The sequence below is a fragment of the Aspergillus mulundensis genome (assembly GCF_003369625.1).
Source record: "Aspergillus mulundensis strain DSM 5745 chromosome Unknown scaffold_0, whole genome shotgun sequence".
In the NCBI taxonomy this organism is placed as follows: Eukaryota; Fungi; Ascomycota; class Eurotiomycetes; order Eurotiales; family Aspergillaceae; genus Aspergillus; species Aspergillus mulundensis.
Genome location: NW_020797888.1, coordinates 860119 through 974315, shown reverse-complemented (window position 1 = coordinate 974315; position 114197 = coordinate 860119). Strand labels below are relative to the sequence as shown.

The window sequence follows — 114197 nt, the reverse complement described above, 5'->3', positions numbered from 1 at the left end:
CTTTAATTAGTAACTAGGCTCCTGGGCGCCCCTATATTATATATTATCTTTTTAATAAACTTATTAGCTAGCTTTTTAGTATTAACTTTTTAGGTAGTAAAAATATATTTTATTTTTTTACTAAAATAATTTATTATTATTAATATTATATTATACACGCGGCCTTTATACTTTAATAAAGGTAGGTTAATAATAAAGTTTATAAAAAAATTTCTTTATAATATATTTAAAATTAATAAAAAAGTAAGCTGGCCTTGGGCTAGCTATTATAAAGCTTTAAACCTTTAATATAAAGAATACCCTTTAATATACTCTTATACTTTTTTATTAAAATTTTTTTATTAAAACTTATGCTTAAATAACTTAATAATACACTTATAACTAAAATAGCCTGTATAAAAATTATTATAGTATATTTTTATAATTTTATATTATAATATAAACACGGGAGGGACATAAATAGCCTTTTAGTAAAAAAAAAAAATTATTTTTTATATACTAATACTTTAAATAAAAGCCCTGCCCTGTTTTAATTAAAATTATTTTTTTTTAGCTATTATTAAATATAGCTAGTATAAGTATTCTTATATTAGGCTTTAAGTAACTTTTATTAAAGGGGTTTTATAACTAGTCTAGTGGGTTTTTTTTTATAAGCTATTTTTATAACCTATAACCTAAAATATATTAGCCCTAAAAGCTAATATTTTTTTTAACCTTTTTTTAAAAGGGTAGCTAGGCCCTTTAGTGCCTGTTTAGTATTAATTTAATTAAAAAATAACTTTAACTTTTTTTATAAAATTAAAAGTAAACTAACTTAGTGCTTTTAATTTTTTATTTAATAATTTAAGTGTTTTAATAATATATTTACTAGATTAAACCTTCCTGGCTTATACTTAATTTTAAAGTTATAGGTTATTAATAATTTTGCTTAATAAGCTTACCTTTAATTTAAGACCTTTATTTTAAAAAAATACTATAAATTATTATAATTATATTAAACATGTATAAAATACATAAAGCCCTTTAGGTAATATTACTACTTTTTAAAAAACTTAATAATTATAAATAATTTTTAATTATAAACCTTGTATTTTAGCTCTGGTTTATAAAGTTATTAAAAGTAAAAGGTAATAAGTTACTACTAGTTTTATTTTTTTTTACTAGGTGTTTTTTCTTAATTTAATTATGTAATAATGCTAGCTATAATAAAATTTAACATGTTTATAATAATAAAATTTTTTTTTTAGGTTAAAATATTATAATACTAAAGGCTAGGTAAAAGTAAATTTAACCTTTTTAAAAGCTTTTTATATATTATCTGGCTAAAAAAAGGGGCTATTTTTATACCCCTTAACCATGCCTTTTAAAAGCTATATTATAAGGCAAGTTACTTTAGTATATTTTTTAATAAATTATTTAAAGTAATTCACAAACCTTAAAAAAACTTATAACTTATAATATAATATTAGCACTAGTTAATTAATAACTATTTAACTTTATACTAGGTTAATAAATATTCCGCCCTAGCTAATAATAAAGCTAAAAAACTTTACCTTTTTTTAGTAAAAACTATACTTTAATAACTTTGTATATAAATTATGCTTTTACAGGTGTTTTAAAACTTTTTAAACATGCTAAATATACTTTTTTTTAATTTTTAAAAAAAATTAAGATATTATTTAGGTAAACTATATAAAAATTATTAAAAACCCCGCTTATTATTATATTAATATAGGACTAAAATATTACGGGTATATTAATAAAACTAAATAATATAACTATATACTTATAATAGCTGTACCGGGTTTAAAATATTATTTTTTACTTATTTTTTTACTTTATGTAAATATAGTAATACGTGTTATAAAAATTAAGTTTAGTAAAGTATTATATATTTACTAATTAATTTATAAGTTTGTTAATACAAGGCAATAAATAATAATTTTTTTAAATTATTATATTTACATCTTAATAATTAATATATAAATGCAAAAATTTATTTACTTTTTAAATAAAAAAAATAGGTGCTTTTACTAAACTTTAAAATAGCTATATTTATCCCTTTGTTAATATTTTATTAAAATACTTTTTTAAAGTTAATAATTTATAATAGGAGAGGCTATAAATAGGCCCTTAAAAGGGTATTTTACCTTTTTTTAAAAAAATCTTATAATATACTTTCTTGCTTAAAAGTTAAAACACTTTTTTTTTAAAAAAAACCTAATTTTATTTAGTATATTAAAAAGGCAGGACTATAACTAGTACACCTTTAATTTTTTTTAGTTTATATAAAACTAAAAGTATAAAACCCTTTTTTATTATTTTAATAAATTTTTTTACTAATTTAATTTAAAAGCATGGGGTATAATACCGCCAACACTATTAACTAATAATTAAGAAAATATTTAAATTTACTTTAGCTATTTAAGGCCGTCCAAGCACGGCCTGGTACTTATTATAAATAAAATTAATAATATAAAATATTATATTAAATATTTTTATCTTGCTAATAAAATCGCGAATTTATATTTTAGCCTTAAATTAGCTATAATATAAAGTAGTTTTTTTATTAATATACTAGACTAGTTATAGCATTTAGTTTATAGCTATTTTAATTTTTTACTTTTTTAAAAACTAAACTAAAAAAAAATTTACACTAGCCTTAATATCTAGTAAAGCTTTAAATTATTTATTTAAATTATTTTTTTAAACTTATAAATCTACTAAAATAAAGAATGTGGTAGGTTTATTTATACTAGTTAAAGTTAATAGCTTAAGGCCTAGTAATTACTATTTAATTTTTAATTTTTTATTTACCTTTATTTTAATTAAGTAATTTTTTATAAAATACCCTTCCGCGCCGCATATATAATAATAATTTTTTATTTATTTATTTCTTTTTTTAAGCAAGAGTTAATACTTAGCTTGCGCTAGCTTTTACCTACTAGTTTTATTTTTAAAGCTATAATAATTTTTTTAACCTTGCTTTTTTAAGGGCTGTTTTAATAAATTTTAGCTTTTTTTATTTACTAAAATAGTTTTATTTTAGCTTTAGTTAATACCTTTTACTAAATTTTTATTTTTTACAGCAGGAGGGTTTTTATTATTTTTTTTAATTATTATTTTTAGGCGCTCTTTGTTTTTCGCGTGCTAAAATTAACTTGTATTAAGTTATTTTTATATTAACACCTTTAAAAATAATTAAAGGATTTTACAGGCGCGCTATATATTACTAATATAACTTATTTAATATATAAATATAAATAATAGCCTTTTTGGTAGTGCCCCGGAGGGGGTTAAAAACTATTTTTTAAAATTTTATTAATTATATCTTTAATAGTTAGCTATTTTATTAGTTATTTATAAAATACTTTATTTTTTAACTAGCTTAATTTTTTTTAGGTTAACTTATTAGCATATAAACTTTTTAAATATTACCTATATAAGTAACTTAATAAGCTTTTTTTACTTTACATGCCACTTGTATTATATATTTTTTTTAACTTTGCTTACTAAATAAATAACTTTACTTATTTTAGTATTATACTACATAGGGGCTTTATTAAATATATTTTTAAAATTATTAAAAAATATTTTTAGTTTTATTAAGTTTTTACTATTAAAAATCTTAATATTTAAAGGCTTTAATTTTTTTAACTTAGGCTTGCTTTATAATAATTATTATATTAATACCTTAATAACCTTATTTTTAGTAAATATTTAAGGTTATTTATATACTTAATTTTAATTAGGTGGTGTTCCACCTGCAGTGCTATTATTATTATTTAAGCTTAATAGGTTAAATAACTTTTTAGGATTTTTAGTAGGTAAAAATAGCTTATTTAGCTATTAATACCCTTTAGTCCGCTAAGCTATTTACTTACTTTTATTAAGCTTTAGTTTTAATAATATATTTTATTATAGTATTATAGTAAATAGCCTAGCTATAAGTATTTTTAAGATAATATTTTTAATTAAAACAGCGCCTATTATAATATATTTAAAGTTAATATATTATATAGGATTTTTAAAAAAGTAAGGTAGTAAAAAATCTTTTTAGGCCTTACTTACTAAAAAAAATAAGTTATTTAGTTTATAATTTAAGTTATTAACCTTAATAACAAGGGTATTATTATATATTAATAATATAAGTTTAGGTAAAAATAATAATTTTAAGCTTTTTTATACCTAAGTTTATATTTTAAAAACCTTAACTAAAATAGCTCTAGTTTACCTTTATTTATTTAAAAATTTAGTTTAGGATACTATATTAATAATATTTAAAAATTAATAAAAAAAGTAATTTTAATTATAAGGGCGCCCTAGCACCTAGATATTTTTTATTAATAATAATAAAATTTAGTAAAGTATTTTTAACTAATAAAAATAAAGTATTTAAAACCTTAATAAATTTAACTAAAAAAATTACTTAAAAAACTAAATATATTATAGCCTTTAACCTTTTTATATAAGCCTTGCCTAAAGGCCTAAGGCCTTTAAGTAATTTTTTAAGCTATTTTTATTTAAAAAGTAGGTAATATTTAAATATTTTTATATCCGCGCCCCTTATAATTACTTTTTAATTATTAAGGTAATTTAGTATAAGGCGCGCCTTTATTTTACTACTTAAATAATATTTAAAACCTAAGGTCCCTAAGCTAAGGTCCCTGGTTAAAGCTAATATTATATTAAATTTAATATTATATTAAATTTAACACTATATTAAGTCTTGTATAATAATTTATAATAATAAGGTTTACTAAGTTAAATAAGTGCCTAAGGCATCCCGCACGGGTGATGTTAACGCTTTGCGGTGGCGTGACCTGGGTGCCTTAGGCATTACTCAATGGCGTGACCCGGATCAATGTCGGCCCTGACACTAGCTAAATATAGCTTTAAAAATATAGTAAATAAAAATAGGTTTATATATTACTAATTAATACACTTATTTATAAAACATTTTTAAGTAATAATAAAAACAAGGTTTATATAGTAACTAGCACGTAATATTAAAATATATTTTAAAAAAAAGCTTTAGCTTAGTATAATAATAAATTAATTAATATTATATATTACGGGCTAATTTATTTATATAATATATTAAACTAGTGCTTAGCTATAAAAGTAAAATTTTAAATATTATTTAGCTAAGCCCGCAAAAGGCTTAATATAATATACTATACCTTAAATAATACGCGTAATTACGTGTTAATAACATAGTATATTAATATAATATTATTACTTTTAAAGTAATATAAAAAAGGTATTATAAACTTTTTAATAATTTTACGCGCTTAAAAAGGTTTAAATACTTTATTATAAATAATAATAAATAAGTTATAAAAAAGGTTTATAGTAAAGCGGTTTATAAAAATCCTAAAATAAAAGTAAATAAATTAATTTAACTAATTTTTCAAATATTTAACTACTAGTGCTTTTTTTAAAGTAATAATATTAGCATAGTATAAAATAACCTTATTATCTTAAAATTTTAATTTAATTTATAGCCCTTTTAAATAGTTTAAATAATATTTTATAAAGTATTAATATAGCTAACTACCCTAAGGGTATTTATTATATTACCCGCGGTATAACTAACCCTAGGCGCCTTAAATAGCCTAATCCTTTTTTTTAAACACCCAAGTATAGTAGTTTAATACCTAATAATAAGCCCTGTAAAATATATAAAAATATAATAGCTTATAAAAAGTTTTATAATAATAATAATTAAGGCAGGAAAAATAAAAATAGCATGTTTATACTAAGCCATGGCCCCCTATAAATATAAATATATAATTATAAAAAAAATAAGGTTACATAGTTAACTAAAACTAGGGCAGCTATTAACCACCGCCGTCAAAATATAACTAATAATATTAAAGGGTATATTATAATAAAAAAAATATAATACTAGATAAGTTTTTAAAAAAAATACTATAATTATATATAAAATTAGGCGTATATTAATACTAAATTTTTATTATATAAAGTGTATTACAACAACGCGCCATAAAATAGTAAAGTAGTTTTTAAAAAAGCACCTTTTAATTAGGCGTATTATAGCTATATAGTAAAAAATAATTAGGTATATTATAATAATATAAAGTAAGACTATAAAATTATTTACAGGGATTAAGCATATTATAGTAATAAAAAGTAAAACTATAAAATTATTTATAAAAATTAAATATATTATAGTAATATAAAGCAAAGCAGTAAAGTTATTTATAATATAAAGTTATACTATAATTATTTAGGTAATATATATTATAATAATCCTATATTAGCTTTAGTATAATTAATAAATATTATAAATTATTAATATTATTTTACAGGTATGCCCTTAAATAACACACTTTATAAGTATTTACCTAAATATAAAAACGCTTTACTAAAAAAAAAATAAGTAAAAAAAATAATATTACTTATAATTTACTTTACTATACTACTAGCTATTAAGATTAACCTAAAAATATATTTTTATTTATAAAAATATATAATAGTAAGAGCTTATATTAAATAGTATATAATAATAATATGCCTTAATTTAAAATATACTTTAACTATTATAAATCATAAGTTTTTAAAAAAGCATGCCTTAGGAGTAAAAATTTAATATTACACGCTAATATTAATTAAAAAAATTAAAAATAGCTTTGCTAGTACTAAGTTTATAATACTTTTAATATACTTTCCTGTAAAGTATAACAAGAAAAAAGTATATATAAAAATAAGTATAAAAGCATATTTAATAAATAATTTAATAATAAACATGCTATTAGGCATAAACACACTAGGTAAATATAGCTTTTTATTAAACTTTACTAAATATAAAGCTAAAATTAAGGGCTGTTTAAACGCGGTATTATAGCTTATAATTATACTAAAATTAAATAAAATAAAAGCGCCAAAAACATTATTTATAAATAAAAAAATAGTAATTTTAGTAAACTCACGCGTGGTTATTAAGGTTTATTAAAAAGTAAATTTTTTAAAAAATAAAAATATAATATTTAAGCTAGTTTAATAAAAAAAACTATATTTATTTACTTAGGTATTTTAAAATACATATAACAAGGTTTAGGCCGTGAATTAAAATATATAACTAGTAATAATATTTTAGCATACTTATTTAAGCAACCTTTATAAAATTAAAAATTTAAAAGCATACTACGCTTATATAGCAAATACTAATATTAAAAATATAAAAAAATAAATAAAAATAGCTAACCTTGCCGTGGTGCGCCCCTTAAATTAAAAACCTTTAAAATTTAAGTTAAAAAAAGGGAACACTACTATACTATAAAATAGTATTATTATTTATAGTAATAAAAAAATAGCGTGTTTTTTAAAAAAAGTGGCAATATATTTCCCAAAAGTATAAATAAATACTAAAATAATAAATATTCTTAAAAAATACTAAATAAAGATTTACATAAAGCTAGGATGGCATAAAAATATAAAATATTTTTTTAAAAAATACCTATTATTTAAATTAAATAAAAAAAAGTAAATAAAATATTTAACAAGCTTTATACACAGGGCCATCTTGCCTGGGCTAACATGCATATTTTATTAGGTTATTTAGTTTTTATAGCTAAAAAGGTAGTTAATAACATAAATATAAACTAGGACTAGAATTAAAAAGCAAAGTTAGTTATAAATATACTAGGTTTACATGCACCTTTAAAAAATAATATTAAATAATAAATTATAATTAACTTTAAGAAAATAAATAAAAAAGTAATTTTAAATATTTATTTAATTTTAATATAAGCTAATATTATTACCGCTGTAGCAGGCTGTGGTTATATTAATATAGCTAATAAAAAAAGTATATTTTACTAGTGGCCTATATATTTAAATAATTATAGGTATATTAGTATAGTAAGCCACTGGAAATAAAAAATTTTTAAGGTATATATAATAAGATTTTTAAATTTAATAACGCATGTATAATAAAATATTTATAATTTATTTTATGCTTTACACGCTTTTTTAAAAGCGTATATAAATAACTTTATAATATTTTTAAAAACCCTTAAGCTATACCTTATATATTTATATAAGTTTTTTATATATTACACGGAACTTAGGATTATATTAAATTTAAAAAAAAATATTTTTAGGATTTTTAATAATATAGCTATTAAGTTAAAAAGTTTTATTACTTAGCCTAATTATAACAAAAAATAAGTTAAAAGCTATATTAAAACTAAAGTTTTTTAAAATATTAATAAACCTTAACATGTATATTAGGCTTACTAGTTAATTTTTTTAATATATTTTAAATTATGCGGCGAAAGTGCAGCTATTATAAAATTAAAAAATACTTTTAATTAAAAAAAAACCTTAGCAAAAAGGTACTAAATTAAACTTTATATATTAAATAATAATTAAAAAGCTAAATACTTGCAAGCTTAAGGTGTTTAAAACTATTTAATTTTATTTTAAAAATTATATTATACTTGCTTATTATAACTAAAACTATATTATATTTTTTAATATAAATATATTTAAGTAAAGGGGTTTTAGTATTATACTATTTTATACTATATATAATAATTTAACTATTATAAAAAAAATTATTTAGTACCTTATAATACCGCTTAACCACTATCTTTAAAAACTATATAACTAATACTTTTTTTAATAGGTTATTATTAAAGGCTAAAAAGTAATACTATCTTATAAAACTTAAAGTTACAGGCGTAATTTAGGCGCTATATAAAGTATGTTATATTATAAAATTTAGCTAAAGGGGTGTAATTTATATAAACTATTTTTTAATTATAAATATATTATATAGTATGTTGCTAAGTACTACAAGTAATAATTAACTAAATTTAAAACTAGTAAAGGTGTTTTAATACTATAAGTAAATTACTAGTTTTAAAATTTATTATAAACCTAGTAAGTTACATGTAGTCCCTAATAGATTATTTTATTTATTATTATATATAAAAAATAAGGTAAAGAATTTCCTGGGAGAAATTTTTGCCTGGCATGTTATATAAGTTAAACTATTTAATAATTTTAAAAAAAGAGCCAGGGAAGGCTATATAATAAATTTTTAATAATTAAAAGTTATAAAAGTCCTGTATATAAATTAAAACTTAAAATATCTTATAATATTCCTGTTTTAGCTAATAAATAGTATTCTTTATACTAGGCTAAAAAAAAGCTAGTAATCCTAAATTACCTGTATAAAAAGGTTTTACAGGTTATATATAATATAAATAGCTATTTTAGTATAAATAAAATATAAAAGCTATTAAAAGGCATTATAATAAGCTAGATAAAATATTAAGTTAAATAATATATAAAGTATTGCCTGGATTACTTATTAAAAAAAACTAGAAGGTATAAGCTATATAACACTTTATAATTAATTATATTAATACTATGTTTATTTAATATAATTTTTATTAATTTAATTTTTATATTACTAGATAACGGGCGGTATAACGCTATTATATTTATAATAAACTATTTTTTATGCTAAATAACTATAATCCCGGGCTATAATAACTAGTCCGCGGAGTAATAGGTTAATATATTATTAAAATACCTATAGCTTAGTAATTAGGGCCTACTATTATAAATTATTTTAAATAAAAATATTAAGTTTTTTTTAAAAGTATAACTAAAAATATTTATAAATCTTAAAATAAAAGGCTTATTTATAATAGCTTGGTACTTACAGGGTAATAGCATAGTAAAAATTAATAATTAAATAATTAAGGCTTATTTATATTATATAATTATAGCCCTGTAGTCTAGCCTAAAATAACTAAATATATTATTTTATTTTTAGGTTATTTATAATAGTATTAAGCATGTAACTACTAATAAATTTTTTTAGTATTTTATATATAAAATAAACCTGCGCTTTTTAATAAATATTAGTTTATAATTAAAAAAAATTAAGTAATTATTTACTACTCGCAAGATAGTAATAAATATAATTAAGTTAATATAAATACTAATAAAAGCATAGTATAATAAATATTATATTTTTATATTTTTTATAATTAATAATTTTATATACCTTTAGCTTTACAAGGGGTATTTTATTAAAAATATACTAAGTAAAAAAATATTAAATTAGTATAGCGGCCCTTTTAAAATTTTAAAGTATATTAAATTATTAGTATACTAACTAAATTTCCCGCCCAAGTGGTAAATACACCCTATTATTTTTATTATATACTTAAAAAGAGCCCCTGTTAGTAACAACCTATTTTAGTATAAAAAAGTGTTAAATAAATTAATAAATAGTGGTATCGCGTAGTTTATTAAAAATTAAACTAAAAAAATAAGTAAAAAATAGCGTGGTTAACCCTATAAATTATATAATAATAATAAGTAGCGCGAGTATAAATTAAAAATAGTTATTATAAAAAAAAGGTAAAGCGCGGTGGGGTAAAATATTTAGTAAAGTATATTAAATAATTTAATAAGTATAACAGGTAGTATTATAAATTATAGCTACAAAACGCAAAAAAGTTAGTAAAGGAATTTAAGGACCACTATATAAAAAACATGGCAGGGAGGTAAAGCCTAAGCTTAAAAAAAAAGTAATATTTACTTATATATATTAACTTATTTTTTATTTTTATTTTTTATTTTTTTTTATATTTTTACCTTACTACTAAAAGTTTTAGCGGCCTTAATATATTATTATATCTTTATTTTTTTATTTTTAACTTTTTTTAATCTTAACACCTTACTACTATTACCACTTAACTATATTTTATTACTTTCCTTATAACTAACCGCACTGGTATTACTCAGTTATTTTATATATAAAAAATACCTTTAGTTATTTAAAATATATTTTTTATTCTTACCTTATTTTAGTAGCATGTTGCCTTACTTACCCTTATTTTTTTTATAATTTAAAACTTAAGTAAAATTAGCAATTAGGCTTTGCTAGTATATAAATAGTATAATTTTTTATTATTTATTAAGTATTTATATATAAGCAAGATAAATTTTAAGTAGGAAAAATATAATAACCTAAAAAACCTTATATAAAATACCTTAAGCAAGACAAGCCTAAGGTTATAAAATATAGTAAAATAGTAAAATTTTTACTTATTATTATACTACCCATGGTGTTTTATATAATACTTAAAAAAATAAATATAATATAGCTTAATTTTATAAAATAAAACCTAATATTATTACCTTAGTATACCCCGTGCTTTTTAATTATATAAAAAATAAGGTATTTACTAGGATTTTAAGAAATAATAATATCTTTTAAAAAGAATAAAAATAAATAAATAATAAACTATATTATAAATACTTTTACTATAGTAATAATAATGCTTAAATCCCAAGAAAATAAAGGCTTTTAGCTACTTAATAAGTCCGGACTTAAAATTATAAAAAAGAACTGCTATTTTAAATATCTAAAAAAAAAATAAAAAAAATTATATTATAATTAATAAAGGTAAATCTTAAAGCTATAAAGCTAGCTAAAAAAAAATAATTAAAAAAATTACGTGCTAGCGCAAGGTGCGTTATATAAAAAAAGTATACTTTATAATTACTTTTTAAAAAGTAATGGCAAAAAACCTAGCTTTAATATATATTTTTTTTTATACTTTTACTAAGTTTTATATAAATATAATTTACGCAGTTAGGCTAAATAGTAATTAAAATAAGTATATAATAATAATAAAGCTAACTAGTTATTTAGTATTTAATAAATAGTTTACTAGTATTTTATACTTAAAAAATAATTAAATAATATACAAGCATAATACCTTAAAGTATAGGTTAGGTTAAGTAAAAAATAATATTAAAAGTAAAATTTTAAATTATTAAAAAATTATAATAAAGCTAGAGTTTGTAATTTAAAAACTAGATAAGTAAACTAGGTAAAAGGTTAAAAAATATTATAATTAAGTTATGCTATTATTAAATATAATTAAGGATTTTTTATATATTATATAAGTATTATAATAAGCACAGGCTATATAATAAACTAGTCTTTTAGGTTTAGGCCTAACTTGCCCTAAAACTTTAAATATTACTTTATTTTTAAATACATGTTTTAACTAATTTAAAAATAGTGCTAGCCAGCAGTACTTAGGGAACTAAACTATAATTTATAATACTTATTTAGTTTTTTTATTTTTACTAGATATTAAAGTTTTAGTATACCAGCGAAATTTAAAGTACCTAAGCTATTATAAATAAAAAATATTTATAATATAATTAAACTATTATTTTTACATGAGCTAATTAAGCCTAAAGCTTTATTATAAAATTAAAAAAATATAGCTTTATAATATTTATACTATTAGTACTATTTTACCTTTATAAAAATAAATATTAAAAGTAAATATTATTAGGACTAGCTATTTAAGGCAGTGGTTAAAAAGGTTTAATATTTACTATTATATAATTTTAAGGTAATATTTACAAGCAACGCCGCTAAGCTATTAAAAGCTTTTAAATACTTTTATAATATAAAGCTTAATAAAATACATGGTTATAACTTTAATTTAAAATTATATAATATTAATATATAAAACATTTTTAGGATTTTCGCGAACTAGCTAGGCTATATAAAAAAAAATAATTTAATATTTAATAATATATCCTAATTAGCTTTTTTATTTTTTACTTACGTTTTACCACACTATAATTATCACAGTAGTATAGTGCTTTTTTTTATATACTTTATTCCCTGGGTTTTTTTTTTTTAGTTTATTAAGTAACATGGAGTTTATTGGCTAACCTTATTTTATAAAAATATTAATAAATAGCTATACTACGTACTATATAATTATATAGCACTCTTTTTTTTAGTATTTTTTTATGCTTTTCCACTTTATCTTTTTTTTTTATAATTTATTAAGCTCTGCTTTAATATATGGCTACTTTATAATATCTTTCTTATTATATAATTAAGTCCTAATTTTTAGTATTATCTTATTTGTTAAGCTTAGCTTTATATTATATTTAAGCTTTTTTTAAAAGGGGGATATATAATAATATTTAGGGCCATATCCTAATACATAGGGTTTTATTATAAGTCACTGCTTTTATAGCTACTTTGCCCGCTTTGCAGGACTTAGTAAAATCCAAGACTCTTTAAATACGCATAATGCTTATATCAGCTGCCACATTTTATATACTAAATCTTAAAAAATACCTAAGATCTTGCTTGGTTAGTAGATTTTCCCCTTTAAAAATAGCTACTAGCTAAAGGAAAACCTAACTTTTACTAAATTCAACTAGAATATTAACCTTAATATTAATAAATTAAATAATTAAGGTTATTAGTAATATATAAAATAATTTTATACAAAAGCTATAAAGTTATACCTATAAAAAAAAAACTTTATAAAATATATTATTTTTATTTTATTTATATTCGCGCTGTATATATTATTAAATAAAATTAAATACTTATAACTTTTAAAGCTACTTAACTAATAAAAAATACTTTTAAAAAATATAAAATTATTACCTAATAAAGTTATGGTTTATTATTATAATTTTAAAAAACTTTTATATTATTAAGCGCTTGTAAAAGGATTTAATATATAAGTAAATTTTAAAGGCATAAATATAAATATAGTAAACCTACTAAAAAGCTATTAAATACCTATTTTTATATATAAAGGCTAGTAATATTACTTACTTAAAACTTATATATATTAAGTTTTACCTACTAACTAAAAAGTTATTAATACCACCTTTAATTTACTAGTATAATTAAGGAAACTAAAGCAATATATTAAATATACTTTAATAAAATTTTCTATTTTTATAATATAGCGGATAGTAGTTAACTAAAATAGTATAAAAAATAAAAAAAACATGTTATTATTAACCTTTAAGTAGTAAATTAAAAAGCTAAGCCTAATATTTATTTAATTTTTTTATAATTAAAAATAGTTAGCCTTGTTTAAAAATATATATATATTTTTATTATAAATATAGCTAAATTTTTTTATTAATAACTAGTTAAGCACGAGTATAAAAATTATTTAGTAATAATTTTTTATTAAGGTTAAAAAATATTTTATATAATTATTATAAAATTTATTAACTTAGTTCCCTACCTCCAGTAATAAATAAATTTATTATTAGCTAAATACTAAAAATGTTGCCATATATATATTAATAATATTATAGTTATATTTTAATTTTTTAAAAAATATTTTTAGTATTTTTTACTTGTTTTTTAAAAACTTAAAAATATAAATATAAAATTAAAGTTTTTAAAAGGATTTTAAAATTTTTATTAATATAACTTTTTAAATAGCAAGTTAACGCGCTTAACCTTATAATACTAGTAAAAAAAATTAAAGCTATTCTAGCCCTAAAGTTTTTTTATACTTTTTACTAGCTAAAATATTATATAGGCCTAACTAGTTAATTTAGGCATGTAATTTTAAAATATACTAAGTAAATTAATCCCCTATAATTGAAAAAAAAAAGATTTTTAAGCCTGCACTAAAAAAAGGCTAACTTTATAAAAATTATACCTTTTATATACTACTAAATATTCCTACCTTTAAGAAACTTTATGCTTTTAAAAATATTTAGAATAAGTTTTAAAAACTGCAGTTTTTTTACTATTTTAATTTAAAAATTATACTTTATATAAACCTAAATATTTTTAAGCTAGGCCACGGCTTTATAATTTATTATATTAACCCTGTTTTTTATTATAATAATTTAAAAATTTTTTTTTTATAAACTCGCGTGAAGCTAGTACTTTTTTTTTATATTTTAATTAAAGCTAAGCTTTCTTACTAGTTAATAAAACTAAAAGTTTTTTACCTAGTTTAAATAATTAAGAAAGTCCGCCACCTTATAAAAATAGTAAAACATGTAATAGTTTATATTAATTATACCTTTATAATTAATATATTTAAGTAAACTTTACTAAATACTATAATTATTAAAAATTTAAATTTATACCTGGTTTAAGCTAGCATATTTATTTAATAATTTAAACTAATTTTTTTTTATAAGCTAGGGAAGGCTAATATTATTTTAAACATGCTTTTTTAATTACCTTGTAAAACTCCTGCGCTAGAAACTTTTATAAATTTAAATAATTTACTTATTATTTTTATTTTACTAGCCGCAAGTACTAATAATAACTATATATTATTCTTTTTATTTATTTTAAAAAGCTTCTGGCAATACCTAAAAAATAAGTATAAAAATAATTCTTATACTTTAGTAATTTTTAAGGCCCTAAAAAATAACTAAACTAATACCCTATTATATTTACTAAATAAAAATAGTATACTTTATATAAAATATTAACAAATAGTAAATATTAATAACATGCCTACCTTACTTATAAAATTATAGCTATATATTTCTTAGTTACTTTTTGCGAAGGTATTTTATATAATTTATAATAAGTATAAATATTAAGGCCTAGATTTTTATTAACAAGCTTTTTATAAAATTATATTATATAAAGGTTAAATATTTTTTTAAAACTATATTACTTACTATTTATCCTATTTTAAGAATATTATTAAATACCATAAATTTTTTTAATTTTTTATAACCTATAAGTACTATAGCCACGCCTTTTAATATAATTATTATAAATTTTATTATAGGATTACCCTATTATTAATTTATACTTAATAAACATGCTAAAGCTGTTCCTGCACTTAAAAAAATGCTATTTATTTTAATATTTTACTTATTATTATAAATAAGTTTATTAAGCGCCTCGGGCTGCTTTTAGGATATTTTATATAAATAGCTTAAAAATAAGGTTTTACCTTTATAAAATACTACTAAGCCTATAACTAGGGTATTTTAAGGTACTTTATTTTTAACTAAAATTTAAAGTTCTTATTTTTTTTTAGTAAGAAATATTTATTAAGCTTATTTTTAATATAATATAATACTATGCCACTATAGCTTACCTATAAATAAATAGTTTTTTTAAAAAAATAATATAAAAAATAAAAATAATAATTTATTATATAGTAACCCAAGGCTTTTTATAACTAGTAATCTTACTAGTTATAATTTTTATAATAAATTTTACTTACTTATAAATTATAAACTTTATATTATATAAGCTTTTATTTAGTATGAACCTATATTTACCCTAAAATATTTTTTAAAAAGTTTTCTAGTAAAATTAGGATTTCTTTACATGCTTTAATATTAAAAAAGTATTAAACTTTACTATTATTTATATAAAAGTTACCTATAACTAAAAATATAAGCTTATTAAGTTTATTATTAACTAGCTTATTTATTTATACTTATATTATAAATATACTTTACTAGTATTTACTTATTTTTTACCTAAATTTATTAAATAATTTACTAGCCTTTTTAAAATTAAAAAATATATTAAATACATGGCCTACCACTTAAAAGGTTTACTACCTAATTAAAAAATATATTTTATAGTATTTATGGTATAGCTTAAACCTATTTTATTTAAAAAAAATTTATAAAATTATTATTATCCCGCTTTGCTTGTAGTTATTAAAAATACTAGTTTTAATAACTTTTATAAAATTAAGAAATTACTTAATTATTATATTTATAAATATAGCTATTTATAAACTTTTTATATTAAGTACCTTATACGCTATTTTAAATATTTTGCTAATTATAATAAATAGGTATAAACTAATAATATAAATTATAAAAACCTTATTATTAAATATAACTTTAAGCACGCTAAGTAAATTTATATATAAAATAAAACTTTATAATAAAATTTTATATTCTTTTTACCTTTATATTTTACTTTTCCTAATTCTTTTTTTCCTGTGCATAGTTTTCTTATTTTTACTTTATGCTTTTTTTATCTGCCTTATTTTTATGCATATCCTAGTTTATAAGGATATAGACTTCTTTATTCCCCGGCACTATTAATAATAATGGTTTTTTATTGTATTATGTAAGCTAGGCGGTAAACAACCTTTATACTTAGTAACCTTAATTGTTAAGATTCTAGGAATATTATTATCTTTCACTTCATAAAAACCTCTGCCCTTCACATTGTAGGCTTTGTACGCAATAAAGTTCGCCAGCAGTTTAGCGGCAATCCCCGAGAGCAATACCAGCAGACCCAGCAAATAAAGCCTCCAGGTTCTGCCCCGTGAAAGCGAGTGCAATTTGAGGAAGTCGAAGCTTCCACCTGCTGTTATGCTTGCTTCCACCAGAGACGACAGCGGCACGCCTGAGCGCCCTGGAGAATGCTCATTGAGAACAGACACCCGGGCGTTATTGAACCAAATATAATCTAATATTAGCATTACGAGAGGAGCGAACACAACGGCGCAAACAAAGTCGATGGCTTTTGCCTGGATGGCGCTGAAGCGGCCGCCAATAATAACCGGAGACGCAATTCCTTGATGCTCCTGGCGGCTATAGTGTGTAACCGTCAACGCCAAGCCAGCAACAGCAATGGCCAGAATGCTGAGGATCAGAGCCATGTTGGTTCTGTAGACCGTGGGTCTGCGGCGTACTAAAAGGAATGACTAGTTATAGTAGGTAGAAGTCTCTTGTATTACTTGGTGTACTAAGCTAAATATTTTAGGGATAAATAAAAAGTTTTATAGGTAGTTATTTAAGCTAAAAAAACCTTTTTTTTACTAAAGCCTTAAGGCTGCTAGTAGCCTTAAGTACTTACTTTTAATACTTTTTTTTATTTATATTAAAAACTTTTTTAAATTAATAAGCTATAGGCTGCTAGTATAAAAAAAGTTTTTTTTAAATTAATAAGTTATAAATTATTAATACTAAAAAAAGGCTCCCCCGGAGGCGTAATTTATAAATAAATATTAAAAAGTTAATAATTAAAAAATAAAAATAGTAAGTATTAATAAAAGCTTTAGGTATTAAAAAGCTAAAGTAATTTTTAAAAGTATAAGTAAATAATAATAAAATATATAAAATAATAAACTTTTAATAAAAGCTTTAGGTACTAGGTGGCCTAGGGTAAATTAAATAATAAATAATAAATTAAGTAATTTATAAATTTAAAAGCTAGCTAGCATGTTTACTAGCTTTTTTATAAATTATATAACCCTTTTATAATTAAAAAAGTAATAATAAATATTAAAGCATATAAAAATTATTTTAAGGGTAAAAATAAGGCCTAGTTTATATAAAAAATATTATTAGCTAGTAGTAATAAACTAGTATATAATAATTTATTTAAAAATCTTAATTTCTAGTATAGGGTAAATTACCTAGTATAATAATATATTAAATTTACTAAAGTATATATTTTAGGTATTAATTTTTTTTAAAGAATTTAGTGCTAGTATAATATTATATATTTTAAAAGGTATAGTATTAGCCTAGTAGCTATAGTAGGCGTAATTAAGCCCTAAATATAAAGTTTTTAGGGTATAGGCTAGCAGGATTATAATAAAAATTATAATCTTAAATAATAATATTTTTTTTATTAAAAAATAAGATTATTATAATAGCTTACATGTGCTAAAAGCTAATAATATTATTTAATTATTTAATTTAAAAAAGTTTTAGGGTTTTAAAGGCTACTAGCCATGTAGTATAATTATATTTTAAGGCCTAAAAAAATATTAAATAAAAGTCTTAATTAAAGTAGTTAATAAGCTAGCCACGCTAGTAAGCCTGTATTTTAGTATTTAAAAATAAAATTTTTTATAAATAAATATAAAAAGTACCAGGAATTTTATTAAACTAAGCTAGGAATATATTAATTTTTAGTATTATAATTAAAATATTATATAAAACTAAAATAAGATTTTAAAGTAAAATAATACTATATTACCTTTATTATAGGGTTAATTTTTAAAGGCAGGAATAAAGTAATAATAAGCTAAAAATAAAAATAATTAAATATAGTTTTATAATACACAAGTTATTATAAGTTTAGTATAAAAAAGGCTAATTTTAGAATAAAAACTACTAAAAAACCTACTTATATAAGCTTAAAAAATTTTTTTAATAAAACTTTAAAGTATTTAAATACCTTAGGCCCTAGTGGCTTGGTAAGGCTATTTATTATTTATTTTTTAATAAAAATAAACTAAATATTAACCATGCCTTTAGTTTTTTTTTAAATAAAATAATATTAAATATTAATATACTTACTTTAAGTATAAAACTAGGGGTTACTAGCTAGTGCTATAATATTTTTATTATTTTTATAAATTATAGTAGCTATAAAATCTACTTTTTAAGTATTTATAAGCTTTTTTAATAAGTAGTAAAGCTAAATAGCCTTTTTAATAATTTATATTTTTTTTATATACTTAGCTTTATAAAAAAATAAAGCCATGGTAAGTTAATATTTAAAAAACTAGCTAATAATTATAAAGCCTATATAAAATATATATTTAAAGGTAAAATAGCGCGTTTTTAAATTTTTATTTTAATTAATATTAATATAGCTAGTTAGTAATTAAAAATCCCTAAAAAATACTAGTTTATAATTTATAAAGCCTTAAAAATAATAAAATACATGCTTAATAACTACCACGTGCTTTTTTATAGATTTAGTAAAAAAATAACTTAAAATAAATATAGGGTAGGTAATATTAGCCTAAGTACCTAGTATAAGGTATATTAAAAACTTAATAATATTTTAATATTACTTTAAAATATTTACTAGTACTATATACTTTTTAAAAACAGGCTTTAGCTTTAAGTAGGGATTTATTAGCATGCTATAAACCTTAAAATTATTTATATTAAATTAATAAAAAATTTTATTTATATAGCTAAGCTAAAAGAGCTAAAGTATTTAATTAACCTAATTTTAATAAACTTTTATACTAAGATAATAATAGCAAGGGCTAAAATTAAATATTTTAAAATACTTATTTAAAATATTTTTAATTTTTTAAATTTAGGCTTTGTCCCTGCTAACTAGCAAAAAATTATTTATATATATAATAATAAAAATCTTGCTATTAATAAAAACTTTTAAATTTAAATAAATAAAATAAAAGCCTAGTATAACTAAAAAAATTATAAGTAATTAGTACTAAATTCGCGGTGCTTGCTTTAAGCTATAAAAAGCCTTTTAAAATTAATAAACGCGCTTAAAGCTATTAGTAAAAAAGTAAGGCTATTTTATAAAAATTATAATATTAATATTCCTGTATAAAAGTACTATTTTTATATTTATTTATTTAATTTTAAGGTTTAGTATAATAATAATAATAAAAAAAAGCTTATAACTTATTAGCTTTACTACCCTAGTAAAGGTTTTATAATAATTAAGCCTATAAACTTATTTAAAGCTATAAATTACCTAGTAAGCTTTATAATAAAAAATTTAGCTTTTTAGTTTTTTTTTTAATTTTTAAAACTTATTTACTAGGGAGTAAGTATTTTTTAAAAAGTAAGTTAATAAAATTTTAGGTTTTATTTTTTATTAAGAAATTATATTTTTTTTATATATTTTTAAATTATTTATTTTATTTACCTTTAGCCTTGGCTTGCTAAACTATTAGTTTATTTTTTTTTAAAATTTACTTATAAAGTATTATAGCTAGTATTAAAATATTATTTAGGCTAGACTTATTAATTAATACTTAAAGGTTATTTAAATAAGATTTACTAGCTAGGGTAATCTTATTTTATATAGCTTTAGTAGTATTTTAAAAATAAAATAAATAAGCTAGCTTATTTAAAATTTAAAAAGCTTTTTTAAAATTAATAATAACTTAGGCGTGTGTATGGTGCGCCGGGCTAGTATTATAAAAGCTAAAATTTAGGTTTTTTAAAAATATATTAACTTTAATAGCTAAATTAATAGCTTTTATTACTAAATTTTTAAGGTTTATATACCTAAAGAAGTCCCTAAAAGCTAAGCTTTTTAAAAATTTATTTTTAAGGTTTTTTTTAGTATTTAAGTTAGTATTAGCTAGTAAGCTTTTAAAAATAAAGATTTTTAAAAATACTAAAGCTTTAGGTGCCTTAAAAATAAAGATTTTTAAAGGTTTTAGAGCTCTAGGCAGTGCCTTAGAAATAAAGATTTTTAAAAAAAGTAAAGCCTTAAAAATAGAGGTCCCTAAAGGCGCTAAAGCCTTAAAAATAAAGGTTTTTAAAGGCACTAAAGTAGTTACTTTTAAAAAATTTAACCTAATATAGTAATTTTTAATAATATTAATATTATATATTAAAACCACATGGCTATTATCCAGGAAAACCTAGTATAACTTATTTATTTTTTTATTAAAATTAACTAGCCTTTTAATTCTTGTTCTGCCATTTTTATAAAGCTTTTTTTACTTTTTTAGTAGGTTTAAAACATAGACCTTAAACCAGAAAATATAAATATAAAAAATATTTAATTAATAATTATACCAGGCTTTAAATAATATAATATTATTTAGTATAAAATATAAAGTTTAATTATATAAATAACTAGTATTTTTATAAAACTTAAACCACATGTTAGCTAGGGCTTTAATATTATATAATATAAATTATATAAGGTTAAGTAACTTATTAATAAGTACTTTAATATAATTATTTTATTTATATTAATTTATATTAAAGGTTTTTATAATAACTTTAAAGCTATAAATAAGGTATTATAAGTTATAAATATTTTCCCCCCTTAATTATAGTATACATGGCGCAGTAGGAGCTTAAGCATATTATATTAATAAATAATAAAAAAAGCCTAGGTAGTAAATTTATTTTTGCTAGCTAGGGTTATAACCTAGTAATAATAAAATTTATTATTTATAATAAAGTTAATATATACCTTTTCATTAAATAAAAGTAAATATAGGCTGGAAATATTTATATAAAATAGTTTAAATAATTAATTAATAAGTATTATAATACCTTTATAAGGCTTGGCCTACTAGTATATAATAATATAAAATTTATAAATATAATTTTTAGGCATATGTATATTATAAATTACCTTTTTTATTTTATTAAGTTAATTTTTAAAAATATAGCTTATTTATTAGTACTAAAGCTTAAAAAATTTATTCTAGAAAATAAAGGTAGTATTAAAATAGCTAGTATTGTATAAAAAATATATTAAAATAATATAAAATATTATTTAAAGCTAGGATTTTAAGCTAGTTATTAATATAGCAGGAAATTTTAATAATATTAATACCTTAGGTACTAAAAACTTTAAGGCTAATATTCTTAATATTAAGGCTAGTATAGGGCTTAAGGTCCTAAAATAAAAAATAATTATAAGTAATATATTATATATAGCTATTATTTAAAATAATTTATTAAATAAAATTATTTTAAATAATTTTTTACTTAAAATTAAAGCTAATTTAAGTTATAAGCACTAGCTTAAGTGTAGGCTTTATATTTTTTTTTAAATTTAAAATTTTTAAGAGTACTTAGCGCCCTTGTTACCCTGGGAGTTTTTTTAAGTAATTTTAAGCTTAAAATAAAGTTAATAATAGGTTTTTTAGCTATAAAAAAGCTTGTTATAATAAAAATAATAATATATAATAATATTTATAGTACCCTTATTTTTATATATTTAAATAATATTAAGGTAGTTTTTATAATATTTAATATTAAGTTTAAATACTTTATTAAAAAAAAGTGTTAAGGTGCCAGTGCCCTGGTTTTAGTTTAATTTAATAAACTTAGTAATAATTATAAAGTTATTTAAAAATATAACTAGCGTGGTAATATTCCTTAAAAAGTATTTAATAACATGGTTATTAAAATATATAGCCTTAAAATAGTTAAATTAGTTACCTAGGGCTTAATAAAAAATAGTAATAATAATTTTAATTAAAAAAGTAATATTAATATAGGTAAATTTTTACTAGATTTTCTTAAGTTTCTTACTAAGGTTAAAAATACTTTTATTATAAAATAGGGATGTTAAGTTAGCCCAGGCCTTAAAAATTATAGTATTAGTATTAAGTTTAAAATGGCTTTTAATTTTATTAAATAGCTTATAAACTATTTATTTATTAATAAAAAAATTTTATAAATTAAAGCCTAAATAATTAAAAATTAAAGCCATAGCGTGGTCCTAGTTTTATTATTAAATCTTAGCCTTATTATGGTTTACCAGGGGCGTAGGCTTAATAATAATAGCCTTAATAATAAAAATAGGCTACACGGGAGGTATAATAATAACTAAAACTTTATTATTATTACTTATATTTTTAGCTTAGCTTATAATAAATTATTAGCCTAGGGTTTTAATATTTTTGCTTGCTAAAGCTAGTATAATAAAAGCTAAAGTAATAAAAATAGTTTTTATAAAGTATTTTTAATTTAGCTACTTTAAAAGGTGGCTATAGCAAGTCTTTTAAAGCTTTAAAAATACTTACTAGTTTTATTTAACTTACTAGTTTTTTAATATTAAAACCGGGATGTTCTTTGCTTTAATTAAGGTTATTTTTTTTATTTTAGCTTAGTATAAAAAAACTAAATAATAAAAGGATTAAAGCGGTCTAGGTGCCGGGGATTAAATTACTTAAAAAATAAAATTAGGAACTAAAAAAAGGTAAGCCCTAAAAAGTTACTATAATAAAATTAAAATTAAATAGGCTAAAGCCTATACTAGGATAATTATAAAAAAAAAGCTAGTAACTAGGAATAGCTAGTTAAATATTTAAAGGTTAATTTAAATTTTTAAAAAGTAATTAAAGTTAAAATTTAAATTAGGAAACCTAGAGGTATTATAGTGCTTTTAAAAGTTTTAAAACTTTTTAATTATTAAAAAAACTTATTTTTATTAAAAAATTAAATATATGTGGCCCTAGGAAGCGGGTGTTTATAAAATTAAAAATTAATTAAAAAGGTAAAAAAAAAAATAAAAAATTTAAGGTAAAAAAAAATAAAGTTATAATATTTATACTTTTATAATAAAGGCCTTGCCTTAAGTATAAGGCTTTTTAATTATTATAATAACTAGTAAAGTTATAAAAAAATATAAAGCTAAATAGGTAAAATAAAAAAATATTATATATTTAATTAGTATAAATTAACTTAAAAAAAAAAACTTTTAATTAAGTGTATAAGTTAAGCAAACCTGGGCTTATAACTTACTAAAAAAAATAATTAATTATAATAAGTAAAAGTCTCTTATATTACTTAGTGTACTAAGCTAAATATTTTAAAAATAAATAAAAAGTTTTACAGGTGGCTATTTAGGCCGGAAGAACCTTCCTTTACCGGAGCCCTAAGGCCACCGGAGCCCTAAGGCCGCCGGTGGCCTCAGGCACCCACTTCCAGCACGGCGTGAGAGTCTGACGTGTTGCGGGCCGTTGGGTTCGTTGTGCACGGTCGGCGGCGTTGTTGGGAGCATTTCCACTGTTTCCTCTCCTGCTCTGGAGGACTCCATGCTGGCAATCATTCCCGCGGTTATCCTAGACAAGATGAGAAAAAGTTCATCGAAGAGCGAAGTGCGGTTTACGGTGGTTCAGCCAGTGCGAGGGTTGCCTCATTTCTTATTCAACCCTCAACCCAGCCTTGTGGTGGAACAGGGGCTCTAGCCTGCCTAGCAGTAACTGCAAATAGAGCCCCATGTCAGTTCTGATTCGTAGTTGCGCAGAATGCATGTCAGATTCGTTCTATCTTTGGATTCCAGCGAGGCAGACCCAGCCTTGCCTGTCTCCGTGTAACTTCTCGGCCTTTTAGGCCTTTTAGAAGGACGTCTGAGCCGCCCATTATGTGGTACAAACGCAATGTCATCCACTTGTTTACGATTGTTCTGCACCAAGGTCAGGGATTGCCTGGCAGTGATACTTGGACTTGTTGGAGCCAACTCAGGAGCTACCGCGTCGTAAGAAATTGTCTGATGTAGGAAGATATTGCCTCCCACTGTTTCACATAGCTGGCCGATATCTCACCTAGGCGAAGAGTTGCTCTATGAGCTTGAGCTTCAGTAAGGCCTAGACCATTGGCCACCAGCCGAATTTGATCTATTGCTAGGGGAACGGGAGAGGCTGACCGCGGCCTGTGAGGTTGAACAGGCTAAGACAGTCATGCGGTTTGCTCTCCTTAAACGCCGGATCGCTATACCTCTGAATACTGTATCTTTTGATCCTTGTTCCATCCAATGGTTCCACGATATGACTCTTTACCCAGTATCACAAGGAAACAACGGGGCCGGGGCCAAAACAAGGGCTTTTGGGAGAGGCTCTGCACGGTCAGCGTTGGGGACAACAGAAGATTTTTTCGGCTAAGCAGATTTACTTACACATGCTCCAGGGATGGAAGCAAGGCCGAACAAGCATTCCCCAGGATCTTATTGTTGGCGGATAGAGCCGCGTAACGTGGGGGTTCCCTTTGTTACCCCGGTCCCTGGGCATTTGTACTGTTGTACAGCAAAAGCTATCTGGGAAACATTGGAACTCACCGTGTTGGGAATTTGAGCATGTCCTGAGCTCTTTCTTGGCTGATTTAACTTAAGAAGGGCCCGTTATAGTAGTCTGGATGTCCACAATAGGATATTATTTGAGTTAACCTTCGAAGGTTCAATGACTTGTTTTTTTAAGCTTGCGTTATAGATGGACTTGCATCAGCCTCAACAATGATTCGATTCCCGCAGTGGTAGTACCAGTGTACGCTATTCATCGTTTCCTTGGGCCTCAAGGCCATTTTATGCCCAAGCGGACAAGCGCCCGGGCGGAGAGTCGGGCATCAGGAATCCATGACTCAGGAGGCGACATTCCAGGTCCCCTGTGGAGCCGATTAAGCTCGGAGCTAGCTGTCCTGGCCCCGGTGCATTTGCCGTTTGCAGTTTGGTCCATGCCCTGGATTCGATGCGTGACATCTCATCGATTGTCGATCGCCGATCGCCTGCAGTCCCCAAGAATCATCCATGCAGGGACTGAGGCATGGGCTCGAAGGATTTGTATAGAACCTGATACAAAGCAAGCTAGCAGCCATCACAAAGCCATAGCCCAGCAACCGCTTCGTGAGTACTGCTCTAGAGAATGACAGCTGCCATGGATCGGCCCATCCATCGGCAGGCACTAATCCGCCCCTAGCGAGTCCAGACCCTCAAGCCCCAGTTTTCAACCTTTCAGCCCTTCTGGAAGCTGGAACAGACTTAAACCTGGCCTCAGCCGCACGAGGCCCAAACTTTGACTTTGTTAAAAGCCCCCTGCCGCCGCCCCGGCTTTTCCTTGAACTTTGAAGCTTGACCCCTGCAGCTGCCACCTGCATACAAAGAACCCAGCCCTATGGGTCACGGCAGGGAAGGACGACTTATCCGAAAATGGCCGCCCTGATTCGGACCCTGTATTTCCTATCCGCATCCTTTCATCACGAATACAATGACGACAATGGCGTTGTCCCAGGAACACCAGCAGCGCTGCACCCCCGCCACAACGCACCACCACCACCACGCTACGAGCTCATAACCGGCAGCACAAAAGCCGGCTTCATCGCGCTCGGCACCTGCGGGCTAATCTCGCTACTCGCAACAGCATCCCTCTTCCTCTTCCTAACGCACCGCTTCATCTTCAGCGCTCGCTACTACACCTACCCGCTCTGGCGGAACCAGTACGTCGTGCTGATCTACAACCTCCTGCTCGTCGACATGCAGCAGGCAACCGCGTTCCTCCTCTGTCTGCACTGGGTCGTGAAAGGCGAGATCCGGTACCCGAGCGCCGCGTGCGTGCTGCAGGGGTGGTGGATCCAGACGGCGGATCCGGGGAGCGGGCTGTTCGTTATCGCGATCGCGCTGCACACGGGCGCGGTTGTGCTGCGCGGGCGGCAGATCCCGTATCCGGTTTTCGTGGCCTGTATTGTTGGCCTGTGGACGTTTATTCTGGTTCTCGGCTTTATCCCTGTTGGGCTTTATGGACGGGAGACGTTTGTTATTAGCGAGGCTGGATGGGTATGCTTTCCCCCTTTCCTCCTATACCCTACATTGGGTATGGTATCCAGACACATTGGAAGCTAACGTATCCGCAGTGCTGGCTCAGCCCAACGCGCGAAAAAGAGCGTCTATGGGGCCACTACATCTGGATCTTCTTGTCTGAATTCGGCACCATCGCGCTCTACAGCAGCATAACAATCTACCTCCGCCGCCGCATGGCCGCCGCAACGCTGAAGGCCCAAACACACGCGTACAACCGGTCCCCACGTGAAGCGCACGCATTAAAGCGCCTCAATCGCGTCGTCCTCTACATGCTCGTCTACCCGGCGTCATATGTAATCTTATCTCTCCCCCTAGCGGCGGGGCGGATGTCCAGCGCGCGGCATGTCATTCCGAGCCGGGCGTATTTCGCGGTTGCGGGGTGTCTGATGGCGCTTTCGGGGGCTGTTGATACGGCGGTTTATGCGCTGACGCGGAGGCAGTTGCTGGTTCATACGGAGGGGGGAAGCAGTGGGGGGCTTTTGGCGGGGACGGGGCCCGTGGGCAGGATCTATGCGCATGGGGAGGGGCATTTGTTTCAGACGCATATTAGTGCGGGGGGGAGTGGGAATTGGGATCGGGATGACAAGACGCTGGAGAAGGAGGAGGGGTGGATGGGGTGGGCTGGGAGGAGGTTGCGGAGGGGGACGCAGAGTCTTGGTGGGTTGGCTGGGGTGAGGACGGGGGATCGGGGGGGTGGTTCGATGGAGGAGATTGTGAAGGAGAGGAGTCTGAATCGGGATAAGGATGGGGATTTGGAGATGAGGGATATGGATAGTGAGGTTGGCGGGAGTGTTGCTGGGGTGTATCAGGAGACGACGTTTGAGATCCGGCATGAGCATGTTGATGATAGGTTTGACGGATCGTATCAGAAACAGAAGCAATCGGACTAAACAGTTGAATTGTAGATACATCCTCTGACCCGCAATATAAATACATAGACAGGGCACGGGATGTCCATACGAGCCCTAATCCAACCTCGGGACCATTATCCCCGGCATTCAACCTCCGAACTCGATTTCATTCAGAATAGACCGCTCTTCCGGTTAGAGCAAACCAAGGCTGGGCTCTCTGGGATACACAGTTTCGAAAATGCTTTCACAGTAAGCTAGAGGGCATATTATATCGGAAAGTCCACCAACCGATCAAACCACAGCGCGCGCCGGCCCCAGTTGTCCGCCCAACGGACCACTCCGTCCGCCCTCACGGACAGAGTCGGATATACTCCGGGGAGAAAGCCGAGCAGTGACAGTCTTGCTTTCCCCATGGGGGAGAAGGCACTAGCCGATCTGCTACTCCATACGACGTCACGCATGGCTCCACCTAAGTCAAGCCGAGTCAGGCCAGGCCTTGTCCCCGGCTTGTTTGCCAGGTTCCTGATTCTTGCCGGTCGTATGAGTGACAGGTGGCTATGCTGTCATGGCACGAGGAGGACAATGAGGGGTTTCGGCTTTGAGTATAGCAGGTATCGATCTAGTTTTATGAGTGGCTGTCATTCGTTCTGGTCTTGTTTTGACTTTCCATGATTTGGATCCTTTCCTTTCTTTGGCCGGCCGCGCACCAAAAATCTCCTCTTACTCCAATCCATGTATATAGAGCCAGGCCTCTACGTGTGCCGTTGACATCCGAGACCGGCCCTTCTTCACATCCAGCCCCATATAAAACGGTAGAAGCTGGTTGCCGATATGAAGGATCAAGATATCGTCGGCGAGGCTCTAGCCTCAGTACTTCCCCAGAATGATAAAGCCTGGCTGCGGATTCCTCATCTTCTGCAACTAAATCTCATTCTCCTCATCCCACTTCTTTCGTCCGCTGTAGCCGGCTACGATGGTACGCAAACACCAACCCACCGCTAAGGTAAAGACGTGCTAATAGAACTTCGAAGGCTCCCTAATGAACGGCCTGCAATCCATCACCCAATGGAAAACCTACTTCGACAACCCCACCGGCTCGATCCTCGGCGTCGTGAACGCAGCCCAAAGCATCGGCAGCGTGATCTCCCTCCCCGTCGTCGGAATCCTGTCTGACAAGATCGGCCGACGCTGGACACTCCTTTCCGGCGCGATCGTGATCATCATCGCATCCGCGATCCAGGCCGCAAGCGTGCAGTACGGTATGTTCGTCTTCTCGCGCGTCCTTGTGGGTATAGGGAGTATGCTTGTCGTGCAGCCATCCCCCATGCTAATCGCTGAATTGGCGTATCCGACGCATCGGGGGAAGTATACGTGTGCGTTTTGGACCATGTACTATCTCGGTGCTATTCTGGCGAGCTGGACGTGCTACGGGACGCAGAAGCATCTGTCGAATGACTGGACCTGGCGCGTTCCCAGTATTATCCAGGCTGGGTTCCCGATCGTGCAGGTGCTGCTTTGGTGGGCTGTGCCTGAGTCGCCGAGGTGAGTCTTCTATTTCTTTCTCTCTGTCCGTTCTTGTTTGAGCCTTAGTGCTGATGGGTGCTATGTAGATGGCTCGTTGCGAAGGGCCGAACCGAAGAAGCGCGGGAGCTGCTCGCAAGATTCCACACAGCCGGGGAAAAGAATCATCCCCTGGTCAACTTCGAAATGGCCGAGATCGTGCGCACAATTGAGCTGGAGAACCGAGCTGCGGAGACGGGTTGGACTGCGCTTGTTCAGACACCGGGAAACCGGAAAAGGACTTTTATTGCGGTCTGCGTTGGTGCCTTTGCGCAGTGGAACGTGCGTCCTTGCCCATCACATCTTCTCCATAAAGCTCCAAGCTGATATATAAACGTAGGGTGTGGCCGTGGTCTCTTACTACCTAACGCTGGTCCTCGACACCGTCGGCATAAAAGATACAGACACCCAAACCTTGATCAACGGACTTCTCCAGATCTTCAACTTCATCGCCGCTCTCTCCGCAGCACTCTTCGTCGACCGACTGGGCCGTCGAACCCTCTTCCTCTGGTCCGCAGTCGGCATGCTGATCTCCTTTGTCATCTGGACAGCGTGCTCGGCCGTCTTCGACAGCACGCAAGCCTCGGCACTGGGTAGGACAGTGATTGCCTTTGTGTTCATCTTCTACTTCCACTACGACATCGCGTACACGCCATTGCTTATGGGGTATCCGACCGAGATCTTCCCGTACTCAACGCGGTCGAAGGGGTTAACCGTGGAATTGCTGAGTGTGTACGGGAGTCTGATTATACTGGCATTTGTCAACCCGATTGCGCTGGGGAATATTGGGTGGCGGTATTATATCTTCTTCTGCGCGTTTGATGTGCTGGTGCTGGTGGTTACGTATTTTGTTTTCCCGGAGACGAAGGGGTACTCGCTTGAGGAGATCGCGGGGGTGTTTGATGGGCCGAGTGTGGTTAGGGCTCAATCTTTAGAGGGGAAGGATGCGATTGAGAAGGGGAGTGTGGAGCATAGTGAGACGGTATAAATTAGAAAGGAAGGCGCATGTCCATTGCTTATATAGCTACATAATATCTCTTCCTTTCAGATCTCAGCCGGAGTTGTAGCTTATTCAGAGAAATATATATTTTTCGTCTCGATGTAAAGGGCGATTACCCCGTAAGGATGGAAAGCGAACATGGACAGCCCCCTAATTATGAGCCACACAGTACAGGCTTGATAGAGGAGTTTTCAAGCAAAAAAAGGCACATTCATGTAAAACCCCTGCTTTCCTGCTGTTCCTGCTCTTTCCCCTGTAGAGTGCACGTGACATGGAGGATGCCTGAGGAAGCAGCGATGGGCACGGACCACCGGAATTGTTTTGGCCCTTCACGTCTTTTCCTCTTCAACCATCTATTCTCCTCTCATGCATCAAGAAATCCCATCACTTCATCCAAGTTTCTCACTCACATCTCAAGAAATCGACCATTCAACTGTATCAATGCGTCATAATGCATCGGAACGTGTCCGAGACCCACCATGGCCTCACGCGCGGGGAGTTGGAGACGCCTGCTGATCCCTCGCGACCCCGGACATCCTGGCCACCTCGATTCCTGGCAGACTCAGGGATATTCACTTTTGCTAAGCCGAGGCTGCATCATCGTCATCATCATCGTCGTCCGATCCGGAATGAGCACGAATCCGCAGCCCGCTGTCCGGTTTTCCACCCCCGACGTGGACTCCCTTGGCCACCGCACAGCAACGGCAACCGCAGAGCAGGCGTGCAGGGAATGCCGACGACGGAAGTCCAAGTGCGACCGGTCCATCCCGGCCTGCCGCCTATGCAGTAAATTCAGCCGGGGGTGTACGTACGAGAAGTCGATCCGCACTCCCTTGACGCGCACCCATTTGTCTCAGGTCGAGAACGAGCTTGCTCGGACGAAAGCGTTGCTGAGGAGGTTTATGCCCGATGTCGACCGACTGAACGGTGATGTGGGGGATTCAAACCTGGGCAATGAGGCACCCAGCTATGAAGCAGTCCCGGCTCAGTCCGAGCCTACGCTGCACAATGGTACCGCCGCTGCCATTCTCCCCGAATCAGGCCACATGGGCCGTCACCTACAGAACACTATTCCTCTTCCCACGCCGCTAGACACCCAGTACACTAGAATGAGTATTGCCACTAACCCTGGCACGGACTCAACTGGGCCCGGGCCGAACATGCGGCCTGCGTCTGAGTCTCGCTCTATTGGAACAACAGCGCTCCCACTCGAAACGCCGCCGTCAAGCACTAACTTTGAGTGGGATGAGAGGGCGGGTAGAGACAAGTTTGTTGATGGCATGGCTAGCCTTACGAGTCGGTCGAGTGAGGGGGGGTATCTCGGTAAGCCTCTAGCCTTTATCTGATACTGTAGGCCGCAGCTGACAGTCCTAGGCTCTGCATCCGGAGCAGCCTTACTCCGTTTAGCTGATGCTGGAAGTGGCGAGGGAGCAGACGAAAGCAATAGCAGCGGCAACGAGCCCGTCGACATGCCCAGCATCCCTTTCGTGCTCAACAGTATGTCCCAGCTTGAGCCCTTCGTAGAGGCTTACTTCCGGCTCTACCATTGCTCCTACCCCATTGTACACGAAGCCACGTTCCGCGCCCAGTTCATGGAGATAATACCTCGTCCGTCGGGAAATTCCTGGCAGGTCTTGCTCTTCGTCATATCGGCATTGGGCGTCTTCACCTCGTCGACCGCGACTACGCAGACAAATATCGACCTTGCTCTTTTCGACGCAGCAAAGGAGCGCCTCTCAATTGACGTCTTGGAAACCGGAAACCTCGTCCTCGTGCAGGCATTAACCCTGATCTCCAACTATCTTCAGAAGCGCAACAAGCCGAATTCTGGGTATAACTACATGGGACTCGCCAGACGCGTGGCAATGGGTATCGGATTGCATAAAGAGTTTCCTACGTGGGATGCCAGCCTGCTGACCCTAGAGATGAGACGGAGGGTCTGGTATTGTCTCTACATCTTCGACATCGGGGCCATGATAACCTTCTCGAGGCCGTTGGATTTCCCAGTGGAGGGGGTTGATGTTCGATTGCCGACCAACGCGCATGATAGTGTACGTCTCTCCACGTCTATCGATTCTCAACTCAATACTAATGTGATGCGACCAGGATATTACAGTAGCAACCCGACAACCCCCACAGCCATCCTCCGAGACCACAATTTACAGTCATCTCCGCGCCCAGGCCCAATTCCATCTCGCCACAAGCACCATCTACAGCAAAATCATCTCACACCCCCTTCCCTCGGCAGCGGAACTACTGCAACTGGACGACACACTCATCGGCGGCTGGTTAGCGGACCTCCCGCCATACTTCGCCGAGTCCGCCATCCAGCCTCCAAAATTCGCTCTCGCCCATGCCATTCTTCGCTGGCGGTACCGGAACTTTCGAATACTCATGTATCGACCGTTCCTAGTAGGCCAAATCATGGCTCGGCCGAGGGCACAATCTGTGCGCGGCCATGGCCAGGTCCAACCGGATATTGGCCTCGCCATTGACCGCTGCCTGGCGACTGCCGCTGAGGTTGTCGATTTGATCTGCACATTCTGGCTGACGGAGATCAACCAACAACACATGATGGCTTGTTGGTACGGGCTCTACTTCTTATTTCAGGCAATCTTGATCCCGGTGATCTGCTTGCGAAACGATCCCCAGTCGCCGCTTGCCCAGAGTTGGCGGACTCAAATCATCCAAGCGGTTGAGGTGCTCGAGTCCATGGCCCTGATGAACCCAAGTGCGCGACGATGCTTGGGCGTAATTAGAGAACTTTGCGGCGCGTATCTCCAAACTGGGCCTGCGCCTGAACTAGGGGAGGTGAATCTGGATGGCGCCTGGAGGCCAACGGAAGAGTCACCGCAGACGCAGCTGACAAACCTATATCCACTAATGTGGCCAACACTGGAGATGGGAATGGGAATTGGTATTGGAGGTGATTCAATCATGTATGCTTTTCTCCTGCCATGGTATGGTATTTGGCGTGGACGGCCTGCTAATTACCTGCAGCCAAGAGAACACGATAATGGACTTTATGAACCGGTTGCCAGCGCTGGATTGACAGACAACCTCATATTTTCCAACTCTACCAGTTACGCTGGTCTAGGGTAAGACGTATCCGCCATCTATGATTATGTCCGCCCCGGTCATATAACTCGACGCATCCGACGCCGCAAATACATACGCCTGTTCGTGGAGTTAGCAAGTGACGCACTTGACGGCCGAGAATGGCCTTATACTGGGTGAAATACCCCCTTCAGCTCATACGCCTGCGCCATTCTCTTCGCCGGAATCATGTCGTACCACTTCTCCCTCCATTCCTTGGGATGATGGTCCAGGATCTCGGTCGCGATGAAACCGGGCGAGATGCAGTTGACGCGGCAAATGTCGACCCACTCGACAGAGAGACATTTCGCTAGTTGGACCACGGCCGCTTTGGAGGCGTTGTACTGCACGCATTGTCAGCGATCGCCCAGCTCAATTCTGAAGCAGGTTAGACAGAGACTTACAGCAGCCTGCTTCTGCGGCACATTTACGAGGCTCGCACTAACGCTCGCCGTGAACACAATGCTCCCTTTCCCGGTGCCTTGCTCCTTGAACACATTCGCTGCCGCTTGAGCTGTCCAAAACGCACCGTCGAGGTTAACATCCATAATCTTGCGCCATTCTTCTATAGTATATTCCTCGGCTGGCACGGACGAAGCAATTCCCGAGTTCGCGATGACGATGTCGAGTCGCCCAAAGTCTGATTTGATCTTGTTTATCGTACTCGTGACCTCGTCCTTGGAAGTCACGTTTGCCTGATATGCGCGGCAGGTTATCTTGTTCTCCGAGGCAATCTGAGAAGCCGTTTCGGCGGCTGTTGAGGAGGTATTGTAAATTATTGCGACCTATACGCCCGAAGCGATCAGTATACACGACATAAAGGGGACGAGGGGATGCACACATTTGCCCCAGCTTCGGCCAGACCCCTCGAGACTTCGAGGCCGATGCCGCGGGATCCTCCTGCACTCTGTTAGCACACGCTTTATCTCGCTTGTTCTCATGGCGAAGTGCTTGCCAGTAACAATCGCGACCTTGCCAGTCAGGTCAAAGGCCTTGGTGACGTGCTGGTTTTCTGGTTGGACGAGGACCATCTTGGGTACGTTGATGGAAATGTGTTCTTGACAACTTCGGTGTCAACAATGGGAAAGTTATCAAAGGAATCTTTCCCTTGAACAAACAGCGAGCTCCCTGGAGCTGCCTTACCTGTAGGACAGCTACCCCGCGGTGACGAACAGCCTCGGAGTGGCGAGCGAGAGTCTAGGCCCCACGGCCCGCTGCGGACACGGTCGTCCGTCACCATTCGGATATGGAGTCCGCTGCATCTTGCCTTTGATGCGACGTGGCAGATGCTTTCGGGCAGGAATGCATGTTTGCCTTGTTGGAATTGGGACGAGCCAGATGGTCTTGGATTCATGGCTGAGACCACCCGCAGCTACCTAAGAGGTGGTGGACGTCTTAGTACCAAGGAATCCCCATTCATCAAGACAGTCGACTCCCTCAAGCCCTCGAAAGATCACCATGGAAGACACATACACCTCACTCGCATCCACAATAATGGGCCTCACATCATCGCACCCGAAATCCAGGGATCTCGTCGCAGTCACTCGCAACCGCGGTAGCAGCACAAACCAACCGAGCACGACAAATATGTCAAGAACACACTCAGCTCACAATGAACAGTGCCATGCAAACCAGCATAAGGCCCTCGTCCTCTCGATGGACGGCTTCCACCCCCCGCGCTCAACGCTCGACGTACGACTACCATATCCGTGGTAGTTAGGGTTACAGTGCCGGGCGCCCGGGCGACTCCACTGTTATAGGTGACCTCGAGACATAGCGTTACCTGTTCCTTTTTATTTCTTGCGAATTGACCGAGATGCTCAGAGTCCATTCTTACACAGGGTAAGGACAGCGCATGTCTCTACCATGGACGGTCCTCAGACCACCAACCCAGGACCCAGGCACCCACGCACCGGGGTGGGGCGTCCGTCTGCACATTAGACTAGCTGCAGCACACGTCCTCTACCCATTGATGCTCTGACGTTGTACGTGGAGGGGCAGAGCTGAGCTGGTGCGGGGCTGCTGCGACTCTTTGTGGTAGCTAGATATGTGTTATTTTTTGTTGCCAGGAGTCGCACGGTACGGGATCCGAGGTGCGAAGCGAATTGCTGTCTGGTTTCTATCTCTTATACCCAGATCAACCCTTTCGCTTCCTTGTCTTAACCTCTCTAATTTCTTTTATCGATACCCGGATATACCCCAACTCCACATCACGATGCCTGTAAGGCCCCTACTCTTAATGTCGAACACCCAAAAAGCCAATATACTAATAGAAATCAAGGAAACAAACCCCTCATTCGTCCTCCGCGCCGTCAAAGAGGTCACGTTCGAAGACCGAGAAATCCCACCCCTAAAAGACCCATGGGATGTCCGCGTGCAAATCGCCCAGACTGGGATTTGCGGAAGCGATGTGCATTATTGGCAGAGGGGACGGATCGGAGGTATGTCCGCCACTACTTGAAAGCGAACTAGGCGCGTGAAGAAGTTATGGCTAACAAGACTTGCGAACGCAGACTTCATCCTCGAGTCCCCAATTGTCCTTGGCCACGAGAGCTCCGGTATAGTGACGGAAGTCGGACCCGCGGTTAAGAATTTGAAGGTTGGGCAGAAGGTTGCAGTTGAACCCGGGGTTCCTTGCAGACAGTACGTCTTTACCTCGCTATTATCCTAAGCATCTAAGATTATATATAACTAATTAGCCCGTAAAGCTGCGACTACTGCCGCTCGGGCTCGTACAACCTCTGCCCGGACACCGTCTTCGCCGCGACACCGCCGCACGACGGGACGTTATCAAAGTACTACACCACACAGGCGGACTACTGCTACCCATTGCCATACCACATGGACCTAGAAGAGGGGGCCATGGTCGAACCAGTCGCAGTGGCTGTGCAAATCACAAAAGTCGGCAATGTCCGGCCTAATCAAACAGTCGTTGTCTTTGGCTGCGGACCCATCGGGCTGCTTTGCCAGGCCGTGAGCAAAGCATACGCGTGCAAGAAGGTAATCGGCGTGGACATTAGCCAGTCCCGGCTGGACTTCGCGCAGTCTTTCGGGGCTGACGGGGTGTTCCTCCCTCCACCTAAGCCAGAGGGCGTCGAAGAGACAGAGTGGAGCGAGAAGGTTGCTAGCATGATTAAAGAGAAATTCGGGCTCGGCGAGGGGCCCGACGTTGTCCTTGAAGCGACGGGTGCACAGGCCTGTATCCAGACCGGTATTCACCTTGTGAAAAAGGGTGGGATGTATGTTCAAGCCGGGATGGGGAAGGAGAATGTTGTCTTCCCGATTACGACGGCCTGTATTCGGGATTTGACGATTCGGGGCAGTATACGGTATAGCACGGGGTGTTATCCTGTTGCAGTGGATTTGATTTCGAGCGGGAAGATCGATGTGAAGAAGCTGATCACGAATCGGTTTGCCTTTGAGCAGGCGGAGGAGGCGTTTGAGCTTGTACGGCAGGGGAGGGAGAGTGTGATTAAGGTTGTTATTGCCGGGTATCAGCATAAGCAGTAGGTCCTTCAAAGAATACGATTTATATTTCCAGTTGGCTATTGTTTCGCGGGGCATATCTCCCCAATGCACTCCCCAAATCCCACACCAGACCCCTCGCTCCCCAGAACAGCGCTCATCCGGACGATATCCCCATCAAGGAGATACACCCTCTCGGTCCCGTCCGCAAGCTTCACAGCCTGCTTCCCACCCTTCGTACTCTCAAGCAGACACCCGTACGAACCCTCCTCCGCCCCGCTGACTGTCCCCGTCCCCAGCAGATCCCCAGTGCGCAGGTCTGACCCGCAGCTCGTAAGATGCGCGACCATCTGCCGATGACTCCAGAAAAGGTCTTTTGCGGAGCTGATGGCCACCGGCGAGATAGTCTTGCCTTCATACTCACCACTTCCAGCATGTCCGTTCGTGGACGTACTTGCAGGTGGGTGGATGATCTCCACGCTCATCACGATATCAAAGTTCCCTTCTTTCTCCTCCTTCAGATGCTCTGTGAGCTCAACCCGTGGCTCGGAACCTGGCCCCGCGACTCGGAACGGTGCCAGTGCGTCTGTGGTGATTATCCACGGCGATATCGTCGTCCCGAAGGCTTTGCCGTTTAGAGGGCCGAGAGGGACCATTTCGAGGCCTTGGATGTCGCGGGCTATATGACCTGATTAGCCATATCTTCTTCAAGGCATCTATGGGAAGGGGCAGAGGAGGAAAATAAGGGAGAGACGCACCACTCCAGTCATTAAGCAGCACAAACCCAAAGACATACTCCTCGGCATCGTTCGCACTGATCCCCTTCCCACTCCCCCACTGAAACGGCTTGCCCACAACAACGCCCAGCTCCATCTCATAATCGAGCGCACGACATGGTCCATAGACCACCGTCTTCGGAGTCGGGTTCGCACGGTCATAGAAGTGCCCAGAGGGTCTGGTAATCGGCGTGCCCGAAACAACGACCGTCGACGCGCGTCCCGTGTACCCGATAGGGAAGTAAAAGAAGCCAGGAGGAGGCGCGGGGTCGTTGAGAATCGCGCGGCCGGCGTTTTGGACGTGGTTGAGGGAGTTGGAGAAGTCTGTCCAAAGTGTTATTATGGTTGTTTACCATGGTATAGGTAATGTATACGCACCTGTAAACCCCGAGATCGAAACGGGCAGATGCATCTTCGCGCTCGAGATATCCGCCTTGGAGTTCTCGGGTAGGGCGTCCAAGTCGACGAGGACAGATTGGAGTTTCGCGCGGACGGCCGCGTGGAGTGGTTTCGGGAGCGCGGCATATTCGTTCAACGTCGCATTTGACAATATCCCCTTCGGGAGGTCGGGAATATCGTTGAAGACGCCGGAGTCTTGCAGCACCCCTAGGAAAATCACGGTGTTGTGGAGGCGCGTTGCGCATTGGGGGTCGTGGGATCGCGATGCGACGCCGAAGGGCAGGTTGTTGATGGAGAAGTGGTGGGCGTAGGATGGGGAGGTCATTTTGAATTTCACCACGTTGCAGTGAGCTTTCTATGTAGGTAGAAATCTATTTTGAGGGTAGGCGCTCTATATATGTACCCAACCTCGTCGGCTCCGCTGTCCACATCCCGACGCTCTCAGCCAACGACCCTCATAGCGATCATGGTCCATGCACACGCTCGATCTCCGCCCAGCACATATCGACATAAGCGTCAAAGTCGTAGTTGACAGAGTCGAGGAACTCCTCGGTCATAACATCATTGATGTCGGGTTCCCAATCGGAGTCCCACATTTCCGGGGACCGTTCATCTTCCTCCTCGGGAACATCATAAATGGATCCCATCTTATGATACGAGAGGTACCGCCCAGGGATCTTCAACGCGATAATCTCGAACTCGAGGTCAACGGAGCGGAAGTGGGATTTCAAGCCCTCCATCACCCTAGCATGCCTCGGGTCGCATTTCACCCTCCCGTCGTCGGTTTGGAACGCCACGGTCACCTTCCTCAGATTCGGGAACTGGCTCACGTTCTCATATCGCGCATCTGAGACACCGATAAGTCCCTGCGAGACAGCGCGGAGCTGCGCGGACGCGGTGATGGATATGGAAAGACACTCAAGGCTCCGTGGGAGGCACTCGCTAAGGGCCGTGCGAAGAGCGCTATCGGTGGCTGCCGTACGGTCAACCCTGATGTCCAGGAGATTGGGAGCCCGGATGGAAAGTTCTTTAAGGCATTCAAAGCCCGCGAATGAGCCCATCCAGCGGTCGTAATCTGGATCGACGTGATGAGCCAGAAAGCGCTCCTCTTGGCCATCCTGCAGGTCGTAGAGATCATCGTAGGCGGTCCCACGGTAATTGAGGTCCAGGACCTCAAGGTTATGCTTCTGGCTCAGTAGGGGCTCGTAGAATTCCGTTCGAAAGTCACAGTCGTCAGGCGCGCGTTCTTCTTGGTTGTACTGGTTGGTGAACGAAAAGCGTTTCAGGTTTTCGCATGAGCGAATGTATGCAGGGAGGCCAAACGGCTCGCTCCATTGCAAATCGAGCCTAATCTCCTCGATCTTCGTTCGAGGCGGTGGTTTGGCTTCGATTTCGAGCGCGGGGTCTATGCGTCCGCGTACGTGGATGCTGCGTATCGACGGGAGAGAAAAAAACATGAAAAGATCCTGGTCCGGGCACAGATCCACATGCTCCAGCAGCAGGAAAGCGATCTTCTCAAGCTTATGTAGCGCTTTCTTCTTGTCAAACGGAGGTTGGCGCGTGCCCGCAAGGTAGAGGACACGGCGAACGATTTCTGGACGTAACGGTTCAATGTGTAGCACGACGAGCTTCCGCAGCAAGGATATCAGCAATGCAGCCCACTCGTTGTTCCCTTTTCTGAGGAGATCCTCGCGCCATTCTTCGATGGTGCTTTGATCCATCGAGTCTGCGAAGCGCGCCATCTGCCGGTCAATCCAAGTAGGGTCTTCTGGCGTCCTCCATTTCATTGCTGTTGGCACCGATGCCCGATTGGGCAGTGTCAATTCTTTGACGCGCGAGAAAGCTTTTGGTCTGTCCTCAATGCTGTGCACGAAAAACGGGATCTGGCACCCTTGCAGTTCAACCGCGGAGTACACCAATTTCGACAGTGTCGATCGCCAGCGGCGACAGACAAGGAGAAGTTTCGGTCGCTCATTGGGTTCGAGTGCTTCGCCGATTAGGCGGATGATTTCTCTGGGGAGATGCATTACGATTTGAGATGAAGGACGCGGATAGGCAGATGTGAAGGTCGCGTGGTGTTGTGAAAATTGATTCGTGGCCTTGAGCACAATTTATGCGGATGAGTCATGGAAGCTATACAGGTTATGCTAGACTTATGCGCACAAACAAGAAGACCACCGTTGGATTAGTCCACAGCCCAGTACACTCGTCATGATCATCCCAATCACCAGGGTCATCGGCGCTTGCAAAAGAAGCAGGCGATACCCCAGCGCCCGGTGCATTCGCCCTTGAACCACCCCCAGCCCGTCTCCGTGCCTCAGCCTCAGCCGCAGCCATCTCGGCAGCCCACTCCTGTCCGGCAAGCGTATACAAGAAATGCGGGTTGTTGAAGTGGTCGTCGGGGTCATCGCCATCGTGATCAGCATAGCCAAAGCCATAAACCTCACCTTAGCTCGAATGAGGGCCCCAATCGTCGAAATCCATCCCGCCGAAAACGCGGTGGCGCCTGCGGTTATGGAAGGAGAGGCTGCGGCTGGGAATCTCGAGCGCTGTCATGGTGAATGTTAACCCTGCATCCTCGTATTCACTTTCCAGCTGTATCGTCCGTTCGGAATGCCGGGCGTACATCATGATCCTGCCATCGACGGACTGGTACGCTACCGTCACGCTTTTCAGGGATGGGAACTGATCCCGTGCTGCGAGGAGCTGGCTCAGACCCGTGAAGACGGGATCAAGCTGAATTGAGACCGTAAACGAAATGGACAGATTCTCAATGCTCCTAGGAAGAACATCAACAAGCGGCGTGAGCAGCTTGGCGTCATCCATTGTCGTAAATCGGATATCGCACAGGTTGGGCGCGCGAACAGCCAGGTCTTTCAGGTTCTTGAAATCCCTAAACGAGCCCATGAACCGATCATACGGCTCCGAATCGTGCATCTCGCCGCGGTCCTCCGCCGGATCGAAGATATCGTCGTACGCTATGCCGCGGTAATTCAGATCAAGAAGCTCGAGGTTCTCCTTTTGGCTCTCGGCCAGCGGCTTGAAGAAATGCTCGCGCAGCATGCAATCACGCGGCCCATCCTCCTCGTTCGCGAGCGTATTCGTGAACGAGAAGCTCTTCAGTTTCGTGCAGACCTTGATATGGTGCGGCATTGCGAAGGGCGCTCCCGTCCATTTCGCTTCCAGCGTGATGCTCTCGACGCCGTTCGGTTTGGGCGGGGTGATGGGCTCAACGGACCGGGGCGTAATGGCGCCGCGAACATGCACGCTCTTTAGATTCGGCAATCTCAAGAACCCGAAGAGGTCCTGTTCCAAGACGAGCAGCTCGTTCGTGGGACCCTGCAGAAACTCCAACTTCTTCAGGTTCCTCGGACCAGGACGATCAGCCGAAGCGAATGGCGGACGATGCATAAACGCAAGCATGATAACGTTCCGCGTCCACGAGCCCCGAACAGGCTCGATGCGCAGGGTCTCCAAACCGTGCAGGAAGAAGAGCAAAACAGCGGCCCAGAAGTCGCCGTTTAGTTCGGCCAGCCCGTTGCGCCACATCCGGGCGAGCTCGGGCTCCCGCCGGTCAGCCATGAGAGTTTTGATGAAGGGCACTTGCCAGGTGGATTTCTCGATGGCGCGGCCTTTGAGCTCTGCGCTCGAGCCTAGGGCGCTCATGGTGAGATGTTTGATGCGCGGCGCTAGACTGGGCTTGTCTTTGATGGACTGGACCAGCGGCGCGATTTGCGAGCCTGTCAGGTCCAGCGATGAGTAGACTAGGGGGGTGAAGAGGGTGGTCCAGGCGCGGCAGACGCGGAGAAGACGCGGGCGCTGGCGGGGCGGGACCGATTTCCCGACTTCGAGGAGGATTTCAAGTGGGAGGGAGTCCATTGGAATTTGTGCTTTTAGTGGGTTGGTGGTTGTGGAAGTGAGTGAAAATTGGATGTGACATTGCACTTGTGCGCATTACTCAGCAGAGCGGTTATGAATGTTATGCATTGATGGACCATGGTCCCGAAGCCCTAACTCAACACGCCTAAACACGCCCTTCCCTCTCAGCGACCGTCAACATCTCCTCCACCGACATGAACTTGACGTTGGAAAAGTACTTCTCCCGCTGTCGCAGTGTCTTCTCCTTCGGACAGGCCGTCGCCCCAGCAACCTGGTGCTGCTCGACCTCGACCACCCCGACATCCTCGATCTCAGGCTGCGACTCGTACTTGCGGAGATCCGAGTTGATCTCTTCAAGGGAGCGGGTTTTCCGGGTGAATGGACGGCCTGTACTTGCTTAGCTTAGTAGTCATATATAATCAGGAACCCACGCACCGTAGAACCTCTCCAGCACCTCAGCAGTGTGGTTGAACGTGCCCCATTCGCCACAGACGTACGTCACCTCTTCCTATACGCTGTTAAAACCCATCAAAGATATGCTGGAGGTTAGGTAGGTTACTCACCCACTCCTGCTCACTCCCCAAAAGCTCACACACAGCCCTCGCAACATCCCTCCCGGCCGTCCAACTCTGCGGCTCCTCGCCCGTCCCCCGAACAGTATACGTCCAGCTGCCAACATCAATCGGGAACTCACCCTGAATGTACTTCATATACGACTGGCTCGGGGGCAGAAAGTAATCCATGAACCAGCCGTGGTTGAACAGCGTCCACTGCAGCCTCGGCCGACCGGGTTTCTGCTCCAGCTCGCGCAGGTACTTCCGTATCGGTGCGCGGGTGCTCCCGTAGGATATCGGGATGTCAGGGAACTTCTCGATATCGCCCGCCCATTCGGAGGGGATGAAGCGCTTGCAGGTGTCTGAGCTTAGACACGCGGTGATGAAGGTTTTGTGCAGCGGGATGTAGTCGCTGTTTGGACAGCGGATGAGCGAGATTAGGGCGGTTGCGCCGGTCGTGTTTAGGATGGAGACTAGCGAGGTCTCGGTGTAGTCGGTTGGGTGGATCGTTGTGTGGGGGAGGCAGGTTGGGTTGGCGGCCGAGGCCTGGATGTAGAAGTTTAGTTGGCGTCAGCCATGTTTGACTATATTAGGAGGGTATGAGACAAGAGGGCTAGGGGTACCTTGCGCGTCAAGAGAGCCACAGCAAACCGGCCGTCTTTGACAAGTTCCTCGTGGATGTAGCGGCCCAGGTCGCCTGTTCCACCGGCGAGGGCGATGACCTGGCGTTCGATCTGGGGGTATTGCATGGTTGATGTTGGATCGGAAGGCGATGTCAAGAATAGGTGTATGCCAATCAAGTATTCGGTGCGGAAAGCGTTGGATATCGATCTGAGGATGAGTAGTTCGCTGAACAGCCAGGAGTACAGGAATAGAGAGAACCTAGGCAGCCCACTCGATTCCACTCAACTTAAAGGCAATATACAAGACTAACAGTCCTTAATGTAATGGAACTACGAAGACGGCACCACCTAAGCTGAAGACGTGATGCGCAGAGAACAACCGAGGTTCAGGCCCGAGCGTCAGGTAAACAAAATAGCAATCAATGGCATGCATTTCAGCTCGCTGGTCTACCCATTGGCTAACAATTTCCTGTACAACTTTGCCTTTTCCTCTGACGCTAATGCTATACGGAGTCCGGAGTATACAAACAACCGGCAATCACACGCGTCAGCAAGCCAACATGCAGCCCCAATCACAGGAGATCTCCGTGTCCGACAAACTGGACAGCCCGGAACACAGCTGATTCGCTAATTTATGCAGCAATTACAAATAAACGCCACGGTAACATCTCTCCCATCACGTAAACCAACCACTGCCATCTCGGCCGGCGTTCTACGGAGTACGGTACAATCTACCCACTCCCCAGGATAACCCCCGTCATAACCCCTGTGACCAGACACATCACAGCTGAAGGCGCGAGGATCCACGATCAGCCACTATTTTTTTCCAAAATATCGCTTGTGGGATAAGGGGGAGACTCACCAAAAACAAAATTCATCACATAGTACCCCAAGCTCTTCGTCAACGCCCCAGAGACAAGCGGGCCCAGGAACATGCCCAGCTTCCAGGTGATGTTTGATAGCACAAAGGCCCGCGAGTACAGCGAGATGCCCCCGCCCTGCACGAGCCCCGGCATTTCGGCCGCGACTTCGTTGGCGCCTCCTGCAGGTCGAGTCAAGGGTTAGCCAGGTGGACCGGAGTTTGCGCCATGACATCCGGCTCCAATTTCCTCCTCAGAGACCAACCCCTCGGAAACCCCAGTGGAAGCAGAAAAGCAGAGTATACTCACGCAGAACCTCCACGCCCCCAAACCCGAGCACCAGCGTCCTCGCAGCCCCAATAGCAACCAACATCGCAACATAAAGCACCTCGCCATTCTTCCCATCCGCCCACCCGAACCCCGTAAGGTTCGCCCCCGGCACCCCAAGTAACCACAGCGACGGCGCCATGACCAAGAACCCCAGCGTGACCGGCCCGCGCATCCCAATCCGATCCTTCAACCAGCCGATCGGGAAGACGAGAATCGACGTCGGCGCCTGCAGGATCAGAAAGAGCATTCCGGCGCGCAGACTATCCCAGTTAAATGCGTCGCGGATGTGCAGCGGGATCGTGGCTTCGAAGCTGGCGATCAGGGCTGCGAGGAACGTTTCGGCGACGAGGGCCGTGACGACGCGCTTTTTGCAAAGCATGCGGCGGTAGATTGTGGACGAGGAGGGGGGTGGTGGGATTTCCTTCTGCGGGTTGAAGGTGTGGTACTCTGATCCCGCACTCCGGTGTCTGTTGAAGGAGGGCGGCGCTGGGAGGAGTCTGTCTGATTCTTGCCCGCCCATTTCGTCGTAGTAGCTCCGCGCGTAGGACTCGATGTCTCTGTCGCTGTCGCTCTCTTCCACGACCACCGGGCTTCCGTTTGCGCCATTTTCTCTGCCCTTGTCGCATTCCTTGGGAAGCAGGTACGGCTCGATCACGAGCGCCTGCAGCACCGAGCCCACGAGCAGCACCGCAAACGCCGACAGCCACGTCACCGCGTACGTCGAGAACTTGTAGACCGCTGCCGAGAGCGCCGGGGCGGACAGGAACCCGCCTGATATCAGGAGCACGCAGATCCCCATCGCCTTGGAGAGGTGCTCGGAGCCTACGGTGGCGCCGAGCATGGCCATGCCGGCGATGTAGAGCAGCGAGCCGCCGATTGTTTGGATGAGGCGGCCGATGATGAGCCCGGTTACTGGGTTGTATGTCGGTTAGTGTTTACGGTGTGATGTCACGGACAGAAGGAAGGAAGACGTAGGCGTACATGTGCTGGATCCAGCGATGACCACTGTCCCGACCGTGTTGACGGCGTACGACCATAGCATCAGCGTGTTCTTGCGCGACACCTTGTCCGACAGGTGTCCCGTATACGGGGCAATGATGATCGTAAGCAGCGCATTCATGGACAGGATGACTGACGTCAAGAGCTGGACTTTCGACGACGGCATATGCAGCCGGCCTTCGAGGATGTCCGGCATGATTGGGACGATGAAGCTGAACAGGAAGCTATCTACATGGGCCCGAGGTATCAGACAGATCAAACATAATGCATGAAGCGAGTCAAGCGTTTGCTGGGTGCAGCGTACCTGTAAACATGGCGATCGCTATGCTCGTCACAATGAAAGGCTTCGAGCTGCGCCAGGATAGCCCCCAGGGGCGGGGGGCTGCTGGGGACTGTGTAACGCCGGTCATCGTGGGCAGGACAAATGGAATGGATATCCCGGGGATGGACAGACCGTGAATGAGAGAAGAACCAATTCCAACAAGGTCTCTCCAGGGAACGCAATATATAGCAATGTCCGTCTACTGCTCTAGTGCTCACCATCAAAGGCAAATCCGTGCCCACCAACTCAAAAGCGATCTATCAATAGCGCCGCTCGCCTTGTGTCCCATGATACAGCGCAAGGCCATTCTAGCTGGACGACTGACCCACAGCACGGTCGTCTTGCAGTTGATCATCCTATTCCTGCGTGGTTTCAGATTATCAGATAACCGGTTTGCAAATCAATGGCGCCAGATTATTGATGACGTGCAGACTTGCAGCACAGCAGACGGCGAGAATTCCGTCGATTGGGAAATAGGCCTATCGCCTCGGTGGCTCAAAGGTATGGTAGGGTACGCTGGCGGCTATAGTACGTAAGATCAAAGCCAAAAGCAATATTCAGCTGAGATGGAGCCACCGCAGTGCCATTGTAGGACATCAGACAGCTAGGAAGGTCGTTCTTGTCACTTTCACTCCAGTGATATGCAGAGCTAGACGCGCATACTGCACCTCCGAGCCTTCGAGCACCCGCCGAGGCACAGTGGAATTTGTCAAGCCTGCAGACCAACTCAATATTTGGAACCGGGGTGATGCTGAACGAGCGGAGAAGACATCACTCACAAAAAGCAAGTAAGAGCCCGGGGCTGAGAGGTTGCACAGCATGGGATGGAGTTGGACAGGCTGGCTCGCTTCAGGGCTCTTCATTCGCCTCAACCCCGCCCATAATCAAGCTGCCATGTCGTACAGCCAAAGCCAATTGACGATCCATCACCTCGGGCTGGCCGTCGGAGTATTTCCCCTCACCGGGTGAACTTCCCCCCTGCACACAATGCCATTCGGTGCGTCTTTGGCTGGGCGCTTTCAGGGTGACCCTTGAATGTCTGTCTGGCTTTGGTCTCCGCACGACTCATATATCGCCCTTATTGACATACCAACATACACACCCAAGCTCCTTCAAGTCAAGAAATCTCCGGAGTAACCTAAGGTTCAATTTCACTGAACCATCACAATGGCCCCCTCAAAATCCTTCCCCCCAGGCCTGCAATACCTCCCCCCGACCAGCGCCCTCGAGGACATCCTAACCCTGCTCAAACGCGACGGCGCCGTCGTCGTCCGCTCCCTCGTGTCCGAATCTGATCTTGACGACGCCTACACAGAAATAAAGCCCGCCCTCGAAGCCGACGCAGAATGGGACGGCGAGTTCTTCCCGAGTACGCCCTCCCCTCCCTCTCCTCCCAACTAATCCCCCGCTAACCCCCCGTGCGCAGAGGAAACCAAACGCGCCAACGGCCTCATCGGGATCAGCCCAACCTACGTGCGCTCGCAGCTCATGCACCCGCTGTTCCAGGCCATCGCCAACCACTTCCTGACGACGCGGAGCACGTACTGGTGGGGGGATAAGAGGAAGGAGTCCGTGAGTCTGCCGTATGTGACGTCCACGGTCGCGATCCAGGTTGGGCCGGGTGCGACGGCGCAGCCGCTGCACTGCGACAGTTACATCGGGCACCGGGTTGTGGATGCGATTGATGCGTGGGATGACGAGCGGGATTTGAGGAGCCGCGAGACGAGCGTGGGGATGTTTGTTGCGGGGTGTGATGTGTGTAAGGAGAATGGGGGGACGCAGGTTATATTGGGGAGTCATCTTTGGTATGTCCATGTCCATGTCCAGCCCATCGAGACCTTCCACGGTGAGCTGGGATGCGGCTAACCAGGCTCGACAGGTCGTCCTGCCCCGACACGCCTCCCCCGCAGGAATCCATCATCGTGCCGACCCTGCGCAAGGGCGACGCGTTCTTCATGCTCACGTCGCTGATGCACGGCGGCGGGAACAATACGACCACCGACCAGCAGCGGCTTGTGTGGTGCTCGTTCGCGACGCGCGGGTTCCTGCGGCAGGAGGAGAACATGTTCCTTGCGGTGCCGCAGGAGGCCGTCAAGCAGTATGATCGCGCGGCGCAGCGGTTTACGGGGTACTATGTTAGTGAGCCGGCTTGTGGGGTTGTTGAGCAGCGGGATCCGATCTATGTGCTTTATCCGGAGGAGGTGGGGAGTCATGGGGGTTTCTAGGGGTGGTTGGAGTTGGGAGGATGCGTAGGGATAGGAGAGTGAAGTGTAGGTAGTGGAATTACAATGCTTTACGTGGTGCTTTGTGTTGTCCTGTATCCTTCATAACCTAGATGGCCAGGAGCTTGCCTACAATAGGGTACGCCGGGGACATGGCAAGCAATATCGTTAATCAACCAGGCAATGCCCGCTTTACAGGCTAAAATCCCAAGTTTCAAGCAGCGTATCCATAGCTCAAGAACGAGATCTGCAATTATTGTGCTTTTCTTGCCGCCCTCAGCTTACCCTCCACTTTGTGACAAGATGTCGCTTACATGTTGAGATTGACTGTGATATTGGGGGAGGTCTCCGCATTCTCCTCCTCAAGCCGTCTCATCATCAGCCAATGGAATGGCAACCCAGAACCAACACCATTTTCCGGCATAGAAACAACGCATCTAGGCATCAGTATATGTGCCAGCCAATCGCCAGACGACCGAGCAGGTCCCGTTCCCCGGGCTCGCTGCAATTCCGGCTCCTTGGCGTCGGTATGAAAGGTGATATGATGTGCTGCGTCGTGTCCCCGCATCATCAGAGCCATCCATGCAGTGTGACTGTGAGGGGAATCATGGCGGGCTGAACAGCCAGAATCTCTTCGGCCGGAACCTAGACTAGCACGATCTATTGATGTAGGTCAGAGTTCAGCGAGGCGTCTTGAACCAATGGGGATCTTAGGAGATCCGAGAGAGCAATGCCGCAAGGACCCGGGGTGTATGCAAGCTGTGCAACGAGGCAAGTCATCAGAACCCAATGTGAGTGGACTGTGCCGCACAGTGAGATGATCAGACTCCAATGGCAGGGATTGGCCTTGGATTGTGGCGTCAAGCTCTTCCTACGGAGTAATGGTAATGCCGAACTATTTGTTTTGACGTGGGAAGGGGCATAGACGTATGCCGGGCATTGTGTGACAGTGACAGCTTGGCCATATGCATGGGAAAGCCAGCCCACCTATCAGGACTCGTCCTAACCAGCCTGCTCGATCTAAGATCGTATATCCGGCTGATGGTGTTTAGGGATGCACCTTGGGTTGAACCGTGCACTATGTCACGCAAGCTTTGAATGCCAAATAGCCAATAGGTAAGCCCGAATGTGCCGTGCTGGAAAAAGGAAACCTAGCTGATGCCCTAAATACGCAGCCATATATTGATGAAGTGGGTCGCGGGGGAATTCTTCGGCATCTTTGATATATGACCAGCCAGGCAGATCGGCGGACTGGAGAGGCTGACGCTGACCCGCTTCCACGGCTGAACAAAACAACAAGGTACAGTCCAAGAAATCGCTTGTGCCATTCTGTTTCCGTTGCAGGCGGTTCCCAAGTTGACTATTGTTATCGGAAGCCGCGGCATGCGCGTCTTGATCTACCTGGGCCAGTCGCCCCGGCTGTAGGCCATCCAGGACGATGGTAAGAGCATCCACCGGAGCTCAGCTTGCTCTACAGCTGAATCAGGGCCAATGGCTGCACAGAAGCGGCCCTGACAAGCAGCTGTCCTCTCACTTGCATGAACATTGTCATCTTGTCGAACCTCAACAAGTGGATCGATGTCTGGCAGACAGACTGGCCCCGCTCCATCAAGCTAGATGTGATACATGCCGTCGATCGCCAAGTAGCGAGACCCCGCTGAGACATCGGGAACCGCTGTGATTTGGCTGGGCTGATTGAGAACTCGACGCAGGAAGTCAAGCTCGCAGGAAGAACCCGGGTCCACGGGTTAACCCTGGGTACTGTGCAGGCCTCAGCAGTCCCGACGTCAATGTGATGTATCACTTGGTCTCATCGAAATGGCGCAATTGCATTCATCACGCCAAAAGCAACGGGGATGACAGGCTCATTGAGTTACCTGGGTGACGGTGATGGGTAGAAACCCGTCCGCGACGCCATTCAGGCCTTTCGCTTCTCCCATCATTCTCGTCATACTTGCAAGCACCGGTCCAGTATCCAACGTACCTTTTCCATCATGGGGTCCAACTCGCAATTCTCAACGGATGTCGGGCTCGCGCGGCTGCTTGAGCAAAAGCTCGGCCAATTCAGCGAACAGGTGGCAGTCGAACAGGGGACCCAGAGGATGACCTTCCGTGACCTGCATGTTCAAGCATTGGCACTCGCGCATGAAATCCGTGTGCGGACGAATTCCCAACCAATTCCAATCCCGATTGTTGCCTCGCGAGGCATAGAGCATATTGTATGCCAGGCCGCGGTGGTGCTTGCCGGTGCAATCTGTGTTCCGCTCGACGTCGAGCTCCCCGACGATCGCCTTGGAGAGCTCATTTCCTATCTTGAAGGTGCTTGCTTGCTGCTCACGGATCCAAAGAATCAGGAACGCTGTCTGCCCACGAATATTCCACACGTGGTGGTCGACAGCCGCATCCCGCAGTCGCAGCAAGTCGGGAACGGTGCTTGTAACAAACACGAACAACTTGACCAACAAAATGGGCACGCTCATGATGAAGTCGCTACCAATGGCCACGATTGCAACTCTGTATCCCACATCTTTTTCACCTCAGGCTCAACCGGGAAGCCCAAGGCAGTGCAAGTTCGGGCGTCGGGTCTCCTCAATTTGATCTTCAACGATTTTGCACCACTAGGACAAGGCCAACGCCTTGGTCATGTCTGCAACACGGGGTTCGACGTGTCCATGTGGGAAATATGGTCGGGCCTTCTTCACGGCGCGACAATTGTTGTCTTCGAGCGAGGCGAGATCCTAGACGCGCACATCATGGAGCAGAAGCTCCGCGAAGCCAGGATCGATGTGATATGGCAGACAACGTCTCTGCTTGGAATCATCGCGCACGTCTGCCCGGCAGCCTATGCCACGGTGGATACGCTCTTGACGGGGGGTGAAGCAATCAATATGCAGACGATCAGGAGAATCTTCGACCACGGCCCGCCGCGCAGACTGTACAACGCGTACGGCCCGACTGAGCTATCTGTCCTGGCAACGTACCACCTTGTTTCCGAGGCGGATCTCGACCGGGACCTCATACCAATTGGACGCCCGCTTAGTGGTTACGATGCCTTCGTGGTCGGTGAGGATATGCGAGAAGTTTGTGATGGCGAAGTTGGCGAGCTTGTCGTTGGAGGCATGGGGGTTGCTGCTGGCTATCTGGGCAACCCGGAGAAGACGAGCAAGGTCTTTGTCCATGCGCCTCACTTGGTCGACGTGGGTGGGATTGTTTATAGGACGGGCGATCTGGTGCGAAAGAACGGCTCTGGTCAGCTGGAGTACCTCGGACGAAGGGACAACGAGGTCAAGATTGGCGGACAGAGAGTTGAGCTCGAGGCCGTGGAGCGGTGTCTTCTAGACACAGGATTAGTGTCGCTGGCTGTTGCATTGCGAGTCTCGGAGCGCTGGGCCGGGGAAGGATCATGCTCGTCGCTGCTGGCCGCGTATGTTGTTCCCATGTCGGACGACATCGATGACAGGTCGATATTGCTGGCCTACCAAGAACGCAGTCGGCATATGATGGTTCCTCGACTGAGAGTTGTGTCCAGAATACCGCTGACAGGGAGTGGGAAGATGAACCGGAAAGCGCTTGCTCGCGAGTTTGAGACCGAGATGGAGGGCATAAAGGGGGGTCCAGTGCAGCAACAACTCGTGGACGCAGGAGATGAACTGAATCAGATCTGGGCGCGCGTTCTAGGACGCTCGCTCTCCAGTCTGTCGGCGGAGGACGACTTCTTCGCTCTTGGAGGGACTTCACTCCATGCGGTGCGTCTGGTCCATGACATCAATCGATCGATGGGCATCTCCCTGGAGGTCGCCATGCTATTCGAGAATCCCACGCTGGAACGAATGTCAGAAGCAGTTCGGAAGCTGCGCAGTCATACGAATGGAAAGACGGCGGATGGGAGAGTGAAGAAGCCGCAGTGGGTTGAGGACATGGATCTCGGCCAGGACTTGCAGGTTACAGGCGCGCCCGTGGACTGGCAGAAGGAGTCCGAAGGCCGCGCCTTCCTCACCGGCGCAACAGGCTTCGTGGGCGCCATGCTCTTGGCCCAGCTTCTGGCCCATCCCAAAGTGACAGCAGTCGCCTGCCTGGTGCGCGCCAAGGACAATCATCATGCTCGTGCTCGGCTGCGAGAAGCTCTCAGCAAGTACAACCAAGCCCTAACTTCATCTGAAGCGGCCAAGATTGTCCCTGTTGCTGGCGATCTGGCTCAGGACGACCTTGGCTTGGGTGCAGAGAACTATCGCCAGTATGCAAACTGGTCCAGCGTGGTCTTCCACCTTGCTGCCCACGTCAACTACATCGAACCGTACTCGACCCATCGTCCCGCCAATGTCCTGGGCACGCTGAATGTCATCCGCTTCTCCCAAGCCTCTCGGTCAAAGTCACTTCATTACACCTCCAGCGTCAGCGCGTACGGTCCAACCGGACTCATCAGCGGAACGAAGTACCTGGCAGAGGACGAGCGGCCCCGAGAACACATGCAGTCCCTCGAGTATGACACCGGCTACGCGCAGAGCAAGTTCACGGCGGAGACGATCGTATGGAATGCGATAGATGCCGGGATGCCGATTACCATCTACCGTCTCGGAAGCGCTCTGCCTCCTCATGGCAACAGCAAAGCCCTGAAGGCCTCGGACGACTTCTTCACCCGTCTACTGAGGACATGCATCCAGCTCGGCGTCTATCCGTCTATACCTGGCCACAGGGAAGACCTCATCTCCATCGACTGGGTTACATCATCTATCCTGCACATCTCCTCCAAGTCAGCCAGCGCCCGCCAGGCCTACAACATCGTGCACCCCCATCAACAGGTGCCAGACCTACCAACCATCTTCCAGTCCGTCAATGGCTACCTTGGACGCCGCCCCCTACGTGAGCTCCCGTATCGGGAGTGGCTGGACACCATATCCCAGCCACCGGATAACCCGCTGACTTCTCTCGTGCCAATGCTGGAGGAACCCGTCCGGGACGGGCTTTCGCGGTGGCAGATGCAACAAGCCGTGCCCAAGTTCTTGACAGATAACCTGCGGCGAGTGCTGGTCGACGCGCCGGAGCTCTTAGACTGCCTGCCTCCTGCGGAGCTGATTGAGATGTATATTCCGCACTGGGTCCGCGAGGCATCGGCCAGTCAAGACGCTACTGCCACCCTATTAGCACCCACCAATTAAGCATGGCAGTCGCAAAGGTTCTGTGCTTCCTATGCTTTTCCGCATGCTGGTACACTCATGCAGAGTGGTTGAGGGAGTCATAGCAGTCAAAACACCGTTGAGCTATGGTGGGGTTGTCAGCTTATGCTATTTTATGTATCCTTTCAACTATGGCCATACATATGTTTCCGTCATGCTCATGTCTCGTTTTCTGGATTAACCATATCATCTTGAAAGAAAGTAGAAGTCCCTACAAAGTAAACCGGAATATGTAGACTGGTAAAGCAATCTTAGCATACACGCCCCCCCTTGCCTGGCCCAACTGACCAGAATACTCTATTCTCAGATACCTCATCCTACTAGGTTAGGTTGTATTTCCTGACGGACGTAACAGAAAACAAATACTTGAACTTATACCTTGTCTCCCAAATGTCAATATATAAGATATATTTGAATGCAACCTTGCCCTGTTGAGCCACGGGGAGCTGGCAGCATCGAGATGTTAAACATCCCATTTTACTCCATCCATACCTAGGTAGTGTTGACTGGTATCTCCCAGGTACAAGCAGAGTCCAGCAAGCCGACTGTTCCCACTTCACTCCCCACCCGTCACCCCCTCCAAGCTCCTAAAAAGGCCCCTCCACTGCTCCCCCTCATCCTCTGCCCTATCAAACAAATCCCCATTCACACTACTCGCATCAACCAATACGTCCCCCCGAACCAGCATCTCCCCACACGCAATCTCCGGCCCAAACTCCTCCAGCGAGGCCGGCAACAAATTCGGCCCGCTCTCCTCAGCCCTCTTCAAATCCCGCCAGATCTTGACATGGAACTTCTGCCCCGCCCGGAAAAAGAAGTCGCTAGGCCGCTCGCTGCACTCCGTCGGGAACGGCTGCATCGGTGCCTCGGGCGTGTTTGTGAGGGCGAGGATCGCCCCGCGGGCCAGCTCGTCTCCGGCGAGCGGGTAGTCGAGGCTTAGCTGGACGTTTGCGGCGCCGAGCTCGATGTTGGGCGATTTCAGCAGGATGTGGCTGATGTGGTGCTGGGTGCTGGAGCCGTAGAGGTAGAAGGGCATGTAGGTTGCTGGGTAGGCGGGTTCGCGGTTTCGGGAGGAGAGGGAGCGGTTCTTTATCACTTTGGTGATTGTGGTTTTTACTCGCGAGATGGTGTTTCTGGACGGGGTTAGTGAAAGCTGCCTTAGCATCACTACCATATCCATGTGGGACGGCCGCTCACCCATCTCCGTCCACCAGGTCTCCTTGGAATGTAGCCTGTCCGTGATTGGCGACTTTGTTCAGCAGGGTCTCGAGAATCGTTTTGTTGCACGTGTTGAGGGATACGACGCCCTTGGCTTTGGCCTTGATGTACGCGTCAAACCCGGCCGGGCTGAATTTGCCTTTGAGGATCAGCTGGCGGCGGAAGCGGGCTTCTTGGAAACGCGGCCGGTAGACGAAGAAGATGTCGCCTGTGCCTTGGATGTAGAAGCGGTGGATGTCTGGTTTGATGGCGTTGCGATCGCGGCAGACCTGTCGAGCCATTTAGTATGGGTAGGTATGGATGGTGGAGGTGCATACCTGTACAGCATCCTCGACGACAGCCCGGAACCTCTTGATAAGATCGTCAATCAACTCATGCTCCGTTGGGAACGCACTCATGACCACATTGCGCAGGACCATGAGGTTCTGCTTCGACCGCGTAATGCCGAGACGATCCATGAAGAGCTCCGCGCAGGTTCCGTACTCGTCGTGCTTGAACTCTGTCGATGTCAGGAAGAAATCTTTCTCTTTGGGCTCGTCGTTGGGCGAGCTGATGGACAGCTCCTTGACGACGCGTAGCATGAGGTAGTTGGCCTCTTCGATGTCGTCGTTCAGCCGCCCGTCTTCGTACCGCCAGTTGAGGGCAAAGGCGTTGATGTTCAGGTCGGAGCCAAGGGCGCGCAGGAGGTTCATTGTGTGCAGCTTTGCATCGTTGGCGACAATCTCCTGGTTTGTCTTTGGCAGGATCTGCTCCCGGATAAAGCGCTTTTCGCCCTCGACGTCGCCTCCGTTCACTTCGCTGGGGAGCCGATTGAGGGCCACGCAGATGAACGAGTCTTCTCGGGTTGTCATTGCAGCCCAGTGTGCGGCGAGCTAGGCAGATGTCAGTTTCACAGGGTGGATAGGATACTAAAGGACTTACTCGAGTACAGGTGAATGTGGCTTCACTCAGAAGCGCCCCGTATCCATTCTGATCCAGCCCGATGCACTCGTTGGCCAGCCAAGTGGCCATGGCCGCTGCACCTGGCTTGCTATTTGCCTTGGTTAGCACCCATCTTCAACCTGGCCCGTGCCTGCTCACCTCCCCTCAACCCCGTAAATCCCAATCGACGTCAACGACCCCCGTCCGACATACGGACAGGCCCAGGTAATAAGGCTGCGCATGCGCTCATCCCGATAGACCAGTGCGCCAGCCGGGTACGGGATATATCCCGCCTTGTGCGGATCAATGGTAATCGAGTCCGCGAACCGCATGGCAAGCAGGTCCTCTTGTGTCTCAACCTTCAAGCCCAAATCAGGCACAAAGCCCTCATCGCTCGTCGACCCTGCAGCCTTGAACAGATCTTCCTGCTTCTTCAGGTTCCGAGGGAGCATCGAGGTAAAGTACCCTCCCCAGGCGGCGTCCGCATGGACAAGGAACGACAGTCCCCGCCGCTGGAAGCGCTTCCGGATGCGCAGGATCTCGCTGAGTCGGTCGACGGCTCCTTCCTCGGTGGATCCGATTACCGCGACGACGGCGTACACGGCTTGTTCGTTGCGCAGGCATTGCTCGAGTTTGGACACGAGGTCGACGAGGTCAACGCGTGCTTCTGCGTCGACGCTCACTCCGATCATGTTCTCGGAGCCAATGCCGGTGATGGCTATGTCTGTCAGCTCATCTCCGTTTGAAGAGCTGGATTATACTCACCACCCCCTTTCGGCCATGAATAGTGCTTGGTATTGGTGAGCAGATACCGGGAAGGCTTTGTGATCTGGTACGCCTGTTCTAACTTGGTCTTGCCGACCGTCTGGATGTTATACTTGTCGATAGCGTCCGCGATGTAGGCGGGAGACACCCCGTACTGGTCATGAAGGAGTTTAGGCAGGTCCAAGACCGTTTCAGGCCGTAGGTTTAACAGCTCCCACGTCGTAAGATCCGCAAAGTTCTTCTCAGCCCCAGCGCACGTCTTCACAAGGAAGTCCTTCCTCGCAAACTGGAGCTGGCCGCGCTTAACCGCTTGATGAAGCGACAGTGGGTAGAACTTGAGGTTGCGTGCTGCGCCATATCTCCCTTAGCCAACTAACCCTAACCCCATTGATATCAATGTGGTGAACTCACCAACCCAAATACTCTCCAAATTCGCAACACTCCCACCAGACGTGACATGCCCCCACCCCGTCGGTTGATCCGCGACGCCCTTCTGATTATTATACCCCAACAGATCACACAGCTGCTCGCCCACGAGGATCTCCGCGGCCGTGGAAAACGGACTCGCTTCGATGGCCACGTTGTTGGGGTTATACAGCATCGTCATGAAATACCCCAGCAGCGAAACCATACTCAGATCCGTGCACATGTGCGCCTGGTACCGGGGCGACCAGAAAGGCACGGACTTCTCGCCGAGGAGCTTTGCGGCGCGGCCGATGACGGTGCGGAATTTCGCTGTGAGGCGTTGGAATTCCGCAGACGCTTTTACCTCTGGTGGGATGAACTTTTTGTCCTGCACAGTTGTTAGCAGAGGCTCTGTCCCCACGGTAGGGGATGTCTGGTTAGGGAATTGACCGGCGGCTGCGGAAAGTACGCCTTCCTCGCCTTCTCAAGCTCATTGAGGATCGTTGCAATGTTCGTCTTGAACTCATCCAGGTTCTCGGCTTCGGGGCCGATGAAGTACGAGCTTATTGCTTGGTGCGTGACGTCGCCGCGGGCCGCCATGTTGACTTTTTTATTTTGAGGAGGAGAATATTGATCGAGGTCTTGATGTGAAAACTGCGAGAACGCGAATATATGGGATTAGGCGAAAACAATCAGCAAAGAGAGCTTGACGGATCAATCTCATAGGCACGCAAGTGGGAAGCGTGTGCCCTGATGATTTTATGCTCAGTGTGATGAATCATGGCGTGCAGGATTGGTGGCATGGACAGGCTCTCTTCGTGTGTCAGACTGCATTAATGGAGGCTGGGCGCCGTACTGCAGATCGAGAATCCCTTCAAGGGTTCGCAAGGCATGACGTGCACGTACCCAGTCTGAGTTGTTATTCGCCCGTACATTGGATAAGCGCCCAGATACCATACCCCGTGCAACATATTGCTTTTTCTGAGTGGCTGGCTGAGGGTACGGAGTAATCCACACGTAATGGGAAACGATGCATCTTCCTGCCATACGTACAGAGTAACTTGTGCCACTACCAGCGAACTCCAGACCCAGCTCCAGGATGGCTTGCGGGGTGCAGCAGGGGCGAGCAAGCACTGAACCTGTGGTTCGCTGGTGGCTTCAGCTCTGAGCGATCAAAGCCATCAACCGCGAACACGTAGATAAGCGGAGTTTCTTTTTGCAGATTGATCGTGAATGGTTGGCTCTGAGTTGACCACGTTTACTTGCAGCTGGGGAAATAAAGTGCCCTTGAATGTAGTTGTATGCGTGTAGCTAACTCCCCCGCCGTACCACTGCACGTCAATCTCGCTGCATCTTGCTGTGAGCCCTCAGAGTGAGGTCAGCATCAGACACCCCAGAGCTCTCGCGATGGCATGCGCCATGCCTAGCCATGGCAGTTATAAACATAAATTATGGTAGTATGCACTGCGTAGACCATCCCCATCAAGCAAATGAACAGACAGAGTCAAGTGCAAACCGGACTCCTAAGAGGCTATCAAAACCGGAGTATCTACCTCACGTCATATTCCAAACAGGCCCAACCCCGCCATCTTGCAGGCTTGCCCCTGGTCTATTCTGGAAGTGTCAGAGCTCTGGAGCCAGACTCTGCTGGGATTGCATGACCATCCGCCATCGGGAGCATCAACAGCTCAAGTTGTGGGACAGAAGTGTCACAGTCGGAGAGTCAATGCGAGCGAGGGCAGCAGTACGCAGAGATTTCAGGCTTGATAGGGGCTAGCCACAGAACTACTCCGTACAAGTCTGGGCTTTGAGGGCAACTGCATGAATGACATTTTAACACTGGATCAAGAAAGCCCGGTTGTACAGTTCGGAAAGGATTTCGAATGGCGACTCAATACTTATGATAGAATTCTGCGACCCTGGAACCGTGCGAAGTATCGCATCATCGCTCGGCAACGGTAGATCAGAATTCAGTCAGGGAGACTCTGCGACGCGGTATACATTCCAGTACTCCAGAATTTAGGTAGTTTTCATGGCCCAGCGCACGGAGAAGCAACCCTAATCAAAAGGGGAAATGATACACTGCACCTGCACATCTGCAGGAACGTGTACCTACCTATAATGGTTATAGCTTGCTAGGGTATATACGGTTGTCTGCTATTAACTCTATATAGCCCAAAGCCACCAACCATTCAGTAGGGCCCAAATCCGCCACCAGGCGCAGTCCACAAGTTCTTGTAGTTGCTGCGCGTCCATATACCCGCCGCACCATGGCGGCTACCTCCCGCGGCCGGGAACTTGATGCTGCCGGCCCTCATGTCTCCGTTGTCAAACTGCTGGAGCCAGCCCGTGTTCCCAAATTCGGCCTGGTAGTTGGCTCTGGCTGCGGTCCTCCACGTCTCGCCCCGGGTCTCGATGTCCCTGAGGTAAACGTCGATCCAATAGCAATACAGCTCGCGGAGGCCGCGATTCCCCCTCTTATCTGGAGTTACATTTGGAGGAAGACCGATCTCATCTTGCTCGGAGCCCCATATGTACTCCTCGTCGAATTCATAGAGCGCGACGGCGATCCCCTGCGACGCTTCGACGAAGGTTGCCCACACCGCCGGGATTTTCATGTACCAGAACACACCTGCGGTCTTTTGTTTTGATCGTAATGTTAGCGCCACAGCGGTTGTCTGGTGAAGGGAGCAGGAACCCAACTTACACTTCGATGCCGGTTGCGCGTGAGGCTCTCGTCGTTGTTGTCGTTAGCGGTGGTCGGGTTCTTTCTCCCGAAGAAGCTGTTCTTTACGGAGTTCATGTTCTTCTCTGCGATGACGAGTCCTTCTAACTTATCGTCGCTGCCGATGTTCAGGAAAAGGCGTTCCCAAAGATTGGTTGGAGGGCCCCCCAGGTCAACCCAGTCTGATGCTGCAAATGGCGCCCTCGTATTGGGCGCCAGCCCGATCAAAACCTCAGACACCCACTCTCTGCTGGCTGTGGTGTAGCCGCCCGGTAGGGGGCCGTTGATTAGCCACTCCAGGAAATACTTGACGGTTTGGGCCTCGTATATATGCTCGGCTGGGGTACACAGGTTAGCTAAGGAAGTATATGGACGTATTGGCAGCTCGCCTGTGCTCCTGGGGAGGATTGAAGTACTTACTGACATATTCGTCTCCAGTCAAGACATATTCATTCTGGCTGAGAAACACGACTCGGGGGCTGCACTTTCTAGGCGCGTATCCGTACCATTTCTCGACGTCATCCAGTTTGGTCGCCACCCCGCACGAAGGGTAATAGACAGCGGTCAAGGTTTCTGTCACGCCGTTATAGTCCCACTTAATGGTCTTTGCCTTACCCTTAACACGTTTCTCCAGTCCGCTCGTGGTAAGGTCGTCGTTCGGTCCGCAGAGCTCTTCGTCCGCCGCGCCGGGATAATATGCGCAGACCGCACCATCTCGCTTTCTCAGGCTGTTCGTATCATAGTCTCCGTAGGTGCATTCGGGACACGGACTAATTTCCTCCTGTTCGTCGTTGGGACAGCCAATAGGGATATTAGGGAGCAGAGGCCCCCAGACCTGTGCACGCTTGCCTAGGAGGTGTTTTCCGTGTGCTGTGCTGTTGGCGTCGACATCGAGGTAGTTCCGGCGTTGAAGAGTGCTTTCGAGAACGCGGATCGAGGAGTTGGTCGGTGCGTCGAGAGCCGGAATTTCGCTGCGCTTGGTGTCCGGGGTCCAGCACTTTGAGTACAGTTCGATGTCATTGCTGGGGAGAAGGTAGTAGGGTGTCTTGGGAAGTGCCCAGTCAATGGCATCCGGTGCGTCGATGGTAGCGTACAGATCCGCGCCTGCATCAATTCCAACGCACACGTTTGTCCCGGAGCTCCCTGTGCCCGCGGATGCGTGGAATGTAATGTGGCCATCGGCAGTCAGTCGCACGGCACAGTCCTCAATGTCGAAGAAGAGATCATCCCACATGATCCCGAACGATATCGATGGTTTGATGTGGGCCGTCACGTACCCGTTGACCCCGACAGACCATTCGATCTCCGGCACCTGGGGCGTCTGGAATCCATCCTTGTTGGGCGACTTCTCGAGCTGAGGGGTGTAGTCGTTCTTGTCGGTCTCTGGGATGGGGTAGGTCTGTTCGATGTCCCAGCCAGCAAGCTTGACCCTGCTTTCGAAGTTGACGCCCAAGGTTGCCGCACCCTCGATCTGGCCATTGACTTCGAAGTTAGGGCCAACTGTGACGATGCCCGGAACAGTAAAGGCAGCCCCGAACTTATCGGCGGAGAAAAGGCGCTTGTTGCCTGTATCGAAACTGTACGTTGCAGCACCGTCGATGACAAACGAGGCAGTGACCTCGCCTTTGGTCCGGAAATATAAGAACGAGTCGCTCAGGTCAATGGGACGGTGGTCCAGCTTTGCAATGACTGTGAATCCGTAGCTGACATGGGCCTCGACGTGGGTTTCCGCATGCACGTCGAGGTAGGCCTCTACACTGGGGCAGGAGAGCTGCTGATCGACAATCTTCAAGATATAGTCCTCCGTGAAGTGATGCCCGAACTCAATGGTCTTTTCCACAGTGCCGATAATGTTCCTCAGCCAGTCAATGATACTACTCCCGAACCAGCGTTTGTGCAAGTCCCCGCTCGAGACGCCGCCGAAGTGTGCATCGTCACGCCACTCTTCCTCCAGCCATCGACGGTGATTCCCGTTCACATCATGCAGCTCACGCTTGCGTCGTTTCTTGACGTCTGCGGCTTTGTCGACAATGTTGTCCCAATAATCCACGTCGTTGCTGTAATCAATCCGCAGATTGGTCTCACCCAGGTCGCGCGGCACGCGTTTGAAGTCATAGTCGAATGTCAGGTCATATACAGTGTCGAGGAGGCCACGGCGTGCGAGGGAGCCGGGAAGTGTTTGGTTGACACTGGGGGAAAGGTCCTTGACAACAGCATATTTACCCGGCCCGCACCCTTGCGGCATTTGGATGATTGTCCCCGGGGCTCCATGTCCCCAGTGGATATTCCCGCAGTTTGACTGCTCGGATGTATCCGTACAGACCATCCGCACCCTGTGTTCGCCAATTGTAGTAGCATCCAGACAGTCGAATACCTCCCAATGGGAGCCGTCTCGTTTGTCAAGGGACTGCTGGATCTCAGCCGGGCTGGTCATCACAACGAATCCAAACGGCGCTTCATCCGGCTCTTCTTCAAGAATCATGAACTCCTCTGGTTCAGATCCACCCCAGGTAGGGTCAACCTTGAGCACAAAGTCGGAGTTGACTTCGTCCTCATCGGGTGCATCTGGGAAGAGATATTCCAACGGAACCGGGAGAAATGGGGAGACACCATCCGGGAGATCACAGCAGAAGGTGCGCTTGCGGCCGGTGATACCACAGTCATCGCCCTCCCCGTCAAATGAGTTAGTGACGGCCACTTGCCAACCAGTGTCGCAGTGGTTATCGAAGCAGCTGCCTGGTTTGCCGTGCCAGGCGCAGTTCTCCCACTTCTGCGCACTGTTGCAGCACAGTTTCTCCTTGCACACGCTGTCCCGCCAGGTCATCTCGTCTTCGTTGTCCTTGCATTGCTCATCACATCCAGTCCATCGACAATCTGGCTGCTGGACCTCTGTTGGACAACAGAAGAACTTGCGGCCGTCAATGCACCAACTCCCATGGTCGCCCCATTTGGACGAGACAACAGCAACCTCGCCATCATGACACTGACCGTTGCAGAACTCTCCGCCATCGTCTCCGCCGTGCCATGTACTGTTCCGAAAGCCATTGTTAGCCGCATGTCTGTCACTTATATTGGGCGTTAAGGCTTGGGATTACTCACCATTTACTAACATCAGGGACTGACGAAACCGGACAGCATATAGCTTGTTCACCATCCGGACGGTTCAATGGCCAGTCGTCGTCACCGCACCAGAACGTATCCGCCTTGATAAATCCCTCCTTGCAAGTGGGGTTCTTGCTGCACTCGCTTGCATAGCACTCGCCCTCGGAGAGTTCTTCCCAGTTGTCAGCACCCTTGGCCTTCTCGCCACGGAATCCGAGCTTCTTGGGGTAGATCACGCCGGCCAGTGCGTTCAACTGCGGAGTGTCAAGGTCGACTGCCCAGATCAACAGACCGCCGAGGCCCTTGCTGTTAGCAAACTCGATCTTGGCCTGGATAGTGTCCTGGTCGTCGAATGACACCCACTGGTCCTGGTTCCACGTGATATACTTCACAGCATTCAACTCGTCATGGACAGGGTCAAGGTTATTCTCATGAATGATATCCATGATCTCCGCATAGGACAGAATACCTGATTGCCCTGTACATGGACCAGCGCTGCCGCCACCTTTGAAGAGGCACCCGGGTTGGGAACAAGCTGGGTCTGCTAATTGGTACGAGCGTCCATAGAACCCTATACCTAGGTTGACTTTAGAGGGATCAACGTCGTTTCGCCAGAGTAAATCCAGCGCCTTGTCAATTTCCGTAAGGTTTGTGTGCGCGAGGACCTGTGAACCGATGGGGTTGTTTGAGTCCCATATGCCATGCAAGTCGTAAGACATTAGGTTCACGTAGTTTACTATATCGGAGCTTGCTTTCAGATCGAAATGACGCAGGTACTGTAAGTGTCAGCTTTGGGTCTTTGCAAATGGTCCATGCTGAGACGGCACTAACCCAGTAGCTGGTTGGAGCAGTAAAGGAGATCTCAAAGTCGGTGCCCCTGTAGAATGTAGCCAGACTTTCCAGAAGCTTTCGAAAGTTCCTCCCATCGTCTTCGTGCCCGCCTCTGTCCTCAGCACCCGGATACTCCCAGTCGAAATCGACGCCGTCGAAGCCATAATGAGATTTGAAGAGTTCCAGCTGCCCAATGAAGGTCCCTCGCTTGTACGATGAGGAGACCATGTCGCTGAAGACGGGTTGCCATACAGTGTGATTATCATTGAAGGCCCAACCTCCTAGCGCAATGATGACTTTCAGATCTGGGTTTCTCTTCTTGAGGCCGGCGACTGCAGCAAATGTGTACTGATCAACGGGCTCGGAGGCCCCGTCGGCACCGTCGTCCATGGGCACGATCTTATACGTTTCCGGCTCAATATATCCAAAGGCGTAGTAAAGATGCGTTAGACTTTCCACCGGAACATCATCAATGTCCATGTTGATGCACTTCTTCTGGTGATTCCACACTTCATAGTACCCGATAATGCGGTCTCGAACCTCGCTGCCAGAGGCTCCAGAGCCCGGTTGGTCGCAATTGCTCTGACAACCCGTCGGCTCGTCGTCGTCATCGTCATCATTGTCCTCACCTCTGTCGCAGAACTCGGCCGTTGTACCACAGAACCCATACTGACTGCAGCAGACGTTGAGGGGACACTCGTCGCCCTTTGTCTCGGCATAGACACCACACTCGGCGTGGGCATCGCAGTTACTCCAACACACATCGTTTGGAGACTTCCCATCTTCACCACAGTACTTTGGACCGAACCCGCAGTATCCGGACTTGGCACAGCAGGCCCCGTTGCCGCAGGGCTTATTCTCGTTGCAAGAGTACGGATCGTCGTCGGTGTTTGCTGCTAATGCACTATGGATACGGATGTTTGTGGGTGTTGGTGCCGGCTCAATGGTTTCGTTCGCATCGCAAACACCTTCTGGAGGGCGGATTTTTGCTTCAAGGTCCTTCGCGTCGTGAAGGATTGGCGAGATGGGAACGCAGACTCCCTCGCGAGCAGCATCGCGACGGCCATGTGGGCGTGGTTTTGCAATGCCTGGGATTGCATTGGCCAGCATTGCGGCCGCGAGCAGGCTGTTCAGGATGGCCACTTTACGTGGAAACATTATATATAATAATAACGCATAAGTGAATATATGGAGACCAAAATATGAAGGGAGGACGTGGGCTGGTGGCAAGGGCTAGGACTGCCTCGAGTGAGGGACAGTATATTAAAAAAATCAGAGTAAAAGAAAGAAAGACCAGAGAGGTCGTAACTCGCTGCGTGCCTCCGAGGTGAATCTTGGATATCTGTTTTACAAGAGCTAGACCAGCCTCATTAAGTATCTACGCGTACCTATCCATTCTTCTCAAGGGCCGCCCTTCTCCTCCGTTAGCTCGGCTCTCCTGCCTTTGCTGCGATGGCAACTCTGCCCCGAAGCTGCTCGTATAGCGGGAATTCCAGTTTCCCATTGGATTCCGTTCTGTCGCCCTAATGCATGACCAAACCACGACTTGATTGTAGGCCTTGGAGGATTTGGGCCCAGCACCATTGGCGCATCCGACATACGCCGTCGTATTATCGGTGTATCAGAAATGTGATACGGATTCCCGAGGTTCCTCCAAGCGCCACGACTGGTACCTAGGGGCAGACCCTTGTTTCAGTCGGAAATGTTGATCGGCGCTGTGCGGCTGTAGGGGTCCTGGGTTGGACGCGGCTTAGGGTTGACCCACAGGTATGTAAGGCTAAACGGGGCGAACACGGCCCTGGCCGCCCGCCTGGCCGATCCCATCTCTTGTAAATTGCTTGATGGGGTTAGACAATGCACTTGTGATATGATACAGAGCGCGTTATGGGCCCCTTTGCTAAGAATGCTAAGAACCCTGCTAGTTACGCTATTTGTCATGCTCAAAAGCAACCCTACATTCCCATGTGCACCTGTGATAGCCCCTGCCCTTGCAAGGCAATCTCCGAGCATCGATCAACTGACATTTGACAACAGCTAAGCGAGCCGGACCGTCAGGTACCCGCTGGATCCGTCCCCTGATACCTCGAGGCGAAAGGGCATCCACATGCCGATTCAGGCTAATGCAGGGGTTGCCCACACTTGCTCAGTCTGGAGGCTCGACCAGAGTCCCCGTGCAACGCAAAGTTACCAAACGCCCCGGCCTGACTTGGATACTGCTTCACAAATATCACTTCCAGGCTAGGTCTGTTACTCTCGGTACTTCCAGAGTCCCTCAACTCTCGCCATTCCATTGCTCTGTTCCCACCTTTGACTCGGTATGGCATGCCGTCTATTTGCAGCGTTTGCCGTCTCTTTGGTCGTCACCGGTAGCGATGCAACCCAGTTCTTGACTGACAAGACCCTGCCTGAGGGTACACTGTCGGACGAATGTGCGAGCGCGCTGGTTTCCAACATCTCCTGTCCATACCAAGTGGCTACCTTTCTTCAGGACCGATACTACCCCGTCGAATCTCTTGCGGAGGCCTGCACCCCTTCATGTGAGCAAGGACTCGCAGCGTACGAAGAGGGCATCTTCTCTGCATGCAGTGACGCTGATGTATATCGGCAATCTGAAACAAGATATGCTCCAGCGTATGCAATTCCCATGGAGTACTTGTATTATTATAACAAGACATGCATCCGAGATGACGAGCGTTGGTGCCATAATGTGGCCCATCAGATGGCGACCGGAGAGATTGCTGCAGACCGTACGTGCCTATTGTATTTCGACTCTTGCTATTTCTCCTGCTTATTATCGTTTGCAGGATGCGACGACTGCGTGATTAAACAGTGGCAGTTCGTTGCCGGCTCGCCGATGTACGCTGGTAATCAATTGAGGTCAAGCTACACTGCCTTGACCGAAAGCTGCTCTAAAACTGGTTTTCCATTGGCACCATCGACCTCGCTGTAAGCCTGAACGACCATGGAAAAGAAGAAATAATGGACTGACGCTGATATAGCCCGGCTGCTTCTGGTACCGCAACTCCCACCCCAACCCCGTCAACCTGTAGCGGTAAGGCATATACCATCCAGCCCGGAGACACATGTCAGTCAATTTCCAAGTCTCAGGGTATTGGCACCGCGCAACTGCTTGTCGATAATGATCTCGCGGCATACTGCAACGGGTTCCCAACCCAGGGTGACTTATGCATCAACCACGCATGCACCACTCATACCGTGGCCGCCAATGAGACATGTGCAGATATCGGACGGAAGTACATTGTCACTCAGGTGCAGCTGACCACTTGGAACCCTATATTGGGCCAGGATTGCCGGCACATCGAGCGGTCTGTAGGTGACAGCATATGTGTCTCGCCGCCAGGAGACGACGGTTCCTGGACCCCGATTACGATCCCATCCGCCGCGTCCTCAACAGCAACTCCGATCCCTACCCCGGCCCCTGTTCCTACCAACCTGGCAAATGGCACAGTGCGGCGTTGCTCACAATACTACCTCGTGGAGCCGGGCGACTACTGCAACAAAATCATCCTCAAATATAGCATCTCGCTGGAGGACTTCCTGTTCCTCAATCAAGGGGTCAACCAAAACTGCACCAACCTCTTCGCCGATGAGTCTTACTGTGTCTCTCCTCTCGGCTCCATTGATGACTACCCCGGCGCCCCCGGCTATATTGATCCCAGTGCAACCTACTCGGACATTGCATACTCCAGCTATCCGACGGCGACATTTACCCCTCCCCTCGACGTCAACCAGACGACGCTGTTACTCATATCTCCGGACGGTCGAAAGGACTGTTACCTCTATGTGGCCGGAACTGAACTGCAGATTGACGTCTCCGGTACATTTTACACATCTCCCTGCCAAGCCATCGCGGAGGCGTGGGGTAAAGCAGTGGAGGATTTGGAGTCATGGTAAGATTGAATTCCACTGCTTTTACCTGCGGAAAATGTGCATCCTTCTCTGACTACGTCGCGTACAGGAATCCGTCCATCAGCGCCAACGGCACGTGCAGCTTTAGCCCTAACTTCAGGTACTGCATGGATCCAAACCGGCCCACAGACAGTGGCCTTGTAACGACAAGGACTTCTGTGCCGTCCTCTGGCACATCAGCGACGTCTGTCAGTGCTACAGCTTCCGTGAGCACAACCGCTACCGCGACCGCGACGACGACAACAACGAGCGAAGGCCCTCCCGGCCCAACCCAGTCAGGGATACCCGACAACTGCAACAAATGGCACCTGGTCACCAGTGAGTATCCTCTGTCCTTGAGTATCTGGTACGTAAGCTAATGGTTGCACAGGTTCGGAGGAAAACTGCTCGAGTGTGGCCGCCGAATACAACATCAGCCTGGAGCAGTTCTATTCCTGGAATCCCGCTGTGTCGGAAGATTGTGTGGATGGCTTCTGGAAGGACGAGGCTTATTGCGTGGGTATAGCAGAGTAGATTTCTAGTATCGTCACCCTGGGTACAATACCTCAAATACCAGAGATGATGAGTGGATCGCCAAGCCTGTAGATTCCCTTACTAGCGGTAAAGTACCGTACCGTTCACCCCGTACTTAAATGTGTTTGTCCCCGCAGATCTTCCTACTAGCGGTAAGATACCGTACCGTGGACCCGTACTTAAAGGTGGATTGTCCCCCAAGATCCTGTCGATTCTGTATTCCATCCATCATTCCTCTCTTCACTTCATCGAGTCTATATCCAGAATGCCAGTGTTAGCCGATCTCCCTGACCTACCCCCTGAATTACTCGACGAAATCTTCGCCCTCGCTTTTGACACCGCGCCCAGCATTGGTAAAACCGTGCAAAAAGGAGACATTGACGTCCAAGGTCTCAGCCGTCTACTGCTCGTCAACCGCAAATGGTACCAGGCGTTTGTGCCCCGGTTGTACTCTCGCTGGACCTTTAACGGAGCGCGGCACAGCTACAGCGGGTTATGGAAGTTCATTCGCACGGTTGTCACAAACCCCGATCTCGCCGCGAGAGTGCAGGTGCTGAATATTGGGAACTGGGGAGGTTCTCCCGCGTACTACCTCGCAAGGCATCACGAGCTCTTAGACCAAGATAGGAGTCTACATCTATCACCCGACGATGAGGAAGTCGCTAAGATGGCGATTCGGCGTGCGGGTCTGACAGATGAGCTTGGGTCTCAGATTCTCCGAGCGGTCTTTGCTAGCGACAACGACTACCGAGACCGACGGCCATTGGTGGCGCTTCTACTGTGCAGTTTGCCACGAGTGTCCACTGTATATGCGCATGTTCCGGAGACGGACCCGTTTTTGGGGGGTGTTCTGAAGGTAGCACTCGATCAACAACAAGCCGCCTCATCCGCGGAATCAGCCTTGCTTCTGGGGCTGAGGGAGTTGCATGTCCTCAGCGAGGTTCCGAATTCCATTGAGGACGGCCTCAAGCCGCAGGATGACGATATCTCGGAGCCTTCCCTGCAGCTACATGATATATGGCCCGCTCTGTATCTGAGGCATCTCAACACACTCCGTCTCTATAACCTGGACCCGGACGGCCTGGGTCGCCTCCTGCAGGAGACAATCCCAGTTCAAGGCCAAGGAAACGAATGTCATATCCAGCATCTTCACATCGCCACAAAGAGGACATCGGCTTGTAGAGCAGAAGATCTGACCGCTCTGCTCACTCTGCCGACGGCTTTGAAGAGTCTCTCCCTTTCCTGGGACATGGACAAGACCAAAACCAAAAAGATCAAGGGGAAGAAGCGCAATGTCTGGCAGATCTCTAACAACGAGGTGTGGAACGCCATTCAGAAACACAAAGGGTCCCTCGAATATCTGGATATGTTGCACGCCTTCCCTGCGGGACCGCGTCAACACCGGCCAGAGGACCACTTCGGTCTTCTAACTGCGTTCACGAAGCTGAGTTATCTCTCTATCATGACTGAGATGCTCATCGGTGGCTACCATGAGAACACAACAGCCCCATTTCGTCTGAAGGACACCCTGCCCGCCAGTATCGAATCCCTAGTCATCGCAACCGATTCCGCCTCCAATACAATCCCCGACCTCATACCCCAAATAGCGGAGGTAGTATCACAGTTTCCCCATCTCAAATCCTTCCAAACAAGCGACTACTCCGCGGCATCCGGTTACCTCCCGCCGGGAACAATACCATCCAAGTACCAACCCATCAAAGAAGCCTGTTTTGGCCGAGGCATCCGTTTCAGTTTCCAAGGACTCTGCTCACCTACGATCAAACTAGAGCAGTGCCCATATCCCCTCGGCGCCCGGTGCATCAGCCGATGGAAGCAAACATACAAGCTCCGCATCGACGGCATAGCGCGGTACAAAAGCCTGCATTCACGCGCGAAACGCAAGGCCGCAGGCCGCAGAGAGACTCCATCGCCCCCACCAGCTCCAGCAAGACGCAGATGGAGGAACAAAACACACGTCATCCCCTTCCAGGACCACGGCGGACATGCCTCGTTCATGGTGTTCCAAAGCGAGGAAAATACCTTACTCCCGCCCCTAATGAACATAACCATCTACTTCACGCATCCGGAGGGCCCACTGCCCCAGCCCGCAGACCTAGAAGCCGACCTGAGAGCCATGCACGCCCAGATCACAGCCGACGGACTCGACGAATTCCACTACCGCCTCGACGTCTACTTCCTGCCTGCCGCCGACAACGACGCCTGCATCGCCCACTACCAAGCCGAGAAGGCAAGCCGCGGAACCTCGCGAGACATGTACAATGAAGCAGAGATCCGACTCGATACCGATTTCCCGCCCCCGTCGACCCCGCGCCTCCCGGGGATGGTGCAGACATACCGGCCCGTCCGGGGCGCGAACTTCACCGGGCTGATGTTCGTATACCCGGACCGGACTTGGAGGGGGGGCGCGCAGCAGATGTGCCGTATCCGCTACGGGCCAGGCTTTGAGCTCGGACAGCCCTTTGACGCGAGGTGGTTTGGGTTTGTGCCTGGTTCGGCAGAGTCGTTGGGACACATGATCTGGGAGTACTCACGTGCAGGTGATACGAATTGGCAGGAGGGGATTCGGATATACCAGGATGTTACGGAGAGGGGGTGGACGACGTGGTGAGGTAGTGTTCGGGGGGCATAGAGATGTCCACAGCCCTTATCAACACTGCAATTGTGGCAGCTCCTCCGGTGTACCTGCTGTGCCTAGTATTGTATCCAGTGATAAGTAGCAATATGACTCGTTCTTGCCTTTGATCACAACATTCATTGCTCTTGAATGTTGATGGTTTGAAAGGGAGTCCGCATGGCCTCAATCGCCCGGGTGGCACTGCAATGAGTCTAAACTACCAAACTGCTACTGCTTTGGAAATACTCGTATCAGCAGCATAAACCTGCGTGACATATTTGAGTAGCAACTTTTGTCTTGAGGCTGGAAGTAGGAACGGACCAGGGCGGGTTTGAATACATAACCGCAGTGCAGTGCAGTGCACTGGAAATATATTTCGTGATGGTATAAAAAAAAAACACCAAAAAACCGCTGGAAAAGCTACGACCTATAAAGGCTTGATTTATGCGCGTAACTTCGGATCAATGACGTGCTCTCAGAAGACACCTTAGCAATAAGTAGAAGTTGGTAAAATCCTAGGTATATTATTCACGGGTGAAGAAGAGGAGGAAGAAAAGAGAACAAACAGGTGGTATGGGTAGTCTATGGTAGGTATCTGATATAGCAGCAAAAGAAATTCTAAAACAACAGAACATGCGGCTCTTGCTCAGAACAAGACAGAAAACGTAAAGTAAAGCGCCAGCAAAAGTGGCAAAGACAAGTAGGGATAGGGGTCGCGCCGTGGTCTATCAACTCCGTCCCTTTTGCAAGCCCGTTATTAGATCATTAGGGGTTTCGCGGTGATGCAATAAGTGATTTTTGAATGAAAAAAAAGGAAGAAGAAGCGAGAAAACGCCGGTTGACAGGAGAGTTGTCGCCAGTGTACAAAATATTTGTAGAACGCCGGCCGTGCAAGGTGTAAAAGTGGAGTACGCTGGGTGATAGAAAAAGCGTATCGTGCCTGTGGCAATGGAGTTCGGCTATTGATAGGTTCAAATAGAGATGAGAGGGTGTCCTTTCCCAACGAGGAGACGTGAGCAGTATACCATCATTCGACGTCAGTTGAGAAGGAGTTGCGTGGCACGTAAGAATCAGGAAAGTGATGTAGCTCTGTTCGGGTTGGTCGTTTGTCATGATTATGCTGCCGCAGAAACAGCGACAGCACGATATCCCTTTGCGAGCTCCTCGCAAGCGCCCCAAATCCTCCTCCGGTTCGCAATGCCCATGAGGGTCGGATCCTCAAGGCCGTACTTCGGCTTGGTGACGGAATCAAGCCAGGTATACACCTGCTTGTGGTTCAGGTCCACACCAGGAGCTGAGTTGCGCAGGATTTGGGTTAGACTCTCCGCCGGCGCTGTCGAGTCGAAGAGCCATGGCATATCGGACTCAATGAAGGATCGCCAGAAATAGTCGTCGTTCGTCAGAAGGTGGATGAAAGGGGATGCTTGAATAAGAGACTTGAGTGATGACCCAGGGAGGAACGAGCAAATTTGGTAGACGAGTTCGGCGGGAAGAGCGCCGAATGGGTTCTTGGGTGTTCGGGTGTCAAAGTTGAGGTTTTTCGATGGGGTGTGAAGGGGTTTGTTGGTTTTCAGTTGTGTTTGCATGAACTTTGCGAGGTTTGGTGTGTTCGTGGGGTGGCGAACGGAGAACTGCGTGCCTTGTTAACCAAGTTGGGCCGAAATCAGACATGATGTGTACGTACCTCTGCCCCAGGAAGACAGCGCCAGTACTGACCCTGGGCGTGGGCAACGTCATCACCGTAGGCGAGTCGCAGGGCAGAGCCTGAGCTATTGCACATGCCCATCATGACATCGTAAAGAACATCCAGGTCGACGTCCTTGGGGTCCGTCGTGCCTGTCAAAGATCGAAGGAGGATCTCAAAGCAGCACCAGTGGAAGGGCACCACCGGGCCAGGGGCTTCATCCGTCCCGAAGCCGTAGCTGGACGGGAAACATGTTAGTCGAGGCGGCTCTCTTCAGTCGTAGTAGGAGTACCGCACCAGTTGAAGTATGTTCGCTTTGCCCGCTGTCCCATCTTCACAGCTAGCTCGCCCTGCCGTCTGTTAGCCAGGTTCGTTTACTTTGAGGGGGGAAATGGACGTACTGCATCTGCGTAGTATCCTGGTCCGGAGACAAACGCTCTGCTTGATACGCAGTCAGGCTTTGTTTAGATCAGTATACAGGTCGTGATTGGCCTACTTGTTCTTCCCCTTGACCTCGTGCATCCCCAAGCAGTGTACCTGCTTTGTCCAGGCAATGTTGTCCTGATCGACCAGGCGCGGGTCATAGCTTTGAATGGACTCCTCTCCATCCTGGGGAACAGGCGGTCGTTCTTCCGCACTGTCCAGCGACCGAGATACACTCTCGACATATTGTCGTCGTCGCTCGGCCGTAGCATCTGATGGTGTCCCGATGCGCATGCCGGAGAAGCCGACGCCGCAAATGGCGCAGTAACAGTCGAAGGCCATTGTAGTGCAGTCTCAGTATACCGTCCGTCAAGTTGTCGTACAGGATAAGAATCAGATCACAACAATCGAGGAGAACAGGCCAAAAATCAAAGGTTGGGGAGAGAATCAACCCAAAATTAGCCGGGCGTGGCCAATCAGGGGCGTTTGCAGTGGATCTCGACAATTTCTTTCCCGTCGCATCCATCCAGGGCACCAATCACCACGTGTCGTCTCGTCCACCTGACTGCCATCGGGGCCACCGCCATCTCGGGCTCAGCCTCGGTCAGTCCACCCCCGCCCCTTTCGGCAACTCCGTGCTTGTCTCGGGTTGCTGGAAAGGGTAAAGCGGTGGAAGCTCAGGAGGAGAGAAGCCCGAGCTGCCGAGTCCCGGTCGCATCCAGCCATCCACGGGTTAGGGCACAGCGCCATGGTTGACTCGGTCACATGACACAGGCATGATTCGTGCAGGTTGGCAAAGAGAAACTGTGAATCGGCCATAACTCGGCTTGCTTCGCGGTATCAGGGACATATCTCGCCCAGAGACAGCCATCGCGCGATTCGCGCGCATCTCCGACCGCGTTGTGTGCTTCAGGGCTTCTAGACAGGTCTGTGGTGGTCATCTGGCACTCCCATCGAGTCGAACCATCGATTATCGCCACAAGTCGACGCCACGCTTGGCCTCGACGGCCATCTGATCGATGTCTCACCGCGCAGAGTGACAAGAGGGAAATGGCGTGCAAGTTGGGAAGCAACGATGCCGGGGACGCGCTGAACTTGAGGAAGGCGAGCCCGGGTCGGTCGGATTTGAAAGACACTCACCACCCCGCACTCATCGAGTCACCATCTCAATTCCTTGATTCCGAATTGGAGTCATTATGATCGTCAGCACAGGGCTGGATCCTGCAGAACCTCCTCAACGCTCGCACTCAGCCCTACGAAGCAACGCCAGCCATTGGCCTGGCTGGGCCTGAGGAATCCAGTTGCCTAGAGTGGGACCCAGGTCAATATCAAGACTGGGGAGAAGACGATGGCCCAGCCTTTCAGGGCGCAGAACGCCCGTTGCTCGTGCAGCGTCATGATTTACATAGCCTTATCTATCAGCCATGCGGGATTTTTCATCATGGATTGGTCGAATCACAACGACCCTGACGGTCAGCGCTGCTATTTTGATCGCTGTGGACATACAACCGGCATCTTGGCTGCAGAACCGTTGAAACTGGACAATGACCTCATTGAACAGTAAACAACGTCCGTGAGGGGAGCCCTGCCTGCGGGGAGTATATTCCTCCTATAAGAGGGCTCGTCTAATCCTGCAGCGGCGGTCATGACAGGGGTTGTCTGCAGTGCAACCTACGACGGGATGTTCCTCCGCGTGAGGGGAGACAGTGGTTTCCAAGGGAATCTGCCGTTCGATCCGAAGTCAAAGGACAAAGACTGGTCCACTATAGGGCCAAGTCGAATCTTGACTTTCTTGGCCGAAGCTTGGATGGTATTGAGATCCATTCTTTGTCTATGTGCTGCGTATTCCGGGCCTGCGGATGCGAGGCCCGATCTGCGCATTTCCACTGTTTCAACCGAACAGCCATGACGATGATGACCACCTCCACAGCTCAGGATCAGGATCGCATCCTTGATCTCGCAGGCAGCAGGTATTATCAGCCCTGACGACGCAGGACGCACCCCCGCATCGATACCAATTCGGTCATAGCCAGCATCCAACCTGCAAGGTCACAGTCGGGTCAGCTTAGCCCGATTTCTCCTCACGAGGACCTGCAGGGTTACCAGCTGAAAGACGGCAGAGAGGACGGAGGGGCCGATGCCATCCTTCCCCTCATCCGGCAGCGCAGTATAAAGCTCGGTAGGGACGCCCACCTCTCCATCCGATACAGCGCAGCAGAGCGACGACCGCACAGCACGCACCCGATTGCCCACGATGAAGTCCACACTCGCCATCTGCCTTCTTGCGGCCTTGCCTTATATCCAGGCGGCACCGACGTTCCCCCGCGCTCCCGTCGTCTCTAAACGACAAGGGACGGATCCGAATCCCCCTCTGCACGGATCGAAGGACCTGCTCGGCTACTCGCCCAACAACAAGCTGACGGAGCAGACCACGGAGGATATCGTTTATACACTGGCCGTTGGTCAGAAGGAAGATGCCGACCTGGGAGTATACCTGGACTTCACGAACGTTGAGAACCCACAGCCCATCCGCGGATCCAAGGGAGGCACTGATCCCGGTCCCCGTAAGCAATGGCCGTTGACCCATATCACTTCCTGCTCACACTATCAGGAACCACTGAATTCGATCGCCTGAACAGCGACAAGCTAGCTCCTCCCGGAACAGACCATGGCCAGACAATCAACGCGAACTGGCCTATGTCTCTTAGCAAAGCCAAGTACGTCAGAGCTCTACCATTCTTGTTTCTGCTAACACCGAATAGGCTCGGTCTCGACGGTGCGGGATGGTCTCGTCAGGAGAACGTCGTAGTGATGCCAGGTGCAACCAAAATGGCAGGTGTCGACATGCGTCTCGAAGCCCACGGATATCGCGAGCTGCATTGGCATGAAGCCGGCGAGTGGAGCCTTGTGCTGAACGGGTCGTGCAGGATTCAGGTATGTCCTCCACATACTGCTGCGGCTCGACTGACCGAGTAGGCCGTGAATGAAGACGGCGAGACCTTTATCGACGATGTGACCGAGGGCGATGTCTGGTTCTTCCCTCCGTGAGTTTCCCCTCCGCGCAATCGAAAATGGTACTAACTATACAGGGGCGTCCCACACTCGATCCAAGCCCTCGACGTCGGCGTCGAGTTCCTCCTCGTCTTCGACGACGGCTCCTTCTCCGAAGACAACACCTTCCTTGCCTCCGAGATCTTCGCCCACAACCCTGTACGCCTCCCGCTCCACATCCACAACCCAACTGACATTAGTAGAAATCCGTCCTAAGCAAGAACTTCGACCTCCCCATCTCGGCGTTCGACAACATCCCCGACGGCGAACTCTTCATCTTCCCCGGCACCCCCGCCCCCACCGACATCGCCGCCCAGAACAAGTCCACTGCCGAAGGTCCCATCGAGCGCGACCTCACCTACAGCTACCACTTTTCCGAGCAACCCGCGCACATCGTGCCAGGTGGAAGCGTGAAGATCGTCGACCCGCAGAACTTCCCCGCCGCTAGCAACTTCGCCGCCGCGATCGTGACCGTCAAGCCCGGCGCCATGCGCGAGATCCACTGGCATCCAACCTCCGACGAGTGGAGTTTCTTCATCCGCGGTCAGGGACGCGCAACCCTCATCGAAGCGCCGAGTACCGCGACGACATTTGACTTCCACCCTGGTGATGTCGGGTACTTCCCCATGAGCCACTCGCACTATATTGAGAACACGGGCGACGAGGATCTTGTTCTGCTGGAGGTGTTGCAGGCGGATCATTTCAGCGGTATGCTCACCCACCCCTTTCACTAAATGTCATTATGATGAGTAAACTGACAGCAATTAGATATCTCGCTTGGCCAGTGGCTCGGCTCAACCGATAAGCAGATCGTCGGCGACACGCTGAAACTGCCTGAGAGCGCGCTGAACCACCTCAACTCCGAGAAGCAGTTTGTCGTTGCGGCGCCGACGAACCTCAACGATACGCAGGCTTGAATGGGGTCAAGTCGAAGGAGAGGGCCAGGACTGTGCGGTATTGGTGACGGAGGAAGACAATTGGTGAGGCTGGGGCGTAGATTAGTCTGATGATGATTTACGTGTTGGAATTGGTCGAGCTGAGTTTCTAGTTTCCGTTGCATTTGCAAAAATGTTCTTAGACAAATGAGGTGGAATGGAAATGGTGTATCTCTTTTCCCACGGGGTCTGCTCGTACATCTCATCCCAAGTTAGCCGGCTATTCTGGTTTCAGTCTGGGGACCGAGGGCATTGTGTTTGTTTGCCTGGGCTTCCTACTCAGGTGCGGCAGTCGGCCTTCGCAGGGTCCGAGAATTAGAATAATTTGGGCCCGCATCGGGACGCAGAATTGAAGGGAGAAGACGTGAGGAAGAAAGGGCCATGAGAAAGTGTTACATCCTTCCTCTAAAGGGACTCCAAGGGTGATGGTGAATACAACACCGTGGGTGTGTGTTCAATTCAGGCGGGAAATCTGCCCGCAAAACGAGTTCGTGCGCGCAGTCGCGCGAGAGATAAAACAGAATGCGGACCTTTTTCCTGGTACGGGAAATAGACTCGTCTCGGGCCAGGAGTTCAAAAGCGTAGCCCGAGGGAATGGGAGTCCGTCGCCATTCCTAGGTGTTCTCATGGGCATTGTACTGTTTAAATCCCCCAACCCCGCAAGGGATCAGAACCGCCAGTATCCCTCTCATTCTCAGCGCGCAGTCTCTGCGCCTGCAGTGCCAAAACGCGCCGACCAAGCGTTCCACCACAGATCGGACCAAGCAGCGTACACAGCGAGATCGCGCACACGGCAATGAGGTACGTCTTTGATGAACCACCGTCTTGGGGGTTCTGGCCAAAGATACCACTTGACTCGGCGAGCGATGCGACCAAGTATCCGATTTCGCCGCGGGCGACCATTGCGAGGTGGAGGATCGCGGCTGGGCATTTGGGTTTGGGAGGGAGGGACGAGACGGAGATGGAGGGTTGGCCGTGGTGTCCGGATACATGTGTAGGATTGTCATTGTTGTTTTCATCTTGAGCGGGAGGTGTGAAGGTTGGGGAGTCCTTCCTGCAGGTGGGTATCACCTGAATCAACGGCAACGGGGAAGGTTAGAGGGGGAAGGAAGCACGGTACTGGCCGTGCGACCTTGGGATACCGTACCGTGATGCCGCCGTTCTCATCGTTCTCGCGCCCAAAAGCTCCCAGTCTGGGACGCTTTCTCGTTTCCAGCCGTAGCTGGGACTCAGGTGCAAGACGTCGCATTCGACAGCGACGCCCCGAGAATGCGAATGGACGATGCCAGACTGGACGAGGGTGAGAACGGAATCCGGACCTGCCAGAGCCCCGTGCACATCTTCGAGGTCCCGAACGTCATGAGAATGGTGTAGATGAAGCCCCGCGAGACGACGATATATGGCTCAATCTGACTGGGGACTCTGAGAGAGGGGATCTAAAGATAGACTCGACCGGAGGTGGCCATATTTGGAGGATTTGTGGTTGTGTTGGTGGTTGAGGTGTTATGTGAGTGTGAGGGGTTTACCGTATTGATGCGGTATTCGCCGCAGCGCTGTTTGGGATTGGGATCTGGGTTGAGCGGGACGAGAACGGACTCCATCAGAGATGATGTAGAATTTCAGAGCTAGAAGCACGAAAAGCGTATACGAGATGGAAAGTTATGAACCTTGGAAGATGGTAGCCAGTGTTTGGAAGAAGCTTGAAGAACCTTGGAAGGTAAGGTTGAGAGTGAACCTGGACGAACGAAAAGAGCAAGCGAGCTGGCCTTGGCGCAGTGCCAACCAATCATGTGACCGCTCGCTACCAAGACTTAAGCCGCCTAACCCGATCAGGACGATACCAAGGCCAGCCCTGGATGACTATGGTGAACATGAAAATAGACAAATCTACTCCTTACATAAATACAGCTAATACACAATGTTCCTATCCCATCGAGTGCAGCGGGCAGCTCATCCACCCCATCGTCTGACACTGACACCCGCCCAGATCCAGCCCATGACTATGCGTATACCCCATTGTACTTCCTGAACTGTTTACGGGATATCCGGTGGTCGGGACGAGGATGATAGCGTTGGAGGACGGGCCGAGCGTTTGTAGGATCTGAGGGAGGGATGATTCTGTTTTATTAGCATCAATTGCACCTGAAAACAATTGAAGTGAAAATGACATACCCGTAGCCAAATACACCGACCCCTGGAACCCCCACTGCTCACACAGCTGCATCGTATCAAGGCCCAGCCCAAACGCCTGCCCAGCACCGGCTCCAGCCCCAGCCCCAGCTCCAGTTCCATGCCCCATCATCCCCGTCCCAACGACACTATCCGGGGAAACAAGCTCCGTGGGACTCGAGGTGCCGCTCGTATTCAGCGAGCCGATGGGCGCCGCATCTTCGTACGTCGATGAGAGGACAGGGAGGTGTGGGATCTGGTTGACGTTGAGGTTGAGGTTGAACGACGGCTGGCGCTGGAGCTCGGTTGGGGAAGACGAGGCCGAGGCTGAGCCCGGCGACAGCGAGAGCGAGGACGAGGCGGACGAGGGCGACGGCTTCACTTCGTAGGGGATGCAGGGCGTCGAGTGCCAGCCGTGCAGGGTTGCCGCGGCGCGGAGCTCGCTGGCAATGACGCGTTCTTGGAGTTTGGCGATGCGGTCGCGGATTTTCCGGCCTGGATGGGGTGGTTAGTGCTGGCGTCGCTACCCTGATGCATCTGGAGGAACCCTGAAGGGTGAGGGTAAGGGGGCCTACGATGGTTCCGCTGCGACAGACGGTTCTGCAACCGCCGCCGCTCCGTGGGGTCCTGCTTCGACAACTGGTCTTCGTCTAGGTGGTGTTTTGCGGGCATGTTGCCGGCCTATATACAACATACAACGAGGAGTACGTGAGAAGAAGAGAAGTGGACTCCGAGGCGAGGCGATGTACTTATAAGCCGTACCGTGCTTGGCCGGACGAGGCAAGGCGCCGGCGTATGACAAGATAAAGTGACTCGCGGGCGACGAGTTCCAATTCGACGGTCAGAACTCCGGAGGCAGACGCCGTGCCTCCTGGCTCATGAACCATGTGCGGGATGGGAGGGTGATTGGGAGGGAGGTCGTCGTGGAGGGGGCTGTACGACGCACCCGGCGTTTTGACCCAGCTATGTTTAGATCGACGCGTTGTCGATTAGCGGATGCAGTCACTGCGAGAGATAAGCCATTGAGGTCATAGAGGGTCGATGCTGACTGCGAGGCGGGCGTGATTGCAATGCCAGACGCGTTGCAGATCTCTATTCTTGTAGGCTGCAGGCGATGTATAGAGCTGTGTCGACCGCGGTTCAGAGTGGTATATCAAGATGGACGTGCAGCGGTATGGATATTCTGGAGCTTGGGGCATGGGCTGGAATGGTCTTGTCTAGAAGACCACGCCGGATAAGCAGTGGGTGCCCAGGTGGAAACGGAGGGGGGAGGCCGAAGGCGTAACAGGCATGGTGGAAGAGGACGAGAGGCATAACCTTTCCCCTCCTCTCAGGCAGCCTCCTCGCCACCGCAGTCGATCTGGGATCCGGTTCCAGCTTCCGGGACAAAGTACCAGAGAGTCGTTTCCCCTGGCGGCAACCACCTTTCGACGCAGCTCCAGAGTGGCCGGTTTCCCCCGACTGAGCACCCCAGCGCCGTCCCATCTCTTGGTGTCCGTCACCCGGCCACCGAGTATCCCAGCGGGCCTGGTATGAGTACCGCACCTCCAGATCTGGTTCTAGACTTGTACCCCAACACTTCGGGCAAGCCGGGGCGTGAACCGGTGTCGTCTAGACCTGGGCGTTGGCCGTACTGTGAAGTGAATGTCCCGAGATCAATTCTTTCGTATATACTTAGATAGATAGACGTGGCAAGCAACTCAGGTTAATTGAGCTTTCTCAGCGTACAAGAAAAATCATGTGAGATCGACAGACGGTCGATGCGCTAACGCATCGATTGACGGCAGCCTTCCTAGTGGTGGGCACTCGCTATGGCACCAACGACAGGAGAAAGGAAGAGGGACCGAATCCATTGCATGGGCCTGTCCTGTGGCGTTGTGCGCATACCGCGGAGCGTATGGACAAGGGAGACGGCGAATGGACGAGTCCCGACTCCGAAACGACGCAGCGACCCAGGGTCCCCGGCCCGTCGTCGCTCTGTTGATCGTCTAGACCACGAGCCCATACGGCGCCGGCTATGGGTGAGACAAGGCAGGGGCGGATGTCGCCCGCCAGTGCTCGCGAATGTCTCGCCAAGGCAAGTTCGGAGGTGTCCTGTTCGGCCTGCCATTGCCACCACGGGATGTACTTCCTCCATCCAGGTATCTGAGTACGCTCGAGCGGCCCGTGCGGCAAGGCGAGGCAGGCGAAGGCTGCTGTTGACGATAAGATCCGCGTCTGAGTTCCACAGCGCCTGCGGCCTAGCCTCGTCGCAACGACATCCTGGAGCTTATCATCGACCGATGAGAAGACGTCAGCCGGCTCGGCGTTTGGCCGTCAAGACCTCGAGGCAGAATGGCTTCACGCCGGAAATCTCGTGCAATTGAGCGCCTTCCTTGGTCTGGGTGTTGGCCAACTGTTTCGAAAACGAATAGTCCAGTCCCTGGACGGGGGTTTACCGATATGACTGTATGTAACTGGGCAGGGGAGGTAGAATGCAAATCACAACCGGCTGGAGATACGCGTGATGGCTACCTGCATCGATGTACATCAGGTAACGGCGATAACTCACCGGTCAGAGCATCGTGCATGCTCAACCCGACCAGGCCGAGGTAGGTAAACGGTCGATGATTCGCAGCGCGCTCTTCAGTTTGCGTCCATGTCGAGCAGGAATTAAGCATATCGCCATCGCTTGGTTCTCTCATCCGCTGCAGGCCAACTAATATGAGTTTGCTCATGCAAAGTAGATAAGTACCGGGTGAAGCTGGAGGAGAGGTCCTCGGTGGCCCTAAGCCGAGTCACTACACCATATAGCAGGTATGCCGGGCCATATGCGATAAGTCGGCCCCCGACGAAATTGGCTTGTACCACGTCCCGGAACGTTGAGAATCAAGGCGAGGTTGCCTTTTCTTGTTCTCGAGATTCTGGGGGATTATCTTGAGTGAACTGTTGCGAACGACTTGGACGTTGACGTGGTGGGCTACTGAGTACCATCGACTCAACGAGGGCCGGGGGCTTCCCGCGTGTGCTCCAAAATATATATCGGACCTTCAAAGCCAACACCCATTTCCTACTTTCCAACCAACCCAGCCTGACTTCCTCGTCAATGTCCGATTCTCTTACGTCCATCCAACACATGAAAATGATGAGACTCGCCACGATCGATCCAGCCATGACTCGAGGGTGGCTTAAAAATTGGAAGCGAGAGCCGGTGGCCAAGCTGGGCTGTGCTTAGTCGCCCGCTAGCAGAACTGGTCCCTGAGTCTCCACAGGGTCTCTTCTCTCGGAACCAGAGAGAGGCCTGTCCCTGTCGAGGATGGACAGAGCTTGAGTATTCTTGAACACATCTGATGGCCAAGTTGTTTGTCTTTTTGTCTCATGACACTATGAATGTTGCACTGACACCGTGTTGCACTGGCATCTGTACAGCCTCATTCTGCCCCGATCGGGCGTTGGCCCCCACCAGGGCTGAGGGGCTCTGAGTGGCTCCGCTGAGCCCTGTGACTCCTCTCGTGTTTCTGCCTAGCCTCCCTGACCACCATCCACTATTTATCCGCCCTTCCCGACCTGTTTTCTTTTTCTCTACTCCTCGCCTCCTCCTCTCCTGCAAAATGCGCTCCCTCATCGCGGCCTCTCTGCTGGCCAGCGCAGTCGCCGCGCGCAACATCCCCCGCGACCTGCTCAAAATCCGCCAAAGCAGCAACACAACCTCCCACACCATCAACCTGACCGCGACCCTCTATGGTTCCCGCTTCAACGCCCCCGTCCAGATCGGCGGCAAGACGTTCGACCTCCTCGTCGACACCGGCAGCAGCGACACCTTCGTCGTCGAAGATGACTTCCAGTGCGTCGCGCAGAGTGCTTACACCGGCGAGCTCATGAGGGTTTCCCAATCCACCTGCGACTTCGGCGACAACCTCTACAGTGCCAGCGAGAGCGATTCCTACGAGCTCATCTCCAACGAGACCTTTCTGGCGGCCTACGGCGCCGGCGTCGCAAGCGGCGACATGGCCCTTGAGGACATCACACTCGGCGGTATAACAGTCACAGACCAGCGCTTCGGGGCCGTCTCACTCTCAACAGCAATGGGGCTGGGAACGAGCGGAATCCTAGGCCTCGCATACCCGATCATAACCTCCGCGTACGAAGTCAGCAACGACACCGACGCCACCACCCTCACCACCGAGGAAGACGAGCTAGACGACGACGAAACAGACCTCAGCTTCCTCGACAACCCAGAGCCCTACAGCCCGCTGTTCGTGAGCATGGCGCGCCGCGGCCTCGTGGAGCCCTACTTCTCACTCGCACTCGACCGCCTCGACTCCGGCAAGGAGACCGGCGCCGGCGGCGTCATGGTGCTGGGCGGGCTCCCCGACGTCAAGCTGTCGGGCGCCTACGTGACCGTGCCAGCGGAGTACTACGCGGACGCGGAGTTCCGGGGGGCGAACGGGTCAGAAGTGCGCTCGTACTGGGCGACGACGGTGCAGAAGATCAGCTACGGCGACGACGGCGAGTACGGCACCTCGTACCAGACGATCGTCGACTCCGGGGCGCCGATGAACTATGTTCCGCGCGCTGTGGCGGACGCGTTCAATGAGGGGTTCGACTCTGCGTCGTGGGACGATACGCAGGGCGCGTATCTTGTTGACTGCGACGCCGATGCGCCGGCCTTTGCGGTCCAGGTTGGCGGGACGACGTTCACGCTTAACTCCCAGGATCTGATTCTGTATGCGGGTGTGGACCTCAGGGGCGATGACTTTTGTGTCTCGGCTATTACTCGCGGGATGGAGCAGCAGGTTAGCGAGACCGAGACGGCCGATCTGTATATTCTCGGCGCGAGCTTTCTGAAGGATGTCGTTGCTGTCTTTGACTTTGGGAACTCGCAGATGCGCTTTGCTGAGAGGGACGCCAGCTCCAGCTCTGGCTCTGGTTCCGGCTCGGGCTCGGGATCTGGATCTGGCTCAGATTCTGACGACGACGACGACAACGCTGCTTCCATGCTCCAGGTCCTGGGCGCTGGGAAGTTGTTTGCCATCGTCGGTGTTGCGGTTGCGTTGTTGATCTAGACGCCATTTCCAATCTTACACTATTTACGGCCGTTTATTGAGGCTTTGTATTTAATAGCATGAGTACATGTACATACTTGCATATGCATAAGATGCATGAGATATGTCTAATGATACATACAAACATATTAATTCTTTCACAAACTCCACAATGGGGTACTTGTCTCCTTGGCCTTATCCCTGATATAACACGACTAGTCGTTTGCTCTTGCAAAGGAAGGCGTTGGAAGCAGACACATGCTGGCCCGACCGGAGTTAAGCGGCGATAAGGACACCCCAGGACAACATCTTTGAACAATGTACTCGGCTTCTTGCATTGAAGCGCGGGCTCTCTGCTAGCTTGGTATCAACTTACTTAGATATCAGGAGATGTCCACGAATGGCCCTTGGTGGGTTAGTGGGCTGTCTTATCCCAACTCCGGGGATCGAGACGAGATTATCCCCACGGGAATGGATGCGGGAGTTCCTCCTTCTCTCAAGATGCTGGGCAATGCGATGGAAAAGTATAAAACCCAGCCGTATGGGGTAAGTAAACTGTTCTTTGACTCACTCATCTTGCCCCGGCTGTGCTCATGGGACCATCACGTTGACAGAGGGACAAGTGTCTAAAATGTCATGAGCCTCTTCTGGTATATCTACCAGATCTACCAGGTTGTCTAGTATAGAACTATGATACCTTGAGCTAGCACGCTACCATAATATCACCCTCTCGTATTCCCCAATCATGGAAGAAGGGCTACATCTTCAATTATGGAGTGCACAGAACCGAGTCAATCAGGGAGCGCTATACAAATGCAGCTATAAACCATGCGAGATTCTACATATATGGTTGGAAGAGGTGGACAGATATTCATACCAGGCCATGCAGCTATCAGCTTAATCCACTTCATTAACCCGCACGTCCAAACGGGACCGCTGCTGCAAGCCAGATTTGCCTACCTACTGAATATCTGGCCTTGGCCCCTTTCAGCGGTGCGCGCGCAATACTTTGGAAATGACGGAGTTCAAATGTTGGAGCTTGATCTCGGCTAATCTGAAATCTTAGTTAAGTTCTAAATCAGCATCGTTGTGAGGAGAAAAATAATGGATCTACTCTCCAATGCAGGGGTGGTTCCGCAAACAGCCGGGTCTTGAGTGGTGTAGGCTGAGGTCAGTCTGTCTGCTTGGAGCAGATGAGAGGAGCATGTCTGCAAACAGCAGGGTCTCGATGGGTCTATGGATGGTAGTTGAGGTCGTCCTGGAAGATGCGGGGTGATCGAGTACCAAGCTTTGGAATGATGCAGTAGCTACCTATTGTCCACAGGCGGGAACAAAGCCGACCGATCATTATTCAGGAAGTGGCTCGATGGAGCGTAGAGTACCCTAAGAGATGGTGATATAATGGATGGACCCAGAGATCGATGGGACACACGTGGGCAAGCTTCCGAGGTTTCCGGACGATCTGCCGCTACTTCCCAGCTTGGAGTATAAGAGATTCGAGTTCTACACGCACTCTGTAACTCAAGTGACACGCCTTGGGTCTTAATCAGCAACCAGAGGCCGGCGTGGTGAGGTATATCACAATTGACAGGTCATATGAATGCAGCATAACAGCCGGACAGACAGTCTTGGATAATTTCCTATCTGTGGCGCAGGATCTGGGCCTCAAGTCAAGTAATTAAGTATACTTTTGCCGTGAGCTGTGATGTCTTTGCATCCTCTACCACGTCATGACAGCTGGAGTGAGAAGGGTAAAATGGCGATATGATAATCAAATCGAGTCTATGATATCACTTGTATCACAAATTGCTCTGCCCCCGCTCCCAGCATGATCCTTATATCAAGCCACCCGACACGCCTTCTAATCCCCTTTCTAGCACATCTAAACTAGTTATCTTGACCTTCACCCTTCAACACACAAACCAACTCACCAAACTCTATTTACCAACGCGGACTACACATACCAGCCACAATGACCAAAGACCTAGTGAGTCAAACCAGCCAGGAAATACACTTCCCACTAAGTACTCTTATATCCAGACCTTCGACATCCGCTACGACAACGAGCTCGCGCACGAATACTACGGAGATGGAAAAAAGTTGGCCGATCGGTATGGATGTTTCGGTTCCTCTCTTTTCATTCAGGTTTCGCTGTCTCGCTGTCCCCCGAACTGGGACTGATGAAGGGTATGGCATGCACAGAGTCCGCACTATCTACGATGGCAAGCGCCTCGATATCCCGGATACTTTCGACTCGACGTTCACTCATCCTCCAATCCACTTTATGCAGTATGCTCTATTCCCAATCCGCTAATGGTCCGCCATTGAAGGCACCACCAAGATTACGATTGATTACTCACAAGGCTTTTGGTCTAGGGTTAGGGCGCCAGATGATATCGACATGGGGGACCTGCGCAACGTGGACGTTCCGAACGGGTTGCAAATTGAGATTATGGAGTTTGAGTAGGTAGTATGTGGCTGCAGGTGGTGGATCTGGGTTGAGTATATAGTATATAGTATCATACTAGTGACGGGTACCTCCAAACAAATGATTTCGTTAGGCTCGTTGATGGCTGTTACATATCCAGTGCAGTCCGCGCGCAAAATATCCTCATTCCATGCCTATAAGGCAAATCCGGCTTTGGATCACAGGACATCGGAGTGCAATATTTTACTTCCTCACCTCTAGGGGGATCGGCGGACCTGCCCCCGCCCTGGCGCCTTGGTCGATGTAAGTAGGGTAGTCGTGGAGTCTGCCTGTGCGAAGACCCCGCTCAACCCAGGATATCAATTCCCATATATTCCGCTGGTGCATGGATTCGCTGCAGGGGTCCCGAGGAAATTTCGGGTGTCAGAGAGCTAACCTCGGAGTATAAGGAATTGTTTGCGCATGTGCCATTATCTGAGACCGAGATCGAATGTGAAGACCCATACCGAATGGACTGGATGGAATTGATATCAAGATCGCGGATGTATGACCTCCAGCGGCCCCTCCAACCACCCCAACCACCCGTCCCCTAGATACCTCGTAACGGATTCAATGATATAAGCCCCCGAGTCACCGAAGATCCAAGAATCCCGATACCTGTACAGCAGCACCGCCCAATGCGCAAGAATCACCAGCGCCTCGGGCCGTCTCGCGGTAAGCGCCTCACCAAACTCAACCTTGACCAAGACAGGCCAGGTAATGACGCCATTAATCCCAGCGTGCGGGTTGTCGGTGGTGCTCGTGACGTTCGTGCAAACCTGCAGGGATTCAACAGCATTCTTATAGAGGTCCGTCAACTCAGGCCCTAGGTTGGCGGCGGTGATGCGGTCCCAGAGGGCGTGGAGGGGAGGGTCAAGCGCGCCGTCGAACTTGTACAGGGCCATCCCGAGATCCAGAGCTGGCTTTACGACGCTGTCGGCGGCGAGGAGGAGCGGCCATGCTTCGCGGAGGATGGTGCGCACGCCATGGTGCAGGCGGAGGTAGTGCGCGAAACGGGTGACGAAGTAGTCGAAGTCGTCGTTGTTTTCGCGGTAGATGAGCGTGTCGCAGAGCATGTGGATGCCCATGATCGAGGAGAAGAGGAAGAGCGGGACGCAGGTCTCGTCTGTGACTTGCGGGTTGGAGTCTTGGAAGATGGACAGGGCGTGGGTCTGCAGTTGCGCGGCGTGGTAGTGGTAGTAGTCGCGCTTGTTAGGGTAAAGGGTGCTCAGGTGCAGGGCGCTGAGGGCGAGCATCTCGTTGACCAGGTATGGGGTAGTGATGGCATGCGAAAAGAGACTGGGCAGCCAGTGGAGGAAGCCATTGGGGTCGAAGGTGCGGTGGGTGCTTGAGTAAAGGTTGTGAAAGAGCTCGACGTGGAGCATGTTGACTGCCGGGGGTTCATCGGAGAGCCCTGAGGGAGAAGGCGTGGTGGCTGCGGGCGACAGCGAGGGCGATGCGACCGGCGTGGGAGTGCCCCCGCTCAGGCTGGACACGGGCGCTGCCGGCCTTGGAGTCGGGGTCGAGTTGATCCAACGACTCCCATATTCACAAATACGCTCCGAGGCAGTGCAATTGGAGCAGATTGGGCGTTTTTCGTCGCACTGGCCGGTTAGCTGGGTCCAGACCACCATATGTAGGGATGAGAGCGGGGGGTAAGCACCTTGACATGACGCCGCTTACACTCCAGACACCCGTTTCGAGATTTCTTGTGAGCCCGACGGACCATGGCTGGCAGGCTGCGAATGACGAATACGCGTATTGGCGGGCTTGCAGGAAGAGCAGGCAAATATGGCGATGCAAACCTGGCGCCTAGACGGAGGTCCGCTGCAACAGGCTAAGAATAGGTAAAGAGGGTAGAGAGGGTAAAGAGAAAAAGTCGTCAGGGGCGAATCGGAGTCTCGCCAGTCCGCGTATGCACAGACCATGCACCGCCCCTGTTTCGATATCCTCATGGACGATCCATGGCCCCGGACAGTTCCAAATATACAGGACAGGTCCACTCCCTATACGCGTATAGACACAAGTGCAATCTTGACGATCTATAAGTATCCCCTCAACGCAACTCCTAAATCAAAAGCAAACCAAAACAAGCCAAAGACCACATCCAACACAAGATGGCAAAGCTCGAACCCCTCGCAAGCGGCTACTACCTCTGGCACTATGTCCCCAGCATAGCCGCCAGCGTCATCTTCCTCCTTCTCTTCCTCGCCGCAACACTCTTTCACTCCTGGAAGGCATGGAAGACACGCGCTCGCTTCTGCATCCCGTTCTGCATTGGCGGACTTTGTACGTCCTCTGCCTCTATCATGTAAGCCCAACTAACAAGGATCCGCTCACAGTTGAAGTCATCGGCTACGGCGCCCGAGCATCCTGCACAAACAACACCGCCAGCATCATGAAATACTCCATCCAAAGCGTCTTCGTCCTCCTGGGACCCGTCCTCTTCGCCGCATCCGTCTACATGGTTCTCGCCCGGCTGATGCGCAGCGTCGGGGCGGAGAAATACTCGCTTATTAAAATCACCCGAGTGACCAAGACCTTTGTTACAGGCGACGTGGTTTCCTTCCTGGTTCAAGGCGGTGGCGCCGGCATGATGGCGATCGGCAGTCTGGCAAGTACCGCAAAGGGCATTGTTATTGCTGGCCTGATTATCCAGATTGTTGTGTTTGGGTTCTTCATGGTCACATCTGTGGTCTTTGAGAAGCGGATGAGGCGCTGCCCGACTAGTATCAGCATGAGCATGAACGGAGGCCAGGGGGGCAATTGGAAGGGTCATCTGTATCCGCTTTATGCTGTTAGCGTGCTCATCATGGTCCGGTCGGTGTTCAGGGTCGTTGAGTACGCCATGGGGCAGGAGGGATATCTCTTGTCGCATGAATGGCCGATGTATGTCTTTGATTCTGTCCTGATGTTAGGGGTCATGGTGATCTGGGGCAGGTGGCATCCGGGGAGTATCAGGCAGGAGGCTGCTGGGTCGCAGCTGCTGAGCATGAACAGTGCGCAGAGCAAGGCCTGATCTGGGAAGGACTGGGCGGACAGCGTGTTGGTGGACGCTTCTATTGTCTCTTTTGTATTGCACCTTGTTTCATGGCATTTTCGGTGACTTCTCGGTATCGTTCACAGTATTCCCTGAGTTTCGATATGCCCTTGTCTCCGGCACTGATTGGAAGCTGCGATAGAAAAGCTTCCACATTGCGAATTAATCGTAGATCAAACTGAACTCGTGGGCTACTTGGATCTTGTACGATCGTAACGGCGAAAAGCTTCAGTGCGAAGACAATGTGAGAGATAATCAACCTGGTATCTTAGCATGTCGCCCATCTGATTGTTTCCATGAGGTCTAGAAGAGACTCACCCACAAGCCAATTGGCTTCCCACAGGGATGAATCTGACAAGCTGTAGTGTAGCACGCGACGCCTCTGCACAAAGTCGGGATGATATCAGAGCCCGGGTATTTAACGATCGAATGGCATTGCCCATTTTGAGAGAGGAATCCAAGCGCAGGGACGCGGCTGTGAAAGAGGCCGTGCGACGGTGTATGGCCAAGAGACAGTTGTGGTAGCTGAGATGCATGTAGACAACCAGCACACAGTTGCCCTGCTTGATAGTTTCGGCTGCAGTAGGACGCCCTGGCCGGTACTCCTCTGGGATGGTATGTTTCCAGTCCTCCAGTCGTGCGTCAAGTCCACCGACTCTGGCAAGTACCTTCGAATCGCTCTTTTTCCGGGCGGAGACCGAGTAGAGCTCACGGTAGACGTCTTCCTTGAGACGCGTAAGAGCGGAGAAAGCTTCGTAGAAGTCAAATGAGCGGATGGAGTCTGTGCCCATTTCTTGGACAGGCATCGCGCGATAAAGATCTCCGTCGCTCAGGTCGGTTGGGGGGTCTCCGCCTTGTAACGCATGGCTGGGACAAGGAAGGTTAGATCCGACCATGGGCAGACCGGGGAACACATACTCTATATCGAGTGAACGGGCGAGTACCAAGACAATCTCGAAGTGCTTTGAGCCATTTGTCTCGGTCGGAGAAAGTCCGTGCAACGTGCGAATGGCCATGGGGATGATCGTGCTGGATGTTTGGCTCTGGAAGGTGCCTATCGAATACACGGCCTGGTACCGTGTAAGCAACCGATTTCGAAAGTCCATTTGATGGGGAACATACCATAGCCACCAAAGCCTGTGCGGAATAAAAGCTCGGCGCTTCCAGGAAGAAGGTGCCCAAGACATCATAGCGTTCTTCCAAAACAGGCCGGCTTGACCGGAGAGTCTCGGGTCGAGGGAAGCGGCCAGCGCAAGGGCGGCATTCACACAGGCCCATTTTGCCGGACAGGGCTCCGGCTGAACTGGGTACTCTAGCTCAAAATGAAGCATGAACTCGTGCTCGTCAAACGTAGGGCAGAAGGTGTTGAAGGATTGGAAGTAGATGTTGAGCAGACACCGAGCGTCATCCTTGGCAGGCAGAGGGATAAACGGCCGGCGGAGGGGAGAATAGTCCATGTCGAGGCTTGGATCTGGAGCGAACATTGGTGACAAGACGTCCCAGTCGAGGGGTTCGTCGCCAACGGCATTCTGCAGCCATTGCTTGCCGACCGAGGAGAAGATGGATAAAGGAGAGGGGCCTGAGAAGTCAGCGAGGCACGATAGGAGGTCAACAGGAACAGACCGGTCTGACCGGAAAGCGACCGGGGGAGGTTGAAGCATAGCAGGGAGGAAAGAGGGTCGGGATGCTCCTTGCACACGAGGTCACTGTATGATAGAGGAAGGCCCGGGAGGTTCGAGGTCTGAGGCACCGCATGTTCCATCATTGGCTGCCCCGACCAGAACCAGCATTTCCCTCATCCACAGGGACATCGAACTGCTCAGGGTGGGAAAGATATATGGCCAGTCCATCGATGGCCAAGACACAAGGGGAGGAGCGGCGCTGGCAGGCTCGGCATGGAGGACCACTTCCCAATTGGCACCGCACCTTGCGCTGACGGCACGACTGAGAGGCCTGATGAACCATGTCAGTACAGGCACGGGGAATCGAGGACTCGTGTGCCAGGGTCAAACCTTGACTGGCCGTTTATTGATCCTCTCGGACTGCATGGCTAGCACTCCGTACGCGTCCGCGGGCCCAACAAACCCGCGGGGAAATCAGTTCAAGGGACAAGGAGTTGAAGGCGAAGCTTTTGAGAATTCCAAGCTGAGTGTGAGGCTCAGGAGCGTTGTCAGTGGAGGCCATTCACAGGACACACCGATATCAGCCACCCCCATTTTACATGCCGGACCCCGGGGCATGCGGCCGTATTACAGCCTTTCCAGCTGGTTTCAGGTACAAAACGTCGGCCAATACAACAACCGGGCTGTATGATACCGCAGATCCTCTACCAGGACAGCGTGTACAACCTTCTTGAAGACGATCGCCGGAGAAATAAACGGCATCCAGACGGCCGAGGATACCTATATGAACTACCAAGGCACGTCCAGACCCCTGACTGTCGAACAGCTCTAACAGGTATCAGGCATATCTTTCGACGACATGCGCAAACGCTTCCGAGGCGAGGCCATTTTCAACGCAGAAACCGACGTCCACTTCCCCCAGCTCTCGGTTGGCGACACCCTGACCTTTGCTGCCAAAGCGCGAGCCCCCCGTACGCGTTTTGCTGACCTCAGCCGCAACGACTACGCCTGCCATGTCCGCGACGTGGTCATGACCATGCTCGGCCTGCGCCATACCTTCAACACCCGCGTTGGCAATGACTTTGTCCGCGGGGTCAGTGGAGGTGAGCGCAAGCGAGTTAGTATTGCCGAAGACATCCTCAGTGGCGCCCCGTTGCAGTGAAGCCCGTCGTTTGATGCAGTCGAAGTAGCAGTTAGTATACCCCCTGGCGTACGTGTAAGGTTGAGGAGAAGAGCTGACTTTGTCCATTCAGACGCGCTGGCTCTCCCTACACCCTTTCGATCTACGAACAAGTCATGCTCTGCTTGCACCGAGGCTTCCAGCGCCTTCGTGGCGACGCCAGTCTGACCACGTCCGCCCCCATTGGCAACTTCATCATCTCGTTGATTGTCGGCAGTGTATTCTATAACCTCCCTGGCGATACCTCCAGTTTCTACTCCCGCGGTGCCTTGCTCTTCTACGCCGTTCTTCTGAGCGCGTTCAGCAGTGCTTTGGAAGTATGCCATATCTCCCACCTTTAGTTCGACCCTTTGATCTGGATAGTGTCTAACTGCAAATAGATCCTGACTCTCCATGCCCAACGTCCGATTGTCGAAAAGCAGGCCCGATACGCCTTTTATCACCCCTTCGCCGAGGCGATCGCGTCTATGCTCATAGATATGCCTTATAAGCTTACAAACAGTGTGACATTCAACCTGCCCCTATACTTCATGTCCAATCTCCGAAGAGAACCAGGGGCATGCTTCACCTACTGGTTCTATTCAATTATCACGACACTGACCATGTCCATGGTGTTCCGTACCTTTGGTGCCACCTCCCGCACACTATCTCAAGCCCTGGTCCCCGCGGCCCTGCTCATTCTCGGCCTGGTCATTTACACCGGTTTTATCATTCCCACCCGAGACATGCTAGGTTGTCTCGCTGGATGAACTACATCAACCCGATCGCATACGCCTTCGAAGCCTTCATGGTCAACGAGTTCCGACACCACGACTTCCCCTGCGCAGAGAGCGGCTTCATCCCGTCCGGCCCTGGATACGTGAACGTCAGCCTGGAGAACCAGATCTGCAGTACCGTCTCAGCGGCCCCTGGCTCGCGCTTCATCAACGGCGACGCATACCTAGCTACCTCGTACGAGTACTACAGCTCGCACCTCTGGCGCAACGTGGGCGTCACCTTTGCCTTCATGATTTTCTTCATGTTTGTCTACCTCATCGCGACAGAGTACATCACCGAGGCCATGTCCAAGGGTGAAGTCCTGGTCTTTAGACGAGGCCACCAGCCGAAGATGGTCAATGACCCTGAAGCTACGACTGCTGCCCCTGCAAAGACAGCGATCCCAACAATAGCGGCGCCCAGATCCAGCGCCAGGAGGCGATCTTCCAGTGGAAGGATCTGTGCTATGATATTACTATCAAGGGCGAGCATAGGCGGATCCTCGATAACGTCAACGGATATGTTAAACCGGGCACAGCGACGGCGTTGATGGTATGCTCCCCTAGCCCTAACTGCCAACTCGATTATGGACGGCACGCATACTCACGAACTTAGGGTGTCCCGGAGCTGGAAAGACGACACTACTCGATGTGTTGGCTACTCGCGTTACCATGGGCGTCGTCACTGGTGAAGTCCTTGTTGATGGCCTCCCCCGTGATAACTCGTTCCAGCGCAAGACTGGCTATGTCCAGCAGCAAGATGTCCACTTGCCGACTTGGACTGTCCGCGAGGCGTTGCAGTTCAGTGCCCTCCTTAGACAGCCTGCCCACTATACAAGGCAAGAGAAGCTGGCGTATGTGGACGAAGTCCTGGAGCTACTAGGCATGCAAACCTACGCCGATGCAGTTGTTGGAGTTCCCGGTGTTGGTATGTCTCTTGGACCTTTCCTCCGTCTTTTCGTGTCCCTGTAAATCGGGTGAACTTGGTTTTAACATGCGTTAGGACTTAATGTCGAGCAACGCAAACGCCTTACCATTGCCGTTGAACTAGTAGCACGCCCTCAACTCCTCCTCTTCCTGGACGAGCCCACCTCCGGCCTAGACAGTTAAACGTCGTGGTTAATCCTGGATCTAATTAAAACCCTGGCCAAACACGGCCAGGCTATCCTCTGTACAATCTATTAGCCCTCTGCCATGCTCTTCCAACGCTTCGACCGCCTCCTCTTCCTTGCCAAGGGCGGACGGACCGTGTACTTTGGCGAAGTCGGCGAAAACTCCTCCACCCTAACCAGCTATTTTGAGCGTAACGGCGGGCATGCAATCACGGACGGCGAGAATCCGGCGGAGTGGATGCTTGATGTTATTGGCGCAGCACCGGGCTCACACTCAGACATTGACTGGCCGGCTGTGTGGAACGACAGTCCCGAGAAACAGGCCGTCGTAAACCACCTGGAAGAGCTCAAGAGCACGCTCTCCGTCAAACCCAAGCCCGAAGCATCTCCCGTTGAATACAAGGAATTCGCAGCGCCAACAATGGTTCAGCTGAAGGAGTGCATGCTGCGCGTGTTCTCGCAGTACTGGCGAACCCCATCATACATCTACTTTAAGATCATCCTGTCCATTCTGACAGCGCTCTACAACGGATTCTCCTTCTCCCACGCCAAGAATACGCAGCAGGGCCTCCAGAACCAGATGTTTAGTATCTTTATGCTAATAACAATCTTTGGAAACCTGGTACAGCAAATCATGCCGAATTTCGTGACGCAGCGGGCAATATATGAAGTTCGCGAGCGCCCGTCGAAGATGTACAGCTGGCGCGTGTTCATGGCGAGTAACATCCTGGTTAAACTACCATGGAACTTCCTTCTTGCACTCCTTATGTTCTTCTGCTGGTATTATCCCGTTGGCCTGTACAGGAACGCCGAGCCCACGGACGCCGTAAATGAGCGCGGCGCCATGATGTTCCTCTTCTCATCGTCTTCCTCTGGTTCACATCAACCTTCGCCCATATGATCATCGCTGGCGTCAAAAACACTGAGACGGGCGGCAACATCGCGACCCTAATCTTCTCACTGCTGTTGCTATTCTGCGGGTATGTCCCTGTCCCCATCCACCACACTCGTCGATAACCCAACCCACACTCGCAGCGTCGTCGCAACGCCCCACAAGATGCCAGGCTTCTGGATCTTCATGTACCAATGCTCGCCATTCACGTACCTCGTGAGCGGCATGCTCTCCACCGCCATCTCCAGCACAACCGCCACCTGCGACGCCATCGAAACCTTCCAAGGTTGGGTTACAGGTCGACCCGCCCGCCAACCAAACCTGCCCTGCGCCGAGTACCTGGGCCCCTTTGCGCAGGCCGCCGACGGCGCAATCCAGAACCCCGATGCAACGAGCGCCTGTGTGTACTGCGCGATGGCGAAGACGGATGATTTCCTCGCAGGCGTGAACAGTTACTGGGGCGCCGCGTGGCGGAATTTCGGGCTCATGTGGGTGTATATTGCGTTCAATATTGTCGCTGCCATTGGGATCTATTGGCTGGCTAGGTTTCCGAAGGGGGGCAAGAGGAAGGCTTAGGTCTTGATGGACTCTGGCGTGCGCCCGCGTCCATCCGGCCTTACTGTTGTTGGAACAGCGAGCGGGCTGTATTGGTTGGGCTGTGGACAGTGCCATCCATGGACGGACAGACTGTCCATGACTGGAGGCTTGGGAAAGGGGGTGAGGGGATGGGAGTGGTGCTTTTCTTTCCATTCTCATTTGGCGCTGGCCCTTGGCATATACGCTGTTGAGGCCGTTGTTTGTTTCTGCGAGGCTTGATACTGCTCTTTCCCTGCTGTGCACTAGGGTACCAAACCATAGATGGATTGTGCGTTTTTATAGACTGGAATTCTTCTGCTCTGAGGTGCCATAGGTTGGAAATTCATATATTAGACTGCTTGACTGTGAATACAGATCCAGTTGCACTGTTTCACGGTGTACTCCTCCGGGTACATGTGTATTCTCAAGCACATCACCATAGGACAGAGTGAGTCCTTATGCCACGCCCTTAACCAGCAAAACGCTAGATTCAAGTTGGAGTTTCTGTAACAAGGTAGGGAGAAGACTGCAGGCAGCATATTCAAAGGTTGCGTGGGTTAGCCCTGCGCATGTGGTGCGGACCAGGTGGGCGTTGGAGAACCTTGGTCTATCCATGGTGCCTAAGCTCACCAGATAAGACCGGACTAGCTGCAACAAGACTAGGACCGAGGCTTAGCAGACGGTGCTTCACTGCTTCTTATGCGTTAGTTTCTGATAGGTCCACTCGCTTACCCCGATACAACGTGCTTAATATATGTGTCGTTAGTGCTTACAGCATGCCCAGGGCTGAGTCGGGGTCGAGCTGAACACCTGCTACCTATAAATCAAGCATCCCCGCGCCCCTGCGCAGCCTCTTTCGAATCGTTCGTCATCCGCAACATAGCATACCAAGATAACTCCTCAATACAATGGCGACCCTCCAGCAAATAGCCCTAGCCACCAAGCCGACCGCGCAGCTAGCATACACCTTCCACCCCGCACCATCAGCGCGCACCAAAACCACCCTCCTCGTCTTCCTCAACGGCCTCGGCCTCCCCCAAGCAGCCTGGTTCCCCGTCATCGCGGGCCTAAAAGAACGCACCGACATCGATCTCCCTGCGATCCTAACCTACGACCGCTACGGCCAGGGCGCAAGCATAGACCGCGACCCCGAGAATCCCGAGGCGCACGACTGCACCGCTGTGATCAAGGACTTGCACCAACTGATTACCCAAATCACCGCCGAGAAGCTGAACATTGAGGACGTGGACTCCGTCACTCTGGTCTTCGTCGCGAACTCGATCGGCTGCGCGCTCGCCCGCCTCTACGCACAGACGTACCCCGGCACCGTCGCAGGCCTACTCCTCCTCGACAGCGTCCTCGCAAACTCAGACTTCGTATCCATCTTCCCGGACCCAGATAGCGCGTCCTTCGACGCAGCTTCTCTACCAGCGACCATCACGCCAGAGATCCTGCGCACGACGCGCGCGCGAGTCCGCGCAATCTTCCACCCCGTCGAAGGCGCCGGCGGGAAAGCAGAGGGGTTGTCGCGAGCGAATCTCCCCTCCCTGCTCCCCGATAACAATGGACCAGCGTTACAGGGCCCCAATGGCAAGGGCCCCTTTGTGACGGTCGTCGGACATGACTTTGACACGTTCGCGGCGGAGAGTACGAGGATGGGATGTCCGGTTGAGCTGAGCATGGAGTATGTCAACCCGTTCTGGCAGAGGTATAATGAGGGTCTGGTGGGGATTACGGATGGAGGCAGGGCGAAGGGGCCGGTTATTGCGAGGGGTGCTGGGCATTTTATTCAGAAGGATCGGCCGGATTTGGTGGTTGGTGAGATTGTTGAGATTTTGGGGAGGGTTTTTGCTGAGGTGCAGTGAGGTAATATAGCAGGGGAAATTGCCTCAAGCTACATGTTTGTTATGATGCGGAGTCCTTGGGGAGAATGGTGTATAAGATAAGAGATCAAAAACAGCGATGATAGATGGTTATTATTGAGTTCATGCGGTGTTGGTATAGGACATGCCCTGGGTTGAAGGGTAACCCTAGTATACGGTATGGATCAGCGCAGATAGTGAGGGCGACAGAGCAAGATGGGAAACCAACGGAGTTCCCGGTTCCTCATGCATTCCTCTCTATGCATATCATATCTTCTTACTTCATCCATTGCCTGCAAATGACCCTCGAGAGCCAGGTATAGTCGGACAAGACCCCTCGGCACATGCTGAAACAGAATGTCCACAGCTCTTCGTTTTGCATCGTGTCCTGAATCGGAGATCGCTCTCTTGTTGTTGATGCCGAAGATCATCGGCGACCGCGACGGACTGTCCCCAATGGGGGATAAGATGGTCCCAGCACAGGAAATAACATAACCTCCGTATCAAGCACGGACAAGCTTAAGATCTATAATTACTACCCGAGATGTCTTCTTTGCCCAATTGGACTGGTCTCATGGATCTCAGGGTACCATAGATGGAACATCATGCGGCCATGGAGTGACGTCCCGCAATGTACGTGCCATTTGCTACTCAACTTGCATTCTTAACGGTTGCAACAGGTATAAGCATGACCCTGCAGGTGGGCTCATAAGCTGGTTCTGCTTTCCGCTGGGAAACAAGGCAGGGCTTCGTCACCTACAAACACAACGAGAATGGGGATTGCTCGACTGTAAAGGCAACCATAGCTTGGCTGCGTTGAGGCCACCACTTCCTCACCATCTAGCCTGCTTCACAGCTTTGTCTGCCCTAATGCAGCCTTTCATGTTTGGCCTGGACTCAAATCAGACCTCCCGCTTCAACGGATCCGGCACCCAAGTCTCAAAATCCACCACGCCCGCCGTCCTCTCAAACGCCCACTCTCTGATAGCCTCGAAATCACGACAAGTATGCACGACCCGGCCATCCGCCTGCCATCGGTGATGCTCCTCCGACCACACCCAAGTAATCGGCGCCACATCGGACGAACACATCAGGCTCTGACGCAGGGACTCGGAGCAGTGGTCGAGATGCGTCCAGAACCTCCGGACTTCCTCGGGATCGCTTTCATTGACGCCCATCTCGTGGCCCCAGGCCTTTTTGTGGAGGTGGTGCTGGATAGTCCGGTTACCTGGTTAGTATAAAATACCTAATATGCACTTGAGGGGCTCCGAGGTAATACGCACTAGACAGTGGAGTTGGTGGAAGACGTCAATCTCGACGACGTAGTTACCGGGCTCTGAAGATAGAGGGAGGGTATGGTTGACTAGCTTCGCAGCATCGGACGTCGGGATCTTGATGATTCCATCTGTAGATAGGCATTAGCTCCAGCATCGGGTAAGAAAAAAAAAAGCATACAGTTATACAGATCCTCCCATGCCTTGTCATAGGCCTCACTTGGCGGACCCATATATGGCGATTTCTGGCCGTCAAAGCCACTGGAGAACGTTTGCCTCCTGTACTGGACGATGCGGTTGGCTGGTGCTGTGAGGCATTAGATTCCGTTGGTATGGACGTGCTTCCACCTCGTTCGGAAGGACGTACAGAAGACGGGATTTGGAATCATAATATCCGTTGATGGCTGGTTCATCTTGAATAGCCAGATCACATTGATCAGGACGCTGACGCACAAGGCTGTATGGACGAAGTATTGCCACATTCTGCTCTTGTGTCTTTCCCCGTTGATCATGGACCATTCAACCTCTTCACTGTCGTTTTCTGGGATATCTTGGTACTTCATCTTCTCGAATGAGCGTCTACAGACGTATTGCGACTCGGGCGCCAGGTAGCGGTAGGTATTGCGAAGCTTTGAATAACAGAATAATGGTACGCAGGGAGGAAGGAAAGTAGCGCTTCAGTCTGTGTGGTGAAGTATGAACGCGATGACAAGCTTGGCACTAAAAGATTTAAAACTAGGCATCCGTGAATCAAAGGGGATATCTCAGTCCCTCTAATACGGTCGGGATAGAGGCCTGCGAGCTGGGCAGCAGGGTTCTTGCGAGCGGAAAGCTTGGCTCTCGTATGCGTATAGGGCGTGCTTGTTCAATGCCGATGCGGTGTGACTGCCTGCAACTCTCATGTAGGAAAAATGCCGTGTATGTGATGCCATTTATACCATAAGCACGGCTCTGTCTAATGTTTCTACCATCCTATTGCCCACTCTTCAGCCCTACCTAGCCCAGTATGGCTTCAAGCCCCCCGTACCGCTCCCGCATACGGTTACGCTTACGATCACCCGTCTAGGGCTGGCCGGGGCGTCAGAACGGGCTCACTGCTATACCAATGACGTCCTGGGGGATTCGGCGCGGGACCTCAAAGAAACGTATAAAGCCAACGTTGAGCGCCAGCTAAAGGCCGATCCAACAAACATCTTACCGTCTCTTACAGTTTCAATTTTATCTGTTCAAGCACCTGATACTCGGCTTCAGAATCAAAATGAAGGCCTTCCTTACCACCGCCATGCTCTTCGGGGCTGCTATCGCTCTTCCTGCTGTACGTGTGCGACCTCCGTGTTTCCCCCTCTACCCCGTTCATATACCTATTTTATCCTAACCATGTTAACATAGGACCTCACCAAGAAAAGCAACAACGAGGCAACGGTCGAAGCCGCCAACAGCTACACCGAATTCGGCTGGGTCGGCAACGGGAAGCGTGGCAACCGAGACGCTACCGTCGAAGCTGCCAACGGCTATACCGAGTTTGGCTGGGTGGGCAACGGAAAGCGCGATGAGAAGGCTGCTACTGTTGAGGCTGCCAACGGGTATACCGAGTTCGGTTGGGTAGGGAATGGCAAGCGAGACACGGAAGAAGTCACGGTTGAGGCAGCCAATGGATATACTGAGTTTGGCTGGGTTGGGAATGGAAAGCATGCCAATGAGTAAAGCTAGCACGGTTGTGATTAGAGGTTCGATATAGGTACACGCACGGCCTCAAAAAGAACAGTTGAATTGACTGAGACTGCGGAAAGTGTTATGGCACGAAAACCTTGGAGTGATACTATCCGGGTATAGCTATAACCACGGTCTAATGTATTTGCTGGAAGTGGGTGCCTGAGGCCACCGGCGGCCTTAGGGCTCCGGTAAAGGAAGGTTCTTCCAGCTTAAATAGCTACTTATAAAACTCTTTATTTATTCTTAGAATACCTAGCTAAGCATACTAAGTAATATAAAAAAATTTTATATATAATAATTATTTATTTTTTTTAGTAAATTATAAGCCTGGGTTTACTTAACTTATATACTTAATTAAAAGTTTTTTTTTTAAGTTAACTTATATTAACTAAATATATAGCATTTTCTTATTTTACTTATTTAATTTTATATTTCTTTTTAACTTTACTAGTTATTATAGTAGTTAAAAAGCCTTATACTTAGGGTAAAGGCCTTATTATAAAGGTATAAATATTATAGCCTTATTTTATTTTATATTAAATTTTTTATTTATTTTTTTTTATTTTTACCTTTTTAATTAACTTTTAATTTTATAAACACCTGCTTTTTAAGGCCACACGTATTTAATTTTTTAATAAAAATATGTTTCCCTTAGTAGCTAAAAAATTTTAGGACCTTAAAAGGTAGTATAATACTTTTAAGTTTTTTAATTTAAACTTTAACTTTAACTACTTTTTAAAAATTTAAATTAATTTTTAAATATTTAACTAGCTATTTTTAATTATTAATTTTTTTTATAACTATCCTAGCATAGGCTTTAGCCTATTTAACCTTAACCTTATTATAATAACTTTTTAGGGCTTATTATTTTTAACTACCTTAAATTTTTAATTCCTAAGCACTTTAATTCCTGGCTTTTAAATTACTTTAATTTTTTTATTATTTAATTTTTTTATATCTAGTTTTTTTATACCAAGCTAAAATAAAAAAAAATAACCTTAATTAAAGCAGAAAATATCCTGGTTTTAATATTAAAAAACTAGTAGATTAAATAAAACTAGTAAGTATTTTTAAAGTTTTAAAAAACTAGCTATAACTATTTTTTAAAATAACTAAATTAAAAGCATTTTATAAAAACCCTTACCAGTCCCTTTTTTATTATACTAGCTTTAATAAGTAAAAATATTAAGACTTTTAGTTAATAATTTATTATAAGCCAAGCTAAAAATATAAGTATTAATAATAAAGTTTTAATTATTATTATATTTTTTACTTAGCTTACTACCAAGGTTATTACTATTAAAATTATTATTACTAAGCCTATACCCCTAGTAAACTATAACAAGGCTAAGATTTAATAGTAAAACTAGGACCATGCTATGGCCTTAATTTTTAGTTATTCAAGTTTTAATTTATAAAATCTTTTTATTAATAAGTAAATAATATATAAGTTACTTAATAAGATTAAAAGCTACCTTAAACTTAATATTAATATTATAATTTTTAAGGCCTGGGCTAACTTAACATTTTCATTTTATAATAAAAATATTTTTAATTTTAGTAAGAAACTTAGGGAGATTTAGCAAGAATTTACCTATATTAATATTATTTTTTTTAGCTAAACTTATTATTATTATTTTTTATTAAGCCCTAGGTAATTAATTTAACTATTTTAAAATTATATATTTTAATAATTATATTATTAAATGCCTCCCGGGGGATACCACCATGCTAATTATTTTTTTAAATAACTTTATAATTATTACTAAGTTTATTAAATTTAACTAGAACTAGGGCACTAGTACCCTAGCACTTTTTTTTAATAAAGTATTTAAGCTTAATATTAAATATTATAAAAATTACCTTAATATTATTTAAATATATAAAAATAAGGGTATTATAAATATTACTACATGTTATTATTTTTATTATAATATACTTTTTTATAATTAAAAAACTTATTATTAATTTTATCCTAAGCTTAAAATTACTTAAAAAAATTTTTAGGGTAATAAGGGCGCTAAGCACCCCTAAAAAAATTTTAAATTTAAAAAAAAAATATAAAGCTTACGCTTAAACTAGTATTTATAACTTAAATTAACTTTAACTTTAAATAAAAAACTATTTAAAATAATTTTATTTAATAAATTACCCTAAATAGTAGCTATATATAATATATTATTTATAATTATTTTTTATTTTAAAACCTTAAGCCCTATACTAGCCCTGGTATTAAGGGTATTAACCCTAAAGTTTTTAATACTTAAGGTATTAATATTATTAAGATCCCCTGCCGTGTAAATAGCTAGCTTAAAATTTTAGCTTTAAATAATATTTTATATTACCTAAATATATTTTTTATATTAATTTTTATTTTTTAACTACTAAATAAGCACTACTTAATTAGCTTTAGCTAGTAAAATATAAAAGCTAAAAAGCTATAAGATACTAATATTATTATTTTATATAATTTTAATTTAGTATAGTATATAGCTACTAAAGTTTATAAAATATTTTTTTAACCTTTACCAGGGGCTAGTAATACTAGCTATTTTAATATTAATAATTTTTATTTTTTAAAATAAATTTTCCTAGCTTTAATATTAATAAATATGCTATATTTTTAAAAATTAGCTTAATAAAATAAAAAAAATAGTCCATGGCATGTTGTAGTGGGGTTGCACCCCAACATTAATTCCTGTAGTACTTATAGCCTTGCTACCAGCCTCCTGTACCTAGTTTATTATTTACCTTAATATATATGTTTTTTTTCTTACTATTATTTCTACCTATACTATGTACTATTTAGTCCTAGGTTTTTATTATTATTTAGCTTTTTTAGCTTTTATACTTTAATATTACTTTTTTATATATTAATAACTAACGCAAGGTATATTTTTTTAATATTATAAAGGTAAGAAGGGCGCCCGCTAAACCCTTAAATTAAAAGTTTTTAATATTAATAGTTATACCTTAATAACTTAGGTACCTAAAATTATTAAAAAAAGGGGTAAAAAACTATTAAGGCCTAAAGGTTAAAAAAAATTAAATAGTAAGTATAAATTAAACCTAGTAAATAAGGCAAGTAGGCCACGCATAAAGTACCCTAGTAATTTTTAGGGAAATAATAAACCTAGTAATCCCAAGAAATACTAATTACTTAATAAATATAATAAATTAAATAATAAAATTAGTAAATTTAATATAAATATAGCTAGTAAATTTAAAGTAAAGCTTTTAAGGGCCTACCCAGGTAGTTATACTAGGTGCCTAATAATAAAGTAAAAATATTTTATAAGTTTTTTTTTATAGTTATAAAGTTTTATTTTTTACTAAGTATTTATAAACCTAGCCCTTTAAAAAATTATTTAAAATTTTTAATATATATAAGCTTACTACCTGCTTACTAACTTTTATTATTAAGTAAAAATATCCCACGTATTTAAGTTTTTAAATAAAAAAGGGGGTAAAAATACTAAATAAATACCTATACTTATAACTAAAAATTTTAATAATATATTCCCCGTGGCTAAAGGTAAGCCTAGTAATATTATTAATAAAATTTACATGCTTTTTAGTAACTCCCGCGGTAGTAATGCCAGTGCCTTTAAAAATATAAAAGGTATAGTAAAAAAAAAGTATTACCCTTTATTAATTACCCTTATGCTAATTCCTAGTACTTTAGGCGTGCCTATATTTAATAATAAAAATATAACTAAGTTTTTAAAAGTATATAAGTAAGCCTGTAAAAACTAAAATATTTATAATAAATTAGGGAAAGTTACCTAAGTAACAGGCTATTATAGTTATAGTATTTTAAATATTATTAAAAACCTAAAAGGGTATACTAAATAAAATTAAAAGGTTTTAAAAATTATTATATTAAATAAATACCAGCGCCTTAACTAGTACTAAATTAAGTAATTATACTAGTATTTTAAAAAATTTAAAAGCTAGCCACGCACGTGAATTAATAATTTTTATAGTTATATTATAAAATATAATATAATTTTAGCTTAAGTTATATAAATTAGTAAATTAAATAACTATACTTAATATATTTAATTAACCCAAGGCCTTTTAAGTAACCTAGCCTAATAAGTTTTTAAAAAATCCAGGCTAAAAATAAAAAGCCGCCGCCAGCTTAAATATAAAATAATTAAAAAGTATATATTAAATACCCTGGCAGCGGAAAAACTATACCTTAAGGTTAGTAAAAAGGTTATTATATTCCTAAAAAAAAAAGCTAAAAAAAAAGGCTATATTTTAAATACTTTTAGGTATATAATTAATATTTTAGTAGTTAAGAAACCCCTAGTTTTATTTAATAAAATTATAAGCTAGTAAAAAAGGTACTTTAACCTTGCCTAAAATAATTTTTAAAAAATTATAAAAGCTATTAAAGTATTATAACTAAACTTTAAAATTATAATAGCTTAATAAGCATAGTAGCCCCCCTACCCTTTAAATATATGGTAAATACCACCCCTTTAAGTATTTATATACTAAACCGCCGTGTATATTTCCCCTTAAATTAAAGCTATTTTTTAGTAATACCCGCCTTAGTAGTACCTATTTTAGTAATACTTATTTTAATAATACCCGCCCTAGTAGTACCCGCCTTAATAATATTAAGAATAATAATACCTGCTTAATAATATATTAGTACTCCTAGTTTAAGCGCCCCTGCCTTATAATAACTACTACTATTATAAAACTTTAAAATATTATATAAGCACCTGCACTGTACAAGTAATAAACATAATAAATAAAATATATTATAAAAACCTAAATATTAATAGGCTGCACGTTGGCAAGGTAAAAAATAAAGAACTTAAAATTAAAGGCTAGCTAAAAGTACTAATAGTAAAGTAAGTACTAAAAGCTATTAAAAACTAGTTAAAGCTAAAGTTTTTAAGGGTAAATATTAGTATTATTAAAGCTTTAATTATTAAGCTTATAAATACTAAAGACCTAGGAAAAAACACTAAGAATAGTAAAAATTTTAACTATAAGTTTAATAATTTAATTAAGGTATAACTATAGTTATTTATAGCTAATAAATAAATTAAAAAATATAAAGCTATTAATAATAAGTACCTTATTATTTAATTAGCAAGATTTGGCTAGCATGTAAATAAAATAATTAAGGAGTTTAAACTTTTAAAAAACGCGGAGAAATAGCCCCGGGTAAAGAAAGTAATAAAAGCTATAAAGGTTAAGATATAAAAAAAAAAAAAAAATAAAAAGTTTTAGGTTATTATTTAATTCTAGCTTATAGCTAAAAACAAGCTAGTAACTAAGCTAAAAAAAAAATATTAATAAACTTTATGCTTAACCGCGTACTTTAGTAACTAGTAGCTAATATTATAATTAATAATTTTTTTAAAGTATTTAAATACCTATACTTTATATTTTTTTATTAGCTTTTTATAAATCCAAGCCCTTTTAGCGCTATTGCCTAGATTTTTTAAGTAACCCTAAAAAATATAGCTACTATAAACTTAGTATTAGGGCCTAAGTTAATTAATAACATGCCCTTTTAACACGTGCACGTGATACTTATAAATATTATTATAAAAGGCTTAAGGTCTAAGCCCCTCCCTAGTAAAAAAAACCTTTATATATCCCTAAGTATTAAAATCTTAATTAAAATAAAAAAATAATTTATAAAGGTACTCCTAGATACTAGCACGGAACTTAATATTATTAGTAAATAATTATATAAAAAAATTAACTTGCCCTATAGGCTAAAGCCATAAGTAAAAATAATAGTTATAAATTAAGCTAAGGGCAGCTATGTAGGTATTATAAAAAACCTTTTAATAATTATTAGGGACCTTATATACTAAAGTATTAACTATTTTATATTAAATAATTTAAAAAAGAAATTTATTTTAAAAAGGCTTTTTTAACACCAAGCCTTGTTTATAATAAATACTAAAAAAAATAGTAATATAAAGTATATAATTTATTTTACTAGTTAAAACTAACTTTTAAAAATCCATGTACCCTGGAAGCTATTACTAGCTAAATATAAAAAAAATATTTAGCCTAGGTAAGATTTAAAAAACTAAGCAAGAATTATAATATTAAGTAATTACTTATTATAAAAGCTAGAATAATAATACTAGGGGCCCTAAAATAACTAATAAATAGGATTTTTAATAAGGTGGTTAAATACCTAAATTACGCCCAAGCGCCTAAAAAACTAAAAGTTAAGATAATTTTATATTTAATTAAATATAAAATTACTAGGTAAGTTAAAAGTTACCTAAACACCCCCTAGCTACTTAAAAATCTAAAAATTAAGTTAATTTCACGCTAGGTAATTTCGCGTTTAAATAAATATAAAATTATTAAGCTAATTATAGGCCATAAATTTATAACTACTAAGTTTATACTTAACCTACCTAATATATACAAAGCGCTTGTTAATAAAATTACCTAAAAATTATTAAAACGCCTAAGCAAGCCCCTAAAATATATTTAATAAATAAGGTATAAAGCTAAAAAAATACGCGGGGCATGGCCTTTAAATATAGCTTAGCTAGTAATTTTATTTAAAAAAAAAGTTAATAAAGTATAACTAGTAAATAGCGCGAAAAAAGGTAATATACTAAAAGGCATAAAAAATTAGCAAGAACTTTATTTTAAATAGTACTATTTTTTTTGCCAGGCACCTAAAATAAGTACTAAATTTAACTTTTATTTTTAGTTATAAATTACTTAATTCCCGCGGGGAACCTAACTAACACCTAAAAAAGCCATAAAATTAAAAGTTAAAAATTAATTAATAATATAAAAAAAGAAAATACTACTAGATATATTATATTAAAAAAAAGGAGTGCTAAAATAAGGAACTAAAAATATTAACTATGTGTAACTAAAGGTAGCGCCCCTATAGTAACTATAAATGGTAAAACACTAAGCATAATAAGTACCCTTAATTAAAATCCTAAGAGTAATTTAAAAAATAGTAATTAAAATACTTAAAAAATATTTAAAAGCTAGAATATTTAAACACTCCTAGGGCCCCTATAAAAACCTGTACTTTTTAATTATTAAAAAGACGCCTGGTACTTACTAACTAGTAATTAACACTACTAAGCTTAATAAGGTTATTATATAAAATATAAACCTCCTGCTAAATACTAATAAATTTTTTAATAAGTTTACTAGCATGGCCGTGGCATCTTTTATTAATTAAATATTTAGGTATAACTAAATTACCCTAAACCCTAAAAATAGGGATAAAACTATTATTTATATTATAATAAGTTTTTTTTAATAAATAACTATTATACAAGAAGCTATAAACTTAGTTACCTAGTTTATTAGGGTTAGGGAGAAAATCTTAAAAAAACTAATATTACTAATAATAAGAATATTCTTAAATAATATTAGCGTGAAAGGACCTAAAATTAAGTATAATAATAAAAAAACTTTACTAAAAATTTAATAATATATATTAAAGCATTTAGTAAACCTAAATTACATGCTTTACTTAATAAAGCTTGCCAGGGCCATAGTTTTAATAAAAAAGTTATAATTTTATATAAAGGGGCTTAAAATTATAAGATAGGTATGTAACTATAATAAAAGGTATTTTAAAGTAATAAAAATAATTAAGGTTTTTTACTAGCCCAAGCCTTAAAATATTAAGTAAGTTTATAAATTTACGGGGCTAATAGTAGGGTTTAAAATAATTATTAATTACTATACCCAAGAAGCTAAACCACTATACTTATTACTTTATAAAAACGCCCGCTAGTAATAAAAAAAAAAATAAAAAAATATTTTTATCCGCCTGCGGAAGATTATTATAATATTTTTATATATATTACTTATTAACTATATTATTACCCCACTAATAATTATCTTAGTGGTAAATATAAGCCTAAATAAATAAGGAGCGTGTATTATATAAAAAAAAAATAAAAAATAACACGCGGTAAGATATAACTCTAGTATATAAAGTAATATAAAAAAATAATATAATATTAAAAAAAAAAAATATTAAGGCCTTATAATAGCTTTTAAAAAGCTTAGGTTTTAGCTATATAGTGTGTATTTTTTCCTGGAAATTAATACTAACACCCTGGTGGGCTAGTTAAATAAGTTAATATTTAATTTATTAGGCGCGCTGGTAGTAAGTTAGTTAGTATAAATTTAAATATTTAACTTTATTATAAAGTATGTATTAGGTAATAAAAATATAATTATAAATACCTTATTATACAGGCCTATTATAAAAAAAGATATAGTATAAAAAAATACTAAAATTAATATTAATAAATAGGTAAAAGTAAAACTAAAAGTAATTAAGGCATAAATATAACTAACTAAGGCAAGGGCCTTTAATAAATTTATAAAAACCCTAAAAAATTATAACCCGCTATTAAAAAAGGATAAAAATAAATTTAACCTAAAAATAAGTATATTTTTAAAAGGCTATTATTTAGCAAGGTATTATAAGATTACCCGGTATCTAGCAACCCTATTAAAATTATTAAAAATAAGCTAGTTAAACTATTATAAGCTTTAAGCTGCTATTACTATTTATATCTTATATAAAGGCTACCTATTTTAAAAAGGCTTTAAAGGCCAGCTAGTTTAATAAGTAGTTAATAATATAAAAAAATATTATATAATTTTTAAGGTAATATATAAAAAATTAAGGCACAGGGGGCGCGAAAGCACCTATAATTACCTATTTTTTAGGTACTAGTGGTTAGGTAGCTATATAAATATAGTAGCTTTAATAAAAAAATACCTTATTTATTAAGCTAGGAATCCCTAGTAAAAGTATAAAAAACTTTATTTTATTATTATACTACTTTTTTTTAACATGTTTAATATTAATATTATTTACATGCCTTTTAATACTAATTTTAGGTATGTAGTACTAAAAACGTGCTTATTATTAAAATAGCCTAAAAATAAATTACTAGTTACTATAAATATACCTACTATTATAAAGTTTTTATTTAAATATATTATTTATAAATTTAAAGTTTCCTACTAAATAGTCCTGGATAAAGAACTAGAAATAAAAGGGGAAGTTATTAATATTTTTTTATAAAAGTATAAGGTTAAGCAAGCTAACATTTTGCCATGGTACTTAAAAGTAAACACTATTATTAAATATATAAACTAAGTTATTAAAAATATTATTAATAAACTTACTAATAGTATTAAAAAAAGCTAGACTTAATACTTTTATTTAATACTATAATTTATTTAATTAATAACTTGTAAAACCACTGGGATAACTTTTATTTAAATATTTATAAGTTAAAAAGTAATTTTTTTAATTAAACTTAAAATACCCACATGGGTAACCTTACCTTAAAAAAATATTTATACCTAAGAAAACCTAATTATAATAAAAACCTAGTAAATTAAAAAAAAAGATAAAAATATAAAAAAAGTGGTTTTATAATTAAAATATATTTAAAAAAAAAAATAAAAATATTTAGGATAATAACTATGTTATTAGGTGTATATTATTAAAAAAAGGTAATTATATACTTTTATAAAATAGTAAATAAAAGCAGGATTTAAAAATAATAATTAAACTATAGTTTTAATAACTAGGACCTTACTAAATTAAAAAAGTATATATTAATATTAAAGCTTATTAACTAAGTAAATTTAATAGCACACATATAGCTTATATAATAAATAGTAATAGGTTAAAGCTATTTTACTTAAATAAAAATTTTACTAATAGCACCGCGAAACCCGGAAAACAAGGTAAAAACTTAAAAATAAAAAAATAAAAAGTAAAAAAAAACTAAAATATAAAAAACTAGGTAAATATAGTAGTAAAATAAAAAGCTAGCTAAATATTAAATAAATAAAATTTAGCTATTATTATACTACTATTACCAGCTAAGATAAGTTAAAAAGTTACTAAGTAAAAAGTTAAGAAGTTAAGAAGTTGCTAAGTAAAAAGTTAAAAAGTTATTAAGTAAAAAGTTAAGAAGTTACTAAGTAAAAAGTTACTAAGTAAATTTTTTTTATATTTTGCTATTAGTTAGTTTTCTTTATATTATTTTTTATTAGTTAATTTTTTTTATGTTACCCCTTATTAATTAAAATTAATTTTTTTATATTTTACTTATTATTACCTAGACCTGCTTTAACTATTATAACTTAGTGCTTTTTAAAAATTTTATATTTTTTATTTTTTTTAACTCTTGTTATTTAATCTTATATTTCCCCTAGTTTATAGTATTATCTTTACCTACTATTTTTTATTATTATATATTACTTTTTTTTATTAACTACTTACTTACTTAAATTATTACTGCCTATGCTAGGGTGCTAGGTATTATAATTATGGTCTTATTATTTTTTTTTAATTTTAACCCCTTTAAAAAAAGTAAGAAAGTAATAGCCACCTAATATAAATATTAGGAAAAAAATAAGTTAAAAGCCTTTTAATTTAGTAAAGGTGCTAGTACTAAGCGTGTTAAAACCTGCTAACCTTGTAGCTATTAAGTACTTAAAAGTTAAAATATTTAGGAATTTAATAATAATTATAATAATAAAAATGCCTTTTTATATATATAAATAGGTTTACTAACTAATACTACTTAGCACCGCCCCTTTTAATTATTAAATTTTTACTAGCCCTAATAGCATGCCCTAACCCTATATTTATTAAATACCCTAAAGTAAACCTAAATAACTATAGGTGTTATTTCCCTTATAAAGTAGTAGTTAATTAAAATTAAACTAGTAACCTATACTAGTATAAAAAAGTTATTTAAGTTATTAAAAACACGCCGCTTAATATATAGTATAAATAATAAAAAAAGCTATTTACAGCACTATTTATTATAAAAAATAATTTAAAAAATACTATTATAAAGCTTTAAAAATATATTTTAAAAATTAAGGCGTGAAAAGCAACCAACTTTATAGCTGCTAATAAAAATAAGTTTTAAAATATAGCTAAAAAAGCTATTAAAAACATGGAAAAGTAGCGCGCCAAGGTAAAGAAAATTTAAAATATTTTTATTTTTAAGTATTATAATAATAAAAATTAAATAAATATTATTATAAATATTTTTAAGCACATGTAATTATAACTATTAGCTAAAAGGGTTTAAAAAATATTTAATAGCTTAAGTTTAAATACTAAATAACAAGCTATTTAAAATAATATTAATAATACCATGGTAAATCGCGTGGGTAATAAAAAATAAGAAAAATATATAATATTAACTATTATATTTAAAAATATTAACCATGCTTTAAACATGCCTTTTTAGCTTAGTTATAATAGCCGCTGCTTAAAAAAGTTAGAATTAATTATAAAAAATAATAAACTTATTTATGCCCGGGACTTTATAAATAATAAGATTAAAAAAAATTAGCTAGTAACTTCCCGTGCGCTTACTTATATATTAAACCTAGTTAAAACTTCCTGCGCCTTAAATTAGCTATTAACTTAATTATTACCTTAATTTAGCCTTATTTTATTATTTAATTATAACTTAATTACTTAAAGCTAGGTTAAATTACATGTTTTAGGCCTTTTATAGCTAGCTAAAATTAAACCTATAAAATATACTGCTGCCTATAATATTATTTTTTAAAAAATACTTAGTAAATTTAAAAGTTATATTTTAACCTATTTTTAGTATACTAATAATATTATATTTTTTAACTTACTAGTCCTAAAAGCCCGCTACTAAAAATAAGTAAGTATAATTAGTTAAGGGTTGGCCTATAGCGCTACTGTTTTATATATATTAATAGGTATAAATTAAATATTTATTACTAGTATTTTATGTCCGCCTGGATGTAAAATAACTAGTTAATTAAAAAAACCGCTATCACGCGCTACTAGCCACCAAGTAATAAAAATAATTATATAAAAGGTATTATAAAATAGCATAACTAACCTAGTATAAAAAGTTACTAAAAACCTATACTTACCTAAGTTTATAAAAATATTAGCCCTGCTTACTAAAAGCAAAAATACCTACTACTATATATAAGTACTAATTATTATTAATTTTATAATTAAAACTAGTAAGAAGTAAAGCGCCGCCTTATAAGCATGTATTTTATAATAAATTTATAAAGGGACTATACTAGTACTAAAAAAAAAGTGCTAGTATATATACCACCTTTATATAAAATAATTAAGGGAAAAAATTAATATAAAAATTAACTTACTTAATAAAGTACTGCGCCCTTATATTAAATTTATTTTAAAAAATTATTTAAACCTAGGTAATATTATAGTAAGCAAGGCTTACTTTACATAGTTTTAATAAAAAAGTTTAACCCCCGTGCCTAAAAAACACGCTAGGTATTTATTAGTATTATTATAAATATTTCTAGCTTTTTAAATTACTTTTATACCTTAATATTATAAAAATTGCCCGCGGCACTTTTTTTAGTAAATTATAAAAAAAAAATTATAAAGGTTTATTTAATAACTAAGGTTTTATTAATATTAATAGTCTTTTTAATTATTTAGCTAAAAAACTTAAAAATCTAGCGCCTAAAAAATATAAATTAAACACTTAATTTTTAGACCTTGCCCGAGAGGAAACTAATATTTATTTTTATTATTTATGCAAGTATTAAGGGGCGCTAAATTATGGCTAGCTATAAAATACTTATTATATTATTATTTAATAACTTGTGCGCCAGGACCTATTTTATTAAGCCTAGTATATTATATTAAGACCTAATTATAAGTATTAACTAATTTTATATTTATATTATATAAAGTATGCCTAGTAAAAAAACCACACCTACTTTTAATATATAAATATTAATATTAACTAAGCGCTTTAAAATAAACAGGAAGTAAATATTATTTAAGAATTATTATTATTAAATATAAAAAATAATAATAATTATACTAAGGTTTTACTAGGCATGTATTAAAAAAATAAGGTAAAAATATAGCTAGCACGGGTAAAGGCGCGAGATAATATTAATAACCTTTTTAATTTAATTAACCGCGTGAAAAATAAAAAGTAAACTAAAAATAATACTAAATATTTTTATATAAATTAAAAAAAGAACCCTTACTCATAGCTTATTATATAAATTATATACCTACTAGTACTATATAAATTTATTAAACTAGTTATAAAAATAAGGTATATAGTACTACCCTGGTATATTACCATGTTAGCTAACTATTAAATATTTAAAATAATAAAAAAAGGTATTTAAAAAAAATTAGCTATTATATATTATAACCTTATACCCGGCCCTACCTTTTTATTTAGTTTTTTAAATTATTACTTAAAAATTTTATAATTATTTATTTTAACTATTTTACTCCAGGGGCTAGGAGCTATTAGTAATACCTTAGTAAAATATTATAAATAGGATTTAACTAAAATAGTTAATAAAATAAAGCTAGCATTTAGCCTAAATATATTTATTAGGTATAACTTTTTTAAGTCCTAAAAAAAAAGGCTATTTTTATTATTATAAATATATACATGTAGTTTTAAAAGCTAAAATAAAAGTACTTTAATAACTTTAGCTATAATTATTATAAAATAGTGTTACCCCCTGCCTTTATTCCTGCCTATGTAGCCATGGCTATTAAAAAAGCGCTAAATAAAGCTAAGTTACTTATTAATTATTATTAGTGCTTCTTACCCTAGTAAAACTAACAAGCTTTAAAATATATTTACTAAATTACTTAATTATTACCTGTATATAATACTAATAAAAAAAGAAAAAAAAAATAAGAAAGGTAAAAAAAAAGGCCTGGCAAAGGCTAGCTAAGTAAAATATAGCTAGCTATTATACTTTAAAATACTACCTTAAAAAAAAATAAAAAATATAAGTAGGGAGAAGTCTTGCTTACTAGTAAGTTTTAGCCCCTTTTTAAAAAAATATAATAAGGTTACACCTTAATATTAATTCTTATAGTACTTATAGCCTTGCTACTGGCCTTTTATACCTAGTTTATTATTTACCTTAATATATATATTTTTTTTTATTATTATTTTTACCTATACTACATACTGTCTAGTCCTAGGTTTTTGCCACTGTTTGGCTCCTTCAGCTCCCATGCTCTAGTACTGCCCCTCCACAATGTATATGCCTAAAAGCTATATTTATAAATTTTATATTATTATATGCTAGTAGGCTAAGCCTTATAAAGGTATTATAATACTTATTAATTAATTATTTAAACTTTTTTATATAAATATTTTTAGCTTATATTTACTTTTATTTAATAAAAAGGTATATATTAATTTTATTATAAATAATAAATTTTATTACTACTAGATTATAATACTAGCTAGCAAGAATAAATTTACTACCTAGGCTTTTTTTATTATTTACTAATATAATATACCTAAACTCCTATTACACCGCGTACATTGTAATTAAAAGGGG

General features: G+C 43.1%; 28 protein-coding genes across 28 annotated transcripts; 16 read left to right on the top strand and 12 right to left on the bottom strand.

Moving 5' to 3' along the window:
• Positions 1–28542: 28542 nt before the first annotated feature.
• Positions 28543–30259, top strand: DSM5745_00284 (uncharacterized protein; the record flags this gene model as incomplete). Its single annotated transcript, XM_026742300.1, has 4 exons — positions 28543–28687; positions 28743–29253; positions 29322–29553; positions 29612–30259. 4 exons carry the CDS (start codon positions 28543–28545, stop codon positions 30257–30259), a joined length of 1536 nt encoding a protein of 511 aa, XP_026608145.1.
• Positions 30260–30750: 491 nt separating this feature from the next.
• DSM5745_00283 (uncharacterized protein) lies at positions 30751–33323 on the top strand (the record flags this gene model as incomplete). The annotated part of the gene is made up of 4 exons (XM_026742299.1): positions 30751–31594; positions 31646–32322; positions 32378–33210; positions 33272–33323. 4 exons carry the CDS (start codon positions 30751–30753, stop codon positions 33321–33323), a joined length of 2406 nt encoding a protein of 801 aa, XP_026608144.1.
• Positions 33324–33364: 41 nt separating this feature from the next.
• DSM5745_00282 (uncharacterized protein) lies at positions 33365–34398 on the bottom strand (the record flags this gene model as incomplete). Its single annotated transcript, XM_026742298.1, has 4 exons — positions 33365–33448; positions 33514–33711; positions 33772–34152; positions 34207–34398. 4 exons carry the CDS (start codon positions 34396–34398, stop codon positions 33365–33367), a joined length of 855 nt encoding a protein of 284 aa, XP_026608143.1.
• Positions 34399–35582: 1184 nt separating this feature from the next.
• DSM5745_00281 (NAD(P)-dependent alcohol dehydrogenase) lies at positions 35583–36877 on the top strand (the record flags this gene model as incomplete). The annotated part of the gene is made up of 4 exons (XM_026742297.1): positions 35583–35588; positions 35649–35808; positions 35881–36010; positions 36076–36877. 4 exons carry the CDS (start codon positions 35583–35585, stop codon positions 36875–36877), a joined length of 1098 nt encoding a protein of 365 aa, XP_026608142.1.
• Positions 36878–36912: 35 nt separating this feature from the next.
• Positions 36913–38332, bottom strand: DSM5745_00280 (fumarylacetoacetate hydrolase family protein; the record flags this gene model as incomplete). Its single annotated transcript, XM_026742296.1, has 3 exons — positions 36913–37511; positions 37591–37932; positions 37987–38332. The coding sequence occupies 3 exons, from the start codon at positions 38330–38332 to the stop codon at positions 36913–36915; spliced, it is 1287 nt and encodes a 428-aa protein (XP_026608141.1).
• A 139-nt stretch (positions 38333–38471) lies between these two features.
• On the bottom strand, positions 38472–41886 carry DSM5745_00279 (F-box protein; the record flags this gene model as incomplete). The annotated part of the gene is made up of 3 exons (XM_026742295.1): positions 38472–40106; positions 40171–40454; positions 40596–41886. 3 exons carry the CDS (start codon positions 41884–41886, stop codon positions 38472–38474), a joined length of 3210 nt encoding a protein of 1069 aa, XP_026608140.1.
• Positions 41887–42031: 145 nt separating this feature from the next.
• DSM5745_00278 (aromatic alcohol reductase) lies at positions 42032–43189 on the bottom strand (the record flags this gene model as incomplete). Its single annotated transcript, XM_026742294.1, has 4 exons — positions 42032–42273; positions 42322–42394; positions 42450–42986; positions 43064–43189. The coding sequence occupies 4 exons, from the start codon at positions 43187–43189 to the stop codon at positions 42032–42034; spliced, it is 978 nt and encodes a 325-aa protein (XP_026608139.1).
• A 605-nt stretch (positions 43190–43794) lies between these two features.
• DSM5745_00277 (uncharacterized protein) lies at positions 43795–45662 on the bottom strand (the record flags this gene model as incomplete). Its single annotated transcript, XM_026742293.1, has 5 exons — positions 43795–43850; positions 43926–44105; positions 44233–45165; positions 45235–45480; positions 45557–45662. 5 exons carry the CDS (start codon positions 45660–45662, stop codon positions 43795–43797), a joined length of 1521 nt encoding a protein of 506 aa, XP_026608138.1.
• A 1079-nt stretch (positions 45663–46741) lies between these two features.
• Positions 46742–47799, top strand: DSM5745_00276 (phytanoyl-CoA dioxygenase family protein; the record flags this gene model as incomplete). The annotated part of the gene is made up of 3 exons (XM_026742292.1): positions 46742–46943; positions 47001–47379; positions 47454–47799. The coding sequence occupies 3 exons, from the start codon at positions 46742–46744 to the stop codon at positions 47797–47799; spliced, it is 927 nt and encodes a 308-aa protein (XP_026608137.1).
• Positions 47800–49790: 1991 nt separating this feature from the next.
• On the top strand, positions 49791–52952 carry DSM5745_00275 (non-ribosomal peptide synthetase; the record flags this gene model as incomplete). Its single annotated transcript, XM_026742291.1, has 1 exon — positions 49791–52952. One exon carries the CDS (start codon positions 49791–49793, stop codon positions 52950–52952), a length of 3162 nt encoding a protein of 1053 aa, XP_026608136.1.
• A 574-nt stretch (positions 52953–53526) lies between these two features.
• On the bottom strand, positions 53527–56879 carry DSM5745_00274 (uncharacterized protein; the record flags this gene model as incomplete). Its single annotated transcript, XM_026742290.1, has 8 exons — positions 53527–54103; positions 54168–54457; positions 54506–55060; positions 55110–55218; positions 55323–55827; positions 55875–56222; positions 56286–56667; positions 56730–56879. The coding sequence occupies 8 exons, from the start codon at positions 56877–56879 to the stop codon at positions 53527–53529; spliced, it is 2916 nt and encodes a 971-aa protein (XP_026608135.1).
• Positions 56880–58471: 1592 nt separating this feature from the next.
• Positions 58472–64047, bottom strand: DSM5745_00273 (uncharacterized protein; the record flags this gene model as incomplete). The annotated part of the gene is made up of 5 exons (XM_026742289.1): positions 58472–58918; positions 58987–59342; positions 59425–62033; positions 62104–62882; positions 62938–64047. 5 exons carry the CDS (start codon positions 64045–64047, stop codon positions 58472–58474), a joined length of 5301 nt encoding a protein of 1766 aa, XP_026608134.1.
• A 1207-nt stretch (positions 64048–65254) lies between these two features.
• Positions 65255–67380, top strand: DSM5745_00272 (LysM peptidoglycan-binding domain-containing protein; the record flags this gene model as incomplete). The annotated part of the gene is made up of 5 exons (XM_026742288.1): positions 65255–65684; positions 65742–65883; positions 65937–66848; positions 66917–67185; positions 67238–67380. 5 exons carry the CDS (start codon positions 65255–65257, stop codon positions 67378–67380), a joined length of 1896 nt encoding a protein of 631 aa, XP_026608133.1.
• A 265-nt stretch (positions 67381–67645) lies between these two features.
• On the top strand, positions 67646–70009 carry DSM5745_00271 (uncharacterized protein; the record flags this gene model as incomplete). The annotated part of the gene is made up of 1 exon (XM_026742287.1): positions 67646–70009. The coding sequence occupies one exon, from the start codon at positions 67646–67648 to the stop codon at positions 70007–70009; it is 2364 nt and encodes a 787-aa protein (XP_026608132.1).
• A 1121-nt stretch (positions 70010–71130) lies between these two features.
• Positions 71131–72464, bottom strand: DSM5745_00270 (uncharacterized protein; the record flags this gene model as incomplete). Its single annotated transcript, XM_026742286.1, has 5 exons — positions 71131–71646; positions 71700–71937; positions 71997–72049; positions 72101–72137; positions 72196–72464. The coding sequence occupies 5 exons, from the start codon at positions 72462–72464 to the stop codon at positions 71131–71133; spliced, it is 1113 nt and encodes a 370-aa protein (XP_026608131.1).
• Positions 72465–74376: 1912 nt separating this feature from the next.
• DSM5745_00269 (putative oxalate decarboxylase) lies at positions 74377–76090 on the top strand (the record flags this gene model as incomplete). The annotated part of the gene is made up of 7 exons (XM_026742285.1): positions 74377–74686; positions 74734–74839; positions 74885–75056; positions 75099–75166; positions 75212–75332; positions 75377–75881; positions 75942–76090. 7 exons carry the CDS (start codon positions 74377–74379, stop codon positions 76088–76090), a joined length of 1431 nt encoding a protein of 476 aa, XP_026608130.1.
• A 660-nt stretch (positions 76091–76750) lies between these two features.
• Positions 76751–78949, bottom strand: xanC (transcription factor xanC; the record flags this gene model as incomplete). The annotated part of the gene is made up of 5 exons (XM_026742284.1): positions 76751–77162; positions 77256–77448; positions 78086–78226; positions 78281–78772; positions 78853–78949. 5 exons carry the CDS (start codon positions 78947–78949, stop codon positions 76751–76753), a joined length of 1335 nt encoding a protein of 444 aa, XP_026608129.1.
• Positions 78950–81867: 2918 nt separating this feature from the next.
• On the top strand, positions 81868–83322 carry DSM5745_00267 (uncharacterized protein; the record flags this gene model as incomplete). The annotated part of the gene is made up of 1 exon (XM_026742283.1): positions 81868–83322. The coding sequence occupies one exon, from the start codon at positions 81868–81870 to the stop codon at positions 83320–83322; it is 1455 nt and encodes a 484-aa protein (XP_026608128.1).
• Positions 83323–85273: 1951 nt separating this feature from the next.
• Positions 85274–85768, top strand: DSM5745_00266 (uncharacterized protein; the record flags this gene model as incomplete). The annotated part of the gene is made up of 4 exons (XM_026742282.1): positions 85274–85288; positions 85342–85412; positions 85504–85590; positions 85678–85768. 4 exons carry the CDS (start codon positions 85274–85276, stop codon positions 85766–85768), a joined length of 264 nt encoding a protein of 87 aa, XP_026608127.1.
• A 491-nt stretch (positions 85769–86259) lies between these two features.
• Positions 86260–87497, bottom strand: DSM5745_00265 (Zn(II)2Cys6 transcription factor domain-containing protein; the record flags this gene model as incomplete). The annotated part of the gene is made up of 2 exons (XM_026742281.1): positions 86260–87372; positions 87432–87497. 2 exons carry the CDS (start codon positions 87495–87497, stop codon positions 86260–86262), a joined length of 1179 nt encoding a protein of 392 aa, XP_026608126.1.
• Positions 87498–87885: 388 nt separating this feature from the next.
• DSM5745_00264 (RTA1 domain-containing protein) lies at positions 87886–88787 on the top strand (the record flags this gene model as incomplete). The annotated part of the gene is made up of 2 exons (XM_026742280.1): positions 87886–88057; positions 88111–88787. 2 exons carry the CDS (start codon positions 87886–87888, stop codon positions 88785–88787), a joined length of 849 nt encoding a protein of 282 aa, XP_026608125.1.
• A 40-nt stretch (positions 88788–88827) lies between these two features.
• Positions 88828–90570, bottom strand: DSM5745_00263 (fungal specific transcription factor domain-containing protein; the record flags this gene model as incomplete). The annotated part of the gene is made up of 4 exons (XM_026742279.1): positions 88828–89068; positions 89127–89675; positions 89727–90387; positions 90432–90570. 4 exons carry the CDS (start codon positions 90568–90570, stop codon positions 88828–88830), a joined length of 1590 nt encoding a protein of 529 aa, XP_026608124.1.
• A 719-nt stretch (positions 90571–91289) lies between these two features.
• DSM5745_00262 (uncharacterized protein) lies at positions 91290–93475 on the top strand (the record flags this gene model as incomplete). Its single annotated transcript, XM_026742278.1, has 5 exons — positions 91290–91588; positions 91684–91927; positions 92113–92827; positions 92982–93293; positions 93369–93475. 5 exons carry the CDS (start codon positions 91290–91292, stop codon positions 93473–93475), a joined length of 1677 nt encoding a protein of 558 aa, XP_026608123.1.
• An 84-nt stretch (positions 93476–93559) lies between these two features.
• Positions 93560–94378, top strand: DSM5745_00261 (uncharacterized protein; the record flags this gene model as incomplete). Its single annotated transcript, XM_026742277.1, has 1 exon — positions 93560–94378. One exon carries the CDS (start codon positions 93560–93562, stop codon positions 94376–94378), a length of 819 nt encoding a protein of 272 aa, XP_026608122.1.
• Positions 94379–94459: 81 nt separating this feature from the next.
• DSM5745_00260 (uncharacterized protein) lies at positions 94460–94945 on the top strand (the record flags this gene model as incomplete). Its single annotated transcript, XM_026742276.1, has 1 exon — positions 94460–94945. The coding sequence occupies one exon, from the start codon at positions 94460–94462 to the stop codon at positions 94943–94945; it is 486 nt and encodes a 161-aa protein (XP_026608121.1).
• Positions 94946–95853: 908 nt separating this feature from the next.
• Positions 95854–96810, top strand: DSM5745_00259 (alpha/beta fold hydrolase; the record flags this gene model as incomplete). Its single annotated transcript, XM_026742275.1, has 1 exon — positions 95854–96810. The coding sequence occupies one exon, from the start codon at positions 95854–95856 to the stop codon at positions 96808–96810; it is 957 nt and encodes a 318-aa protein (XP_026608120.1).
• Positions 96811–97709: 899 nt separating this feature from the next.
• DSM5745_00258 (oxidase ustYa family protein) lies at positions 97710–98644 on the bottom strand (the record flags this gene model as incomplete). The annotated part of the gene is made up of 4 exons (XM_026742274.1): positions 97710–98018; positions 98091–98212; positions 98263–98388; positions 98449–98644. The coding sequence occupies 4 exons, from the start codon at positions 98642–98644 to the stop codon at positions 97710–97712; spliced, it is 753 nt and encodes a 250-aa protein (XP_026608119.1).
• Positions 98645–99339: 695 nt separating this feature from the next.
• DSM5745_00257 (uncharacterized protein) lies at positions 99340–99785 on the top strand (the record flags this gene model as incomplete). The annotated part of the gene is made up of 2 exons (XM_026742273.1): positions 99340–99396; positions 99471–99785. The coding sequence occupies 2 exons, from the start codon at positions 99340–99342 to the stop codon at positions 99783–99785; spliced, it is 372 nt and encodes a 123-aa protein (XP_026608118.1).
• Between the last annotated feature and the right edge of the window lie 14412 nt (positions 99786–114197).